We start from the raw sequence: 144,179 nt of genomic DNA, 5'->3' as shown, positions 1-144,179 counted from the left end.
AAAGCCTCAACAAACCTAGACAGCGTATTAAAAAGCAGAGACACCACTTTGCCGAAAAAGGTCCATAAAGTCAAAGCTATGGTATTTCCACTAGTCATGTGAGAGTTGGACCATAAAGAAGGCTGAGTGCCAGAGAATTGATGCTTTTGAATTGTGGTGCTGGAGAAGACTCTTGAGAGTCCCTTGGATAGCAAGGAGATCCAACCAGTCAATCCTAAAGGAAATCAGTCCTGAATATTCATTGAAAAAACTGATGCTGAAGCTGAAGCTCCAATCCTTTGGCCACTTGATGCACAGAGCTGACCCACTGGAAAAGACCCTGATGCTGGGAAAGATTATGGGCAAGAGGAGAAGGGGTGACAGAGGATGACATGGTTGGATGGCATCATCAACTCAACATACATGAGTTTGAGCAAACTCTGGGAGGTAGTGAAGGACAGGGAAGCCTGACATGCTGCAGTTCACAGGGTTGCAAAGAGTCAGACATGACTCAGGGACAGAACAATAAATGTGCGTGTACTTGGTTCTGATTTACACATGATAATCCTATGCCAGTGTGCAATGATTTGGGTATATTTAACATGTGTGCTCTTGTTATACTTGTGAACAGTCTCTTTAGGCTTAGCAATGATAGGCTGTGCCACTATTTTCACAAATGCAAAAATAGTTCTTCAACGCCAAATGATACCCAACATTTATGTAGCACTTATGTGTCAGGCACCATTATAACCACTTCATAAATATTAGCTCATCTATTCTTGACAATGGCCTTATGAAACAGATACTAATATTATTATCCCCATTTTATAGATGGAGAAACTGAAACATTAGGTAACTTCATGATCACAGGGCTAGAAAGCAGCACAGCCAGAAGTAAAACCCAGAGTCCACAGTCAGCTGCCAACTACTACTCTACACTGCCTCTCACATACAGGTCTTCCTCTTTCAATCCTCAGCCTTCCACTTTCAGAACCAGCTGCAGTCCATCTTAGGGAATCCTGAGACGCAATGGTGATAAGATTGTTTCAAGTCACAGAATAAGAGTTGGGCATGGGCTAGAATTCTGAGTCACTCCCGATTCTGCAGCAAAGCTCTACATCACTTCTGTCTCATTTATTTCCCCTGCATATAGATCCAGGAACTGAAATCGAGAGTGGACTTCATGCCCCACTTTCCACTCAGATGATCCTGTAGAACCATGACTAAATTCCATACTGCTACATATGGGGCAGGGCGAGAGCTGACAAAACCAAACGTGACTGCGGCAGAAAAGAGAAAGATCGCGTGGCTGAATATGCGCCTCTCTGCCGGTCATTCAACTGCCAAATGATCAATATTGCCTCTTTTCTTTGTGTTGCAAGATTGAGGCAGCTTGCGTTATAGGAAAGAGCAAAACTTTTGAATTTAGACAAGCCAGATGTTCAGGCATGGTCCTGCCACCTGCTTGGTGAATGAACCCACAGAATACATGGATCTTCCCAGTGTCTGTTTCTGCGTTTGCACAAAGGGGATAGAAATAATTTCACAATGCTATCTGACAGAATAAGCCAAAGAACTATGAAAACTGTAAAAGCACTGCTCAGAGATCAGATGTTATCATCATGGTTCAGCAACCAGAGTTCATTACCCTCAGTTGCTATGCACATTATCCAATTGGCTACCCCATTTTGTGTGTGAACTCCTGGCTTGGAACGCTTTTCTCTATCAGATGGTTCACGTTTCATTAATATTTATATGCATAGAAAATACCTTGTAAATATACATGTATACATATTCTTATTAAATGTTTGCTTTCCAGAATAGTGTTTTTCAACAATTTGCTGGCTTTATTATATTTTATAATTCTCCTCAATATCTTAAACCTACTGATACTTACCCAATGTTACCTTTTTCTGGGAGATGTAAGAAATGTGGAGATATTATAAAAGAGGAGATATATATAGCACAGAAGGGAATATTTTTGGTGGAAAATTCTCACAAATAGCTTGCTTACAACAAAAGTGTTTAAATCACTGTTTTCCTTAGATATTTGTTATTGAAGATCATATGTGTATATGTTCTGGGGAAACCTACACATTTAAAAATTCTTGAATTACTTTCTAAAATTATATTAATTACTAAATATTTCATAAGCAAATAACAATGAGAAAAGAACTCATGTACAATCGTTTGTCAGAAGAGAAGATCATTCAAATGTATAAAACAATAGATTTTTACCGGTTGTATACTAGAAATTAAGTTTAAATTCAGTAAGAAATTGCTCTTTGTTTTAAGGAATAAGAAAATTGTTGCAATAGTAACTTTCAAGTTTCTCTTTCCTTGGAAGAAAATAGTTTTTAGTGGCAAAGGCCCAGCATACTGAAAAAGATATCTTACTGTTTAAGAGGAAAGTAATTTCTAGGTAAAATCTAAATAAAGGTAATTAATTTAGTGAAAAATGGCCATAATATGATCTATTTTTAGGATTTGTGGAACTCAAGATATGATATCTGAATAGGGAAAAGAAAGGTCTGGAAGGAAACATAGCAAAGGTCAAGATAATAGCTGCCTTAAGAAGGGGGCAGAAAAGGGAATAAAGTCAGAGATGATGTTTGCACTTTATCTGCAACAGAGAAATTTCATTTATATTAATGCAAGGGCATTTTAAGTATGACTATAAGCTTTTTGGCTTCATTAATTTTGTAACTTAAATTTTAACTCTGTTTTTCCCCTAGTAGTTTTGGAAACTGCTCAGATATAAAAGCCCAGATATAAAAGATAATGATTATGGATAGCCACACTTTTAATATCAGCACTAAAATGTATCATTTCTACTACTCTTTCATTCAACTGAAATAACAGATTTTGTATTTCTGCCATAGTTAAAAGTGTGACCTATTTCTCAAGTACCTTCTAAGTGGGGAGATACAAATGAAAATATTTCAAATATAGAAAGACTTCTGAAGTAAAACATAAATAAATATGAGATGGTACGCTTTCACAAACCTAGTCATGTCCCTTGATAGAGAGATGCTCATTTTTCTTTAAAGTTTTGGATAGACTTCCTGGTGTCACAAAATGACATACCACTGCATTTAAAACTGTGGTAATATCCCAAAGACAAATTCAGAGATGTAGCATTTTCTTTCACCACAAATGCAGCCCCCAAAATAACAACACCTCATGGTGAACACATTGGGCACCTGGTGTAGTCACGTGAGTACCAGAATGAGAACAACAACCTAGGCTTCAGTGATCAAATACTAATGTGACATCTGCAGGTAACTCCTTGGGTCCTGGAGTCTACCAGTGACTGCACTGACCTGCAGTGAAAATGTTCTCCATTAATATTAATACCAAAAAAATATTAATACAAATCTTCAGCTTTGCTGATCTTATTAATGAGTGTGAACTTAGACCCAATACTGGCAGTTTTCTATATTTGGAGATGAGACATTGAGAATATCTTTGTAATTGAGAATTCATGTCCACTAAAAAAAAAAATGTGACTGAACAGCAAATTCTTTGGAATTATTTTTTATATATTAGACAAATTTGTTGAACTAGGTACACTAAAACTTTTTTCCAGCTATTGCCTTTTATATTTACTTGCTTGTTTATTAAAATAACCAATCTAGGGATAGTTACCAACTCCTTTATATGCCATCAAAAATAATCCATATGTTATATTTTTGTTAAAATCTGATCCGTAGATCTAGGAAAAAGCTATCAGGAAATACAAGCATAAAAACTTGGGATACAAGGATTTGTCTTCTAGAAGGTGAAAGCTAAGTCTACTCAAGATTTTGTTAACCTCAGAAGGTTAACAAATTGTGATGTAATTACTATTTTCTAAGATGGTAAAGGGTAGCCAGAATATGCCACCCCAATATATGCCACTTTGGCATATTGATTCTTTTGAGCTGAAGGTACTTGAAAATTGGAAATATACGAAGACAAATCCTCTGAACTCCTTATCTGCCTGATGACAGATCCTCCAGAGGGATTCAACGGTCATAAATCCTCTCCCTGGAAGTTTCATCAACCAGGGAAGGCTGACTCTCACCACAGGAGAGAAAATTGGAAGCTAATACTAAACCCCAACAAACTTTGTCATACCTTCCCTCCCATCTGTTCTTCAACTGCCCATTCATCTTTCCTAAAAATCACTTATTCCTCTCTGAGACCTAAATCTCCTTTCCCATTTCCTATTAAAATGATGTTTAAGCCTGAATTCTAAGCTGCCTCTTTGAGTTACTCACTTTTCCTCAGTATCGCTCAGGTATACATGAGTTATACATGTTAATAAATACCTGTTTGTTTTTCCCTTGTTAATCTGTCTCTTATTACAGGATCTCAGCTAAGAAATCAGGAGAGTAGAAGAAAAATTATTTTTCCTCCCTTATGGAAGAACACCAGAAAGGTTATAAATATTAACCTATAATATCACTTACATCAAGCGAAGTATGGGCTACATCTGACACAGCCTCTGACAATTTAATTACAGTTCTGTGTGGAAATAGGAATGAGAAATACATCTTCACGGAATTTTATTTTCAATCAGAATTCTGCACACCTGCTCCAAATGGCAACTTCTAAAGTCAAACTATAGTTATGCTGCTTTTATTGAAGGCCAATAAGGGGTAAGTGCAGGCAATATTTTCTCTTTTCTGGAATCATTCAAGAGAACACCAGGATCATTTTTTAAATTTATTTTACTATAACAGTAAAATAGGCTCATAGTAAAAAGTTCAAAACTATTCAGAGGCTAAAAAGGAAAAGTGAAAATCTCTCTTATTCAAAACAATCCTGCATTGTCACTCCACAGAGGTAAACAATTTATAGTTTCCTGTGCATCTTTCTAAAACTCTTGTAAAATCTGCAGTAATTTTTAAGACTCTACAAAGGTTATAATTATCTAGCCTTGGACTAAAATGAATAGAAATCAATAATGAATATGATGCAACTAATGTATCAATTGGCAACTTTCTTACATAGAATCTTTTGATTTTTCTGTGCTTACATATAGGCTACCTATGCAAACAATCATATAGGAATGATGTAACTATCAAAAATGATCCAAAGTTACTAAAAAGTTTCCAGAAATTTATTATCACATAGAAAATCTTTTATATTGGCAAAATGTTAAAAATCACTTTAAATATTTTAATAAATATCTTTATTCTAAACTCTATGTGTTGCTGTGTTAGTTTGCTCAGTCATGTCTGACTCTTTGGGACCCCATGGTCTGTAGCCTGCCAGGCTCCTCTGTCAATGTAATTCTCCAGACAAGAATACTGGAGCGGGCAGTCATTCCCTTCTCTAGGGGATCATCCCAACCTGAGGACTGAACCCAAGACTCCTGAATTACAGGCAGATTCTTTACCATCTGAGCTACCAGGGACGCCCAAACTCTATAGAGAGAAAATCAACAATGACTATCTGGGCTTAGACAAAATTGTGGCTGTTTTTAACACAATCTGTGTAAATCCCGGGTGTCACAGAAAAATGTTTGCCTACTCAAACCATCTGCATCACCAGTTAGAAAAAACTCAGCAACAAATGGCAGTATTAATTCCAAATCACAGTTTCCAAATAGGCCAGAGATTTCTAGAAAGAAATACAACTGGGCCAGACATTAGGAAATCTCTTCACCAACATGAACAAAAAATGTTCCAAAGAAAGCATTTTTTTATTCTAAGGTAGGAAGAGAGGGGAAAGTACAGTAAGAAAGAATTATGAGAGCCACCCTCGCCCTCTGAGATGGTCCACACTCTCTCTGTGGAGTGTGTTTTTCTCTAAATAAATCCACGTCCTACCTATCACTTTGTCTCTCAGTGAATTCTCTCTGTGATAAGGCATCAAGAATTTCAGCTTCACTGGGTCCTGAAACCAGGCATTCTTCTCATCCTAGGAACTTGGGATCCAGTGGTAAGACTGCCCTGGTCTAATGGAGGAGACATCCTAGCCACATCAGGTGGAGGAGACAGAAAGGAGGCTGCCGAACAGTACACAGAAGACAATACATCCAACTACCGGCTACCAGACTGCTGGATACAATTGTGAGGCTACCAACTTATGACTGGTTTTGAAAGAATGCAAGAGAAAGAATACAAGATACAAGAATACAAGAGGACATCCTTGCTCCTCATCCCCTGTCCCTGACTGTGAGCCCTCATCTCACATCATCCGCCAGATTCTTCACAGAAAAGGGGCACAGCTGAGGCACAAGCGTACTGTGTTCTCTCTTTCTGCCAGCTGAGGATTAAAGCCGCCTATTTCCTCAAAAAAAAAAACAAAAAAAAAACAAACCCCCAAACAGAAAGAACTATGAGAATAGAATAGAACAGAATAGGTAGGATTTCAATTTGCTTAATTATATCCAATTTATCTTTCTTTGCCATGTAAATTAATTTTCATAGTGAAATTAAGGCTTTCTCAAACTTACTAATAACTACTTCCCACAAATGCACAAATAATAAAACAGTAGATAATAGCATTTTATTGACTTTCTATAGACTAAAATTAAATTACCTGAGAATAAAGACAAATGATAAATAATCAACAGTGGCAAAATAGTTCAAAAAAACCTGGTCCTCTGCTAAGTAAGTTAGCAATTTTAGCAGGATAAGGAATCTTTAAAGAATGCATAGCTCGGTTAATGTTTCCCTATCTTTGTAAGTTTTCCACAGCAAATACTTTTATGAGAGCTTTTCCTCTGTTAACTTTATAGAAACATATCTGTATATGAACATAGGGACATATATTTATCCATTGCTTTGTTTGCTTGTTTAGTCGCTAAATCATGCCCAACTCTTGCCACCCGTGGACTGGAGCCTGCTAGGCTCCTCTGTCTGTGGGATTTCCCAGGCAAGAATACTGGAGTGGGTTGCCGTTTCCTTCTCCAGGAGATCTTCCGCACCCAGAGATCGAACCTGCATTTTGGTGGCTCCTGCTTTGGCAAGCTGGTTCTTTATTACTGAGACACCAGGGAAGCCCATATTTATCTCTTCTTTCTCTTTATTCTTTCATCACAGCAAACCATTATGAATCACCTGTAGCTGTTAGCTGGGCTGCATATCTACCTGAGCCTTCAGAATACATCCTGTCCCTAGAAAAACTCATCTGGAGAGAGAAAAAAGTCTTAAAAACAAAACACAGTTATGGAAAAATAAGTTGTTTTACTCTTGTTTTGCCTCTGACTTCAAAGGACTCATATATGAAACAAATATTGTGAAATATGAAAGGAAGAAAAGGATTTGGCCAAGAGAACAGAAGGAAAGGATCAAAGTACAAAGTTGTGAGAATGCCTGAAAAAACACTTCACTGCACTCAGAACCCCTGACTGTGCACTTTGAATAAAACAAAATTCACCCAGACTTGTCAACAAAGAGAAGGAGCAAATGATGCAAATGATGGCATTTTAATTGTTTTAATGGAATGATTTAAGTTACTTAAGCATAAAGAAACTTTTCTTTTCATCCAAAGCCAAAGTTACCTTATATATATTTTTGGATATTGTAAATTTCTATTTGCCATTAATTTTGAATGCGGAGGTTAATTAATAATTCAAGTATGCTTGGGGTAAAAAAAAAAACCAATATTTCATGCTTGTTTGGATTTTTAAAAATAAATCAACACATATAAATAAATACCAGTTGTGTCTGACTCTTTGCAACCCCATGGATTGTAGCCCACCAGGCTCCTCTGTCCATGGAGTTTTCCAGGCAAGAATAATGGACTGGATTGCCATTTCTCCCTCTAGGTCATCTTCCTGACCCAGGGATCCAACTCTCATCTCCTGAATCTCCTGCATTAGCAGGATGGTTCTTTACCACTGAGCCAACTAGGAAGCCCATAAATAAGTATAGTGTTACCTTAATTATATGATAGCTACTCAAAGATGTCATGTAATCACTGTTCCAGTAATGCTCAAAATATTTTGTGAATTCTCTTTATAATGAAATGTTGAGCCCCTGAAGAAAATTACACTCCAACTTCCAATTTTTTAAGAGAAATAAATATTTTGTTTTGAACACAAACTAGTATTTCCCTCATGCAAAATTTTTTTTAAAATTTAAAAACATGTCTATATATAATGGAAATAAAATCACTTATAATTCCTAGTCACATTAACTTTTTAATATACAGTGGGTCCTTGAACAACATGGGTTTAAACTATAAGGGTTTGGTTATACTTGGATGTTTTTCACTAAATATGTACTATACACCAAAAAACTTGTGGTTGGTTGAATCTACAGATGTGGAACCACAGATACGAAGGACTGACTGTAAAGTTACATTTGAGTTTCCACTGCGCAGAGGATCAGCGTCCTAGCTTCTGTGTTATTCAAGGATCACCTATATATCCTTCCAGAATGTTCCTATGAATTTGACACATGGAGATAATATTTTACAAAGTAGTATCATTATTTTACTTAAGATATAATATATGTTATATATAATCATATTGACATATACATATAAATGCATATATATCTAATAGTATATTATACAGTATATAATAGTAATATGATTAGATATATTACTAAGACTCTCTACATTAATAAACATGCCTTGTTAAATCCTTTGTAAATTGGTGACTACTGTTTCATTGAATTGATCTAACACTGTTTCCCAAAATGCTTTCTGAAAGCTTTCCAAGATGTTCCAAATCATGGGAAGAGAAGATGAGTGATTTTTGACCAAACAAAATTAAAACAGCTGTAAAAGATCTTACTTGAAGGACTGCTCAGAGTTTTTAGTATGTTAATTCAAAATGTTAACTTTCTAAAAGTGGAATATATTTTGATGCATTTACAAATCTAAATAAGCCACTGGATTATTTTTTCTTTTTTTGGTAAAGTCCTATTAACGTCCTGCACAACTCAAATTCCGGGGTATGTACCTATTAAATCTCTGATACAATTATCTCCCTACTGTTGGGTTTTAGGTAATTTGATTACTATCAAATTTGATTAACTATCACTGGATTAACTATCATTAATTCCTTGATAAATATTTTCAGATACTTATCTTTAAGCATGAATATCTAAAAATATTATTACTTCTGGCTATTCCTTTAAATAAATTTTGAGACAAAGAACTGCCTGCCCTACTTTTAACAATTTGATGTGTGTCACCAAATTGCTCCTAAAGATTTCATCATTTTACAGCCAGCACTTTCTGAGATTACAGCCCATAAACTAAACAATATCTGTTTTCATCCCTCAAATTAACATTTTTTCTCTACCCTATTGATTAGCCACTTGATTCAAAAGTCTTACCTCTAAATGACTTTCAGTTCAGTTCAGTCGCTCGGCCGTGTCCGACTGTTTGCGACCCCATGAATCGCAGCACACCAGGCCTCCCTGTCCATCACCAACTCCCAGAGTTCACTTAGACTCACGTCCATCGAGTCAGTGATGCCATCCAGCCATCTCATCCTCGGTCGTCCCCTTCTCCTCCTGCCCTCAATCCCTCCCAGCATCAGAGTCTTTTCCAATGAGTCAGCTCTTCACATGAGGTGGCCAAAGTACTGGAGTTTCAGCTTTAGCATCATTCCTTCCAAAGAAATCCCAGGGCTGATCTCCTTCAGAATGGACTGCTTGGATCTGCTTTCAGTCCAAGGGACTCTCAAGAGTCTTCTTCAGCACCACAGTTCAAAAGCATCAATTCTTTGGCACTCAGCTTTCTTCACAGTCCAACTCTCACATCCATACCTGACCACTGGAAAAACCATAGCCTTGACTAGACGGACCTTAGTCGGCAAAGTAATGTCTCTGCTTTTGAATATACTATCTAGGTTGGTCATGACTTTTCTTCCAAGGAGTAAGCGTCTTTTAATTTCATGGCTGCAATCACCATCTGCAGTGATTTTGAGCCCCAAAAGATAAAGTCTGACACTGTTTCCACTGTTTCCCCATCTATTTCCCATGAAGTGATGGGACCAGATGCCATGATCTTAGTTTTCTGAATGTTGAGCTTTAAGCCAACTTTTCCTTTAATAACCCTTTATGTACCAGACAACACTGGCATGGGGATATATATATATAGGGCAACAGAAAAAATTAACCATTGGAATTCCACAAAATTCTGTTCCCTCTCCCGCTATTTCATCCTCCATCACCACCACTGATGCTCTCTGTTTCATAAATTTAATTTCTGTGATACAGCAGGAAAGACACATATGAAGTCACACCTGTCTGACTTATCTAAGTAAATAACACCATGACATTGCAAAAAAAAAAAATTAAAATGCCTGTATTGAAGGGTTTCGGATCCCTTGACTTCTACCTGGTAATTCTATCTACTTTAGAAACAGTGCTGGAACAAATAGTAAATCTCAAAGACGAGAATTCCCCAAGCAAGAATTTCCAATCATTCAGGGAAAGAGAACACCACGAAAGAGAGGCAGCAGATTAAAACCAGGAGAAAATTTGTCCAGTGAATCATACACAAAGAGCAGACAAAACTAAACTCGGAAATAGTTACTGAAACATAAAAAGGAAAACAGGAGAAAGGATGAACAAAAATATAATCGGACGTTTTCAAAAGGGAGGTTTAGAATAGGCAGATCTAATAAGATTAATAAACAGAGAGGGTATAAATAAACCAAAAGTAACATTTGATAATGTAGAGAAAACAATGAAACCTTAGAATCATAAGAGAGTAATATAAACAACCTCATGTCAATAAAGTTAGATGATATGAATAATTAGCTAGGAAAATATAAGCTTAATGAAATTGACTCAGGAAATAGAATAGCTGATTGGAGTTAAACCATTTCAGAAACTGAATCAGTAGGTAAAGATCTACTCATCATAATAAGCACCATGGCCACGGTTTTACTCATTTCACTAAATCTCTATGGCAAAAGTTAATCCTTATCGTATATAATTGTTCCAAATTATAGAAAAAGAAAAGAAGCTAACCAAAACATTTTACAAGGCTTTCCTAATATTGGACTCAAAATCAGACAAGGACTAGGTAACAGAAGAAAATTATGAACATAGATTCAAAAATCCTGAATAAAATATTAGCAAACTGAATTCAACAATACATAATAAATGAACATATTGTGATTATTTATAGTTTATTTAAAGAATAGAAAGATGGTTTAGCATGAGAAAATTTATTAGTCATTGCTAATTAAAAATTTAAAGAAGAAATAATTTTTATCATAGAAGTTATACAGGAAAAATAATTTAAAATGTAAATTCATTGTAATGATATAAACTCATTCATTCAAAACAAGAAAAGCAAATTCATTCTTAACAAGCCAGGAATATCTATTTTTATCAAAAACCTGCTGCAAACATTATAGGTAATACTGAGATGGTAAAATCATCTTGTTTAGTATCACAAGCAACATAAATTTATCACCACTCAGAAATGTTTAAAATAGTAAGAAGAGCTAAGAGTGGAGGGAACCTGGCGTGGTCATACATTCTCTGTGACACAGACACTGGGGAGGGGAACCCTGCAGTGTCTGGTAAAATAAGGAAGTATGTAAAGTGGGAGACTGGGATTGCCATACACTCACTACTATGTGTAAAATAACTTATAGATACTGCTGTATAGCACAGGGAACTGTATTCAATACTCTGCGATGGCTGACATGGGAAAAGAATCTAAACCTTAGTGGATATTTGTGTATGTATAACTGATTCACTCTGCTGTACACTGGAAACTAACACAACATTGTAAACCAACTACACGCCAGCAAAAATTAAAGAAAAAAAAGTGTGCTCACTTTGGCAACTCTCTGTATATTTCTGAACTAATACTTGTGCATAACAACAAAGAGGCCTGCACAAGGATATAAACTGCAACATTGTTTATAATTGTTCAGAATTGGAAATAATTTAAGTATTTAAATAACTTAATTTAAATAATAATAATATTTAAATAATAACTTAATAAATAAATAAATAATTTAAATGTCCATAAATAAAGGAATTGTTAAATAATTCCTGGTACATCTACTATATTACTAACATGGAAAATCTCCAAGACATATGGTTGGGGATAAAAAAAAGTAAATAGCAGAAAATTAGGCAACTATGACATAATTTAAATTTCAAAACAAGAGCAAATAATATCATATATTTTATAGGCCTATAAATATGTGTGTATATACCTATAAATAGGTCTGAAACAATCCGCAGCAAAATGATAATAGCTGTCATTTCTACTATGAAGGGATAATGGAAGTGGTCATGGAAGACTTTTAGCTTCCCCTGCAATGACTGAATGAGTTGATATCAATATACTACGTGTGTTGTTGTTGTTCAGTCACTAAGTCACGTCCAAATCTTTGTGACCCCATGAACTGCAGCATGCCAGCCTTCCCTGTCCTTACTATCCCCCTGAGTTTGTTCAAATTCATATCCATTGAGTCAGTGATGCCATTCAACCATCTCATCCTCTGTCGCCCCCTTCTCCTCTTGCCTTCAATCTTTCCCAGGAACAGGGTTTTTTCCAATGAGTCGGGTCTTTGCATCAGGTGACCAAAGTATTAGAGCTTCATTCAGCGTTAGCGCTAGTCCTTCCAATGCATATTTAAGGTTGAATTTGTTTAGGATTGAATGGTTTGGTCTCCTTACTGTCCAAGGGACTCAAGGGACTCTCAAGAGTCTTCTCCAGCACCACAGTTCAAAAGCATCAATCCTTTGGTGTTCAGGCATCCTTATGGTCCAATGCTCACATACATACATACTCAGGAAAAAGCATAGCTTTGATTATACAGACCTCTGTAGACTAAGTGATGTCTCTGCTTTTTAATACAGTGTCTGGGTTTGTATAATTACATGTGTGTAAGTAAGTAAGTGTTAGTCACTCAGTCATGTCTGGCTCTCTGTGATCCCATGAACTGCAGCCCACCAGGCTCCTCTGTCCATGGAATTCTCCAGGCAATAATACTGGAGTGGGTAGCCACTTACTTCCGCAGGGGATCTTCCCGACTCAGGATAGAACTTGAGTCTCCCACACTGCAGGCAGATTCTTTACCATCTGAGCCACCAGGAAGTCCAATTACATGTGTAATTATACATAAATATATTTATAATTATTGGGGCTAATAATTAATATTTTCACAAGTTAGTAAAATATGGGATTTGCTACCTGAATCTTTGAGAGAATGCTTTCACTATAACAGTTATCCCCAAATTTCTTAGAAAGATGATAAATTTGTAATGAGACCAGAATTAGACTTAAACAAAAAGCTGGATTACTATAAGATCAGAATTAGCCTTAAAACAAAAGAAGTTACAAAGAAAACTTAGGAAACTTTTTTGTCCCAAGTTTTCTCTTAAACAGTATTTTTCAAACCTAATGAATAGAGACTATGAATTCTAGAATCTTCTAAACTGAGCAATCCTCTTCTCATGTGCAGTTACTGTAGGTTCCCCAAATTTTCCTAGGGAAAAGCTGTAAGAATTCTCACTTGAGATAGAACTTTTAGAGCCCTCCCAATGATCACACATCTTCACCTTAGCCCAGAATTAGCAACAGGGTTCTCTAGGACAAAGTGGACTCATAGGCCAATTTGAGCTCTACAAGTCTATGGTGGAGAGAGAATGCAAAACTATCATCCATTACCAGCACTTGGGTGGCAAGCCAGGAGGCCCTGGTTTTAATCCCTACTTTGCTTTGTTGCTTGGTCAACTCCTGAAGTTTATTTTTCTCATCTGGAAAATAAAGTCAATAGATCTATCAGGTCCCTTCTAATTCTCTAGTTTGGTAACTTTATTGTTAACTTTGGTTAGCATGCACCTAGAAGGGGTTTCCCAGGTGGTGCTAATAATTTGCCTGGTGGTGAATAACTCGCCTGCCAATGAAGGAGATGTAAGAGATGCCGGTTCAATCCCTGGGTCACAAAGCTCCCCTGCAGGAGGGAATGGCAACCCACTCCAGTATTCTTGCCTGGAGAATTCCATAGAGAGAGGAGCCTGGTGGTATAGTCCATAGAGTTACAAAGAGTCAGACATGGGACTGAAGTGACTTAACATGTACCTAAGAACATGATTATCCCTTAAAACACCTTAGGCCAACATCTGCAATGGCATTGTCAGTGCCTGCCCTCAAAAACTGTATCCTCTGAGACATTAATCACTACCGTAATTGCTAAATATGGGTGTGTTGTTGGAGAAAACTCTGGTATTGGAAAGTCACCTAGAATTAGAAAGTAACACGAGAGTAAGTGGTAGCGTAGTATGATCTATTAAAAATATTCAACCAGACGTAGCAGGGAGATTGTGCTTACATGAGCCTTAATATTTTTCCCCTTAGAAAAACTTATTTGCATGAAAGCTTCTCAGAAATTATGTAAAAAGTCCTTTACTGGATTTCTCGGGAAAGATTTTTGAACAAGGGTGTGAGTTATTTAACTCTAAGTGTAGCTGACCTTACTCACTGGCAGAGAGAAGACTTGGCTTCCTGGGCAGAGAAAAGACTTGGCTTACTGGAGAGCAAGAACCTACCTGTCCTAAAATAATTCTTCCAAGGGCTTGTCACGGCACCATCTTCCCTCTTCTGCAGCTCCAGACTGTGTTTTCTAGGTTTAGTTCATGGCTGAGAAAATCAGTGGGAACGACTAGAGAGCAGACACAGTAAGATGAGTTAGCCAAGGGAGCAGTCCTGAAACAATTCTTAGGCCGTTAGAGGACTTGGTGCTGAAGAGGCAACGAAGGCCTTGCCCAGGAGCATCAGACACCCACCCCCTGCCCAGGAGCATCAGACACCCACCCCCTGCCCAGGAGCATCAGACACCCACCCTCCTGCCCAGGAGCATCAGACACCCACCCCTTGCCCAGGAGCATCAGACACCCACCCCCTGCCCAGGAGCATCAGACACCCACCCCTTGCCCAGGAGCATCAGACACCCACCCTGGGGAGCCTGGAGCTGTTTGTAGAGTAGGCTGGGGTGTTTGAGAGAAAATACTTGGCAAGCTGGGTTGGCATGAAGGAGGAGATGCAAGGCACCTTGGCCTAGGGCTAAACTCTTGCCAGAGGCTGTAATTAATTTTAATCATTTCAGAAGCCATTTTGCCGAATTATTTTTTGGTTTTTGCTTCGCTACTTCTTATAAGTAGTGCTGACTCATTAAGATTAATTCCATCCCTGGAGTTTTCAGAACTTTTTTCTCCTAAATGAACAAGGAGACATCATGCAAAAGGGCTTAATGTCTAAAAATAATCCCCCAGTTGAAAGAAAGTAGCACAGGCTTGCCTTAGTCCTCACTAACAGGCATAATTGCACTTTATCCCATAGTATTTCAAGCGTGATCACTGCCTCCACCTCACCTTGCCTCTGTGATAGCCACAGGGAAATTATAACAAAATCACTCCCTGTAGTTACAATGGGTATAAAAGCAGGATGGAAACTTCATGACTAATTACACACAAAAAATAATTAGATAATAAGCTAGATGAGAGAAAGAGAGTATGTATATGTATACATTTATCCAAGCTTACTGAAGTACAAGACCAAACTTTGGGGTTAGTTGCTATCAGTAACTGAGAGAATGATTGTGTATGAGTATTTTTGTACTTAAAAAATTTAAAGACAAAACAGAAAAAAAGAAAGAATTTCTATTTAAGACTGAAGGCTAGGCAAGTAAAGGCTAAATTAGTTCATGATGGATTGCTGTTGTTGGCTCAGAGTCTTTCTGTTCCCTGGATAGCCATTTGGAATCCATGCAGAAGGTTAGACTTGAATGATTTACACAATACTGAGTAAATTCTACTGATTCTGAGAGTAAAATCTGATGTACTCAAAGATAAAGTAATTCTTCTGGAATTGTTGTTTAGTCACTCAGTTGTGTCCAACCCTTTGCAACCCCAAGGACTGCAACACACCAGGCTTCCCTCTCCTTCACCACCTCCCAGAGTTTGTTCAAACTCATGTCCATTGAGTCAGTGATGCCATCCAAACATCTCATCTGCTGTTGTTCCCTTCTCCTCCTGCCCTCAATCTTTCCCAGCATCAGGGTGTTTTCCAATGAGTTGGCTCTTCGTATCAGGTGGCCAAAATATTGGAGCTTCAGCTTTAGCATCAGCCCTTCCAATGAACATTTAGGGTTGATTTCCTTTAGGACTGACTGGTTTGATCTCCTCACAGTCCAAGGAACTCTCAAGAGTCTTCTTCAGCACCACAATTTAAAGGCATCAATTCTTTAGCACTCAGCATTTTTAATTGTCCAGCTCTCACATCTGTACATGACTACTGGAAAAACCATAGCATTGACTATATGGACCTTTGTAGGTAAAGTAATGTCTCTGCATTTTAATATGCTGTCTAGCTTTGTCATAGGAGAAGGCAATGGCACCCCACTCCAGTACTCTTGCTTGGGAAATACCATGGAAGGAGGAGCCTGGTAGGCTACAGTCTATGCAGTCACTAAGAGTCAGACACGACTAAGCGACTTCACTTTCACTTTTCACTTTCATGCACTGGAGGAGGAAATGGTAACCCACTCCAGTAGTCTTGCCTGGAGAATCCCAGCCTGGTGGGCTGCCATCTATGGGGTTGCACAAAGTCGGACACACCTGACATGACTTAGCAGCAGCTAGGATTGTCATAGCTTTTCTTACAAGGTGAAAGTGTCTTTTAATTTCATGGCTTCTTTTAATTTCATATGGAACTGCTTTGCCAAAAATAATCTATTAAAGTTATTTTAAATGGTGTGGCCATTGACAATCTGTACTGACCACCTTCAACTTATATACATTAAATTTCATTTAATATTTTTTTCAATAGTTAATTTGGCATCATGCAAATACCATTATCTTCTTTCTTCAAAATTTGGCACCTTAAATTCCATCAGTTCCTAGTATCAACAATGTCCTCAATTGAAAGAAAAAATATCAGAATTCACTTAATAGATAATGCATTTTCTTTAAAAAGATTCATTGTCCTTTCTGTGAGCACTAAGTAGGACCCTTTTAAATCTCCGAATCAATAAGGCTTAACTCTTTTTATCTCAATTTAAGAGTTAGATCAATAAACCCAGGAGCAAATCAAAGGTAAGAACTAAGTAAACATAACTTTCAAAAGAAAGTTAAAATTACATTTATTGTCACAGTTACTCATCCTTGCTATAAAATTTCCTTATAGCCACTGGAACCGAGAAAATTTCTGAATGACTGAGCTCAATATATGAATTGTCAAATGAGTTATTCTATGCTCTAAAATCAAGAAATGACTTAGAAAGAAAAGATTTCCATTCCTGCTGGGCTCTAAGTTCTTTGGTGGCATTAGATTTTCCATGACTTTACAAAACAAACATGTTGCAATCTGTACCCAGAACTATGTTTTTAATTAATGAATTTCTTACATGGTACAAAATGGCACATAAAACCTAAACATTTTCATCTCTGTAGACCTTTTATCAACACATCCTATGTCAAGACTAACTGTCATACCTATAGAGAGAATTAAAAGCCTGAAATAATCTCAAGAGAAGGCAACACTTCCCTGTTAAGTACCCATTTGCATGTATTAAAATTACAAATACACCAACTTACAAAAGAGAGAAATTGGACATCTACCTCACACCATTCAGGAAAACTAACTCAAAATGGATCAGAGGCTTAAATGTAAGAGCTAAAACTATAGACAACATCAAAAGCACAATTGATAAGAGAAAAATTAGGTAAATTAGACAATGAAATTAAAAAAAAATTCTGTATGCAATATTATGAAGAAAGAAAACACACAGAAAGGGAAAAAGTAATCAGAAATTGTGGATTTTGTAAGGATCTAGTACCTGGAAAATATAAAGAACTCTTATAACTCAAAAAAAAAAAAACAGAAAAAAAGACAAACACTGTGATTGAAAATGGGCGAATAATTTCAATAGGTTTTTGTCTCCAGAACATATATGAATGGCTAAGAACATAAAATGTTTCACATCTTTTGTCACTAAGGAAACGCAAATGCAAACCACAATGATATACTATCTCGTAGCCACCAAAATAGCTATGATAGAAAGAGACAAACAACAAATTTTTCATGAGGATGTAGCAAAGCCACACTGTAGAAGAAGCCTCACTAACATGGCTGAGCCCACTACTGGATCCACATGTCTGGATGGATAGGTCATGGCCTTGGCCCCACCGAGAAGTAAGGAGATCTGTGGAGGAAGTCCAAAGGGAAGAGACCATTAGGCACACCAGATAAACCTGATAACCAAGCACAGATCAGGATGGCAGAACAAAGTACTCTGTGGTCTCTGTTACTGTGATATGCCTTCCAGTATTAGCTCCCAAGAATCTATGTCTGACACCCACAACACAGAGTAGACGGTCACTAAAAACTGAAGAAAAGAGATCTTTTTACCAGGAAGAGAAACACGCATACTCTGATCTCATGTTGTTACTTTCCTCGTTCACGTATGTCTACTCTCAAAGATAGAAGAGTGTGTACAGTATACTCTCGTTTGTGTAAAAAGTATATTTACACGCACGCTAAGTTGCTTTAGTCGTATCCGACTCTTTGCAAACCTATGAACTGTAGCCCACAGGCTCCTCTTTCCATGTGATTCTCCAGGCAAGAATATTGGAGTGGGTTGCCATGCCCTCCTCCAGGGGATCTTCCAGACCCAGGGATCCAACCTGTGTCTCCTGCATTGCACGCAGGTTCTTTACCACTAACGCCACCTGGGAAGCCCCAAAGTACATTTATTTATATACTATTTGACTATATATACATAACTCTGAAAGAATTAACAAGAAGTTATAATATACACTAACTCATATGAGGAAATTTTGGGGTCTGGGAATAGGTATAGAGGGAGATTTTTTGTAATTTTTTTGGTATATCTTTTGTACTTCTAGATTTTAAACCATATGGATATATTATCACTTTAAAAATAAGCTTTAAAAAAGTGAAAAATTAAAAGGTGCCATGTATATGCAAACACACACATATACACATATATATACATATATGTGCATGCACATTAGAAAGAAATACAGATCTATATCTCCCTTGGAACAATTCTATTTACCTGAAAATACAAAATAATCAATATCAACTTATATGGATATTAGAATCCATATAAGAACTTACTAATGTGGCTACCTAAAAATTTAATTCACAAGAATCAACAATTTTCCTTTATTAATATATCTATGTTATATGTATATAAAATGCAAAAGAAGAATTTGACTCTGAAAAAGCAACACATCTTTAAAATAATCAAAATAAAATGTTCTAAAACAGGATCTAGGTAAAGAAAACTTGAAAATTCTAATAAAATTCAATAAATAGAAATATATCTTATTCTTTGAATAGAAAAACAATATTTTAAAGATGGCAGATATCCCTGAATCAATTTATAAATGCAATGTGATTACCAACAAAAGTACAAAGAAAATTTTACATTTTGAAACCTGTTAAGAATTCTATGGGAAAAATGGAAAATAAAGATATGTAAATATAAGCATGGTAGGGTGGTTAGAATAAAGATGGAAAAAGGAAGAGAAATAATGGAGAACTAACCCTTTAATGTCATACATTGAAGTATGACAGTGCTTCAGAAACCAGCTGATTATCAGCATATAATTTGCAAACAGAGCCAAATGTATGTGAAAATTCTGTATATGATAAAGGTGGCTTTACAAATCAACTGGGAAAGGTGGGCTAAATCAACAATCAAAATGAGAAAATGAGTGGGAAAAAATCTAGGTCTTTTATAGAAAAATAAATTCCAAATTATGAAATATTTCAAAATAAAATATGTATCCCCAACTATCCTAGGAAAACTATGGCCACTTAAGGAAAAAACTTGGAGTGGGAAAGACCTTTCTAAAGAAGATGTAAACTCCATAACTCTATAAAAGAAATGATTAACACTTTCATAAAGAGTACAAATTCCCACATGGCAAGAAACTTAATTAACAAGTCAAAGGACGACTAAAACCCTGGGAGAGTTTAAGGAAGACTAAAACCCTGGGAGAGTCTATTTACAATGCATGTAAATACGTTTTAATTGCCTTAATATACAGCAGTCCAACAACCCACTAGGAAAACAAGTAGAGAGAAACACTGACTCAAAGCAAAATAAAGACAGACAAATAGATTACGTATAGAATTGAAGTACTTTTTAAATCTCTTAATATGACAAAAGATCATATTAATATGCAAGACCAAAGCAGTCAATCCTAAAGGAATCAATCCTGAATATTCACTGGAGGGAAGATGCTGAGGCTGAACCTCCAATACTCTGGCCATCTGATGGGAAGAGCCAACTCACTGGAAAAGACCCTGATGCTGGGAAAGATTGAAGGCAGGAGAAGTGGATGACAGAGGATGAGATGGTTGGATGGCATCACTGACTCAATGGACATGAGTTTGAGCAAGCTCTGGGAGATGGTGAAGGACAGGGAAGCCTGGCGTGTTGCAGTCCATGGGGTCACAAAGAGTTGGACAAAACTGAGTGACTGAACAACAACAACAGCAAATTTGACAAGGATAAAAAATATTGATAATCATAGTATTGACAAAAGTGTTCAATTAGGGCCTACCAAGTTGGCTTAAAGCTCAACATTCAGAAAACGAAGATCATGGCATCCAGTCACACCACTCCATGGGAAATAGATGGAGAAACAGTGGAAACAGTGTCAGACTTTATCTTTTTGGGCTCCAAAATCACTGCAGATGGTGATTGCAGCCATGAAATTAAAGAACGCTTACTCCTTGGAAGAAAAGTTATGACCAGCCTAGATAGCATATTCAAAAGCAGAGACATTACTTTGCCGACTAAGGTCTGTCTAGTCAAGCCTATGGTTTTTCCTGTGGTCATGTATGGATGTGAGAGTTGGACTGTGAAGAAGGCTGAGCACCGAAGAATTGATGCTTTTGAACTGTGGTGTTGGAGAAGACTCTTGAGAGTCCCTTGGACTGCAAGGAGATCCAACCAGTCCATTCTGAAGGAGATCAGCCCTGGGATTTCTTTGGAAGGAATGATGCTAAAGCTGAAACTCCAGTACTTTGGCCACCTCATGTGAAGAGTTGACTCATTGGAAAAGACTCTGATGCTGGGAGGGATTGAGGGCAGGAGGAGAAGGGGACAACCGAGGATGAGATGGCTGGATAGCATCACTGACTCTATGGACGCGAGTCTAAGTGAACTCTGGGAGTTGGTGATGGACAGGGAGGCCTGGCGTGCTGCGATTCATGGGGTCGCAAAGAGTCGGACACGACTGAGCAACTGAACTGATCTGAACTGAACTGATTATCGCTGGTTTGAGTGAAAATGGTACAGCCTCTTTGGAGGGTAAGTTGGCAATATCTACACTATTTATCAAAATTCTAAATGCAAAATCTCATTCAAAAACTTTTAAGAGAAACATATAAGCAAAAATAGAAGTAGAGGGCATTAATTTCAGTATCTTTTGAAGCAAATATAAAATTTGGATGTCCATTGATATAAAACTGATTAAGTAAATGAATATTATGCAACTGCTAAATGTAGTGAAATGTATCTAAAACTATTATGGAAAAGCTTCTCCAAAATTAGATGTTAGGTTGAAATAGCATTACATATATATTTTTTGTTCTTTTGGTTAGTAGAGACTTGGCCCTGTCTAAAACATCCATAATACTCTTGGTCCATGACAAAAGGTCCTTGAAATTTGATCCTATCCAAAACCTCCATAACCATGACACGTCAAGTGGTTTTGACAGAACCAAATATCAAGGACATTTCTGAATGTGCCGAATGTCTTATGGAAGTTTTGTGAGTGTGTTAAGTCACTTCACTTGTGTCTGACTCTGTGACGCTATGGACTGTGATCCACCAGACTCCTCTGTCCATGGGATTCTCCAGGCAAGAATACTGGAATGGATGGCCATGCCCTTCTCCAGGGGATCTCCCTGACCCAAGGATCAAACCTGAGTCTCTTAAGTCTCCTGCACTGGCAGGCAGATTCTTTACCACTAGCGCCACCTGGGAAGCCCATGGACGTTTTATTGTGCTTAGTTGCTCAGTGCGAGCCCATGTGCCATCCCATGGACTGTAGCCTGCCAGGCTCCTCTGTCCATGGGGATTCTCCAGGCAAGAATACTGGTGTGGATTGCCATGCCCTCTTCCAGGGTATCTTCCCAACCCAGGGATCAAACCCAGGTCTCCCACATTGCAGGCGGATTCTTTATCATCTGAGCCACCAGGAAAGACACAGGACCAAATCTGTCCTTCAAGGCATTTGTATATATACACACACAGTTTCTATAAAAAGATTTTAGTATATTCTTATAACTATATTATTTATATATATTACATATATAGAAAATTCTGGGCAAATGCACAAGACACCATTAACAACAGCTGCTTCCATGACTGGGATGGGGTTGGAAGCTGATGGTTTAAGATGCATGGGAGAATTTCTTTTCATTGTACATATTTGCACAATTTGAAAATTTTTACCAAGCGTGTGTATATTTAATTAAAATACTCAAAGATAAATTCTTTATTATTTGAAAATGCAATGACATACATAATATTTGACAAAAAATAAATAAATAAGCCCTTCCCTACAGAAACTGTAACCTAGAGACAGTTACTGGCAGCCCACAACTTGCCATCTGCTGTAATTTCTGACAAGTGATCTGCTTTTATCTAAGGTGATTTAAAGGCGCTGGTAACCAGGAAACAGATCTGATCTTTTACTGCCAGTTTCTGTCACCTCAAAGGTCAGACTGAAAGATGATGCAACTAAGCTTACCACAGTTAACTGAAAGACACTGACCATCATATTCCACTAAGTTTCTGATTGTTTAAAAAGTTGTTAACCAAGGAGAGTCCACTTAGCAATTGAGCTGATGTGAATAATTTAAGACTTGTACTTACTATCATTATTCATATTTAGCTGCAAATTAAAAGGACATAACATACATAATGCCCTGCAATCGTGTTTTTCAAGGGCCATTTTGTAAGAGTAAAAACATTAGAAGCATCCTTTCTAGAGACACAATGTATTTTATCTTCCCTCCTTAGAATTTCTAGAGTAAGCAAGCAGTTTTCTAAATTGCTGAGGAGAAGCCTTCTGATATTTAACTTCTGTTCAGTATAATACCAAGAATTTCTTGGAGGAAGGTATCCTGATTAAAACAGTATGTTTACCATAAAAAATAAAGAGCATAATTTCTATCTTTGAGAAAGTAAACTAGAATACCTGAGTTTGGATAGCAGGAGAATTAATTTTCATGGTATACCTATGCTTATACCTATTGCTTTCTTTTTTTTATTATTTAATATTTACTGCAGGATAGTTGCCTTGCGATGTTGTGTTAGCTTCTCCTGCATAGCAAAATTAATCAGCCATACATACACATATACCCCCTCCCTTCTGGGTTTCCCTCCCACTGAGGCTACCACAGTTACTTACTTTAAGTACTCTGATATATATATATATATATATATAAATTTTTAGAAATAACAGCAAGAGATGGCTTTTCAAACATTAGGACAATTAAGTACTGTGGAATGTTATGCCAAAAAGCATCAGACTGATTTTTGTGCTTCTATTTCTTTTACATGCCTCTTCATTTCTCGGTGGTTCCATTCCTATATTATTTAGTTGTGAGCTGTGGTGATTTCCAACAGAATCAACTTAGAAATGCTGTATGTAAAATGGATAACCAACAAGGACCTACTGAATAGCACATGGAACTCTGCTCAGTGCTATGTGGCAGCCTGGAGTGGAGGGGTGTTTGGGGGAAAAGGTATCCATGTATATGAACAGCTGAGTCCTTTCCCTGTTCACCTGAAATTACCACAGCATTGTTAATCGACTGTACCCCAGGCAAAATAGAAAGTTTGAGAAAAAAGAAATGCCCATATCTCACCTTGTTTTGCACTTACTCACACAGTACATAGGAGGAACACAGTTATATTCCTTCACACACACTAGGTTTCCAATACACGTCTGTATGTCAGATAAACTAATGATTGAGTCATCCCAATATTGATTCCTGAGGAACCCTTCAGCAAACAGTTATCTGTAAAGGACTATTGTCAAAAAGAATTTACCACCACTACCATTATCATTATTAAGAAAGAATAATACACTTACTATATGCCTACAGTTTTTAAGTGAGCAGAAGTTATTGTTTCTCAAATCAAATATGATATCCCTTTGAGAATCTGCTGAGAGCTTTAAACCTACTCTGTGGGGTAGGGTAAGGTGGAAAGGGGTGAATACGTTTATTTACCCACAATTCTGTGTGTATCAGGGTAATATCTGTGCGTATAGGGTAATATCAAGTCTTCCCATGGACCACTTTGGTCTCAGTAAAGCCCAGATTAAAACCATTTATTGAAATCAATTCTCTGTGATTCACAAAATGTTCATCTCAAGTTAAAAAAAAATCTGATTCTTGTTAAAGATCTTATTAATGGACTTTTAGACATCTAGGTATAATAAATATCAATCACAAATAAGTCTACATAGAAGCAGATTGACCTTGAAAAAAAAAAGTAAGTAAGGGAGATATTTATTTCTTCCCACTAAATGTAATAATGGAAACTTTTTCTGTATAGGAAGATAAGCAAATAGTTTGGGGAAATATATACTCAATAAAAGAAGTGGTGGCTGACATCATCTTGTTTTAACAAGTATTATGGTGTCTTGTAAAACAAACATTTCTGAAGGGCCAGCTAGAAACTAGTATTTTCTGTTGGGATTATTTTGTATAACTTGTCACCCAGTAGGACTGCTAATCCTATCCTGTGTTAACAAATGTGCTGTGACTGAATTTCTTTGCTCTGCAAATGCAAGGTTTAGTGGGTTGAAACACTTGTCCATCCATCACTTGACTTCTTACACTCTAGGCTAGTGCAACGCCAGTCAAAATGCAAAAATGTGAAACACTGCCAGTTCTCTGTGAACTGTGCACTGATTTCAGTTTATTATTATATTAATAGATGAGAAGATTGCCTGGGAACTGCAATCCATCTCCTGAAACAATTGCTGTCAAATGAATAATATGAGGTAAAAAAGTTACTTAAAGTTCAAATTAATAAAGTTTTCGAACCCTGAAAAGAGCATAAATTTGTTTTTTCAACACTGCCTTGCCATAGTCATTAGCCTTTTGATAAAGGGAAAAATACTTAGAGAGTTAAAGGTAAGAATTTTTCTTTGACACAATAAGTGTTTCTTTCTTTGGAGTCAGTCTTCACATAAAAAATAAATTCTATCTGGGAGGCTGGGTTTTTAAAGTCTGGGCCTAATAAGACACTCCAATCAGCCCATCACTGACCAACCCCAAGTCTGGGCCAAGTGTGACCTCACATCAATGCCAGCATCATCACAGGCTCCTGGACATTTATGATGCTTCGTCTTTTCTCTCATGTTGCTTCACCAAATCTCTCCAAAACAAAATCTAAAGGAACAAGAGGATTTCCCTGGTGGCTCAGTAGATAAGAATCCACCTGCCCACCCAGGGGACGTGGGTTCAGTCCCCGGTCCGGGAAGATTCCACATGCCGCAGAGCAACTAAGCCCATGCACAACAACTACCCAGCCCATATGAGGCGACTACTAAAGCCCGTGGGCCTGGAGCCTGTGCTCCACAGTAAGAGAAGCCACCCCCGTGAGATGCCCACACTGCAACGAAGAGAAGCCCCAGCTCACCTCAACTAGAGAAAGCCCACGCAAAGCCCAACAAAGACACAGCAGAGTCAATAATAAAATAAATACATAAATTTTTTTTATTATATATATTTTTTAATTTTTATGTTTATTTTGCTTTACAATACTGTATTGGTTTTGCCATACATAGACATGAATCAGCCACAGGTATACATGAGTTCCCAATCCTGAACGCAAGGAGCCAGATACAACAGAAGAGACAGCTCAGAGAAGTAGCAAATGACGTCTTAATAGTCTGTTTAGTTTTCAGTAGTCCAAAGTGGGGCTTTTCTAATGTCTAGTGTTAGGGATTTGAGGGACCTCTGTGCCCCAGATGCATCACTAGGTTCACAGAGATTAAAGGGAAACTCATTGGCATTAAGGATCTAGTTGTAAAATCCAATCCAAATCTATTTCAGTGAATTTCCTTGACTATCTGCAAGAACGTGACTCAAGACATCTGCATTCTTCCTGTAGTCTTTCCTCATTTTTCTCCTCTGCTTTGGATCCTGCTTCCCAAGCAACATTGATTAAACATTAAGCAAGATCACAGAGGGGGTTTAAACAGCAATGATCATTATTCAGAGACACTCTAAGTCAAAACATGTCCTAGAGAACACACTATAAATTCAGGAAGTACAATACATAAGCCTTGTCAACTCGCATTATAGGAATTAGTCCATGTCTCCAGTTACACTGTGTTTACTGGTTGGTATATAAATCAGGATTCCAACAGGAAACAGATGGTGCACTCAAATTAGGAAAATTTAAGGAGGGTGTATTTAGGAAGAGACTATTTAGAAAGGTGTCCGTGAAGGAGGATCACAAGGGATCATGCAAGAATGCTGAGCAGCTCACAAGGCGTTAACACACCTAGGTTAGCAAGGACAAGAGGAAGGAGTCAACACTAGAAGTGGAAGGATAGGGTCATGCAGAGACACTCACCCTGAAATGATGGGTGGCCTTCCAAGGGGAGCACAGCTGGCCCAAGGGTATCTGACAGAGAGGTCACTCTCTTCCACCCCGTGATCTACAAGCCAACAGGAAGCATGAAGGGAATGAGAGCTTTAATGGGCTCAGTCAAAAATGCCACTCCAAGCCACCTCTCCACAAGCTATCTAGGAAAATGAATACCTCTAGGTCTCCTGTAGGGGTTCCCCAGAGGCCAAACCTAACTGAAAGCTGGAAGGGACATTTGCTAAAGGATCAATGAATCAGCCTCCTGGGGCAAAGAACAGGATGAAAAAATGGCAACCCTATAAGAAGATACACAACACACATGATTAAGCCCTCTGCCTACATATGCTCTTAATACACAAATATGCTCACACATATAACGTGAAAACCTCTCAGAAAGGAATTCTCCCTGGAAATTTGCACATTATTAATGTCTCTCACGTTCAAAATTTAATATTTCAGATAATCCATAAAGGCTGGGTAGCATCAATCATGAACTGGAAAGCCAAAATGGAAACTAACATTTTTGAATATTACTTCCTTTACATATCTTATCTTATTTAATCTTCAAAATGATCCCTTGAATTATAACTTAGTATTTACATTTTAAAGACACAATGAGATTCAAATAGTTTAAATAATTTATCCAAAGCCACACAGAAGATACAAGATGACTCACTGAAGCCAGGCCTGTTTGATTCTGAAGCCCATTCAGTCGCCCTCTTACCACATGGCTTATTGTTAACGGACTGCACTTCAGCACTTTAATCCAAGATCAGTTCAGTTCAGTTGCTCAGTCATGTCCGACTCTTTGCGACCCCATGAATCGCAGCACGCCAGGCCTCCCTGTCCATCACCAACTCCCGGAGTTCACTCAAACTCACGTCCATCGAGTCAGTGATGCCATCCAGCCATCTCATCCTCTGTCGTCCACTTCTTCTCCTGCCCCCAATCCCTCCCAGCATCAGAGTCTTTTCCAATGAGTCAACTCTTTGTATGAGGTGGTCAAAGTCAAAAAGTGTTGAACTAATCCAAGATAGTTCAACACTTTTCTAACAGAAGGTAGGGAAAGTAAAGGTCAAATAAAAATAAAAGGATAATCTTCATTGTGTGGTGTCCAAAGTCTATCTGGTAGAATATGAAAGGAAGAATCCTGGAGGTTAAGGCAGTGGAGTAGTTAAGACGGGGTTGGGGGCTTCCCTGGTGGCTCAGTGCATAGGAATCTACCTGCCAATGCAGGAGACACAGGTTCTATCCCTCATCCGGGAAGATTCCACATGTCCTGGAGCAACTAAGCCCGTGTGCCACAACTACTGAGCTCATACTCTAGAGCTGGTGAGCAGCAGCTAGCAAGCCCACGTGCTTCAACTATTGAGCCTGTGTGCCACGATTAGCGAAGCCCGCTTGCCTAGAGCCTGTGTTCACAACAAAGAGTAGCCTCTGCTTGCTACAACTAGAGAAAGCCCCACACAGCAACAAAGGCCTAGTGAAGTCAAAAATAATTAATTTTAAAAAACCTTTTTTTTTTTTAAAAGAAGGGCCTGGATGTCCAGGGAGAAAGGGAGATAGAGAGATTAAATGCAATCTTTGAGTTCTTCTCACTCCCCTATCTTGTTAACCCAGCCCTGCAGCTTTTCAGTGCCTATGGACTTTGCCCTGAGGTTTACGCCCTTCCGTAGAGGAAGCACTTGATTAGGTCTATGCTGATGCAATGCCTCACTCCTAATAATTTCACCAGCATTCCATCTTCTCTTGCTCCTACCTGTGGTAAGCAGCAGTGTGCAATGGTCAGTTGACTCTAGGCTCCTACAATCACCCTGAGGGCCAATGACTCTGTCAGTTGCAGCTGTCTTTGTACACGTGTGCTGTCACAGTACAACTAAAATCAGGCCAACTCAGGCGGGAGGATGTTGCTCCCAGTGAGTGTACATCAGGTTAGGACTGAGTGAGTCAGTGACTCCAGGCAGACATGATGATTTCATAGGAAATCATAAAGGGAATGTGCTATCAGATTCTGGGAATTAGTTTGCCTAGAGAACAAATAACACGGATCCCAAACATGAGAGAGCCCTCTTTTACTTTCAGTCATCTGCAAGCATGAGTTTAGACCACAGACAAGAAAACCCATGCACCTGTGCTTTTTCCATAGGCAAAAATGGCCAACCAGAAGTGATGAGTAAGAAAGAATATAGAGTTATGTTCTTTTATTCAATTTTTTTTTTTTTTTGGACAAACAACAGAATTTTATTTCTCACAGTTCTGAAGACTGGAAGTCTCAGATCAGACTGCCACAATGGTTGGCTGAAGACTCTCTGTTTCTGGGGTCTGTCTTTGTATCCTCGGTTGGCAGGAGAGGCTAAGGATCTCACTGGAAACTCTTATTTTTTCCTCTTTCTTTTTTATTTTTTAAATTATGAAAGTATGATAACACATTTACAGGAGACTTGGAAAATACAAAACAAAGTTACATATAGTTCCACTATATATTACAATTATTTAAGTAGATAAATTAAGATTTTTAATTGGAGTTTCAATAGCGAACACTCAAAAATTAATAGAATGAATATACAGAAAAGTAGGATATAGTAGACCTGAGTAGCACCACGAACCAATTCACATAATTAATATTCATACAACTTTCACACAACAGTAGGATACAAATTCTGCTCAAGTTTCCATAGACTATCAACTAGGAAAATAAATGAATAAATAAACTAGGAGATACTGGAACATATTTAAGGACATAAAACAAGATGCAAAAATTTCAAAGTTCAAAGGTATTGAAATCATACAGAGTCTGTTCTCTTCAGTTCAGTTCAGTCACTCAGTCATGTCCAACTCTTTGCAACCCCATGAATGGCAGCACGCCAGGCCTCCCTGTCCATCACCAACTCCTGGAGTTCACTCAGACTCACGTCCATCGAGTCAGTGATCCCATCCAGCCATCTCATCCTCGGTCGTCCCCTTCTCCTCCTGCCCCCAATCCCTCCCAGCATCAGAGTCTTTTCCAATGAGTCAACTCTTCGCATGAGGTGGCCAAAGTACTGGAGTTTCAGCTGTAGCATCATTCCTTCCAAAGAAATCCCAGGGCTGATCTTCAGAATGGACTGGTTGGATTTCCTTGCAGTCCAAGGGACTCTCAAGAGTCTTCTCCAACACCACACTTCAAAAGCATCAATTCTTCAGCGTTCACCCATCTTCACAGTCCAACTCTCACATCCATACATGACCACAGGAAAAACCATAGCCTTGATTAGATGGACCTTAGTCGGCAAAGTAAGGTCTCTGCTTTTGAATATGCTATCTAGGCTGGTCATAACTTTTCTTCCAAGGAGTAAACGTCTTTTAATTTCATGGCTGCAGTCACCATCTGCAGTGATTTTGGAGCCCCAAAAAATAAAGTCCGACACTGTTTCCACTGTTTCCCCATCTATTTCTCATGAAGTGATGGGACTGGATGCCATAATCTTCATTTTCTGAATGTTGAGCTTTAAGCCAACTTTCTCACTCTCCACTTTCACTTTCATCAAGAGGCTTTTTAGTTCCTCCTCACTCTCTGCCATAAGGGTGGTGTCATCTGCATATCTGAGGTTTGATATTTCTCCCGGCAATCTTGATTCCAGCTTGTGTTTCTTCCAGTCCAGTGTTTCTCATGATGTACTTTGCATCTAAGTTAAATAAGCAGGGTGACAATATACAGCCTTGACGTACTCCTTTTCCTATTTGAAACCAATCTGTTGTTCCATGTCCAGTCCTAACTGTTGCTTCCTGACCTGCATTCAGATTTCTCAAGAGATAGGTCAGCTGGTCTGGTATTTCCATCTCTTTCAGAATTTTCCACAGTTTCTTGTGATCCACACAGTCAAAGGCTTTGGCATAGTCAACAAAGCAGAAATAGATGTTTTTCTGGAACTCTCTTGCTTTTTCCATGATCCAGCAGATGTGGCCAATTTGATCTCTGGTTCCTCTGGCTTTTCTAAAACCAATTTGAACATCAGGAAGTTCACGGTTCACGTATTGCTGAAGCCTGGCTTGCAGAATTTTGAGCATTCCTTTACTAGCATGTGAGATGAGTGCAATTGTGCTGTAGTTTGAGCATTCTTTGGCATTGCCTTCCTTTGGGATTGGAACAAAAAAGGACCTTTTCCAGTCCTATGGCCACTGCTGAGTTTTCCAAATTTGCTGGCATATTGAGTACAGCACTTTCACAGCATCATCTTTCAGGATTTGAAATAGCTCAACTGGAATTGCATCACCTCCACTAGCTTTGTTTGTAGTGATGCTTTCTAAGGCTCACTTGACTTCACATTCCAAGATGTCTGGCTCTAGATGAGTGATCACACCATCATGATTATCTGGGTCATGAAGATCTTTTTTGTACAGTTCTTCTGTGTATTCTTGCCACCTGTTCTTAATATCTTATGCTTCTGTTAGGTCCATACCATTTTTGTCCTTTATTGAGCCCATCTTTGCATGAAATGTTCCCTTGGTATCTCTAATTTTCCTGAAGAGATCTCTAGTCTTTCCTATTCTGTTCTTTTCCTCTATTTCTTTGCATTGATCGCTGAAGAAGGCTTTCTTATCTCTTCTTGCTATTCTTTGGAACTCTGCATTCAGATGCTTATATCTTTCCTTTTCTCCTTTGTTTTTCACCTCTCTTCTTTTTGCAGCTCTTTGTAAGGCCTCCTCAGACAGCCATTTTGCTTTTTTGCATTTCTTTTCCATGGGGATGGTCTTGATCCCTGTCTCCTGTACAATGTCACGAACTTCATTCCATAGTTCATCAGGCACTCTGTCTATCAGACCTAGGCCCTTAAATCTATTTCTCACTTCCACTGTATAATCATAAGGGATTTGATTTAGGTCATACCTGAATGGTCTAGTGGTTTTCCCTACTTTCTTCAGTTTAAGTCTGAATTTGGTAATAAGGAGTTCATGATCTGAGCCACAGTCAGCTCCTGGTCTTGTTTTTGTTGACTGTATAGAGCTTCTCCATCTTTGGCTGCAAAGAATATAATCAGTCTGACTTTGGTGTTGACCATCTGGTGATGTCCATGTGTAGAGTCTTCTCTTCTGTTGTTGGAAGAGGGTGTTTGCTATGATCAGTGCATTTTCTTGGCAAAACTCTGTTAGTCTTTGCCCTGCTTCATTCCGCATTCCAAGACCAAGTTTGCCTGTTACTCCAGGTGTTTCTTACCTTCCTACTTTTGCATTCCAGTTCTCTTATCACTGTGGAATTATGTTAGAAATCAGTATCAAAAGATATCTGAAACTAACTCATGTATTTTCAAGTATAAAGTGACATCTACAAAGAGAAATCATTAACTTAGCCATTGAAAGCCTCAATAAAGTTAGAACACTGAAAAAACACAGAGGGTGATTGCAGAGAAGAAAGCATTTAAATGAGAACTTAATATCAAAATGAGAAATTAATATCAAAGATACTTTTAAAAATCCCATGTATTTGGAAATTAAATGTCCACTTTTAAATGATGGGTGTATCTAAGTAGCCATAACAAGGAAAATTAGAAAATATTTGTAACCATGTAAAAATGAAGAGAGAATTTACAGGATTTGTTGTATGCAGGTGAAGCTGCTCAATCATCTTTTTTAAAAAGATGGACTCAGTGCCCTGATGTAGGCATTCAACATCTTGTTTGGAATAGAACTAGAAATGTCTAAAAAGAGAACACAAAGAAATAACTTGCAGGGCTGGGTGGCCACTCCCTGAGTCAATAGGGAATCACCAGCAGTACTTTTATTTTTGACTCAAATTCCACAGTTGTTATAAGGCCATTCTCCTAGCGTCTTCAATTTCCACACTGGATTCTACATAACTTATTTGTGAATGTTCTGTTTACCCAGCCAGCCTTCCTGCCTGAGCTGTGAAATCATTTCAGACAGCTAAATGGATAAAGAGCTTAAAATAGGGTGGCCTTTATTCTTTATAGCTTAAAATTGCCAGCCAGTAGCCAATTTGGGCATTGGATAAAATGCAGAAATGCTTCTGAGCTATTTATATTTTCTTTGCCATTCATGGAATAATTTAATTCAGAACTAATTTAAATAAAAGAGACTGTTTAACTCATGGAGTATTTTTTGATCAAATATCTGATTAGCAAGACCTCTTTGAATTTATTCAAATGGTTTAAAAATTAAGAATTGGCAAATTGCTTGAAAATTAAGGGACAACTTGCAAATACTCTCTATTGAATTCATATGCAACCAAAAATTATGCAATATTTTATATTATGACCCATATGTAGACATGTAAGTGTCCATGAATCTTGATGGAAGAAGCTCTACTGCAAGAGTCAAGAATACAGGATTTGAGTCATTTGTCTATCACAAATTATCTGGAAGATTTTGACAATATCACTTAAAACCCTATGCTTCAGAGTACTTCTCTGTAAAATGAAAAGTACTTCTCTGTAAAATGAATAGTTTTCAAATCAAAATCGGAAGAGCATTCAGCAATCTGAAGGGGTGACTCACTGGCCTGTTGGAGGCAGAAACTGGGTCACCATTTAACCATACCACCACCATCAGAGCAACTCCACATTTTCCATTTGGGCATGGATTTTGGTTGAAGACCATTTTCAAAATGTTGAAAAGCTGTCATTACAGTATCTCTGTGGTCAATTGTATGATTTTGAATTTTCATTTCCATTGACATATAGGTGTTCCCTTTTGCAAAGCAAATACCATTTCCCCTGATGTATTTAACAAGTATAAAAAAATTAATATGCTTCACAAGATATATGTAGGATTATGAAAATCTTATGTCTTTGAAAATGGGCAAACACTTTGGTTTGGATAGATTTCCACAATTTTCCTTGCATTAATGCTTTACTACTTGCATTTGAACAGTTTGATGGTATAGAATCCACCTGCAATGCAGGAGACCCCGGTTTGATTCCAGGGTCAGGAAGATCTCCTGGAGAAGGGATAGGCTACCCACTCCAGTACTCATGGGCTTCCCAGGTGGCTTAGATGGTAAATAATCCGCCTGCAATGCAGGAGATGTGGGTTCAATCCCTGGGTTGGAGAGATCCCCTGGAGGAAGGCATGGCAACCCACTCCAGTTTTTGTTGCCTGGAGAATCCCCATAGATAGAGGAGCTTGGGGGGTACGGTCAATGGGGTCACAAAGAGTCGGACATGACTGAGCGACAAAGTACAGCACAAGTAGGTTTTCAGAATTGATAAGGAACTATCTGATGACTGGAAGAATGATATCTCTCTTTGAAATAGTCAACTTTTGTAATTGGGTTCTTCAAAACACTCAAACACACCATAAACACACATACACACACATTTTGTTAGAAATATATCTGCACTTAGACAACCACATTTCATCAAGGATCAAGAAAAATAAAGCAGGGTGGTAAAAATAAAGGAAGCATGATTTTTCTCGTTCATTCTCTGAGTTTGGAACAAAAACAGGAGGGGTCTGGGCCTCACTCATTTAAAGCTGCCTTGGAGGCCAGTACACAGATATGTTTGGGGAATGTGGGGGAATGGAGCACAGAGAAGGAAGAGAAGGCTAAATCCGTGGAGAAGACCCCAAAGGAGGCAAGCTAATGCTATGAGTCCAAAAACTGCCGCAATTAGGAGAGCCCAACACCAAGAGAACCCAGGAGGCCAATCCTCAGACTAGAAACAAAGCCATGAGTAAATTGCAGACAAAGGCTTGAGGGGCAGAGTGGGCTTGGAACCAAAGCACAAAAGAGGTGAAGACTGTTAGAGAATGAATTTCCTAAACAATGGTCATTTCACTTGATATAATTTTCAGGGTGTGCCATATTTTTGATGGACCAGAACCTATCCTTAAAGTGCACCATACACTAGGCGTGTGGGTGCTTAGTAACTTCAGTTGTGTCTGACTCTTTGTGACCCTTTGGACAGTAGCCAACCACGCTCCTCTGTCCAAGGGATTCTCCAGACTAGAATATTGGAGTGGGTTACGATGCCCTCCTCCAGGGAATCACCATACACCATATGAGGTATTTAATCTTGTGTGTATGTGAGATAGACAGGGGCTGGGGGAGACGATTTCCTATAATGTAAAAATCTATGTTAAACTCCAAACACATTTTTTTCCCTCAGAACACTGATTTCAATTACTTTGACATGTTAGTACTTTGGATTTAATGATGACTGTGTATTTTTAATAACTTCATGACATTTCTTTGGATAACAGGAAATGTCTTCATTCAGACAAAACTAGAGAAAAGTGAATTTTTATAGTACCCTATAGGCATTTAGTCTCATTATAATTCTATCTCCCATCATGTACACTATTTTGAATAAGATAAATGTATTTGATATTGTTTGACTTTTTCTTACCTACTTAAATATTCCATAAAAACTCTACCAATATATTGTTGATGAAATAATTACCAGTTTTTACAAAACAAAGTCAGAACTAAAGAGGTCTACTACTACTTCTGTAAGAATATACTTTGAAATAAGAAAATTTTGATTTCAGCCAAAATTTGTAAGTGAGTGGCCCTTAAGTTTAAAGGCCCTCTCAAAATGCATTTGAAGGCTTCCCTGCTGGCTCAGTGGTCGAGAATCCGCCTGCCAATGCAGGAGACACGAGTTTGATCCCTGACCCGGGAAGATCCTGTATGCCTCAGAGCCACTAAGACCATGTACCACAGCTGCTGAGCCTGTACTCTAGAGCCCAGGAATCACAACTACTGAGGCCCTGGGCTGCAACTACTGAAGCCTACACGCTAGAGTGCCCATGCTCCACAACGAGAGAAGCCATCACAGTAAGAAGCCCACCACAGCAGGTAGAGAGCAGCCCTCACTCGCCACTAGAGAAAAACCCATAAAGCAACAAAGATGCAGCACAGTCAAAAATAAATAAACAACTTTTTTTTTTTTTTTTTAAAAAAAGCATTTGAGAGGAATTTTTGGCCTGAGAATTGGTTTTCGTAAGCCTTTCTTTCTGGCCTTTAATAATCTCATACATAAAAGATAGATCATATGCAGCATATTTCTCTATTGTCACATATACAGAGGACCAGTTATGATTTTCACAAATTAAAATAAGTAAGTTTTGACAGTACATACAATTGGCCTAAAGGGAAGTGTCATTAGTCTCACTTTTAGCAACAACAGAGTCTTTGGAGAAAAAGCCATAAATCACTTTGACATGAGTGAAGTAACAGGAAGTTGGCTAGCAACTGAGTGATCTATGTCATGAGTGGAGATAGCTTAATGCTTTGTTGGTACCTGTTTTCTCCGCCTACAAAGCAGAAAGAACCTGGATTTTTATCTACAAAACCACATGCTATTTCTCTCATGACTTCCTTCATTCAAATGTAGGGAGAAATCACAGAATTTTTAAAATTTATTTTCAGTTGGAGGATAATTGCTTTGCAAGGCTGTGTTGGTTTCTGCCACACAACATGAACGAGCTATAGATATACATATGCCCCATCCCTCTTGCGCCTCCCTCCCACCCCGCCCCCACCGCACCCCTCTAGGTTATCACAGAGCACCGGGCTGAGCTCCCTGTGTTGCACAGTGACTTCCCACTGGCCATCTATGCGCCATGTGGTGATGCACATGTTTCAGTGCTACTCTCTCCGTTCGTCCCACCCTCTCCTTCCCCTGCTGGGTCCACAACTCTGTTCTCTACATCTGCATCTCTCTTTCTGCCTTGCAGATAGGTATAGGTTCATCAGTGCAGATTTTCTAAAATAATATAACTCCGCACAAAGATACCAGACATCTGACAATGCCAGAGTGATCGCCACCTAGATCATCGCTATGTTTTCACAGAGGTGCTCCTATTGGTTTTGGAAGATGGGAGCACCGAAATGCAATGCCCTTTGAGTAACATTTCTCCTAGTATCTCAAGGCCTAAACTAGAATTTCTAAATGGACTACAAAAGAAACTAAACAAACCATCAAGAATCTTGGTAACATGTAACTTGTAGCATTTTAAGAGTCACTGATGATCTTACATGAATGCATTGTGCTTTAAGTATACATTTTAAGCCTAAGAATTATGGAAATGATTTTGGATTACCACTTTTATGGTTGTTGATCATGAATGGGACATTATTTCATTAGCACCACTATTGAAAACAAGATTAAAATCAGAAGTGCAAATCTATTAAACTGACAACTCATATTTCAAAATAAAAATAAAGAGCATATATGATTGTCTTGGGTTTCCCTGGTGGTTCAGATGGTAAAGAATCCACCTGCAATACAGGAGACTTGGGTTTGATCTCTGTATCAGGAAGATGCCCTCGAGAAGGGAATGGCTACCCACTCCAATATTCTTGCCTAGAGAATTCCATGGACAGAGGAGCCTGGCAGGGTCACAAAGAGTTGGATACAACTGAGCAACTATCACCTTCACTTTCACTAAGATTGTTTTCAGTAAGGGTCCTCAAGAAAAAGACTAAGAAACAGAAATATGTGTGCAGTAATGTCATTGGGGGATGCTTTGGGGACGAATCCCCTTTTAGGCTGTGAGAGAACCAGGATGGGGCAGAACTGAACTTCACTATAATAGAAGCTTTATGGGCTGCTGATATGGAAATGGAATAGTCTTTCAGCATTGCGCTTGATGAGGCAACAAGGGCCAGTCTCCACCAGTTCATTCCCCTGACAGTCATTTGACATGGTCTACCACTGGTGAGAGTTTGTTAACTGGGGTGAAATGGTTCCCTTCAGCAGAAGGCAGTGTTCTGAGAGGTACTCAGATGTGAGCCTTCAGTCACTGGTAATACAAGTACCATAAAGGAGGCCTATGTACGTATGTAGCACACCACAGCATCCACTACAGTGATGAATTTTTTTAAAAACCTAGGATCTTCAGACTCTCATTCCAAATGAAGTAGCAATTCTATTTAGTTTGGTAAACTAAATTGTTTAAACTTTAACATCTCTAGAATAGCCACCATTAATGTATCTCTCATAGATTGACATGAAATAAAATTCAGAGAAAGAACTGACAGAACACATCAGTAGCTTTAAAAAAAAATAATAATCGTAATCAAACAACTAACAGTCTTTGGAGCTAAGTTCCAAACAGCTAAATCCCTGGACCTCTGAACTGTAAAACCATTCTTAGGGACTTATCTTTTAGTCACCTAATGAGAAGAACAATGAAAAGTAATACTTGCTTCCTAATAGTTGTTCATTTTCAACCTGGTGTCCCAATCTTATTTTGGAATGTGGTTTGGCTCTTCATGTTTAAGAGCCTAAAGTAGACAAGAGGCATGGGAGGTAGAGGGGTCAAGGAGAATACTGTGTACATATTGCAGTTTAGCAGAGAAGACCAAGTATCTCAAGATACTAAAGAATCTTTTTCTGTTTTCTTTTTTTGCCAACTTGAAATGGAATAACGCTTCTATCAACTTACAAGCTTCTATGAGTTCATTCTCTCCCAAAGCTGTGTGCATTTCCAGTTAAAAGATATTCCAGAGATGTCCTTTATCTTCTAGGCTCTAGAACAACTCAACCCAACAAATGAACTTTAAGAAGAGATAAGAATAAATATAGGCTGCTTTCTAAAAACCATAGTAGGAGTCTGTGACTTGCTTTTGAAAAAGAAATGTGCGTATTGCAAGATGGCATTCAAATTTTCTTGGAACATTTTCCTAAGCTGAGAAAAAAATGTTATTTTGCTATAACCCATGGCTAAAGCAACATATCTCAATGGGATACTTCCTATACATCACAGGAAAAAAAATTGTAAAAAATGAAACCTTTCAAAGTCGTGGAAAAGAACAAAAGAAAAAAAAACAATAATTGACTTTCAAGTTACAAATTGAGTCTTGAAATAATTTCCTTGACAAAAAAAGCACTCTCACAAAACACTAGGATTTAGAGGAAAATTAGTGCATTGTATAAGGAACATTGCATCTGTGTCTAGGAAAAGGTTTTACTGGAATGACATCCTGCAGATTCTGTCAAGTACAAACAGGTTCTCCTTAAAATTATTTACCCTGATACATACATCACAGTATAAGATCTACTCCTCACTAGCTTTGCCAGTTCAGATATTTGATTTTATGTCCCAGAGTAGCTTATTCTCAAGAACACAGGTTCATACTAACAAAGTCATAGGGACTGATAAATCAGATTATAATAAAACAGGTGGTGCAGTGTTAGCTAATGAGTCTAGTTACCCGATCGAATTGACCAGCAGATCCTCACATTTTGAAAAACTATGCGGAAAGCCAAACCATCAGGCAGTGGCTGGATGAACAAAGATTATGATTCCATTATTTAGCGAACTCTCATTCTGATCAATAAACACAGATTTCGTTGTACACAATAGCTATTTCTGAGAAGTAACCAGGAAACGTATCTAAGCGGGGTCAGACAGTATCTCCCCTGAATAGAGAATTCTTTGATAGAATGGCAATGATTATGAGATTATTCTTTTTCTATAGTTCCATGGATAGATCCACATTTGGTTTGTATTGTAGTTTATATAATTTGGTGATCCCTGGGGTTTATATATACATAAAACTAGGTATAAAAGCGATTATTTACTTATTAATAGAATGGCAAAAGAAATCTCAAATATATATAAAGAGAGTAAATATCAACAGTATCACAACATTTATAAAAATTATGTGTTTGTATTCCTGTTAACTGTATAAAACTAATTTCATATTTAATACTTTCCTACATATGTGATCCCTTCTTTTGTGACCACAATTTTGTAACATTTTCTATAGAGATAATAGAAAGATATTTCAGCCTTTCCTCCAGCACAGCATGTCAGAATTGCTTTTTTATTACAGAGACTTAGAAAAGTTCGTTTTTGTTTCTCAAGTTTTTACTATCATGTAACATCTGCGTCTTCCTCGTTTCTTGCTTAGGTGGTGGGGAATAAATGGAGGGAAGAAGGCAATGGAGAGGGGCTTCCTTGAGACGCCCAGCCCTTTGATCCTTACGGTGAATTTCTGATGACGTTCCAGATCCACATAAGCTGTTGCCACTGGGGGTCCATCGACTGTGGACAAGCAGCAGAGGCCACGCCCCTGGCCACAGGCCTGCCCCCATCCAGCTCAGAAGGGACCCCTCCCTCCCCAAGATGGACCAGAGCTTACTGCCTTCCTCTGCCTCCAAAGAGAAGACTAGACACCCAGAGCCTGGAGAAAGGCTTGACCAGTGAGGGTCCTGAAGCTTACCCTTCATCATCCCCAGGACATAGCGCCCTACCTCACTCCAGTTAGACAAGTTTTACTCCAGAATCTACCTCTCTCAAAGGGAAGGCTATTAAACGCACAGATTTCAGGCTCCTCCCTGTGAATTCTGTCCAGAATTTGAGGCAGGGCCCAGACTGTATTTTTAATAACTGCCTCAGGTGATCTTTATGCTGTGGTACATTTCAGACACAGAGCTTTAAGCCCATGTAATAGCATTTCTCAACCTTGAACATTTTAAGCACAGGTTAAATATTTTAACTCTCAACATGCAATCTTATTCCCCTCATCTTCCAAATTTCTAAGGCATGACTGTGTGGGCGAGTGTGTATGAGTGGTGGTGACATGAGTGTGTATCTGTGTGGTGGGTGTGAGAATGTGTGGTGTGTGCATTTGTGTGGTGGGAGCTGTATGTGTGTGGTGGGTGTATAAGTGTGTGAATGTGTGGGATGGTGTATGAGTGTGTGGAGGCCTGATGGACAACACCTCACCTACACAGCCCGGTATTGCCTACAGTGGGTGCCTTGAAAATCAAGACTCATCCCTTCTAGAAATGTATGACTCTTTCTGAGAGAGAAGTAAAGATTAGTTTTCAACTAACCATTCTTAAAAGAGTTATCTTTTAAGTTGACATTGCTTTTCCTCTTCCTAGATTTCTACTTATTACCAGGTTTCTATGATTAGTTGTTACTAAGTTGAGCCTTCCCCAATGAATCAAATAATTAAGTTCAAAGAAAAATATTGTTGATTCAAAGAAAATTATGCACTTTAAACAGTAGATTCATGTTAGAATGACACTGTCCATGCACAATCATATTATTTTTTGGAGATACAGTTTGATCTGATGAAGTGCTGAGCTAAATTAAAATTTTAAAATGATAATATAGTGATCTGCCTTTATCTTTCACTTGAAAAGCTCTATTCATATTAAAGGTATAGTTTGTGGCAGTTGCAAAAATAAAAACCACAAATGGTCAATCTTCCTATCCATTAAAGATGAGAAATAATTAGGCAACAATTTATTAACATCCCATTTCAGTCAGTGGCAGAGCCAGAAATCAGACATAGCTGCCTAAGCATCCACTTGGCCTTACACTGTATATTCTCTCACTTTGAGAAGAAAATTTTGAAGACTTTTGAAGATGGGAGACTTGTATTTGACTATTTGCTCAACCGCTTGAAATGTTATCAACTGTAATATAGGTAAAAATATCAAGGCCAATGGCCTACATGGTGCTACTGGTAAAGAACCCGCTTGCCAATGCTGGAGATGCAAGAGATGTGAGTTCAATGCCTGGGTCGGGAAGATCCCCTGGAAGAGGAAATGGCAACCCACTTCAGTATTGCTGCCTGGAGAATTCCATGGACAGAAGAGCCTGGCGGGCTACAGTCCATGGGTTCGCAAAGAGTTGGACATGACTAAGCACACACAAACCTCATAGGTTTGAAGAAGTTTAAATGGGATAATAATTAATTAACATCTGGCTATAATAATAATAATAAATAAACATCTGGCTATAATAAGTGTTAGTAAATTTTCTGTTTTTTTCCACCTCTTTTACTGTTCTAACCCTAACATTGTTCTCCATCTTCTAAACACTATATCACAAAATGTACTCACAAAAAAAATCCTTCAAGATTTTTGTCATCTCCACATAACGTCAATGTAAAATTATACTTTGTTTCACATACTTTCTTTTTACATTATTTACTTCACTTACCTAAAGCAGTAGTAAGTGAGAAATAGGGGTTTAAATTTTAGAGATATTATAATACACATAAACATAAATTACAACTATTAACAAATGTATCAGTATAACACCTGAAGTCAAGTTCTCTGCCATTGGAGTAAAAGAACCATACTTCAGCCAAAACTGGCTAAAAGTGATTGTCTCTTGATTTGTCGATGAGACAGATGACGCTCCTTCTGCTCATGGCCTGTCCTCATAAGCCAGGAATAGAGGTTGCTGATTCTACCAAACAGCTTTCAAGGTCCAGAGTTAAGCTATTAAACAAATTCCAAGAAATCCACAAAGCTTCTAGATAATTGCACTTTCCAATTAAATGCACCTGTCTCTAACATAACATTAAACAATACATAGAAAAGCATCTTGGCTACTTAGCTTATCTGCGTGAAAATACACATCTCCTTATAGCAAATCTATAGTCGTGCACCCCTTCAGTGCCAGAGTACAAAATATTAAGAAAGCTAATTACATGTCAGTAGAAAGAACAATTAAAATTTATGAGACTTCTAAGTTTTACACTTAAACTTGTTTTCTAGGCGAGAGTCACTCAAATATATCAACCTACATGTTGGGTGGCACATTAACATGAAAGATAAATTTAGCAATTTGAGTCCATTACACAAACAATTTACTCTGTATGTTTAAGATGACTGTTATTGTTCAGTCACTGGGTACTGTCTGACTCTTTAAGACCCCATGGACAGTAGCACACCAGGTTCCTTTGTCCTCCACTGTCTCCCAAAGTTTGTTTAAATTCATGTCCATTGAGTCAGTGATGCTCTCTACCATTTCATCCACTGCTGGCCCCTTCATATTTCACCTTCAGTCTTTCCCAGAATCAGAGTTTATTCCAATGAGGCAGCTCTTCACATCAGGTGGCCAAAGTATTGGAGCTTTAGCTTCAGCATCAGTGCTTCCATTAATATCGGGTTGATTTCCTTTAGGACTGACAGGTTTGATCTCCATACAGTCCAAGGGATTCTCAAGAGTCTTTTCCAGATCATATTTTGAAAGAATCATTTCTTCAGTGCTCAGCCTTTCTTATGGTCCAGCTCTCACATCTGTACATGACTACTGGAAAAATCATAGCTTTGACTATATGGACCTTTGTTAGCAAAATGATATCTCTGCTTTTTAATATGCTGCCTAGATTTGTCATAGCTTTTCTTCCAAGGAGCAAGTGTCTTTTAATTTCATGGCTGCAGTCACTGTCTGCAGTGATTTTGGAGCTCAAGAAAATAAAGTCTGTCACTGTTTCCACTTTTTCTCCATCTATTTGCCATAAAGTGATGAGACCAGATGCCATATCTTAGTTTTTTGAATGCTGAGTTGTAAGCCAACTTTTTCATTCTCCTATTTCACCCTCATCAAGAGGCTCTTTATTTCCTCTTCACTTTCTGCCATTAGAGTGGTACCATCTGCATATGTGAGGTTGTTGCCATTTCTCCCAGCAAAATGACTCCATGTTGTGATTCATCCAGCCTTGCATTTCGTATGATGTAGTTTGCATACAAGTTAAATAAGCAGGATGACAATATACAGCCTTGTCATATTCCTTTCCCAGTTTTCAACCAGTCCTTTTTTCTACATCTGGTTCTGTTAACTTCTTGACCTGCATACAGGTTTCTCAGGAGACAGGTAAGGTAGTCTGGTATTCTCATCTCTTTAAGAATTTTCCAGTTTGTTGTGATCTACACAGTCAAAGGCTTTAGCATAGTCAATGAAGCAGAAGCAGATGCTTTTCTGGAATTCCTCTGCTCTCTCCATAATCCAATGAATGCTGGCAATTTGATCTCTGGTTCATCTGCTCTTCATACCCAGATTGTGCATCTGGATGTTCTCAGTTCATATACTGCTGAAGCCTAGCTTGAAGGATTTTGAGCATAACCCTGCTAGCATGTGAAATGAGTACAACTGTATAGTAGCTTGAACTTTCTTTGCCATTGACTGTCTTTTAGGTTAGAATGAAAACTGATCTTTTCCAATCTTGTGGCCACCGCTAAGTTTTGCAAATTTGCTGGCATATAGGGTACAGCACTTTCACAGCATCCTTTTTCTAGGATTTTAAATAGCTTAGCTGGAATTCCATCACCTCCACTAGCTTTGTTCATAGTAATGCCTCCTAAGGCCCACTTGACTTCACACTCCAGGATGTCTGGCTCTAAGTGAGTGACCACATCATTGTGGTTATCCAGGTCATTAAGACTTTTTTCGTATAGTTCTTCTGTGTGTGCTTGCTACCTCTTAATAATTTCTTCTGCTTCTCTTAGGTCCTGTCATTTCTGTCCTTTATTATACCCATCCTTGCATGAAATGTTCCACTGATAGCTCCAATTTTATTGAAGAGATCGCTAGTCTTTCCTGTTCTTTTTTTTTCCATTTCTTTACATTGTTCATTTAAGAAGGCCTTCTTATTTCTCCTTGCTACTCTGTGGAACTCTGCATTCAGTTGGGTATAACTTTTCCTCTCACCCTTGCCTTTCACTTGTGTTCTTTCATTAGCTATTTGAAAACCTCCTCAGACAACCACCTTATCTTCTTGCATTTCTTTTACTTTGGGATGGCTTTAGTCACTGCCTCTTGTACAGTGTTATGAATCTCCCTCCATAGTTCTTCAAGCACTCTATCAGATCTAATCCCTTAATCTATTTATCACCTCCACAGTATAATCATATAGGATTTTATTTAGGTCATACCTGAATGACCTGGTCAAAATAACTATGCATATTTTAAATTGAGTTACAAGATATGGTACATAAATTTAGCACAGACAGAACAATCAGGAGAAAATCTTTTAAATAAGAAGGAAAATAGAAAACATGCATTTATCAATGGGCTTGCTAACCGTTGGTATTCAGCATTCTTGAAAAAGAACCAGAGGCCAGGTTGCAGCTGCTGGTAAGTAGATTAAGCTAGAAGCTGTCATTCAGGTGCTTTCAGATAAGATGTGAGGACTATGATCAGATCTACTAAAGTCTGCAGAACACTGGGACCAACTACAAAATTCCTTTGGAAAATGGGTTAATAGTTCAAAATAAATGTATGATACTTTAATATTAAAAGAATCAAAATTTTTCATAAAAAGGAAACAATTTCATGTTTAGATCTAAAATCAGTCTCATTTTGGAAAAAAACACAACATAAAAACCATAAAAAGTAAACTCAAGGAATTTCTTGGGACATAGCTGTGTTCCTTTTCCAATCAATTTCTGAACTGGGACATTTCAATTGTGGAAGAGAAATTAATTCTATTTGCCACAGTGAAATTCAAGACAATGGTGGAAAGACTTCCAGTATGAACTTTTTCAAGCCAATTCTGATTTGGCCAAAGAAGAGCCAAACATTTAGAAATTCTAATCAAAAACATGAGGAAAAGTAGGAAACACACACTCTCTGTGTCAGGAGCCAACATTATTATCTCTCCTTTCAATAGAATTTCATGTTCATCAAAATAAAACTTAAATGCAGCTGTACAATGTTCATCATAACAGACATGTTTTTGAGAAGATATTGCTAAAATATTTTAATAGAGAATGACATTTTACATACACTAGGGTAGTGGTTTCCATTTTTAGGTTTTAATGACAATTCTATTTTAAAACTATTTCTTAAAAACTAAATTGGATATGGTCACCTTATCTTTGACAAAGGAGGCAAGAACAAACAATGGAGAAAAGATGGTCCCTTCAATAAGTGGTGCTAGGAAAACTAGACAGCTACCTGTAAAAGAATGAAATCAGAATATTTCCTAACACCATACACAAAGATAAACTCAAAAGGGATTAGAGACGTAAATGTAGGAAAAGATACTCTAAAGCTCCTATAGGAAATCATAGGCAGAACATTCAATGACATAAATCACAGCAAGATCCTCCATGACCCATCTCCTAGAGTAATGGAAACAAAAACAGAAATAAATAAGTGGGACCTAACTAAACTCAGAAGCTTTTACTCAGCAAAGGAAATTATAAACAAAGTGAAAAGACAGTCCTCAGAAGGAGAAAAAATAATAGCAAATGAAACAACTGACAAATTATTAATCTCCAAAATATACAAGCGGCTTATACATCTCAATACCAGAAAAACAAACAACCCAATCAAGAAGTGGGCAGACGATCTAAACAGACATTTCTCCAAAGAAGACAGACAGATGGCTAATAAATATATGAAAAGTGTAGAGAAATGCGAATCAAAACTACAATGAGATATCACCTCACATGGGTCAGAATGGCCATTGTCAAAAAATCTACAAACAATAAATGCTAGAGAGGGTGTGGAGAAAAGGGAATTCTCTTGCACTATTGGTAGGAATGTAAATTGATTCAGCCACTATGGAAGACAGTATGGAGATTCCTGAAAAAACTAGGAATAAAACTACCATATGACCCAACAATCCCACTATGGGCATATACCCTTGAGAAAACCATAATTGAAAAAGACTTACCTCATTGTTCACTGCAGTACTATTTACAATAGCTAAGCCGTGGAAGCAACCTAGATGTCCATTAACAGATGAGTAGATAAAGAAGCTGTAAACAATATATACAACTGAATATTACTAAGCCATAAAAACAAATACATTTGAGTCAGTTCTAATGAGGTGGATAAACCTAGAGCTTATTATACAGAGTGAAGTGAGCCAGAAATAGGAAAACAAATACAGTATCTTAACACATATATATATGGAATCTAGAAAGATGGTACTGATGAACCTTTTGCAGGGCAGCAATGGAGACACAGACATAGAGAACAAACCTGTGGACACAGAGGGGGAAGAGAGGTGGAATGAACGGAGAGAGCAGCTTGGAAACATATATATTACCATATGTAAAATAGAGAGCAAGTGGGAATTTGCCCTGTGATGCACAGAGCTCAAACTGGTGCTCTGTGACAACCTAGAGGGGTGGGATAGGGTGGGAGGTGGAGGGAAGAGCCAAGAGGGAGGGGACATATGCATAGCTATGGCTGATTCATGGTGGTGTATGGTAGAAACCAACATGATAGTGCAAAGCAATTATCCTTCAATTAAAAATAATTTTTAATTAATTTCTTTATTTTAATTGGAAGCCAATTACTTTAAATACTGTGGTGGTTTTTGCCAGACATGAATCAGCCATGAGTGTACATGTGTCCCTCCATCCTGAACCCCCCTCCCACTTCCCTCCCCTCCCCATCCCTCTGGGTTGTCCCAGAGCACCTGCTTTGAATGCCCTGCTTCATGCATCAAACCTGCACTGGTCATCTATTTCACATAAGGTGATACACATGATCCAATGCTATTCTCTCAAATCATCCTACCCTCACCTCTCCCACATAGCCCAAAAGTCTGTTCTTTACACCTGTGGCTCTTTCTTTTTTGCTGTCTCACATTATAGGCTCATTGTTACCGACTTTCTAAATTCCATCAGTTCAGTTAAGTTCAGTCGTTCGTCATGTCCAGCTCTTTGTGACCTCATGGACTGCAGCATGCCAGGCCAACATGTCCATCTCCCGGAGTTTACTCAAACTCATGTGCCTTGAGTCGGTGATGCCATCCCACCATCTCATCCTCTGTCGTTCCCTTCTACTTCTGCCTTCAATCTTTCCCAGCATCCGCGTCTTTTCAAATGAGTCAGTTCTTCACATCAAGTGACCAAAGTATTGGAGTTTCAGCTTCAACATCAGTCCTTCCAATGAATATTCAGGACTGATTTCCTTTAGGATGGACTGGTTGAAACTCCTTGCAGTCCAGGGGATTTTCAAGAGTCTTCTCCAGCACCACAGTTCAAAAGCATCAATTCTTTGGCTCTCAGCTTTCTTTATAGTCCAACTCTCACATTCATACATGACTACTGGAAAAACCATTGCTTTGACTAGACAGACCTTTTTTGGCAAAATAATGTCTCTGCTTTTTAATATGCTGTCTAGTTTGGTCACAGCTTTTCTTCCAAGGAGCAAGTGTCTTTTAATTTCATGGCTGCAGTCACCATCTGCAGTGATTTTGAAGCCCCCCAAAATAAAGCCTGTCACTGTTTCCACTTGTTCCCCATCTATTTGCCATAAAGTGATGGGACCAGATGCCGTGAACTTAGTTTTCTGAATGTTAACTTTTAAGCCAACTTCTTCACTCTCTTCTTTGACTTTCATCAAGAGGCTCTTTAGTTCTTCTTCGCTTTCTGCCATATGGGTGGTGTCATCTGCTCATCTGAGGTTATTGATAATTCTCCTGGCAACCTTGATTCCAGCTTGTGCTTCATTCAGCCCAGCGTTTCTCATGATGTACTCTGCATATAACTTAAATAAACAGGGTGACAATATACAGCCTTGATGTACTCCTTTCCTGATTTGGAACAAGTCTGTTGTTCCATGTCCAGTTCTAACTGTTGCTTCTTGGCCTGCATACAGTTTTCTCAGGAGGCAAGTCAGATGGTCTGATATTTCCATCTCTTGAAGAATTTTCCACAGTTTATTGTGATCCACACAGTCAAAGTCTTTGGAATAGTTAATAAAGTAGAAGTAGATGTTTCTCTGGAACTCTCTTGCTTTTTCAATGACCCACCAGATGTTGGCAATTTGATCTCTGGTTCCTCTGTCTTTTCTAAATCCAGCTTGAACATCTGAAAGTTCATGGTTCACGTATTGTTGAAGCTTGGCTTGGAGAATTTTGAACATTACTTTGCTAGCATGTGAGATGAGTGCAATTGTGTGGTAGTTTGAGCATTCTTTGGCATTGCCTTTCTTTGGGATTGGAATGAAAACTGACCTTTTCCAGTCCTGTGGCCACTGGTGAGTTTTCCAAATTTGCTGGCATATTGAGTGCAGCACTTTCACAGCATCATCTTTTAGGATTTGAAATAGCTCTACTGGAGTTCTATCACCTTCACTAGCTTTGTTCATAGTGATGATTCCTAATGCCCACATTTGACTTCGCATTCCAGGATGTTTGGCTCTAGGTGAATGATCACACCATCGTGATCATCTCAGTCATAAAGGTCTTTTTTATATAGTTCTGTGTATTCTTGCCACCTCTTCTTAATATCTTCTGCTTCTGTTAGGTTTACACAATTTCTGTCCTTTATTGAGCCCATCATCACATGAAAATTTCCCTTGGTATCTCTAATTTTCTTGAAGAAATCTCTAGGTTTTCCCATTCTATTGTTTTCCTCTATTTTTTTGCACTGATCACTGAGGAAGGCTTTCTTATCTCTTCTTGCCATTATTTGAAACTCTGCATTCAAATGGCTATATCTTTCTTTTCCTCCTTTGCCTTTTGCTTATCTTCTTTTCTCAGCTATTTGTAAGGCTGCCTCAGACAACCATTTTGCCTTTTGGCATTTTTTTTTTTCTTGGGGATTGTCTTTTTCACTGCCTCCTGTACAATGTCATGGACCTCCATCCATAGTTCATCAGCAGTCTGCCTATCACAACCAATCCCTTGAATCTATTTCTCACTTCCACTGAGTAATTGTAAGGGATTTGATTTAGGTCATACCTGAATGGGCTAGTGGTTTTCCCTACTTTCTTCAATTTAAGTCTGAATTTGGAATAAGGCGTTCATAATCTGAGCCACAGTCAGTTCCCGGTCTTGTTTTTTCTGACTGTATAGAGCTTCTCCATCTTTGGCTGCAAGGAATATAATCAATCTGATTTCAGTATTGACTATCTGGTAATTTCCATGTGTAGAGTCTTCTCTTGTGTTGTTGGGAGAAGGTGTTTGCTATGACCAGTGTGCTCTCTTAGCAAAACTCTGTTAGCCTTTGCCTTGCTTCATTTTGTACTCCAAGGCCAAATTTGCCTGTTACTCCAGGAATTTCTTAACTTCCTACTTTTGCATTCCAGTCTCCTATAATGAAAAGGACATCTTTTGGGGGTGTTATTTCTAGAAAGTCTTGTAGATCTTCATAGAACCATTCAACATCAGCTTCTTCAGCATTACTAGTCGGGGCATAAACTTGGATTACGGTGATATTCGAATGGTTTGCCTTGGAAACAGACAGAGATCATTCTGTTGTTTTGAGATTGCATCCAAGTCCTGCACTGCAGACTCTTTTGTTGACTATGATGGCTGCCCCATTTGTTCTAAAGGATTCTTGCCCACAATAGTAGATATAATGGTCATCTGAGTTAAATTCACCCATTTTAGTTCTGTGATTCCTAAAATGTCGATATTCACTCTTGCCATCTCCTGTTTGGCCATTCCATATATGTATGTTAATATGCTGTATTGGTGTTTCTCTTTCTGACTTACTTCACTCTGTATAATAGACTCCAGTTTCACTGACCTCATTAGAACTGACTCAAATGTGCTCTTTTATATAGCTGAGTAATATTCCATTGTGTATATGTACCACAATTTCTTTATCCATTCCTCTGCCAATGGACATCTAGGTTGCTTCCTAGTTATTGGAAACAGTGCTGCAATGAAATTGGGGTACATGTGTCTCTTTCAATTCTGGTTTCCTCTGTATGCCCAGCAGTGGGATTGCTGGGTTGTATGGCAGTTCTATTTTCAGTTTTTTTAAAGAATCTCCACACTGTTCTCCATACCAGTTATACTAGTTTGCATTCCCACCAACAGTGTAAGAGGCCTCCCTTTTTTCTGCATCATCTCCAGCATTTAAAAAAAAACAAATTTTTAAAACATAAATTGGAATCAAAATCAAATAAAAACGGAATATATTAAATCTAATTTGCAAAGATATAATCCCACAATAAAGAACAATACTTCTCCAGAAGATATTAATATATGGTAACCAACATCTCTGAATCAAAAGGTTTTTTAAAAGTTTGGATGAGACCAAAAATAAATAAATAAATAACACCTTATTTTATACTGCTACATTCGACTGTATCTTTTTACAAATTAATTTCTAAAATATGTGACCCATATCATAAGATCTCTACCTGTTGATTTCTACTTATGCTTCTTTTTGAATTTTATTATTTGGCAAAGGTAATCAATTACTTTTAAAACTACTGAATCATCAAATTTTTCAAAGCAAGCATATTTTAAATATGATTTAATAAACCTCCAGGAAGTATAAATGACTTCTTGAGTAAAAAACACACCTGAAATAAAGACAAAAGTTGAAAAGAAAAAAATAAAGAAGTAAATAAATAAATATAAATAAATAATCTAACAAATGTTATATAAGTAGAACCATGCCATATGCAACCTTCTGAGATAGGTTTTTTTCACTTAGGACAATTTTCTTGAGATTTATATGTTTCGTGTGTATCAATACTTCATTTCTGTTTATTGCTGATTAGCATTCCATGATGTGAATGTTGAACAATTCATCTATTGAAGGACATTTGGGTAATTTCCAGTGTTTGGATATTATAACTGCCATAAACATTCATATACAAATTTCTATGTGAAGATAAGTTTTCATTTCTTTGAGGTATATACACATGAGTACAATGGCCAGACTGTATTGTATTTCTGTTTTTAGTTTAAAGGAATTGCCAAACTATTTTCCAGAATATCTGTGTCACTGATACCCTCCCATCAACAATGTACAATGATCCAGTTACTCTTCAATCTCACCAGCACTTGGAGTTATCATGATATGTTATTCTGGTAGGTGTATGGTGATATCTCATTGTAGTTTTAATATACATTTCTATAATGACTTATGATGAACATCTTTTCACATGCTTGTGAAGTGAAAGTCATTCAGTCATGTCCAACTCTTTGCAACCCCATGGACTATACAGCCCATGGAATTATTCAGGCCAGAACACTAGAGTGGGTAACCATTCCCTTCTAAAGGGAATCTTTCCCACGCAAGGATCAAACGCAGGTCTCCCACATTGCAGGCATATTCTTTACCAGCTCAGCCACAAGGGAAGTCCAAGAATATCAAAGTGGGTGATCTATCCCTTCTCCAGCGGATCTACCCAATCCAGGAATCAAACTGAGGTCTCCTGCATTGCAGGCAGATTCTTTACCAGCTGAGCCACCAGGCAAGCCCTTTTATGTGCTTAACTGTCATCTTTGTATCTTCTTTGGTTGAAACATTTGTTCCTATCTTTTGCCCCTTTTCTAAATGAATTGCTGGGTTTTTTATGTTGAATTTTCATGTATTTTTATATATTTTTATTGCAATTAGTTTTTTAAATTTCATATATTTTTTAAAATAATTTATATATTGTAGACATAAATTATTTGTCAGATACATATTTTCTCCCTATCTGTGATTTATCTTTTGGTTCTCTTAACAGAGGCTTCTGCATAGCAAAAGTTTTAATTTTTGTGAAGTTCAAACTTTGTAATAGGCTTTTGAGAGTACTTTTTTCTGTTTATTATCACTGTTAGTTATGCTTTAAGTGTGGAAAATTTTCCTTCAATAAATATTTTTCATTTTGTATTGCAATGTTTAACTTTTAAATACCTAAGTGTGATGGTTTCATAGAATTATTCCAGAGGATAACCTCATACACTACACACTCCAGGGATAGTTTTTATTTACTTTAATCAACCCAAACTGATTTATGAATATTGTCCCTATATCTTTCATATCTCCATGACCAATAAAAGCTTTGCCATTTAAAGGGGCAGGTGCTGAGAACTGCCACAGACAGCCACCACACCAAAGTATAAAATTCACTGAATTAAGATCAGAAAACAAAAACTAACTTGGCTTGGATTACTCTTTTGCCAAAGTGGTTCTAAGTGGTATTTCAGTTTTGAAACAGAAAAAATGGGGAAAATGACTTTATGTAAGTAAAACCTTTAAAATCACTTCACAAGTGTCAAAAACAGAGACCAACCTTCCAGTATATCTAATACAAGGTTGATTTTTTTTCTTGTAGTTAAGGAGAAACTGCTGGCAAAATACAACCTCTCTGAACAAAGCTAAGAACCCCATCTATGTCACATTTAGGAGAAGCCGGCAGTTTGGGGATTGGCTGATCTTCCAAAGGAAAGGCACTGAACCAATGCTCTCCCATGGATCTTCAGGACTGGAGCACTAAGGCTGAGTTAACATCTGTGTGTGGGACTTCCTGGTGGTGCAGTGGATAAGAATCTGCCTGCCAGTGGAGGGGACACAAGTTTGATCCCTGATCCAGGAAGATCCCACATGCCTTGGCAGCAAACTAAGCCCATGAGCCACAACTACTGAGCCTGTGTGTGGCAGTTACTAAAGCCCATGCGCCTAGAGCTCATGATCTGCAACAAGAAAAGCACCACAGTAAGAAGCCCGTGCACCACAATAAAGAGCCGCACCCACTTGCCACAGCTAGAGAAAGCCCTCTCAAAGCAAGAAGACCCAGCACAGCCAAAAGTAAAATAGACTTTTAAAAATAAAATCTGTGTATGGTTTAGGACTAGAACCAAGGATTCAGCCTTTCCCTTATATGAGATCAAGATAGGCCTGTTTTTTTAAAAAATATGGAATCTGACTGTATCCCATACCTATTGAATCCAAATCACTGGTGGTAACCAGAGACATAGATAAAGATATGCTTATAAATAGAAAATGAATTACTGATGCATACATCAATATACATCTATATAAGTATATATATACATTTATCTACTGATACATATACATGCACAGAGGTATATACAAAGTTATAGTTATGATATAGATATTGATATATTCATCAGTCAAGCATTTCCTGCTTAAAGTAAAGCAATGCGAAGCGGCTCTGAGTTTGTGATATTTTTGAGACCACTGGAAATACCCTGAAGCAAAGCAAACCAAGATGAGGAAACATAAAAAGGAGGCTACAGTCTCTGCAGACTCTTTTTGGACTCAGCAGAGAGTATTAACTAGCATGACTCCCCCTGTGTATCCTCAAACCCAAGGCACCCTCTTCTGTTCTTATTTCCAATTCTTTCTTTTTCCCTCCACAAATGGCCTGAATTATGAAGAAGGAAAATCCTCTCAGAACCTTTGGCCTCTCATTTATCCCTTAGAGGGAAGATGTTAGCACATTATACACTTAGTCACTTACTTTGAGGTCAAAGTTCTTTTCATTACTGCAAAATGAGAGAGTCTTTAGATAAACTAGAGTAATTCAGCTTACCTATTCAGTCTTCTACTAGACCAATCAGCTCGTACTACTGGGCTCTTGGGGATAGTCAGTCCTCTTAGAAGTTCAAATCTTGATGTTCAGACTGAATTTGCCCCATTTCCGGCCATCTCAACTCCCTAATTATCTGCTCATTTGTTATTTGACCCTGGAAACTCTTGAACTTATTTACTCTTTTAAAAGGATTTGACTCAGTAATATATGTAACTGTTAAACCAAAATTAGATGGTTTTATTAAAAAATAACAACAAACCAAATCTCTTGTCTCTGCTGCTGCTGCTGCTAAGTCACTTCAGTCGTGTCCAACTCTGTGTGACCCCATAGACGGCAGCCCACCAGGCTGCCCCGTCCCTGGGATTCTCCAGGCAAGAACACTGGAGTGGGTTGCCATTTCCTTCTCCAATGCACGAAAGTGAAAAGTGAAAGGGAAGTCACTTAGTCGTGTCCGACTTTTCGCGACCCCATGGACTGAAGCCCACCAGGCTCCTCCGTCCACAGGGTTTTCCAGGCATGAGTACTGGAGTGGGGTGCCACTGCCTTCTCTTGTCTCTACCCTCTCACAAATCCTCTGCTCAAAGGCTAAAACTTTTAACAGGTTTTGGTTTTTCTTGGGTGTGCTGCCATATCTATTTTTTAAAATATGATGACTGTATTAGTTTTGTAGGTCTGTTGTAACAAAGCCCACAAACTAGGTGGCTAGATATAACAGAGATTCTTTCCTCCTAGTTTTGAAGGTTAGAAGTATGAAATCAAGGTGTTGTCAGGACACTGAAGGCTCCAAGGAAAAATATCCTTCTTCCAATCACATCACTCCAATGTCTGCAAATACATACAGCTGGAAAATGTATACCACCACCAATATTAAGATCTCTATCACTTAGAAAAATTCCCCTGTGCGCGTCTGCACTCAATCCCTCCCACCCCCAGCCAGAGAACACCACTTCCTTTCACTACAGATTAGGACTTCCCTTTCTAAAATTTAACATAAATGGAATTATACTAACTGTATTCTTTTGTGTCTGGCTTTTTTCCCTCGGTATAATATTTTTAAGATTCAACTGTGTTCTTACTATATCAGGAATTTGCTCCATTATGTGGCTACATCACAATTTGTTTATTCATTTAGCTTATTAAAACTGTTCTAAATAATGCTGCAATGAACACTCATGCAAACCTTTGTATGGTTTTAGGTTTTCATTTATCTTGACTAGAAACTTGAAACTAGATATGTATTATATACCTTTTTTTTTAGTGCAAAGTTAACAAACTCTTTTCCAAAGTTATTGCACCATTTTATAATCTAGTTAGTAAATATGAGAGTTTTAATTATTCCACCACCTTGCAAAAACTTGGTATTATCACCCTTTTAATTTTAGCCATTCTAAGGGGTGTGTAGTGATAAATCATTGTGAATTTCTTTTGCATTTCCCTGATGACTAATGATATTTAAAGTCTTTTCATGTGCTCATTGCTCATTTAAAGATTTATTTTTGTGAAGTACATGTTTAAACACACTTTTGCTTATTTTAAATAGGCTTACTATTGAGTTGCAAAAATGCTTCAAGTCTTTTGGATATAGTTCTTTCTCGTATATATTATGTCCTAACATTGTGGGAATACATTCTAATGATAACTTCCTAAGAAAGAATAAATACTTCAGTTCTTGAATGCCTAATATTTAACATTTTGACTGAGTATGGAATACTAATTTGCATGCCATATTTATCTTCAGAACTTGAACAGTGTCTTCCATCATTAGGGTTAGTGTTGAGAAAAATAAGGCTTCCCTCTGATTCTATTTCCCCTTCTAGATATGTGACTCTTGTTGATTTTCTTTTCCCTCTTTAGAAACTCTTTGGTTTGTCACTTTTCCTTCATGGTATAAAGTTTTACTAATTTTTCACGTGCTTTTTTTCCATAACTGATCTAAGTCCTTGGTAAGTCCTATCAACTTGAAGACATATGTTCCTTACTAATGGTTACCAGCATAGTCTCTGGTACCACACTACCACCATACCACTAGGAATGGTTTATTACTTAACCTGAGGGTTTAGTTAGTTAGTTAAGCAGAATAGCAAGGCACTAAATTATTACTATCAGTAGTGACATTAGTATCTCTTTGATGGGTTTTTCTCTTTTCGGAATACCAGTTATTGACACGCTGCATCCCTTGGGTTAATTCCTTATTTCTGTAAAATTTTTTCTCTTATATGTTCTGTGTTTTAGTTACACTTTCTGGATAATTTCATTGAGTTTTTATTTCAATGCTAACTTCAATATATATGCTTTTAATTTTTAAGAGCTCTTGTTTGTCAGACTGTTCTTTTTCATTATATTCTGTTCTTGTTTTATGGGTGCAATTCTACTTGACTCTCTCTAGGAATGTATATTCTGGAGAAGGAAACTGCAACCCACTCCAGTATTCTTGCCTGGAAAGTCCCATGGACAGAGGAGGCTGGTGGGGTCACAAGAGTCAGACATGACTTAGTAACTGAACCACACCACAGGAATATATATTAGAGTCAGGAGATCTGTTTGTTTTTTTTTTTTTTTAATCCTTCTTTCATTTTATAAATTTTCTTGTATTCCAAAATAAATTTTAAAATTTGTTTACCTTGGACTTTCTTTTATTTTGCAAGCACTTGTCAAATATGTAATAATTTATGATTTTCTTCTTATGCTTAATTATTGCAACACTAGAATTAGTAGTAGTGAGCTCTGGATATACAATGGAACTTATTGACAGGTCTCATGACCTGTACCTTTAATGCGTATTCTAGGTATGACCTATACTTCAAGAGCCCCCTTTTTCACATATTTTCTGATTCCAGAAATCTATGGGGGAAAGTACTGTGTAGATGCATTTCTCATATTCCTTTTTGAGTTTACCCCTCTGTGTGTTTCTTCCTTCTCATTATAATGTAGTCACAAGAGGGAAAAATTATAAACTGTGAATTCATTAGATTATAATATATTCTCTGATACCTGTCCTTTATTGTTTGTTGGCTTGTTTGTAGAAGATGGTGTTATTTTATTTAGATTTGTTAATGTTCAAATTCAGTAAAAGTTTGAAGAATATAACAAACCACTTCCATTCAAGGGTGTGCAAACTGTCATAACTGCCTCATCTCCTTCTATACATGAATATATATTTTTCTTTTGCTAAACCATTTGCAAATTGGTGACATACATCTTGACATACATCTTTCATTCTTTCCAAAATGAAAACATTTTCCCATGTAACCACACCATCACTTCAGAAATAATCAAATTCAAATACATTATCCCTACTTCCAGATCATCATCAAATCTTTCCAGTTTTCACAAAAATATCTTCAACCAACTTTTATGTAATGCGAACGGCTGTTATATCTCTTTAGAACCGCCAGCTCAGAATATTCTACCAGCTGCTTCTGCTCTTTATGACACGTAATCCTTTGAAGGGTCTAGTCTGTATCCTTTCTAATATCTTCCTCTGTATGTCTGCTTCAGTTTCCAGGAAGAAAACACTAGTGGCAACTTACTATTCTCCATCCTAAAATTTCCTATTGCTTTTCTTTCTTTTTTCCTTTTCTTTAAAAGTAAATTTTTCCAACTATTTTCCTCCTAGATGCTCACAGTTTCTCCTTTGCCCTATCAAATTGCACTTTTTTTAGGATCCTCATTTTTTTCTCTAAACTTGCTTCAAACATCGCCAAGTCACTCTTCACACTAGATTACTTGCAAATATCCTGAACCACAGTCTTGTTACCATTCCTCCTCAGACACTAAGACCACCTCTGTGCACGTGCAGGTAAAGTGTTTTCTTTGTATGAAAAAATTAGAGGCATGCTTAGATTTCATACACAAACAGGCAAATGGACACGTGCTTACACTCTATTTATGGATGAGTCATTTACCACATTATGTTTAAAAAAAAATTCTCTTTTGGTATCTAAAGTGTGTTTGATTTATATTTCAAGTTAATATTTCTGAAAATGTCAGTGATCTAATAATTTAAATGGAACCCAGGGTAATTTTTTTGTTCAATATCCTCAACTCAAAGGCAGGTAAGAAAAGAAACAGAATCACATCCAGCATTAACAAACTGAAATCATTTTTTAAATATAGCATAATAACATGCAATAATAATATTTCTAACTTTAAGCATAGGAAAATGGTATTACCTTACCCTGTAGATAAAATATACATCATATAGATGACATTATAATGAATTAACTTGCAACTGATTCTTTAAATAAAATTTATGATAAAACATGTTGTTTTCCTTCTTTCCCTCACCCATAAAATATGAAAGTCAGTGGTGATGTAACTCTCAGTGCATTTTTAGAGACTTAATCTAATATGACTAATAATAAAATCTGATTTCAGAAATCAGATTTTAGTAATCTATTTTCCAATAGAAAATAAAATTTTTAAGGGATAAAAAAATGGTTGTGTTGAAGATACTTCTGAGAGACTGGTGGCTAGATAGAGCTATAAACTGTGATACTCTGGTTCATACGTGCATTTTTAATTAGGTAAGTGAAATAACTTAGGGCCTAACAGGAATAATTTTATGACTATTAAGCCAATTCTCAGGGGAAATTTACAGTGGGATGGTCAGAGAATTTGGCATCCTGCTCCTGTTAACCATGAGTGTTTTGCATCTTTGTATCCTAGTAAAGCTTATCCTTTCATCTTTACTTCGGAACTCAAATATTCAGTGATTATAAGGATTTGGTGGGGTGAATAGCTGGTTAGTATCTGTGAAGTTAATCTGTAATGTTGACTTCTTTCTTTCAGATAAAGTCGATAGTGACACAGTGTGGGATGAAGCGGCAGCCCAGGGATTCAATTCACTGGCACTCAGACTCATCGTCTGTTCTCTTGGTTTAAAATTACTTTCTTAAATAATAAAAAAAGTACATACCAGTGATACCCAAGAATAAGAATACGTCTTTCATTTTCTTTTTACCATGAGTAAATAGTAAACCTAGGTGTCAACAAGCAAAATACACGTAGAGAGATAAGAAAATCACAGCTTTTTACAAAGGTGTAACCTGGAAGAAACAGCTCATCACTACATTGAAGTTCAAGACTTCGCTCTACAGAACCACACCAGAACTAGGCCTTTCTCCAGATTTGTTTAGCCACGGGCTCTGTCTTGTCTAACTTTTGAGCTAATTATGATAAAAATAAGCAAGATATACCAACCTGAGCCCAGGATGTGTCCATAGGGCCTCCTCCCAGTTTGCCCCGTCTACCTGACTAGCCTGGGTTTCCTGCAAGGTCATCTTGGGGCTGAGCCCTGGCTGAACATTCAGACCATTTGTGTGACACCCTGACACATTGCCAGAAAAGCCTCCTGGTTCCTGCCTCCAGGACTTTATGTGATTCGACTCTACAAGCTTCCTGCTCTGAACCAGGAATGCTCACCTCTCTTCAGTGGGCACCACTTCCTAGAAATTCCTGTTACTACAGTGCCCGCCTCCACCATGGATTGCAATGTCTACCTAAATCAAGCTCTTTGAATATGTTTTTGGACCCCTTACCACTGGTGGAGACACAATCTCTACCCACATTGGATTCCAGAATCTAAGAATATTTTATTCTTTTTTTTTTTCTTCCTCCCTTCAGAGGAAACCAGGATCTGGGGTCCATAGACCTCAAATTATCGTGCCTTGGAACACTAGTTTTTATCCAGTGAAGGGTTGAGATGCATTTGAAAAAGATCTACATGGTGTCTTCACACCAGAAAAAAGCATGCATGCACAGACACTCATATTAAAGGGGGTTAACAAATTCCCTAATGTCCTCCCAGGCTTAAGAAATCCTACTAAGGTATGTGTCTGTGTGTGTGTGCTTAGTCACTCAATCATCTCCAGCTCTTTGTGACCCTTTGGACTGTAGCCCCGCATGGGATTTCCCAAGCAAGAATACTGGAGTGGGTTGCTATTTCCTTCTCCAAGGGATCTTTCCGACCCAGGGATTGAACCCATGGCTCTTGTGTTTCCTGCATCCCAGGTGGATTCTTTACCCACTGAGCCATGGAGGAAGCCCATTGCTAAGGTACAGGTGCATTTATATTCTCAGCTGCACATGAACCCCTAATTTCAACTGCTCTACATGTTTCAATGCAAGAAGACCCCAGCCCCTAAGCAATCTTACTTCATTTTTCTCAGGGATAAGTTTAAAAATGAAATAAACTTTTACAAGAGTCAGAGATCTCTTATACTGTTCAATATAACAGCTTAATATACATCTATGATAAAATATCATTCTTGTCCACACTTAGATTTTAAGAAGCAGCTGTACTCAATTCTTCCTGTTTCTTTTGCATCACTCACTTGCCTCTTGCATTCAGCACTAGAGCTTCTTGCTAAATCACCTGCCAGTTTTCAATGGCATCTGTTTTTCATTTCTGCGTAAATTTTCAAAATACAGTACTTTTAATCCATATATGATGAAAACAACAACCCAAACTACAAACCAAAATATTAAGCTCCATTTTCATCCTGAAAATATGTATATGTGGCTTCCACGATAGAATCACTTGCTTTTTAAAGTGATCTTAATTCTTGTTTACAGACATCAATACCTGCATTAGTGAGGTAATATCTTTAATTTTAAAAATGTGTATAATGCATCAGATTCTTGAGTGGAAAAATGAATTGTTTTTTTGCCAAGCATGTTTACTCTATAGTTTGATATACAAATTAAAATCATTTTGTAAAAGCTCTAAGTGTGCTGTGCTTAGTTGCTCAGTCATGTCTGACTCTGCAGGCTCCTCTATCCATGGAGATTCTCCAGGCAAAGAATACTAGAGTGGATTGCCATGTCCTCCTCCAGGGGATCTTACCAACCCAGGGATCAAACCCAGGTCTCCCGCCTTACAGGTGGATTCTTTACCATCTGAGACCCCAGGGAAACCCAAAAAGCTCTATAAGAATATTTTTAAGAGCTTTAAAACTAGGCATTTTTCTTTTTTCTAAGGTATGATGTTTTAAGGGAAAAAACCAATGCCATTAAGATAGATAAGATAGAAACTTATATTGCATTGTAAAATTCAATTAAATTTTCCCCACTTCAAAGGTATAGTTAAGAAGTTTGGAGTTAACATGCACACACTGCTATATTTAAAATGGATAATCAGCAGGACCTACTGTATAGCACAAAGAATTCTGTTCAATGTCATGTGGCAGCCTGGATGGGAGGGGAGTCTGTGAGAGAATGGAATCATGTGTTTGTATGACCTGGTCGCTTTGCTGTGCACCTGATACTCTCACAGCATTGTTAATGGGCTATACTTCAGTGTATAATAAAAAGTTTAAATAAATAAAAGTCGCCACTTCAAACATTCCAACACACTTAGTTTCAAAACGAAACTAAGCCTCTGAAGTATATTTCATGTACTGTCAGTTTCTATCAGTTCTTTTCTAGGGGCTTCTCTGGAAGCTCCATGGTAAAGAATCTGTGTGCCAAAGCAGGAGACACAGGTTCAATCCCTGGTCCCAGAAGATTCCCCAGACTGGGGAACACCTATCCCAGGCACCACAACACTTGAGCCTGGGCTCCAGAGCCTGAGGCTGCAACTCCTGAGCCCACGAGCTATAGCTGCTGAAGCCCACCTACGCTAGAGCCTGTGCTCTGCAACAAGAGAAGCCACTGCAATGAGAAGCCTGCCCACTGCAGCAGAGTGGCCGCCACTTGGTGCAACTATAGAAAAGACCACGGAGCCATGAAGACTCAGCACAGCCAAAAATAAATAAATTAGTTAAATTACTTAAAAAAAAATTCTTCTATAAATCTTCACCTTTGATAGCTACCTTTGGAAAACTACATAAACATGCACTCTAAGAAGACAGGTAGATAGACATAGACAGGTGACAGCTGATAGACATATACAGATACTCCTCCAGTATTTCCCATAATGATATATACTTTTCCCCTTTGTTCCTTTTTCCTCCCTCCCCCATGTCACTTCTTTTCTGTATGCTCTTAGATATTTCTGGGGGTCTTATATCTAAGATACTTTAAAATGATTTATGAGGCAACTTATAATATTAAGATAGTAATTTCTCCTTAATTTTTATTGTCGTAAAAGATTAGAAAAGAAAACAGAATTACTTGTGTTTTGTTCTAGATATTTTTTTTCCTTCACCTATTCCAAGAAGATAATGAGGCCAGCAGATAAGTTCCATGGGTGAAAACAACCTTTCTTCCTTTAAATAAGCCTGAGCTCATTGACTGTATCGTGCTGGGAGAGAGGATAGTAACCCCAAGAAGCACCCTCCCAGTCCCGGGCCTCCCCCTCTGGAGCAACACTCTTGTGCCCAAGAATGGACCACCAGCCGTGAAGGTGGCTGATTTCAAGGGCTCGTGAGGAGCTAGAAGCAAACCATCTTTGCTGAAGACCAGAAGAACTTCACCAAGTATCCCACTTTACGTCAGATCCTTCGGATCTTTGTGGAACCCCAGGGAAGGGACAAGCCCAGTGACTTCATGGCGGTTTTAATGAATAAGAACTTGGCATTAAGTTAAATTTGACTTGAAGGAAACAAAGAAACATTTCATTTTATATACACCCAAGATTGTTGGGATGCTTACCACACCTATTATCTAAATATCCATCCTTTTCTCTCTAGAATATCATTATGAACTCTCTTTTTTATTTTCTATATCCCTTTAAAGAAAAGAAACAAAACTCTATAGTCTTACATTCCTTGATTTTTCATGTACCAGTACCTTCTCTCTCCCTCAAAACCTGCTGAGAACAATTCTTTCATCCTTAGGACTTGTCTTAAAATCATGAGCAAAGCAGTGTATTTGCTGGGTTCCATGTCTAGTTTTTATCATGGTTGTACCACAGAATACACTGTTGAATAAACAGCATCATATTTTCTGCTAATCTTTAAGTTATAATTATTTTTAGCATCGTGAAATGCAAAGTTGGTTACACAGAGACATAAATTCAAAATAATGTAACAAGAAAAATTTATTTTTGATCAGTTATATTTCATGGTATGAGGCAGTAGCTGAAAACTGGGTAGGTAGGACATATGTAAGAAAACAACTCAGCTCATGAAAGTGACATAGTCCATCTGCTCTCTGGACCAGCCTAACATACCTGCACTGTAACTGAGACAAGATATATTTTCTGACTACAGTTGCATTGAGAAGACTTTGTAGATATTCAAAACATACTGACTTGTTTAACTGGATCACTATTCTTTCCATTAATTTGGTTTTTTAAATATTTACACATAAATGTGAAATGTATTAGACTGTGGCTTTATTAAAAGAAGAAGTGCACATTTTAACCATTTTATTAAATCTGTTATAAGACTTTTGGGGACTTTCCTGACGGTCCAGTTGTTGAGAGTCCACCTTGCAGTGCAGGAGACACGTGTCTGATCCCTGTTTGGGTAACTAGGATCCCATGTGCTATGGAACAGCTGGGCCCACATGATGCAACTCCTGAGCCTATGCCCTCTGACACCCACATGCCGCAACTAGAGAGTCTTTGTGCCACAAGGAAAGATACCACATTATGCAACAAAGATCCCATGTGCTGCAGCTAAGACCTGACACAGCCAAAACCATAAATAAATATTTAAAAATAAATAAAATTTAGAAGAAGACTTTTGGTACAATATAAAGTCAGGCTATAGGTCCAGTCCTTTGCACAAATGGAATCTCTTTTGGTTTTAGTTGTTTTTAAATGAACTAGTTGTGGTTGCCAACATTTAAAAACAAGAGATATCAAATAAAAGCTAGATATCTGGCTTCCATGGACAGAAGAAAGATCTAGCCAGACTAGACCGACTTTCCCTCAATTCATGTTACCCACATGCCAACAATCTGCTCCCTGGTTTGTACACAGTCTCTCAAAATCGCAAAACTGATCCACTTCAGTCAGTAAGTTGGGGGCTCCCAAAATATTTTGGTTTGAAAATATGGCTTACATTTTCTTTGAGTAATCACGAATGGACTAAAACACTTTATGAGATTCTTTCATAATTTGTAACAAAGAATATTAATCCATGTAGTTTGCTTTAAGGTGGCATTGTAGGGAGTAAATCAAGTAATTAAATGCATCTATCTAAAATGACACCTAAACTGTCTTTATGCAACAATTGCAGCATGCCCTCTTACTCAAAAATATTTCTCAGCATTGGACAGGGATGGATAGTTACCTAATTTTTCTGCCCAGTATACTTCCCATTCTTTCCCAGGGAGTAAAGTGAAACCAAATATCTAGGAAAGAAATAATATCATAGAAAACAAATCTCTATGTTATGTTAAAATGGTAGTCACTCATGCCAATGAGATTACAGCTCAATACATAGAAAAAAAGAATGATCTGGACCCAGAGGTAAAGCCTTAAAGGAATTTATTTTCCTGTCCCCTCTGAGAATACTTTCTGTCTTAGCCTGAGAGTCACTAAAGTAAATTGACAAAAAGGAAACCTCTCTGCATATGGTGTTTACTCGGAAGGGTGAGGAGCCAAAGAGACCTTCAGTCACAGCAAGTTGGGCCCTTCTCTGGCGCGGTATCATTTCAAGAGCGGCCCCTGATGAAGTCTCAGGCTTCTGCGCCCATTAGACTCAGTGTGAAAGGTCTTCATGCACTTGCCAGCTGGCATGGTAGGCTGTGTTATCTAAAGATGTGAACAGCCTCAGCACTGGCCTGGCTGCAACTGGAAACCAAAGCAACAATTAATTATGGATGGAATGCAGCCAGGCAAGGCTGCAATTGTAATCAAATGAGACCACACTGAGGAAAAATAACATTTTATCCTGTGCTGGGTACCTTACAGATAGATTTATGGCTACACTGCCAGTTGGAGATAAAGTAAAAATCAATCATATTATTCACATGAGCAACATAAGCAAGTACTGATGAAACAAAAAAAAATATGCTTCCTATGATTGTGTGGCAGATACTTCATTTATATACAGCTTTATTCGGCATAATCACAGATCCTCGATTTTTTTTTTTTAATGAAAGCTGAGAAATACACTATCAGCTGGCACTGTAATGAAGCTATCTGGGAACTTTTTAGATTCAAAGCCTCGGTTGCAAAAATATATTACAGTGTTTCCTGCTTTACTGCCTTGCTCATATTTCATTATGATAACTCTATTGCATTTTAAAGTGTGGAGCCTGGAAGCTACAGAATATCCCCAGTTAACAAACAGAACAGCTTGTTAATTATGTCCATGAATAACCAAAAGAGAAAAGATAATGCTAATTATTGCAGTAAAAAAAAGTAAGAATTTAGGTTTCTTTAGAAGCACAATTTAAATCTCAATCTAGTTCTGTAAAGGGGCTTCCCTGGTGGCTCAGACAGTAAAGAAACTGCCTGCAATGCAGGAGACTGGGGTTCAATCCCTGGGTCAGGAAGATCCCCTAGAGAAGGAAATGGCAACCCACTCCAGTATTCTGGCCTTGAGAATTCCATGGACAGAGGAGCCTGGAGGGCTACAGTTCATGGGATCACAAGAGTCAGACATGTCTGAGTGACTAACACACACACCCATACATTCACACACACACACACACACACACACACACTAGTTTTGTAAAGGAAGGAGCACTATGAAATGAACATTCCCTAAAAATCATGGCCTTTGACGGACTAACATACTAAGCTACACAGAGAAATGCTGTAATAAACCACAGGTTAATGGGGAAACGTGTCTCATGGACTAAAATTAGTTACAATCTAGCAAGTTTTGAAATAAAAAATAGCCATCTGTGGCTGAGTGACAGTATGTACTTATGCATTAGCAGCAGAAATGCTACTGCTTTTTTTAATTCCTTAGAACAGGTTTTACATAGAAGTTTAAGTAACTTGGGCAATTCAGATGAAAATGTATAGCTGTTTAACCCCCAAACTTATAGAGCATCTCTGGGCAGTTGAGATCTTCCCATCAATAGCCTAGGAGATTTTACGGAGAAACTGGAGTCTGTCTGCCCGTCTTCAATTCCATCTCACCTTCTACCAGTTTCTGCTGCTGCTGCTGCTGCTGCTGCTGCTGCTGCTGAGTCACTTCAGTCGTGTCCGACTCTGTGTAACCTCATAGACGGCAGCCCACCAGGCTCCCTCGTCCCTGGGATTCTCCAGGCAAGAACACTGGAGTGGGTTGCCATTTCCTTCTCCAGTTTCTAGCCCTTGCCAAACTACCTATGGGTGAGTGGGGTGATGGGAGGAGAGCCTGGGGATTCCAGCAAAAGAGAAGGTAGGTAGAAAGGTGCAGACAGCAGGCACAATTCTCTGCTCACCCACCCACCCCCATTCCCCCACCCAAGCCCCTGCAGCAGAAGCCAAAATATCCAGTGACTGTAGTGACCGTGGAGTCACTTTTAAGAACTGCTTAACCAAAATGTCATCTTAAGAAGAGAAACATTAGGCATTATAATGAGAAAGTGCATGGATGGATGGTAAACAAACCATAACACCCACAGTCCAACAGCAGGGCGATTTCCTTTGTGGGTGACCTTACATCCCTTGCTCTGGACAGGGCTGCAGCTTGAGTGTAGCTTCTAATTAAAATTAAACAATAAATCCTGCTATCCTGACAACAGTTATTTCATAGCAGTCTTTGTTGGTTTAGTATGGCACGACTGGTTTTGCCTTTACTGGTTGCCTTGTCCCTCCAAATTAAGCATTTGAACAATTTGTTCACGTTAAAGATCATTGCTTGTTGTGATCCATTCAAATTCAAGATGAATATATGAATGAGTATATCCTATAGAATTCCAGGAAACAGATGCTTCAAAGGAAGATGGGGAGAAGCACCGTCTACAGAGTATCTTGTAATCACGAAGGTTAGGGTGCCCATTAGCAAGTGTCCTCTAATCCCTTTGCTAGTGTGAGGCCCGCTTAACAGGTAAGTAAAGCTTTAATTTGTTTTCCTGCAAAGTGACTTCCTTCTTTCCCTGTCACAGAATGACAGAACACTGAGTTTTTGTTACTTGGATTTTTTCCTGATGTAAAAAGCAAGACTGAGAAACAGAATTTTCAAACTGTTGAGGAATACATGGATGTGCCTGTGTGTAAAAGTCTGCAGGGTGAGAAAAAATGAGAAGACCATTATGGTTAGAATACAGTCACCCATAATTCAACACTGTATCTTGACTTCGGAGCAAAATGTCTTTCTCTCTCTTCAAACTAGGTTTTGTCCTCAGCCCCAAACTGGCGTATATATTTCCTACCTAGGCCTAGGCAATTCTTTTTACAGTCCCAGAACTTGTCAGCTCTCTAGAAACTTCTCCTCCTTTCCCAGGCAGAATTAAAGAGCTCACTTAGCTGTGTCTCTGTACTGAGACTGTATGTACGTTCACGTCTTTGAATTTTTAGCTAATTCTCTGTATGTTGGTCCCCCTGCCCCCATCTCCCACCCTCCGTCTCCCTACCCCACTACTCCCAATTCTTGACTCCATTGAGACTTATTTGAGGCCAGAAAGTACATTTTATCTGCTTTGGGATCTGAAGTACTGTGCACAGAGCCCAACACCTAGTACGCCCCAGTAATAGTTTCTCAAATTGGATCAAGTTGAAGAATTTAAAATACATCTACAGAACAATTGCCATGTTACATAACCTCCTTTGCTTTATGTTGTCCCATCTTAGAAAATAAAATTCAGAAGACATTTCAATCTACATAATCTTACTGTCCCTTCAGTATAGTTGGAAAAACAGCTATCATACACTGGATTCCTAAATGATTAAAATTCATACATATTTAACTCAAAGCTCTGTTAAGTATTTGGGGAACCAGTATCTTCGAACCAACAGCCTAGGAAATGTCATGTAGAAATTCCAGCCTCTGTTCTTTGCTCAAACCTTCTGGTCTCCCCAGCCTTTTACTCCTTTTAGTACATGACTGCACTCTCTGTACAAGAAGGTGAGGGGAGTGGAGAACAGTTAGGAAATTTCAGGCAAAAGAAGAGGGTGCTGTCTTGTACACATGCATTGTATTAAGTGATTCATGTACATTATTTTATTTATCCCCAAAGTATGTGTTAATATTTCAGCTTTACATATCACAAAACTGAATCTTAAGTATTTTCAGCCACGCGAGCAAGAAAGAGAATCATAATTCAAAAATGTTTGTTCTGATTTTAAAGATTATATGGCTCTTTCAATGGCACTCCACTTCAATACTCTTGCCTGGAAAATCCCATGGACGGAGGAGCCTGGTGGGCTGCAGTCCATAGGGTCGCCAAGAGTCGGACACGACTGAGCGACTTCATTTTCCCTTTTCACTTTCATGCGTTGGAGAAGGAAATGGCAACCCATTCCAGTGTTCTTGCCTGGAAAATCCCAGGGATGGGGGAGCCTGGTGGGCTGCTGTCTATGGGGTTGCACAGAGTTGGACAGGACTGAAGTGACTTAGTAGCAGCAGCAGCATGACTTGACACAGCAATTGAACTGCTGTATGTTTTTAATCGTATTTTTTTTTCCTAGTTGGTGAAAAGTATTTCTTATTTTGCCACCGAGGACTTATTGAGTATCTAAGTGATAAGTATACATCTAGTGTATCCTGTGTTTCAGACAGAAAATTTCAGAATCACAGAAGAGAATCTCTTGTAAATTTACAGTTGGGCCTCCAGCTCTGACTTCTCGATTAAGTAATTTACATAAAGAGTCATTTGGGGGCTTCCCTTGTGGCTCAGTGGAGAAGAATCCCCTGCCAGTGCAGGGGCCAAGGGTTCGATCCCCTGGCCCGGGAAGATCATACATGCCACTGAGCAACTGAGCACCTGCGCCACAGCACTGAGCTGGAGCTCCAGAGCCCAGGAGACGCAACTACCGAGACCCACACACTCTCTCTGTAACCAGAGAAACCACCACAACAAGAAGTACATGCTCCAGAGCTAGAGAGAGTCTCCCCCTCACCACAACTAGAGAAAAGCTCGTGCAGCAGCGAAGACCCAGCAGGGGCAAAAATCAATAAATAAGACTATTTTTAAGAAAAGAATCATTTGGATATGTATATTTCGTGCATTTAAACTATTTTCATTTTGAAAGTTGGCATAGGAATATCTGCAGCTTGATATATTAAAATAATATATGTTTTCTCACTAGTGTATAATCACAGAGAACGTTTTATTGAAAGAAAACTTTCATATATTCTTTCTATATAACAAAGCCTAATAGAAATCAAACACGTGCCTATATTGTAGCTGCAGAGACGAATTCAAAACAACAAAGATCTTTGCTTTGGCTGGACCCGCCTCAACTTTTGCACTTGAAAAGCATGTGGCTCTTTCCACAGATAGTTCTCTTTGAGAGCACTCTTTTCTGCCTCCATGCCATCATTTGGCTACTTCTTCCTGATTTGTTTCTCTCAGAACAAACTTTCTCCCAGAGATTCTTAACCATTTTTCATTATGGTCAGTTTCTTTTGTAATGCTACACACTTTATGTCATATATTCGAAATTTTTTTTGGAAGGGGCTCATGTCACCAAAGATGTTAAGAGAGACCCTCCTTTACAATCCCACATTGTGTGTGAGAGCATTCAGTCATGTCACACTCTGAGACCCCCACAGATTGTAGCCTCTGTGCATGGGATTTCCCAGGCAAGAACACTGGAGTGGGTTGCCATTCCCTTCTCCAGGGCATCTCCCTGACCCAGGGCTTGAATCTGTGCCTCTTGTGTCTCCTGCACTGGCAGGTGAATTCTGTGCCACCAGTGCCACCTGGGGAGCCCACATTCCCACACTGCTGTGGTTTTATCCCTCGATTAAAACACGATGCTGTTTGTTTTTGCCTCCACCAAAGGGCGGACACCTCAAGGCAGGGAAGCAGCTGTGTTCACACTGTATTCCCTCCAACCACACGTTACTTGTACGTGGAAAAGGGAACCAGATATTTGTGGAAAGCATGGATGAACTGTATCAACTCAGACTGACAACCCTGGCTACTTTATGCTTCTCAGTACTTGTATTTGAAAACTGTAGATAAATAAAAATGGGAGCATAAATTCTGATTAAACGCTATTTGATAGGAAAGAATCTCTCAAATACACCGGTTCAAAGAAAAGAACAGAAGGGCTTCCCAGGTGGCACCAGTGGTAAAGAACCCATCTGCCAACGCAGGAGACATAAGAGACGCGGGTTCAATCCACAGGTCAGGAAGGCCCGCTGGGGGAAGGAACACCCCACTCCAGTGCTCTTGCCCGGAGAATCCCCATGGACAGAGGAGCCTGGTGGGCTACAGTCCACAGGTCTGCAAAGAGTCAGCCAGGACTGAAGCCACTTAGCACACGTGCACAACAGACTAAGACCCTGAAGACTGTCCGCCTGTCTCTGTATAGCTGCATTTCTCTCCTACTTCATCCTCATTCTGGCCCTCAAGAGAATGAATACGAGGCTGGCCTGCTAGAATCCAGCTCTTCATGACCCCTGGCCTCCCAATAATTAGATGAGCATCTCTCTATGGCCAGGGACAAAGGCTGATCCCTGAACATGTCCACTGCTCCCCAAACTCTTGGGTTTGTTTTCCTGACCTCAGTTGCCTCATTGTTATTTAAGAACATATATTTTGTAAGAAAAAGAAGGGAATAGAGGGGAAAATGAGGTGAACTATTTAGCACCTGTTATATATGCAAACACTATACTACGGGCTTTTAGGGATAGGCATAACTTTTTTCATATTACTTTTGAATGGTAAGTAATTTGTTTAACATTATTCAGTGATTAAGTTGAACAGACTGAGCTTGACCAAGATCTGTATACTCTAAAACTACTGGTCTCTTCTGCCTAGAATAGGGGTCTAGTTGCTGGGAGAACTGAAGTCATCATAAGCAGATGGCTGTAAAACCATCTTGATGTCAGTAGATGCAGGGATTCCCGTGGAGGGGGTGGGAAGGGCAGGACTGCTGTCTTCAGTAAAAAATTTCTTTCTGATTATGTTACCTCAAGGACCAACAGGTTATTGTGAGATTGAAAAAGTTACTCAAAACAGAAGACCTAGGTGTGAGACACATGGTAGGAATCCAGTTAAAAGCGGCTCCCTCCCTTTAACTTCTCCCCTAAACTATGATTGACCTAAACTTCCACATAACATATCTTCGAAACCATAGAACAATCCACCTGACACTTTCACAACTTAGATGCTAGTTCTTCCCTGAATCCTTTCCTGATTGTTTTCAAACAGACGTTTTTGTTCACTTTTCTCCAGATCTTAATTTCACTAATGCTAATTTGCCATGGACCGTAAGATACATATCTGTGGTATGTACTAAGAAAGAAAAAGTATTGCCAGTTAAAGTATGGCAAATCAATTATAAGGGGGATCCCACTTCAAATACGTAAAGAGGTGAAAAGTGTCCTTCCTAAAATCATTTCAAAATTGTGTCTCTGGTGGTAATCTTCAGTGTTTGTCCTGCCTTGCTGTTGTTCCGTTCCTCAGTCATGACCAGCTCTTTGTGGCCCCATGGACTGCAGCACCCCAGGCATTCCCGTCCTTCACTATTTCCTGGAGTTTGCTCAAACTCACGTCCATTAAATCAGTGATGCCATCCAACCATCTCATCCTCTGCCACCTGCTTCTCCTCCTGCCCACCATCTTTGCCTGCATCAGGGTCTTTTCCAATGAATCAGTTCTTCACATCAGGTGGCCAAAGTATGGAAGCTTCAGCTTCAGCATCAGTCCTTCCAATGAATATAAAGGACTGATTTCCTTTAGGATTGACTGGTTTGATCTCCGTACAGTCCAAGGGACTCTCAAGAGTCTTCTCTGACACCACAGTTCAAAAGCATCAATTCTTTGGCACTCAGCCTTCTTTATGGTCAACTCTCACATCACTACTGGAAAAACCATAGCTTTGACTATATGGACCTTCACTGGCAAAGTAATGTTTCTGCTTTTTAATTCTGTCTACGTTTATTATAGCTCTTCTTCCAAGGAGTAAATGCCTATTAGTTTCATGGCTGCAGTCACTGTCTGCAGTCACTGTCTGTCACTGTTTCCATTGTTTTCCCATCTATTTGCCATGAAGTGATGTCCTGCCTTGGAACTGGGGCTTTTGTACTCATGAAGAGTCAGGAAGTGACTACCTACACTTCCAGCGACCTAGTCTTCTAGCTGCTGGACAAAGCAGCTTAGTAGCCCAAAGACAGTCCTGGGAGAGGACTGCAGGTGACAGCAGTTCCAAGCCCATTCATAAAGGGAAACTTGGAGTTCCCTGGTGGAGCAGTGGCTAGGAATCTGCCTGCCAGTGCAGGGGACACAGGTTAGATCCCTGGTCCAGGAAGATTCCACATGCTGTAAAGCAACTGAGCAGCTGTGCCACAACCACTGAGCCTGCACTCTAGGGCCCGCAAGCCACAACTACTGAGCCTTCGTGCTACAGCTATGGAAGCCGGTGTGCTTGAGGACCCGGACCCACAAGTACTGAGCCCATGTGCTGCAAATACTGAAGCCAGCAGCCTAGAGCCTGTTCTGTGCAACAAGAGAAGTCACCACAATGAGAATCCCGTGCATCGCAACTAAGGAGTAGCCCCCACTCGCAGCAACTAGAGAAAAGCTTGCACAGGAACAAAGACCCAGCACAGCCAAAAATCAATCAATCAATACATTTAAAAAAAAAAATAGCAGAGCCATTACATTTTTAAAAAGCCCTCCTTATTAAAGGGTATGCTGGATATGCCTGTAATACTCTAGCCTCGGGGCAGAGTGTAACAAGAAACAAAACCAGGAGACTATGTGAAGTCACTTCCAAAGACACTGAGTTCAGCTGGATCCAAGAGGCAAAGACAGAATCGAGGGGCAAAGCCAAGGTCAATTACACCGCTGGGCTGGAAGACGCCAACTAATGATTGAATAAGTACCCTAGTTAATGGTCATGGATGAAAGCCAGAGGTAAATGGGGAAGCGGGAACAGGGGGTACAAGGAGAATATCCAACTGGATTCAGGCAAAGAGTATCTTGCTGACCTAGGGTTCCTTTTAAAAATGTGAGGACACGCTTCCTCTGTTGTATAGGGGTGAGAGGGACATTTAGAAGGCACCGTCGGGATGAGGCTACAGCAGCTGGTGTACTTGACTGAAGTATACTACACGAAGCTTGGATTTCTCCTATCTGTAAAAGACAGTGATTCAGAATTCATCAGTGTCATTTCACAGAAACCCACTCCACCTGGTCTGCAAGAGCCACAGCCAACTGCTCTGGGAACCTCTGATGAAAAAGCTGAGACCTATTTCAACTCTGACTTCATGTAGAAAATGAAGCTTTCATTTAAGCTTTAATACCAGTCTTAAACATCATCTATTTAATCGCCCAGGGGAGGATTTTTCTAAAGTGTTAATGAGAATGTAGCTCATTGTCATCTCAGTTTCTCAGTGACTCAATTATATGCCATTTACTTATGCCCTCTGAATGACAACAGTCATGCCAGCTGCTGGCTGAAGGGGAACTTTCCAACAGTATTTAAATACATTATCTTCACTAGCTCTTTGCTAGAATTCACTCTGAATAGACATGGCAGCTGCCACTCACTGAACTCTAGAACAGCCTTATCACTGTTTTATGGTTCTGGTGTCTGCTTAGTTATTTCTTTCTCAGTTATTCCTTTCATGTTTTAAATTTTAATTTATATTATCAACCTGTTTTAATTCATGCCAGGCATTAATCTTTATCTAAATTTAATTGTTTCTACATTTTCTATCTTAAGGTTATACCTACCATGTATTTGCAACCCATTTAACTATACAGTCTTGTTCAAAAAGATAAGAAGAATAAATGGTAGGAAAGTCCCTAACTAGGATTCACAGCAAATTCAGATGCCTTTGTTGATGTGTTACAGAAGTTGTTTATCATCTTTCCTTAGCATGTGATACAGTAAACTCTCAGACAATTCTATGCTTGGACAATACACTGGTGTACTCATTAACAATTTCCCTGGATAATGTTCTCCATTTGCAACTTTTAAAGAATGTATATCACGAATCATTTTTTGATAATTTAAATGATACGTCTTCTATCACTACACAGAGTAAAATGCAGAAGTGACTAATAAGCAAGATTTATAAGTCACGAAGGTTGACCCCGACTTTTTGATACACAGTTGCGTAAATTTCAGACTTCAAAAAGGTAGTTAACAGTCTCCCATCTTTGAAGGATAAACCAGTTGTTAAAGTTGAGTCAGGTTCAACTAAATGAAAAAGATAATTGGAAGAAAAAAGAATATGTTTCCAGAGCTGTTGAGAAGAATATTAATCACCAAGTGCCCCCTGGAAATTCCTGGCCCATAAAACTCAGCATTGCTTCAAAGACCTCTTTCCTCATTTCCACTAACAATTTTCTTTACATTCTTAAGTACAAAGATACATTTGTAAAGGTGGCAATTTTAAATATTGTTCTGAATAACTTATGTGACAAATGAAAGAGGAATTTTGATAAGCTAGTTTTCACAACATATAAATAAATAGATACCTCTGTGCTTCTATTATTTAATGCATGCTTACTGTATTTGAGGAACTGCTAAGCATATACTCTCCAAAATTCTTTTCCATTTCAAGGTCTTTGAATTGGTTGTTCTCAAAGCCAAATGAATGGCCATCCCCTTTATAAGTTTCAGACTTTCCTGACAACATATCACAAAGCAGAACTCTACTCTATCTGCCACATTTACCCATTTACATCTTTCAAGTTCCTCTTTCAAATCTATAATTGATTTATTCATTTATTTGTCAAATTGTTTATGTCTACCTTCCCACTCATACAACAGAATTTCCAGAAAGGTAGAAACTTCATTTCATACACCTCTGAATCCCTGACTCTGGTATATCATTAATGCTCAAAAAATATAGACTAAGCAAATGTGTGAATGCTTTAAAAGTATTATATCATTTAACCCTCTAAAAATATCCCATGGGATCTTTTAAAGGAACTAAGGCTCAAATGGATTAAGAATCTTGACTAAGGTCACTTGAGTAGTCAGGCAGCACAAGGATTCAAGCTATATCCTTAATCTTCATGGATTTTTCATCTCTCATAGTAATTTCACTTAATAGTATTACCATCTTGCCAGCACCTGCGCTTGAAACCTGAAGCCCTTTCCTTGGTGCCTTCACCCAACCAGTTGGTTACCAAGTCCTTCTACCCTCCAGATCTAGCCTTGGTTTTGTTTCTCTGTTTGTTTAATTTCACTATTTTTGGCTGTGCTGGGTCTTCATTGCTGTGCCTGGGTTTTCTCTAATTGCAGCTAGCAGGGGCAGCTTTCTAGTTGAGGTGCTGGGCTTCTTATTGTGAAGGCTTCTCCTGTGGGGCATGGCTCCTAGGGTGCTCAGGCTTCAGCAGCTGTGGGGCACAGCCTTAGTGCCCCGGGGCATGTGGAACCTTCCCAGAACAGGGATTGAACCTGTGTCCCCTGCACTGGCAGGCAGATTCTTAATCACTGGACCACCAGGGAAGTCCGATGGAGCCCTAGTTTTGACTCCACCATTTCTCATCAACAGTGCCCTTTGCCTCCTAACTGGGCTCCCTGCTGTAAATGACTTCTTCCCAAGATGACAGCGTAGATTCAGCACTTCTGCTGAAATTGCTGAGAAGCTTCTCTCCATCTTTCAGACAAAATTCATACTCAGTTTTGCAAAGCCCTTGAGGAGCTGGCTTCTGCAGTCTTCATCTTCATTTCCCTTTCTCACTGCATTGCAGGCTATGCTCATTGCCTAAAACACTGACATTCTTCCACAGCCCTGTGTTTTTAGATTGTTTTCTCTGAATGTGTTTCCCCCACTTGTCTGCCAGTTTCATATCTAATCGTTTTCCAGGGCTTGAAACAAACGTCACCTCTTTTAGAAATTCTTATCTGATCTAATCTTTATACAACCATCACCACTAAACTGAGACATGACCTGCTCTCGACTGCCATAAAACCTAAAATAAACCTCCTTACCATGGCGTTTCACAGCGTGTAGTAACTGTCGCACTTTGTAATTTAGGTTTTTCTTTTGTGTTATTTCATTAAAAAAAAAAAAAAGAGTGCGGCATTCCTTGATGGACTCCCTGAGGGCAGGTCCCTAGCATAGCTCCTGGTGTGCAGTAATTACCCACAAGTTATTCATTGAAAGCATAAATTGAAGAGTGAATATATTTTTGAACATGATTACAATTAAGTTCAATAAAGAAAAGAAAGTGAAGTACGAACTGTGCATGAATATAATAAATAGTATCAATAGATGTGCACAGGGCATTCAGTTTCTGACTGCAGCCCTAAAGAACCCTGTGTGGCAGAGCATGGAGGGTGCTTTTCGCTGCATCAATCCTGTCCCCAAAATAGCTTCAAGCTGCTGTGCTCAGTACAATGGAAGATACATAAATACAGTCAGCTGCTTTGGAACTTTGAGAACCAATGAAAGAGACACCATTTTCTAAAGGAATTCATATGAACCCCATGACTTCCTCAAGACATATGACCTACAAATGCTTTAGAAATCATTTAACTTGGTCTTTATTTAAACAACAACCAACAAACCGTCTTGAAATATCAATTTGCCTCGAATCACTGATTTCATCTGTTTGCTCTTAAATTCTCTTCTTTGAGACCTATTTGATAATTTGAAGAGCAGCTCTATGTTCATAAATTCAGTGGCTGCTTAAATGTATACTTTATTATATTTTTAAATCTCATCGTTAAGAAAAAAACCCTCTGCGTTTGCGCTCTCCTGAGAAGTAACTTTTTAGTCATGCTCACCAAATCCTATTTTGCAGATTTCAGAGAGGCATAATGCTATATATAAATTTCAAACAGGGATTCCTAGAGAGCAGGGACAGGGCCAGCTGCTGAACTGCTCAGGGGACACTGAACTGCAAACAAAAAGCAAAGGGGGAATTTTTTTTTTTTCTTGCGGGTCTTGAAGAATTATTTTGCTTTGCCTTTGTCCGGGGTTTCCATGGAAACTTCTCTCCTGAAAATGTGCAGTTCTTCAGAGCCCTCGCCGTGAACGCAAGCAGAAGACAGACCTGAAGCTAGCTACATCTATTTTAGTGCTGCCATGAGTTGACGAAATCAAGAGAGAACTGTTATATTCATAAAGAAATCAGTCTACATGAAAATGAATATAATGAGTTTAATGAACAAACACTGGGTTTTTAGATGGTACCTTAAATCTTCCTTCTGCCTTCGGGTAAACATAATGCAGGTCTATATATGGTTTTTTTGACTTCCCTGGTGGCTCAGTGGTAAAGAATCTGCCTGTCAATTCAGGAGATGCTGGTTCCATCCCTGAGTCAGGAAGATCCCATGAAGATAGAAATGGCAACTCACTCCAGTATTCTAGTCTGGGAAATCCCATGGCCAGAGGAACCTGGCAGGCTACAGTCCATGGGGCCATCAAAGAGTCAAACACAACTGAGTGACTAAACAAAAGCAACATAAAAGGTTTAGGTTTCTAATACAATACAGGAAATAATCAAAACTACAGTAGTAGTGACTGATCCAAAAGTGCCAATAATCAGCCTAATCGTCCACTCATCCTATGCACTTAAGCAAAATGAAAGAAAAATTTCAAAATAATATGTTGACCCAGAAATCACTTTTTTATCTCTAAGAAACAACTTGGGAAAAATCCTATCCTACGACAGGTAAAAGTAGTAGAGATTATATTTTAGTTCAGAAAGACTTTGATGCTCAAAAGAAGGCCCAGGCTACATATGAGTAATACTTGGGAAGTACTATAAATAAGGAATATTCCAATAATATCACATTTTTTCAGGAGAAGCACAGAAATTCCCCAGATTCACAGAGGAACAGAGCAAGGGAAAGAAAACAGTCAGGCTCTTGGTATGAGAACAAAGGGAAATAGTGCGTGTTCATAATGTGGTACACGCCACGTCCTGCTCGGGTTTCCTCCAGTCAGCCCTGAGTTAAGGATATGCTGGGCGTGAGAGGAGAAATGTGATTCTTCCCCTGAGGACGTGTATCTCTCAGCAGAGGAGACAGACATAAAAGAGCTGATTGGAATGAATTACCAATTGCAAAATACGCTATAAAATGAGCAGCGCAGGGCTCCCTGAGAGAATGTAAGGAAGAAACCTCACCTTGTATGTTACCGCCCTCACGATGATCCCTTAAATTAGATGCTGTAATCCTGTTTCACAGGAGCTAACAGAGGCACAGGGAAAGGAAGAATTTCCCCCAAGGAAACTAGGAACTAAATATTGGAGCCAGCCTGTGAATCAGTGTTGGTCTGTTGGGGTTCATGGTCTTTTTCCTATGCTACGTGGTTTTGTGAGTAGCCGTTTCAACTTATTTTAATTGCTGAATTAAGAATTGGAGAGATATGAAATATATCTGTCAAGAGTTGCTAGAAATTTTGTTTCATGTCTAACTCTCTATGAATCATTTTCTCAGTAAGCACTTTAAAGTAATCATCTGAAACTGGTCATTCTGACATGATGACTCTCATTTAAATACCTACGAATTTGCCCATCTAAGATTTTCCCAGTTAGAATTCTCAAAACCAACCAAGTAGCTGGGCTGCGAAGTCAGCAAACTGACATCACTACACTGCAGCAGCACGAAGTTTGGAATCTATAGGACTCATCTCTCTGCCCTCGTTCAGATCTTCTCCCTGATCTGCCATTGCCTCCTCTCTCGCACTTTGTTATCCTGGTACATGCCTGTCACTCTGACTCAACAATAAGCAATTCTGAATGTATTAGAAACACATCTTACTTACCTTTGTGCATACATGCTAAGTCACTTCAGTCATGATCAACTCTTTGAGACCTATGGACTGTAGCCTGCCACCTTCTCTGTCCATGGGATTCTCCAGGCAAGAATACTGGAGAGGGTTGCCATGCCCTTCTCAAAGGATCTTCCCAACCCAGGGATCGAACCTACATCTCCTGCACGGGCGGGCAAGTCCTTTGCACTAGCACCATCTGGGAAGCCCCACTTATCTTTGTATCAGAGTGACAAGCATGTCACTCTAGATACTTAATTGTTAAATAAATTAAACAAGTTAAAATGCTCCTCTTCAAATACGTAATAGTAATACTTTCATTAAATATTATTGCTTCAAATCCTGAGGAAAAAGAACAAAGCTGGAGGCATAATCCTCCCAGACTTCAGACAATCCTACAAAGCTACAGTGATTAAAACAGCATGGTATTGATACAAAAACAGACATAAAGATGAATGAAACAGAATACAGAGCCCAGAAATAAACTCAAACACCTGTGGTCAATTAATCTTTGACAAAAAGAGGCATATATATATATATATATATATATATATATATATATAAAATGGCAAAAAGTCTCCTCAGCAAATGGTGTTGAGAAAACTTGGACTCTCATTTAAATCAGTAAAATTAGAACACTCCTTCATACCAATTACAAAAATAAACTCAAACTCAGGTTTAAAGCCCTGAATATAAGACATGACACCATAAAACTCTCAGAAGAAAACATAGCAAAACATTCCCTGACATAAATCATGGCAATATTTTCTTACATCAATCTTTCAAGGCAAAAGAAATAAAAACAAAAATGAACAAATGGGACCTAATCACATTTAAAAGGTTTTGCAAAGCAAAGGAAACCATAAACAAAATGAAAAATCAACCTACTCTCTAGAAGAAAATATTTGCAAAGAACGCAACCAACAAAGGCTTAATTTCTAAAAAACCCAATCAAAAAAATGGGCAGGAGATTTAAACAGACATTTCTTCAAAGAAGACATATAGATGGCCAACAGGCATAGGAAAAGATGCTTACCATCACTAAGTACTACCACCATTATGGCAGAGAGTGACAAAGAACTAAAAAGCCTCTTGATGAAAGTGAAAGAGGAGAGTGAAAAAGTTGGCTTAAAGCTCAACATTCAGAATACTAAGATCATGGTATCCGGTCCCATCACTTCATGGAAAATAGATGGGGAAACAGTGGAAACAATGGCTGACTTTATTTTTCTGGGCTCCAAAATGACTGCAGATGGTGACTGCAGCCATGAAATTAAAAGACACTTACTCCTTGGAAGGAAAGTTACGACCAACCTAGACAGCATATTAAAAAGCAGAGACATTACTTTGCCAACAAAGGTCTATTTAGTCAAGGCTATGGTTTTTCCAGTGCTCATGTATGGATGTGAGAGTTGGACTATAAAGAAAGCTGAGCACTGAAGAATTGATGCTTTTGAACTGTGGTGTTGGAGAAGACTCTTGAGAGTCCCTTGGACTGCAAGGAGATCCAACCAGTCCATCCTAAAGGAGATCAGTCCTGGGTGTTCATTGGAAGGACTGATGTTGAAGCTGAAACTCCAATACTTTGGCCACCTGATGCAAAGAACTGACTCATCTGAAAAGGCCGTGATGCTGGGAAAGATTGAGGGCAGGAGGAGAAGAGGATGACAGAGGATGAGATGGTTGGATGGCATCACCAACTTGATAGACATGGGTTTGGGTGGACTCTGGGAGTTGGTGATGGACAGGAAGGCCTGGCGTGCTGCAATTCATGGGGTCGCAGAGAGTCAGACACGACTGAGTAACTGAACTGAACGGAACGGAACTGAAGGAATAGAGAAATGCAAACCAAAATTAAAATAATGTACCATTTCATACCAGTCAGAATGACCATCATCAAAAAGTCCACAAATAATAAATGCTGGAAATGGTTTGAATAAAAGGGAACCCTCTTACACTATTGGTGGAAATGTAAATTGATGCAGCCACTATGGAAAACAGTATGGAGACTTCTTATCATCATTATTTTTTAGTTTTTTTAATTTTTGGCCCCACCCTGCAGCATGTGAGGTCTTAGTTCCCCAACCAGGGATTAAACTAGCATTCTTTGCATAGAAAGGTGGAGTCTTAACCTCTAGACTGCCAAGGAAGTCCTAGGAGGATTCTTTAAAAAATAAAAATAGAGATACCATATGATCCGGCTATCTCACTCCTGGACATATAACCAGAAAAGATGAAAAGTTTTTCCAAAAAGATACATGTCACAACATTGTTAATCAACTATACTCCAATATAAAATGAACATTTTTCAAAAAGATACATGCACCCCAATATTCATAGCAGCACCATTCACAATAGCCAAGACATGGAAGCAGCCTAGGTGTCCGTCAGCAGATGAATGAATAAAGAAGATACTATATAAACATACATATATATATATATATATATATAAATATTACTCAGCCATAAAAAATAATGAAATAATGCCATTTGTAGCATGCATGAACCTAGAGATAGATTACCATACTAAGTGAAGTAAGTCAAAGAAAGATAAGTATCACATGACATCACTTATATGTGTAATCTAAAAACATAATACAAATGAATTTATTTACAAAACAAAAACAGACTCACAGACAGAAAAAGAAACCTATGGCTACCAAAGGGGAAAGGTGCAGAGGAGGGATAAGTTAGGAGTATGGGGTTAACAGGAACACACTACTATATGTAAAATAGATTAAAGTATTTACTATATAGCACAGGAAACTATATTCAATACCTATAATGATAAATAATCTGAAAAAAACCTGTATACAGGTCAAGAAACAACAGTTAGAACCAGACATGGAACAACTGACTGGTTCAAAATTGGGAAAGGAGTACATTAAGGCTGTATATTATCACCCTGCTTATTTAACTTACATGCAGAGTACATATCATGCGAAATGCCAGTCTGGATGAGTCACAGGCTGGAGTCAAGATTTGCAGAAGAAATATCAACAACCTCAGATATGCAGATGACACCACTCTAATGGCAGTAAGTGTAGAGTCTCTTGATAAGGGCGAAAGAGGAGAGTAAAACACTTGGCTTAAAACTCAATATTTAAAAAACTAAAATCATGGCATCCAGTCCCATTACTTCATAGCAAATAAAAGGGGAAAAGGCAGAAACAGTGACCAATTTTCTTTTCTTGGGTTCTAAAACCACTGTGGATGGTGACTGCAGGCATGAAATTAGAAGACACTTCCTTCTTGGAAGGAGAGCTATGACAAGCTTAGTATATTAAAAAGCAAAGACATCATTTTGCCAATAAAGGTCAATATAGTCAAAGATATGGTTTTTCCAGTGGTCACGAATACAGTAAGAGTCACACCATAAAGAAGGCTGAGCACCAAAGAATTGATGATTTCAAACCATGGTGCTGGAGAAGACTCTTGAGAGTCCCTTGGACTGCAAGGAGATCAAACCAGTCTATCTTAAAGGAAATCAACCCAATATTCATTGGAAGGCCTGATGCTAAAGTTGAAGCTCCAATACTTTGGCCACCTGATGGGAAGAGCTGACTCATTGGAAAAGACCCTGATGCTGGGAAAGATTGAAGGCAAAAAGAGAGGAGGGTGACAGAGGATAAGATAATTGTATAACATCACCGACTCAATGGACATGAGTTTCAGCAAACTCCGGGAGATAGTGGAGGACAAGGAAGCCTGGTGTGTTGTATTACATGGGGTCACAAAGAGTCAGACAGGACTTAGCAACTGAATAACAAGAACATATATATATATATAAAACTAAACCACCTTATTGTACACTTGAAACTAACACAACATTATAAATCAACTATACTTCAATTTAAAATATATATTTATATATATATAGTTATTTCATCCAAATTCAAAATTGACACTAAAAATTCACATTATCAAATAATTTTGAATTCTCTTCCCCAGAGTCTCATTGCTATAAGAAGCTTATTATCTACTGTGTGATAACATTATTCTGAAATCTGTTTTGGAATGAGTCAAATGTCCTTCTGCATAAAAAGCTGGATAAAGGGGTAGACTATCAATTCATCTGATATTATCCCTAAAACTCCTAATTCCCTGCAAATAAAGGCCTTCATAATTTCTTGTTTACCTGTTTTGTCACCTGTCTTCTCCTTTCCGGGAACTGTAAGGTTTGTAACCTTAGAGGTGGCCTCCCCTAATATCTTACTAAAAACAATAAAGAACAGCCTACAGGCTTTTGTTTTTAGAATACTTTTCAGTATCCACTGTTGTGAGCAATGGTGCAAAACACCTTGAAACAACATGCAACAATCAGCAAAACATCATCCTAAAGAAAGCAAAGGCTCCTTAGGTTACACGTCGAAGGAAGAGGATAGGGCTATGACCACTGCTCCCCACACTCAACTCTTTTACCCCAAAGGAATTCAAGTAGAAAAATATTGCATAAAGATTTAATAGTGTCTTGACAATGCAGTGACTGACTGATGCATAATCTTGCTCACCCCATATATATTTTCTGAAAAAGTTCCATGGTTTCCAAATTTTTCCAGCCCACCATCTACCTCTGGATCAGAAGTTAAAAAGGAGTCCTGACTCTTAGAAATCCCTGGAGATGAACATCAGGCATACAGTGACACTTACCTACTTCTTTCAATGTCTGCTATTGAAATCTTTGAAACTCCTATAAGAGGATATCCTAAGAAAGGATATCTTTTCCCCCAATATCACCAAATCCATTGATCTCTTTGTCCATCTATTGATTTTTACTTGCGGATTTCAACACCTCCAAATACCTGTTTGTCATAACACTAGTCCAGAGGATACCTAGGAAAAGAAAGGTGGTTGTTGGACAGAGGGTTCTGTGGTCAAGTAAACTTAATAATGTCTACAGAACATTTATCTTTCAGAAATCCTTACAAAGTCTTGTAATACAGAAATGAATTAATTTAACTCTGCAGTTGCCTAACTTACTTGGTCAAAACACTCTTTGATCTTAAGACATATCCTAGGAAATCAGATTTGCATGGAATACACTTAGAAAACACTATTGTAAATTGGTAACTTTGGAGTTATTTGGCTGTGAATGGAAGACTTCCACTCTCTAGATCTAAGATCTTACAATTCATTCATTTCTTTAGCAAATATTTATTGAGCATCTACTATTTGCTAAGCACTTAATTTCCACTTGTTCAAGTCTAATCCAAACTTCAGGGATCAATCAGGACCCTAGACATGGGGAATGTAAATAGCCTCCACAGAGCTCGGGAGTGAGCATCAAATCCGTTTTGTCATCAGCTCTGTTGTGATGACATTCTCTTTCTAGTGACTTGTATTCAGCCACATTCTTTTCACCTAGCCCCAGCATCAACCCTGCATCCAGTTACTGAGTTTCCCGATAATAACTGTCCCACACATAACTGAGTGTCTCCTTTGGCTCCCTGTCCAGTTCCTCCTGGACTGAGTCCTACTTAGGCCCAGCGCAGCTAGGGAATTGGAGCCAGGTGTCTGAGGAGTAGGGTTCAGACACTACTCCCTGATACCTACAGCCAGGCACCCATAGCCAGGCCCAGATTTATTCTTTTAGACCTTCCGAAATTCACATTGTGACTTCACATGTCTGGCTCCTGGATGCCAGCCATTTCCAGTATCTTCTGTCTTCCATCACCCAAACCTTAAGTGTGAAAATTCTCTTCTCCTTTAGAACTGTGCAGCCCTATTTTGTTTTTCTTTGTCTCTGAATATCACTTTGTCACTTGTTTAATGGGTTTTATTTTTAAGTAGAGTGTCTTCAACAGATTGTATGTTCAGACACAGTCCCAGGTCCTGTGTTTTCTTTCTCTACACTCACTAGCAGCCCATTTAGTCTCAACACTTCAACTACAATAGAAAATATGATCAAATGTTAAAATCTGATTTGTCTTTCATCATTTCTGAAAAAATTGGTGAAGACCAACTGTGCATATTCTGAATGAAGCATTTATAAGAGCATGGTAGATACTTCAAAATATCAATATCAAAATACAATGTATATTTTGTATATCAATACATAATCAGAGAATAGAAGACAATAATTATAAATACCATTTAAGTTGGTATAAAAATTTTAATCCGCCTGTGCTTTCTACAATTATTTTGGAATACATACATTCCAAAACACCTACTACATCTTTCCTCCAGAAGATGTAAAAAGTCTTCATTTCCATTCTGTCTAATATCAGTAAAAACATCACAAAAGACATTAAAATAAATACTCCTCCCCATATCATTATTAAACAAATGTCTCAGGTAAACTAAGAGCTGAAATTGTATTCATATATGAAAATGGTAATTCATTGACTCACTAATAGAACAACTAATCTCTTTGCCAGTAGTAATGATAAATGGTTAAAATAATGATACCTAATTTTGCAATATGTTATACCCTCAAATACTTCATGGCTGTCTGTTCCCAGCTGATTCCACTGAGAAATGAGGAGTGTCAATTAGAATCTCAATTTTATCATTTTAATTCAGTTCAGTTGCTCAGTCATGTCTGACTCTTTGAGACCCCATGGACTGCAGCATGCCAGGCTTCCCTGTCCATCACCAACTCCTAGAGCTTACTCAATGTCATGTCCATCGAGTCGGTGATGTCATCCAACCGTCTCATCCACTGTCACCCCCTTCTCCTCCTGCCTTCAATCTTTCCCAGCATCAGGGTCTTTTCAAATGAGTCAGCTCTTCACATCAGGTAGCCAAAGTATTAGAGTTTCAGCTTCAGCATCAGTCCTTCCAATGAATACTTAGGACTGATTTCCTTTAGGACTGACTAGTTGAATCTCCTTGCAGTTCAAGGGACCCTCAAGTGTCTTCTCCAACACCACAGTTCAAAAGCATCAATTCTTCAGCACTCAGCTTTATGGTCCACTCTCACATCCATACATGACTATTGGAAAAATCATAGCTTTGATTAGATGGAATTTGGTGGCAAAGTAATGTTTCTGCTTTTTAATATGCTGTCTAGGTTGGTCATAACTTTTCTTCCAAGGAGTAAGTATCTTTTAATTTCATGGCTTCAGTCACCATCTGCAGTGATTTTGGAGCCCCCCAAAATTCTAAAAATCTTCATATAGTTTTTTATAATCACTCATATGTTGAATAATCAATAAAGCTAAAAAAAACAGTAGTGTACACCAGAACATAAATTTTAAAATGCTGTCCCATTTCACAGGTAAAGAAAGATGAGACCCAGAAGTATTATAACAACCAAGTTCAAAGAGATATAAAAACCACTGCACAACCAAGGTTACAGAAACATAAAAGCCATTACAGAAGAAATTTAAACACTGAAATTTCATTTGTATGTATAATACATAGATAATGTGATTCCCTGGTTCCTAATAGGGAAAGGAGTATATCAGGGCTGCATATTGTCACCCTGCTTATGTAGCTTATATGCAGAGTAGATCATGAGAAACACTGGGCTGGATGAAGCACAAGCTGGAATCAAGATTGCCGGGAGAAATATCAATAACCTCAGATGTGCAGATAACACCACCCTTATGGCATAAAAGAGAAGAAGAACTAAAGAGCCTCTTGATGAAAGTGAAAGAGGAGAGTGAAAAAGTTGGCTTAAAGCTCAACATTCAGAAAACTAAGATTATGACATCTGGTCCCAACACTTCATGGCAAATAGATGGGGAAACAGTAGAAACAGTGACAGACTTTATTTTCTTGGGCTCCAAAATCACAGCAGATGGTGACTGCAGCCATGAAATTAAAAGACGCTTGCTCCTTGGAAGAAAAGTTATGACCAACCTAGATAACATATTCAAAAGCAGAGATATTACTTTGCCAACAAAAGTCCGTCTAGTCAAGACTATGGTTTTTCCAGTAGTCATGTATGGATGTGAGAGTTGGACTATAAAGAAAGCTGAGCACCAAAGAATTGATGCTTTTGAACTGTGTTGTTGGAGAAGACTCTTGAGAGTCCCTTGGACTACAAGGACATCCAACCAATCCATCCCTAGGGAGATCAGTCCTGAATATTCATTGGAACTCCAATACTTTGGCCACTTGATGCAAAGAACTGACTCATTTGAAAAGACCCCGATGCTGGGAAAGATTGAAGACAGGAGGAGAAGGGGACGACAGAGGATGAAATGGTTGGATGGCATCACCGACTTTATGGACATGAGTTTGAGTAAACTCCAGGAGTTGGCAATGGACAGGGAGGCCTGGCATGCTGCAGTCCATGGGGTTGCAAAGAGTCGGACATGACTGAGCAACTGAATGGAATTGAATTGAATGTGATTGTCTTCATCAGCTTCTTACCACATTTTCTGGTTCATTTTTCATCTCTAATGCTGAAGTTAAATTTGTCCTCTAACATGCTTCAGAGCTAATTTCCTGAGAATAAAATGGTGTGAGGTGAACTGTTTAATGAGGTCAGTCACTTAATTTCTTGTACTATTTTGAGGTAACTGGGATAATAATGACTTTTTAAAGTCTGTCCTTTATAAACCTTTTTTTCTTTTTTTAAAATTATTGTTGTTAGTACACCAGTAACATTTGAAGTGAATATCTGAAGCTTTAAGTGGATATATCTTGCCAAATCAAAGTAGTCTGATATCATCTTTAGAAAACATACTATGTTTTTTAGATGTGATAATGCTTGAAAACAGACACACATTGCTTTATATATAAATACATATATTTATCTTTTAACTATTACATTTAATTGATGTAACTGATGTGAAATATATCTATAAAACATGTTCTTTCCACTGGTTTCCAGATCTTTCTTTGACTTTAATCTCAACTCTTCTTCAGTGTATATACACACTTATTACTTTGACTTACTTAAACCTGACTTCTGGATTTATTAACAGATAACTGATATATAACACATACATCATGTGAGAATTTCCAGAGACTTGCAATGGTAATAAATGATTTTTTAAACTATATAATATACTCATCTCATAAATAGCAACAATGAAAAATATGGAAATAATATCATTGATAACTTAATTTTCAACTTGTATTTTGATATTCTATAAATATATATCTGACTTTGACATAGATTTATTCTGCAGCTTTTCATTTTTTATTTGTATTTATTTATTTAATCAGACAGTGTGCATCGTGGGCTCTTAACTCCCCAGCCAGGGATCGAAACTGTGCCTCCTGCAGTGGAAGGGCAGAACCTCAACCCCTAGACTGCCAGGGAACTCCCTATTCTGAATCTGTTTTGGTGAATTTTGATTTTTTGGCTTCCCAGTGCAGCATTTGCCTTCTTAGTTCCCAGACCAGGAATCCAGGGATTGAACTCTTTCCCCTGCTTTGGAAGTCAGAGTCTTTACCACTGGACCACCAGGGAAGTCCCTCTGTAGCTTTTTAAATGTTAGAAAATTAAACATATATGTGGCTTTGAAGTGATATAAAGGATGGAGCCAGATCTAAATTCCAACCAGACTCTGTTAGCATGGCTAAGCCCCTTACATCCTAGCCTCTTCTCGTTAGTAACCATCAAGTCCACCAATGATAAAATATGATAACAAATTGAAGATTTCCTAAAACAAAACGTGAAAAATACTAGATATCTTCCATTTTCCTTCTTTACTACACAATTGCTTCTGTATTCCTCCAAGTAGAACCATATTTCTTCAATTTATATACCATAAATTTTAAATACATGTAATGAAATTTCTACTTTGTTCCAGTGTAAATGTTATACAAACAAGGGTCACAAACTCATTGCTTGAGTTTCAGGGATAAAGGGTATATTTTTGGTTTGCTGTTGTTGTTGTCCTGAAAAAAAAAAACAACAACAAACAACTGTTGATTTGTCATCTTCTTGAAATCTATCTCACGCTGTTTGTGATCTTTTTCATATCTTTGTCCAAAAATGGAGTCAAATTATAGCCATACTATATTATTTAAACAGTTACTGTGTATATTTCAAAACACAACAGGCTATACCAAATGGCATATACCAATGACACCATTGTCACTGGCTATACCAATGACACCAAATATTTCTTCCAGTAACTCCGCATACGTGAAAGTTACAACACAAAACTGATCACAGGCATCCACTCTCCAGAAAAACTGAAGTGTTTATAGCTAACCTCATTCTAAAACTCTACAAGTAAATGGAAATGATGGTTCTCATTGACAGTTACTATTTTATCCCCAGTAATTAACTCTCCTTCTTTGAAAAATCTTGCCTGGAGCTCATACTGTTAGAACAAGTAATCACAAATGACACCCCACTGGAACCAGACATTCAAGGATTTAGAGATTTGTGATGAACCACACCCTGTCTCGGGAGCCCACAGATCAGCAAACCTCTCCTCTCCTTTTCTGGTTTCCTGGAAATGAAAATAATCCAATCACATTGTGGAACACAAGCCCATTCTACTTATGCTGGAGAACTTGCTCACCAGTAATTGGCTGATTTCCACAATCAATCTAATTCTACAGTTTTCAAATTGCATGTTGTAATCTAATAGAGGGTCTTGAATCAAATTAGTATTTTATAAACAGCATTTTTTAAAATGAAGGAGAATAGAATAACATGGGATGGACTGAAAGAAAACACATTGAAATAGAGATTGTCAGAGAGTACCACAGACAATGGGTAAATGTTAAAATATCACTTTACAAAACTTTCGTTTGCTTCGTGTGTGATGCATGTGTACACATACGTGGATAATAACGTCAGAGAATTTTCTTACTGTGGACCATAGTAAAAAATCTTTGAAAGTCTCTGAACTGGTATAATGGATGAAAAGCTCAGCCACCCAGATATCACTTCAAGAAAGGGTTTATTGCCCAGCTGCTGCGAGCACTGTCATTAGACACCTTCAGTGCTCAGCCCCTTCAGACACTGTCTCAGCTGCAAAGAGTTGCCTCCCACCTCAAGATTAGATCTTGCCCTTCCCAGGAGGCAAGATACAACAGTTGACATAAGGGGGAAAAGGCCAGACTGTTTTGTTCCAAACCAAGATAACACTGAAAGACATTTTAATTTCATATCTCCCCTTGGAGTCAAGCGAGACTACTGTTCAGGTCTGCCGAGCAGTTGAGTCTCTCCTACCCAGTCCCGCTTCTCTCTCCGACAGATGTAGATTCCACAGCACTCCCTACTACCCACTGATCTCCACTCCAGCATCTGTTACCCAGAGAATACAACCTGTGATATCTAGCTGATGGGGGAACAAGCTCTGTGGACCAAGTCAGCCGAGAGGGCCAAACCTATTAGAAGCAAATGATCTTTATATAAAATACAATGCTTAATGTTCCAGTGGAACTGTCAGTTGAAAGGCTAACATTATTAGAACCACACTGTTTACTCTAATGGCTACTGATACCTTTGATAAAAATGAGTATGTCCGTTTATTAACAATGGTTAGTTTTTTCTTCCCTCACACAGCTGTCCTATCTCACAGGAAAGCTGCTCAAGTGGCTATGAACAGTGCTTCATTTCTTCTGCAAGTTCTACCTGCATTCATGCTCTTTGGTTACGTATGCCATCCTTCATCTCACAGGTATGCCTACATCCATACAGCTAAGAAACAGTGACCAAACCAATGACGTCATCTAGAATGAGGGGTGGGGGCTTCCCAGGTAGTGGTAGTGGTAAAGAACCAGCTAGAGGTAAAGAACCTGCTTGCCAATGCAGGAGACATATATATCTTTCCTGGGTTGGGAAGATCCCCTGGAGGAGGGTTTGGCAACCCGCTTCAGTATTCTTGCCTGGAGAATCCCCGTGGACAGAGGAGCCTGGCAGGCTACAGTCCACTGGGTCCCAAAAAGTTGGACATGGCTGAAGTGACTTAGCATATATGCTCATTCCAAGGCAGAGCTCATCATTTGTTCCCCCATTAATGCAATTTGGCATGAAACCATGAGCTGCCCTCCCTTGATGCCAACCAGAATAGAAAACAAAATGGGGCTGATTACTTCAACTAGATGAATTTACAAAATGACAAGTAACAATATAAATTTAAAAATCCATATAATGAGGAGTGGGGAGCAAAGACGCAGAAAGGGTGTTAATAGTGAACCATGCCAAGTTACTTAAGTATTATTCAGGGGAAAATGTTCAGAACGTTGTTTAAGACAAGGGCTGTGTTTTCTACGCCACTCAAATAAAATTCTTATACAAGATGAAATATTCTTATAGCAGGTTGGTTTGTTTTTTAAGTTATAAATATTAGCAACAGAGCTTGGCACAATTATTTTAACTGAATAATTCATCAAATCAGTTAAGAAAAAAGACATTAGCTGTTTTTTTTAAATTTATTTTTAAATTAAGATATCTGTATTTGCTCAGTTATCCTGCTGTGACATAAGATATTTCTAATATCTTGCTCCAAATCACAGATCTCTTGCTTGTTTTCTTTCTCAAATATATTTCGATGTGTGTCCTCTAGACAGGAACCTATGATGGTAGGTGTGTTGAATGTAGGAAGAATTTTTTTTTAACAAAAATGGAGAAAGTCAAAGAATTTTTAAGTAGAAAAATCTTCAAGTAAGGACATTAGGGCAGTGTATGTAAACTCGATAAAAACATGTATTTAACTCTTAATATTTTGGTCCAATATAATTACAGAATCAGTTCAGTCACTCAGTCATGTCAGACTCTTTGCGACCCCATGAATTGCAGCACGCCAGGCTTCCCTGTCCATCACCAACTCCCAGAGCTTACTCAAACTCATGTCCATCGAGCTGGTGATGCCATCCAACCATTTCATCCTCTGTTGTCCCCTTCTCCTCCTGCCTTCAATCTTTCCCAGGATCGGGGTCTTTTCAAATGAGTCAGTTCTTCGCATCAGGTGGCCAAATTATAGTATCAGTCAGTTCAGTCTAATTCCAGCAAAAACAGGTATTCTCACATTTATTTCCATTTTCTCTCTAAGGGGAAATGATGGTCATTTACTGCAGTCGTTTCTTTTTTCTTTAAGTGAGATAAATAGACTGGAAGGTAGCAGTGAATCTGTTGTGCTTTCACTAAAATGAGGTTTATTTTCTTCCCTTCTGGCAATCTGCTCACAGAGAAGACAGGTAGATTTGAATAAGGGGAATGGAGGAATAACCTTTATCCTAAGCCCCCAGCCACAACATGAATGAATTAGAGGAAACAGCTGCTCCCTAAGGTCTCTCAATAAAGTAATGCAGGGATTTCATGTGACCTGGCATTCAGCATCTCGGTGGTCAGCCAGATTTGTTTCTCATGCGCTGTCGGTACTGGGAATGTTGCCCTAGCTTTTCAGTCTTTTCCCAGACCTGTCACTGCACTTTGGAAGTACAGCAACTGTGGCTGCCTGAGTTGATGACAACAAAACCGCCCCCTCCCACCGTCCTCCACCCCCCACCCGTCTGCTTTTGCTTTCACACTATAAAGCTGTTATCTATTATAAAATGACTGAAGAGGCACAGAGACAGATTGGGGGTTGAAGGAAGGCCCTTCAAAGATTCACTTGCAGATGGAGCTGTAAACTAACTCGCAGGAGCTGGACAACTTCTAGGAGGTGACTTCTTCTCATTGGAAACCCAGGACCTGTGTTGTCTATACTCAGTGAAAAGGAGAGAGAAGGAATGATGTATTCATACCTGTCACTTGTTCCTGACACAGCCAGAGGAGTCACACTGTTGCAGATAATGAACTATGAGTAATACCCATTCTGTTGAAGGTCTGACCTCTAGGTCAACTCTCACAATGTCAGGCTTTTCTCCTAGAGACTTTTCTTTTATCATAAGACCTCTATGTTTACTTGAGGACTTGAACTCAACAAAGCAACCAAGAAGACAAAATAGCATCTATTTCTGCAGCTAGATACCTACACTGAGGATAGCACCAGTGTTTTCTCAGCGTCATTCAGTTACTCTGATGACAATTATGTGAGTTTCAGGGGTGGTAAGCTATCACTGCTATCTCTTTCCAAGTATGAACTCTAAGTTGCTCTATGTATCAAGAGGCAATGGCACCCCACTCCAGTACTCTTGCCTGGAAAATCCCATGGACAGAGGAGCCTGGTGGGCTGCAGTCCATGGGGTCACTAAGAGTCAGACACGACTGAGCATCTTCACTTTCACTTTTCACTTCATGCATTGGAGAAGGAAATGGCAACCCACTCCAGTGTTCTTGCCTGGAGAATCCCAGGGACGGGGGACCCTGGTGGGCTGCCATCTATGGGGTCACACAGAGTCGGACACAACTGAAGTGACTTAGCAGCAGCAGCACGTGTCAAGAGAGACATGTCTAAGGCCCTCTTGGGTGGTAAAACTGTGGATACTCAAAAATGGTACTGAAGAATTTATTTACAGGGCAGCAGTGGAGAAACAGACATAGAGAATAGACTTATGGACATGGGGAGAGGGGAGGAGAGGGTGAGATGTATGGAAAGAGTAACATGGAAAGTTACATTACCATATGTAAAGTAGATAGTGAACAGGAATTTGCTGTATGGCTCAGGAAACTCCAACAGGGGCTCTGTATCAAGCTAGAGGGGTAGGATGGGGAGGGAGATGGGAGGGAGTTTCAAAAGGGAGGGGGTACATGTATACCTATGACTAATTCATGTTGAAGTTTGACAGAGAACAGCAAAATTCTGTAAAGCAATTATCCTTCAATAAAAAATAAATTAATTAAAAAAATACAAAAACAGCGAGACGATCTAGGCAATTGCTTTTTGCTTAAATAATTCAGTCTTATTAACTCTACTTACACTATCTGAAATAAATTATGATGCCCTGTCAATGAAGAATAAAAAATTCACACACTGGCAGCCATGAAAAACAACATTATAAACTCAGGCAAACATAAATAACAAATACTGTCTGCCATAAGCTTTAGACAATCTGGCATCAGCTCTGGTATAGACTTAGCATTCTGGTTTTGGGTCACATTTACTCTTTTTTTAGTTTATCTAGATTCCGTCCCTTAGAGTCTTTCAGTGGTTTTCTTTAAGTGGTTTCCAAATAGTTTAAATTAACCATCTTCTCCGAGGAGAGAGAGTTCAATCCTTCTCTAATTATATGACCCGACTGTGAACTGTGAAAGTAAACGATGTTAATGAGTAGGACAGACTGGGAATAAAAGGGGCAGAAAAAATGCTTCTTTTTCCCTTTTACCCTTTAACCCCCATTAGTCAGTTTCCTGTGAATACTTTAGTATGTCTCTCAAAAGAATTTTCAAAGCATGTGATTTCTCAATCTTTCACCTCTCTAAATAGAAAGCATGACCCAGACTGGACTGTTTTCATTCTATTGTTTAAAAAACAAAAGAAAAAAGTAAAGCGTCTCAACAATATTAGGACAGTTTTTTTTCTTTATATAACAATATTATATACCTCAGGAAAACTAACATAAAAGAGTGTATTTGCTTTCTATTGTGTTAGTCGCTGTTGCGTCCAACCCTTTGCAACCTCATGGACTGTAGCCTGCCAGGCTCCTCTGTCCATGGAATTTTCCAGGCAAGAATACTGGAGTGGGTTGCCATTTCCTCCTCTAGGGGATCTTCTCGACCCAGGGATCCAACCTGGGTCTCCTGCATTGCAGGCAGATTCTTTACCATCTGACCCACCAGGGAAACCTTGCTTTCTATCAGTATATAACAAATGACCCCAAGTCTTAACAATTGAAAGCAATAAGCATTTATTACCTCAAACATTTTCTGGGGGTCATGAGAGAAGTTTCACATCTGAATGGTTCTGGCTGACGGTATCTTGCTGCTAAGTCATTTCAGTTGTGTCCGACTCTGTGCGACCCCGTAGACAGCAGCCCACCAGGCTCCCTCATCCCTGGGATTCTCCAGGCAAGAACACTGGAGTGGGTTGCCATTTCCTTCTCCAATGCATGAAAGTGAAAAGTGAAAGTGAAGTAGCTCAGTCGTGTCCAACTCTTCACAACCCCATGGACAGCAGCCTACCAGGCTCCTCTGTCCATGGGATTTTCCGGGCAAGAGTACTGGAGTGGGGTGCCATTGCCTTCTCCGAGGGTCTCTTCAGTTCACTTCAGTCGCTCAGTCATGTCCGACTCTTTGCGACCCCATGTATCGCAGCACGCCAGGCCTCCCTGTCCATCACCCACTCCAGGAGTTCACTCAGACTCACGTCCATCAAGTCAGTGAGGCCATCCAGCCATCTCATCCTCGGGCGTCCCCTTCTCCTCCTGCCCCCAATCCCTCCCAGCCTCAGAGTCTTTTCCAATGAGTCAACTCTGTGCATGAGGTGTCCAAAGTACTGGAGTTTCAGCTTTAGCATCATTCCTTCCAAAGAAATCCCAGGGCTGATCTCCTTCAGAATGGACTGGTTGGATCTCCTTGCAGTCCAAGGGACTCTCAAGAGTCTCCTCCAACAACACAGTTTAAAAGCATAAATTCTTTGGTGCTCAGCCTTTTGCACAGTCCAACTCTCACCACCATACATGACTACTGGAAAAACCCTAGGCTTGACTAGACGGACCTTAGTCGGCAAAGTAATGTCTCTGCTTTTGAATATGCTATCATATTGGTCATAACTTTCCTTCCAAGGAGTAAGTGTCTTTTAATTTCATGGCTGCAATCACCATCTGCAGTGATTTTGGAGACCAAAAAAATAAAGTCTGACACTGTTTCCACTGTTTCCCCATCTATTTCCCATGAAGTGATGGGACTGGATGCCATGATCTTTATTTTCTGAATGTTGAGCTTTAAGCCAACTTTTTCACTCTCCTCTTTCACTTTCATCAAGAGCCTTTTTAGTTCCTCTTCACTTTCTGCCATAAGGGTAGTGTCATCTGCATATCTGAGGTTATTGATATTTCTCCCGGCAATCTTGATTCCAGCTTGTGTTTCCTCCAGTCCAGCATTTCTCATGATGTACTCTGCATAAAAGTTAAATAAGCAGGGTGACAATATACAGCCTTGATGTACTCCTTTTCCTATTTGGAACCAGTCTGTTGTTCCATATCCAATTCTAACCGTTGTTTCCTGGCCTGCATACAGATTTCTCAAGAGGCAGGTCAGATAGTCTGGTATTCCCATCTCTTGAAGAATTTTCCACAGTTTCTTGTGATCCACACAGTCAAAGGCTTTGGCATAGTCAATAAAGCAGAAATACATGTTTTTCTAGAACTCTCTTGCTTTTTCCATGATCCAGCAGATGTTGGCAATTTGATCTCTGGTTCCTCTGCCTTTTCTAAAACCAGCTTGAACATCAGGAATTTCACGGTTCATGTATTGCTGAAGCCTGGCTTGGAGAATTTTGAGCATTCCTTTACTAGCATGTGAGATGAGTGCAATTGTGAGGTAGTTTGAGCATTCTTTTGCATTGCCTTTCTTTGGGATTGGAATGAAAATGGACCTTTTCCAGTTCTGTGGCCACTTCTGAGTTTTCCAAACTTGCTGGCGTATTAAGTGTAGCACTTAGGAGCTTGCAATTCCAACCTCCACCATGGGTTTCAGTCATTCAAAGCCTCTGGTGGGACTGAAAGATCCATTTCTAAAGTGGCTCCTCCACATGGCAGGAGGCCTCAGCTCCTTACCACCTGGACTTCTTCATGGGACTGTGTGATCATTCTTGTCACGTGGAAGAAAATTTCCCCTAGAGCAAGCACACAGAAGAGGACAACGCCTTTCTTGACTAGTCCCTAAAAGTCACGTACGGTCATTTGTTCAATATTCTCTTCATTAGAAGCAAGCCAGTTAGCCCAACAAACACTTAGGGGAGGACTCTTAGGATCAACTCTTTGAGGGTTGTGGACATAAATTCAAACCATCACAGAGGGAATCCTATGGGAAGATCAACCTTCTCATCAATCTAATATACAATATCTGGAATCTCCATCTCAAAATAACCAGTCCTCAAAAAGGCAGACACGTTCAGTTCAGTTCAGTTCAGTCACTCAGTCACGTCTGACTCTTTGCAACCCCATGGACTGCAGCATACCAGGCTTCCCTGTCTATCACCAGCTCCTGGAGTTTACCCAGACTCATGTCCATTGAGTCAGTTATGCCATCCAATCATCTCATCCTCTGTCATCCCATTCTCCTCCTGCTTTCAATCTTTCCCAACATCAAGGTCTTTTCAAATGAGTCAGCTCTTCACATCAGGTGGACAAAATATTGGAGTTTCAGCTTCAGCATCAGTCCTTCCAATGAATATTCAGGACTGATTTCATTTAGGGTGGACTGGTTGAAACTTCTTACAGTCCAAGGGACTCTCAAGAGTCTTCTCCAACACCACAGTTCAAAAGCATCAATTCTTTGGTGCTCAGCTTTCTTTATAGTCCAAATTTCATATCCATACATGACTACTGGGAAAACAATAGTTTTGACTAGATGGACCTTTGTTTGCAAAGTAACGTCCCTGCTTTTAACACGGCAGACATATTTCCAACCATAAACTGAAGGAAATCCTACCATATGCAACAATATGTATGAAACTTGAGAGTGTTATGTTAAGTGAAATAAGCCAGTCACAGAAGGGCAGTTATTGCATGATTTCACTTAAATTTAGTAGTATAAGTAGAACTAGGCTTCCCAGGTGGCACAGTGGTAAAGAATCCTCCTGCCAATGCAGGAGATACAGGAGATGCAGGTTTGATCCCTGAATGGGGAAGATCCCTTGGAGAAGAAAATGACAACCCACTCCAATATTCTTGCCTGGGCAGTTCCATGGACAGAGGAGCCTAACAGGCTATATATAGTGTACAGAGTCGCAAAGAGGCAGACACAAATGAGCATGCCCCCTCATACACATATTTAGAATAATCTAAGTTCTAGAAGCAGAAAGTAGAATGGTGGTGGCCAGGGGCTGGGAATAAAGGGAAATGAGGAATTGCTATTCAAAAGGCATAAAGTTTCAGTTATGCATGATGAATATTCTAGAGATCTGCTGTACAATATTGTATGTTGTACACTTTAAATGTGTTGGCACATGAAAAGATGCTCAACTTCACTAATTATCAGAGAAATGAAATCAAAACTACAATGAGGTATCAGCTCATACCAGTCAGAATGGCCATCATCAAAAAGTCTAAAAGCAAATGCTAGAGAGGCTGTGGAAAAAAGGGAAACCTTCTACACTGTTAGTGGGAATGTAAGTTGATACAACCATTATGGAGAACAGTATGGAGGTTCCTTAAAAAACTAAAATTTAACTAACTTATGACCCAGCAATCCCACTCCCGGCCATATATCCAGAAAACTCTAATTCAAAAATATACATGCACCTCCAAAGTTCATAGCAGCACTGTTTACGATAGCCAAGTCAAGGAAGCAACATAGATGTTCATCAACAGATGAACGGATAAAGAAGATATGGTACATAAATATGATGGGATATTCAGTTCAGTTCAGTTCAGTCGCTCATTCGTGTCCCACTCTTTGCGACCCCATGAATCACAGCACGCCAGGCCTCCCTGTCCATCACCAACTCCTGAAGTTTACTCAAACTCATGTCCATCAAGTCAGTGATACCATCCAGCCACCTCATCCTCTGTCGTCCCCTTCTCCTCCTGCCCCAAATTCCTCCCAGCTTCAGAGTCTTTTCCAATGAGTCAACTCTTCGCATCAGGTGGCCAAATTATTGGAGTTTCAGCTTTAGCATCAGACCCAGGACTGATCTCCTTTAGAATGGACTGGTTGGATCTACTTGCAGTCCAAGGGACTCTCAAGAGTCTTCTCCAACACCACAGTTCAAAAGCATCAATTCTTCAGCGCTCAGCTTTCTTCACAGTCCAACTCTCACATCCATACATGACTACTGGAAAAACCATAGCCTTGACTAGATGGACCTTTGTTGGCAAAGTAATGTCTCTGCTTTTTAATATGCTATCTAGGTTGGCCAAAACTTACATGACTATAAAAAAGGATGAAACAATGCCGTTTTCAGCAACATGGATGAACCTAGAGATTATCATACTAAGTTCAGTAAGTCAGACAGAGAAAGACAAATAACGCATGGTATTGCTTTCATGTGTGGATGTGAGAGTTGGACTGTGCAGAAGGCTGAGCGCTGAAGAATTGATGCTTTTGAACTGTGGTGTTGGAGAAGACTCTTGAGAGTCCCTTGGACTGCAAGCAGATCCAACCAGTCCATTCTGAAGGAGATCCGCCCTGGGATTTCTTTGGAAGGAATGATGCTAAAGCTGAAACTCCAGTACTTTGGCCACCTCATGCGAAGAGTTGACTCATTGGAAAAGACTCTGAGGCTGGGAGGGATTGGGGGCAGGAGGAGAAGGGGACAACAGAGGATGAGATGGCTGGATGGCATCACTGACTTGATGGACGTGAGTCTGAGTGAATTCCGGGAGTTGGTGATGGACAGGGAGGCCTGGCATGCTGCAGTTCATGGGGTCGCAAAGAGTTGGACAAGACTGAGCGACTGAACTGAACTGATTGCTTTCATGTTGAATCTAAAAAAAAAATGATACAAATGAACTTACTTATAAAACGGAAATAGTCACAGATGTTGAAAACAAATTTATGGTTACCAGGAGAGAAAGGAGAGGAGAAGGATAGCGTGGGAGACTGCGACTGACATACACACTGTTGTATATAAAATGGCTTCCCACATGGTGTAGTGGTGAAGAATCTGTCTGCCAAGAGATGGAGTTCGATCCCTGGGTCAGGAAAGTCCCCTGGATTAGCAAATGGCAACCCTTTCCAGTATTCTTGCCTGGAAAATTCCATGGACAGAGGAGCCTGGTAGGCTACAGTCCACGGGGTCGCAACCAGTCAGGCACAACGGAGCAACTCAAAACACACATCACACACATATGTAAAATAGGCAACAAATAAAGACCTACCATATAGCACAGGGAACTGTTCTCAAAATTCTGAAATGATCTATATGGGAAAAGAATCTTTAAAAAGAATGGATATATGTATATGAGTAACAGATTCACTTTGCTATAGAGCAAAGACTAACACAACATTGCAAATCAACTACACATCAATAAAACTTTTTAAAAATGTGTTAGTGTGTTAGATCTTATACTATATGTTCTTACTGCAATAAAAATATAATTCATTTTAAAAGTTAATAACTCACAATAAAAAGTTACTCTAGTTGGTTTCCCTCTGGTTAAACACAGCTGCAGATAACTTGTTACATATGCTAGCACTTTCAGATTAGATTTTTGAAATTTTTAAACTAAAGTTGTTAACTTCACCTACCAATTATGAACTTAGTAGAGAGATTTTCTAATGAAAATTCTATCATACAGTTGTTTTTACAATACAAATGTATTAGTTTCCTATTGCTGTTATAATGAATTTATTGTTTGTTCAATCACTCGGTCATGTCTGATTCTTTGCAACCCCATGAACTGAAGCATGCCAGGCTTCCTTTTCCTTCCCTATCTCCTGGAGTTTGCTCAGATGTATGTCCCTTGAGTCGGTGATGCCATCCAACCATCTCATCCTCTGCATGGTATTGCTTTCATGCAATACCTGCCCTCAATCTTTCCCAGCATCAGGGTATTTTCAAATGAGTCAGCTCTCCACATCAGGTGGCCAAAGTACTGGAGTTTCAGCTTCAACATCAGACCTTCCAATGAATATTCAGGGTTGATTTCCTTTAGGATTGACTGGTTTGATCTCCTGACTATAATGAATTACCACAAATTTTATGGTGTAAATAATCATCTGTTAATTTATAGTCCTAGAAGTCAGCAGTATAAAATAAGTCTACAGGGTTATGCTCCCCACTGGAAGCCCTAGGAGGTCATCTGTCTTCTTGCCTTTTCTGTCTTCTAGAGGCTACCTACATTCCTTGGATTGCAACCCTTTCTCTTCTCTCTTCAAGCATCTTCTCTCCTCTTGACCTCCTGCCTCCCTTTTATAAGGATCCTATGATTACATCAGGTCCACCCAGATAATCCAGGATACTCCAGCTCAAAATCCTTAATTTAATCACATCCATATCTGGAAAGTTCCTTCTGCCCCACAAGATAACATATTCACAGATTCTAAGAATTAGGAGATGGACAATTTGGGGGGCCATTAGTCTGTGTACCACAGCTGATTTTAGGAGGATGTCAGAGTTCAATTAAATAAATAAATTAAATGTGGAAAATACCCTAAGAGACTTAGTTAATAGCATGAGAAAAAGATTTAAAATTTGACCCTTCTGTTAACACATGACTAATGACCAAAATGATCAACTTTACAACAGAGATTACATTTGGCCTTCTTTCCAAAATCAAGCTTGGGAGGCTGGCAAATTGCCTTTGCTTCCAACACTTGTTTATAGTTGACATCTTGGATAAACTAGAATTGACGTCTGAAATACGTTCAGGTAATGCTCTCAAAACACTGGTTTCTTTTACCAGTGGCTCCCACCTCACACTCTTATCTCAACACCCCACAAAGAAGAGATACAAACTAAACACTGAGAAATGTTCACTTAGAAACATGAACTTTGCCAAAGAAACCCTCCACAGTTTGAGACTGGAGAACAGTTTTTCATACACACAGAATTACAGCAATTACAGACTATAATGGGACCAAGGAAATTTTTAAAAATACACTCCTTCCCCACACTTGATGCCCACTCCCACCCCTCATTTTATATATGAAGATGCTAAGGATCAAAGAGATTATACCTTTAGGGACTTCCCTGGCAGTCCAGTGGTTATGATTCTATGCTTCACTGTCAGGGCAGGGCGGGGGGGCAGGTTTGACCCCTAGTCAGAGAACTAAGATTTCAGATGCTGCGTGACATAGTCACAGTGACAGAGCTTGTCCTAGGGGCCAGGTCTTCAGACCCCTGACCCAGTGAATTTTTACATTATACATCCATCACATGCCCAGATTTATTCCTTGTTTAAAAGCATACAATGTAAAGTATGTGAAGGCTGTGCCTAGCATGTGGCAATGGTAAGAATGGTTGTCACGTGATGAGAACTCAATATTCACTGGTTTCTATAACAGACAACTTTCAATATGTTCTCTATCTCTAATCTTAACAGGTAGGAAGCATTATCCCTGCTTCTACAATGAAAAGGGAGATAAAAAGATTTTTAGAAAGGTTTAAAAAAAATAAAACCTGACCAAAGCAAGCGTCCTGGGATGTGGCCTGGGCCTCTCCTTTCAACAACAAGCCTCACAAAAAAAATTCTCATTACATATCTGAAGAAAGAATAAAGAACTATTCAAGTGAAATGCACAATTTCAAACTGCCTATGATATAACATTATGAGAAGAAATTACTACCAATTTCCTGCATGCATTAAAAATTACAAAGCCACACAGCATTAATAGATTCATTTGTTCATTAAACAAGCACTCATTGAGTGTCAATTATATACCAGGTGCTATCTGTATAAGGTGTGAGAAAGATAAATTAAGTGTCCCTCTTATTTAATAAATAAATCATAAAGGTTTTGGTAGTGATATATCACATTTTTGAAGAATCATAATTTCAGCAAGGTAGGAAGAGAACAGAAATGCATAGAGGAAAGATGTCTCAATAAGGTGACATTTGAGAAGCAATCTGAAGATGTAAAGGAAACAGACATGAGAAAGTTTTAGAAAAGCTTGTGGCAGATAGTGGGAAAAGTGCTGCAAAGATCCAGATACAGGCAAACCTTGACCTGCTTAAGACTTCTAGAAATCCAAGGTGAGTTAAAGCCAAGTGATTTAGGGTAGGAAATTAGGCAAGGTTTTGTTCCCATAGGTCATTGAAAATACTTTGGCTTTTATCCTGGATATCATGGGAAGTCTCTGGAAAGCATTGATAAGGAGACTAAAATAAATGACTCGATTTACATTGCAAGTAGATTAAAATTGCATATGAAGAACACACTGTAGGTGGGCAAATATGGAAGTAGGCTGACCAGTCAGGTAGGCTCTGCAGTAGTCCAGTTAAGAAATAGCAGTGCCTTGGGTGAGTTGAAAATGATAGAAGATGTGACAAGTGGTTCAATCAGAGTATAGGTTAAAGGTTGAGCCAAAACATTAGCTGGTGGGTTGGACTGGAAAGAAAAAATTAAAAATTAGTCTAGCTTTTTAGCTTAAGTACATGGAGGAAGGGGGTGTCCATTCAAGTCCCAAAGAAGGGCAATGCCAAAGAATGTTCAAACTACTACAGAATTGCACATGCTAGCAAGGTAATGCTCAAAATCCTTCAAGCTAGGCTACAACAGTATGTGACTGAGAACTTCCAGATGTTCAAGCTGGATTTAGAAAAGGCAGAGGAAACAGAGATCAAATTGCCAACATCCACTGGGTTGTAGAAAAAGCAAGGGAATTCCAGATAAACATCTACTTCTGTTTCACTGACAACACAAAAGCCTTTGACTGTGTGCATCACAAGAAACTGTGGAAAATTCTTAAAGAGATGGGAGTACCAGACCCCCTTATCTGCCTCCTGAGAAACCTGTATGCAAGTCAAGAAGGAACAGTTATAACCAGATATAGAACAATGGATTGTTTCAAAACTGGAAAAAGAGTACCTCAAGGCTAAAAATTGATGCAGCAGAATGAAGAGTGCAGAGATAAACCTAAAGATACAGTCACCTAATATATGACAAGGAAGCCAAGAATATTGACTGGAGAAAAGGCGTTCTCTTAAATAAATGGTGATGGGCTAACTGGATACTCACATGTAAAAGAATGAAACAGAACCTATATCTTAAACCATTCACAGAAATCAGCTGAAATGGGTTAAAGTCTTAAACATAGACCTGAAACCATAAACTCCTAGAAGAAAACAGTGATAAAGCTTCTTAACATGGGTCTTGGTAATGAATTTTTGGATATGGCATCTAAAGCACACGCAACAAAATAAAAAATAAACAACTGATACTACACCAAACTAAAAACACAGCAAAAGAAATAATTTTTTAAAATGAAAATACAACCAAAAGAACGGGAAAAAATATTTAAAAACCATATATCTCATAAGCGGTTAATATCCAAAATATGTAAAGAACTCATACAACTCTATACAAGAAAGAAAGAAAAAAACAACACAGAAACCTAATTAGAAAATTGGCAAAGGTCCTGAACAAACATTTTGCCAAAGGAGATATTTGAAAAACCAACAGATACATAAAAAGATGCTTACGGTTACTAGTCACTAGTGTTAATCTCCCGGTCGTGTCCAACTCTTTGCAGCTGCATGGGCAGTAGCCACCAGGTTCCTCTGTCCTTGGGATTCTCTAGGCAAGAATATGAGAGTGGGTCACCATTCCCTTCTATGGGGGATCTTCCAGACCCAGGGATCAAACCCTGGTCTCCCACATTGCAGGCAGATTAGTTACTGTCTGAACCACCAGGGAAGCCCCCTACTAGTCATTAGGGAAATGCAGATTAAAGCTAAAATGAGATGTCACCTCATGCCTGTTAGAATGGCCTTCATGAAAAAGACAAGAGATAATAAATGCTGGTGAGGAAGTAGAGAAAAGGGAACCCCTGTGCTCTGTTGATGAGGTTGTAAATTAGTACAGCCACTACAAAAAACAGTATGGAGCATCAAAAAATTAAAAATAGAACTACCAAGGGATTAAGCAATTTCACTTCCAGGAAAACACCTAAAGGAAATGAAAACATTAACTTGAAAAAATATCTCTGCTCCCATGTTCATAGCTGCATTTTTTACAGTAGCCAAGACAAGGAAAAGACCTGTGTCCAACAGTAGGTGAATGGTGAATGGATAAAGAAGAGGTACACACACACACACACACACACACACACACACACACACACACAATGCAATACCACTTAGTCAAAAAAATTGAGGAATTCCTACCGTCATGTGACAACATAGATGGACCCTGAAAGTACTATGCTCGGGGGAATGTCAGACAAAGACAAATACTATGTGGTCACACTTACATGTGGAATCTAGAAAAGCTGAACTCACTGAACAGTGGTTGCTAGGGTTTGGTGGTGAGGGGTTTCAAAAGGTACAAACTTCCAGTTATAAGATAATGAAGTACTGCTGCTGCTGGTGCTAAGTCGCTTAAGTTGTGTCCGACTCTGTGTGACCCCACAGACAGCAGCCCATCAGGCTCCCCCATCCCTGGGATTCTCCAGGCGAGAACACTGGAGTGGGTTGCCATTTCCTTCTCCAATGCATGAAAGTGAAAAGTGAAAGGGAAGTCACTCAGTCATGTCCGACTCTACGGGACCCCATGGACTGCAGCCTACCAGGCTCCTCCATCCATGAGATTTTCCAGGCAGGAGTACTGGAGTGGGGTGCCATTGCCTTCTCCAAATGAAGTACTAGGGGTGTAAATTACAACATGAATGGCTATAGCTAACACTCCTGTATGATATAGAAAAGTTAAGAGAATTTAACCTAAGCATTATCACAAAGAGAATTTTTTTCCTTTTTTTTTTTCTTTCATTTATATCCATATGAAAAGACAGATGTTAGCTGAACCTACTGTGGTAATCATTTCACAATACATGTAAATCAGACCAACATGCAATATGCCTTAAACAGTGATATATATAATCATTTCTCAAAAAAACTGGAAAAAATCAAAATAACTTCAGTAATGCATAGTACACATCACTGCATTAAGTACAGTTTTTTCCATATAAGTTAAAACTGTGTTGTAAATACAATTATAATCTAAAACATTATGGTAATTCTATCAACATGTGAAAAATACAATTACCTTCATTTTTTAGATTAGATTTTTAAATTTTATAACATACTTATATAATAGGGTAATTAATAAGTAAATGGTCAATATAAACTGTCTAAAAGACAAACTGGTTTTAAGACATTGTTTTTTAATCTCATTTTCAGAATGGAACTCATACACTTATTGTCAAACAGACTTTTATTCACTTAAATGTTTCCTATATTCTGAAAAATCTGAAATAATTCATATGATAAACCACCTATTTTTCTCATGCAATAATTTTTTTTTCTTTACATAAAGGATTATTTCAACATCCCTCAGAAATGGATTATATTTCTGACTATATTTTTTATTCTGAAAAATTAGGGTTCAGAATGTTTGGATAGCTTGATTATAATCAAAAACAAAGATATAAAACGTGTTCAGCTTTCTTTATTGGATAATATAAAAATCAAACACCATGTCCTCTACCTGTTCATTGTTCTGAAAGGACCAGGCATAATCCTCTGGGGGCTGCAGACAGCTCTTAGGACTCACAAATTCCTTTGAAGTGAACAGAAGCCCAAGGATGTGTAGATGATAACGACTTTAAAGGGGTTTGGATTCTTAATGAATCTTTAAAGGTATACGTACTTTATTTTGTGCCTGATAAATATAAACTCCATCAGTTCTCATGAGAGAGCTGCAGTACTTTTTTAGATTAGAAATATGGGTACTTATGTTTTTTTCATTTACCCATGCCACTCAACACCTGATGTACTTCCAGCTACTACTTGATTTACTAAAAATAATTAACAGTGTTTCTTTTTCCCAGTTATTCCAAGTGCAGCCTCGTGGTCTAAATCCTACTGAATTAGATGACCCCAACATTTATACTGTATCTATTGGAAAAGCAGCTGACTGTGTTCTTCTTTCTTAAATCTACCTATTCAGATAATGAGCAATAAAGTTTGGAACAGAATTTACAGACCTAGTTCGTGCAGATACAAAGAGAATCCTTTGTTTGCTTGTTTCCATGGTCATTACAGTGTAAACCACATCTTATTTTGGTTGTTGACTGAAGCACATGTGTGTGTAAACAAGTATACAGAATACAAGGGGGAAAAAAACCCTGTTTCCTCAAGACTGGCTTGCAGACAATTCTCCCTCCAAATTTGCTCAGGAACCAGGAGACGAAAGGATTGTTTCTCATAGACAAGAAGAAGGGAAATTAAGGTATATGTTATAGAAACAAACCAAAGTATTCCTTGACTACAAGGGTTACGCAGATATCTGTCATTTCCGGGCATCTACGCAGTTTTGCGTAACAGAAACGGAACTACAGTGGCTGCTGCTGCAAAAAAGGAAATTCTAAACTGGGAAGTTTGGGGCTGGTGTATCAACCCCAGGATCTCATGAAGAAGGCAGGCTCTTTTTCTCTCTTGGTTTGCCATTTTCAGGGCTTCCCTGGTGGTTCTGAGGAGACCTGGGTTAGATCCCTGGGTTGGGAAGATCCCCTGGAGAATGCAACAGCTACCCACTCCAGTATTCTTGCCTGGAGAATTCTATGGACAGAGGAGCCTGGCGGACTGCAGTCCATGGAGTCTCAAAGAGTCGGATGAGACTAAGTGACTTTCACTTTCACTTACCATTTTTAATACCTGTTTCTCATTCTCATACTCCCAAGATGGCCTCACCTCCTCCAGGCACTGTATTTTTGTTTAGACATAATAAGTAAGAAAGTACAAAGATCAAACAGCAAAATTGAGGATATCAATTATTTGACTTCTAATTGTATTTCACTGGCCAAAAGTGTTTTCACCAACCAGCCTAGCTGGTTGGTAATATAAGTTCTTATATTACTTACTTAATATAAGTAAGCCCCATATAAAATGTGGGATATTCTTATACTAAAAATTATTCATTGCTTTCCTGAAATTCAAATTTAATTAGGCAAGCTATGTTTGCCAAATCTGACAACTCTACGAATAGAAAACTGTTGGACAGGCAGCCAAAATTATCTGCCATAGAACCTGTGTAAAATTCCTCCATTTCTCAGTATAATGCTGATCCATTCTCTCTTCAGAAAATCTAATTGCAGAGGTTAAATAGATGGCTTTATAATTGCCAACTGCAATGGTTAATTTTATGTATCAATTTGGCTAGGCCAAAGTACCTAGATATTTAGTAAAATACAAATCTGAAGGTTGTTGTGAAGGTATGCTTTTGATAAGATTAATATTTAAGTTAGTAGACTTGTAGGGACCTCCCAGGTGCCACTAGTGGTATAGAATCTGCCTGCCAGTGCAGGGGACATAAGAAATGGGGATTCGATCCCTGGGTTGGGAAGATCCCCTAGAAAAGGAGTGGCAACTCGCTCCAGTTGGAAAATTTCATGGACAGAGGAGTCTGGTGGGCTACAGGCTATGGTGCCACAAAGAGTCAGACACAGCTGAGTGACTATCAAACACAAGCCTGGGAGTAAAGCAGATTAGTCTCCATCACATGGCCAGGCCTCATCCAGTTAGTAGAAGGCCTGAAGAGAACACACTGAGATTCCCTAAAGAGGGAATTCCGCCTCAATACTGTCTTCAGACTCAAGCTGAAACTTCATCTCTTCCCTGAATCTCCAGCCTGCCGACTTACTCTGCAGATATTGAACTTGGCAACCTGCATAATCCTGTAAGCCAGTTCCTTGAGATAAATAAATCCTGCCATAAACAGATAGACCGACCGACAGACACCCTTTTTGTTCTATTTCTCTGGAGAACTCTGATGACACCAAATTAAAATATTAAAAGAAAATATTTGACTGAAGAAGTTGAACAGTGTGAGCAGGCCTATAAACAACTGAAATGTGTACAAGTTAGATTCATGTACTCTTTTGATGTTAAAATAAAGTGAAAGTGAAAGTGAAGTCGCTCAGTCATGTCCGACTCTTTGCGACCCCATGGACTGTAGCCTACCAGGCTCCTCCTTCCATGGGATTCTCCAGGCAAGAGTACTGGAGTGGGTTACCATTTCCTTCTCCAGGGGATCTTCCCGACCCAGGGATCAAACGGGGTCTCCCACATTCCAGGCAGACACTTTAACCTCTGAGCCACCAGGAAAGCCCCTAATTAAAACCTTCCTTTCAGAGCCTCCAGGCAATGTCAGTTGCTGGTAAATTTAGAGGCACATTTCTTTTTAATCTGTACTTGTTTAATAATCTAGTAATAGTAGATGCTTCAGAAGACTTGACTTTGAGTAACTGTACATACTTTAATGACATTTTTTACTCCACCAAAATATGGTCTATAAACTTCTCCACCCAATTAATCTACTGGTGGGAGTCACAATGTCTCAGAGGAGTTTGGCAAAGTCCAGTAAAAAGTGTTACAGCTTTTAAAAGTTTCTATCAATGCTATTATGTGTACTCACTTTCGAACATTTCGCTAGACCTTGTACTCAAAGAAAAGATCTTTTTTTTCTATAAAAAGCAAAATTCTAACACTAGTAATGTGTTGATTTCCCTTCACCTAAGAATGTGTCTGTAGTGACAGCTTTATCAATATTTTTAAGAGACATCCTAGGTGTGGCTGGAGAACCTGTCATCCTTTGATAAGGAAAAAAAAAAAAAAAAACATTCTAAGTGAAGACCAAATGCAAACCTCTTACTTTTCACTCACTCTCTTAGGTTTATTTATTTATTTTTTTTTTAAAAGAAGGAACCAAAAAGTCTCTGAATCCAATTAGTATTAGTAGTTTCTCTTAAAATTCAAAAGAGAAAATCCACAATCACAAATATTTTAGATCAAATTTGTGGCCAGAATGAAACATTTTAAACTCTAAAGGAATAGAAAAAGAAAAAAGCGTACAGCCTAAGAATTTGAGATTTTTCAATATATTTCCTTTAAAAACAATTATGCAGAAGAAAACTAGAGTATTCTTTTTTTGTTCCTTTTAACCAGCCAAGTCCAACTTCTAAGTTCAAAGCTTAGTGAAAGTTGTGTTCAAAATTTTGTTAAATTTTTTCTCAGGTCACCCAGACACCTGTTTACTCACAGAAAACATGTGCTGTGCTTAGTTGATCAGTCCTGTCCAACTCTTTGCAACCCCATGGACTGTAGCTGGCCAGGCTCCTCTGTCCATGGGGATTCCCCAGGCAAGAATATTGGAGTGGGTTGCCATGCCCTCCTCAAGATCTTCCCAACCCAGGGATTGAACCCAGGTCTCCCGCATTGCAGGCAGATTCTTTACCATCTGAGCCACCAGGAAAGCCCCACAGAAAACACAGTCTGCCTTTATCCCATGCTCAATGTTTTCCTCCTGATGTAGCAGCGCTGCCTTCCCCCTTGCCTGACTCATGTTCACATGATAGAAACAACATAAAATGCATGTTTTTGCAAAGTTACCAGGACATCTTTATATTGAAACTCAGTATACCCATGTAAACACGGTTGTTGGTGCCCGAGACCTTCAATCTTTCTTGCAGATCCTCACCCTTATTCTTCACAATCAAGCCAGCAGGTCCTAATTTTCTGTAAAAGTTTGGGATGGATACTTTAATGGTAAGAAGAAGAGAGAGGAGGAGGGTGACAAAATAGTAAATCTCAAAAATGAGCATTTCCCCAGTAGGGAAAGGCAGTAGTGCATGCTAAGTCGCTTCAGTCATGTCCAACTCTTTGTGATTCCCCAGACTGCAGCCTGCCAGGCTCCTCTGTCCATGAGATTCTCCAGGCAAGAATATTGGAGTGGGTTGCCAAGCCCTCCTCCAGGGGTCTTTCCAACCCAGGGATCAAAACCCACCTCTCTCATGTCTCCTGCATTGGCAGGTGGGTTCCTTACCCCTAGCGCCACGTGGGACATCCCCAAGGGCAGTAGGAAAGGCATGAACAAAAACAGGATGATCCTAAAAGATAGGATCTGGATCCACCTTGCTGCGCCCATCTGGGGACTTTATACTGTTCGCCTGCCCTTCCTAACCTTGCGGGGAGGGATGTGAGTCTTCCCTCCAGACCCTCACCAAATATCCCAAGGCAATACCTAAACTCTGTCTATTCCGGCCCTGTCTAATGACATCTCCCTATCTTTCAGTGTTTGCAAAAGGCAGGTTAAAAAAAAAACAAAGCAGTAAACAGGTGACCTTGGGTGGGAAGAAGGCTGTACTTGGAGACACTACATGTGGGATGGATGTCCTAGGTCTGTCAATTAGAAGCTGTGCAACTTTAAAGCATATAATTTTTGTGGAGTTGTGGCTTAGAGTGAAAATGAAAAAAAGCATGTTTGAGAAGAATGCGTAGTTCTTCATTGAGACTCAGTTTACTCATTTGTAAAATGGGATGAAAATGTCTAACTCTCGGGTGGGGGAGCAGTGCTGTTATGAAATCACATTATGCATTTAAAGCACCAGCACAGCCTCCCGTGCTGTATTTCAACAAGTAGGTTATTTCCTCCCCCCTCCCTCTCTGAGAGGATTTTGTATCATGGCTGGGAATTCAGACTTCTCCAGTGATCTGTGGCTACTAGGATTAGTAATCTAAGACCCCCACCTTTGTGGATTACATAATCTGGGAAATCTGGGGGTTGTTTGGAGGAATAACAGAAATGATACATGGTAAATAGTTATATATGTGTTTGTTTTTAAAATTAAAATACCCTCTCAAAAATACAACTTTAGATTTGTATATTTATTATATATTAGTCCTGGCTCAGACAAATCCACCTACAATGCAGGTAGACCCAGGTTCAGTCCCTGGGTCAGGAAGGTCCTTTGAAGAAGGGAATGGCTACCCACTTCCGTATTCTTGTCTGGAGAATTCCATGGACAGAGGAGCCTGGTGGGCTACAGTCTGTGGGGTCACAAAGAGTCAGACATAACTGAGCAACTAACACATGCACACAGTCCTTTCCTGCAAAGATTAAAAACTGCTGACAGGCTATAAGAATTCAGAAATCCAAATACAAAAAGGGCAAAATTTTTATACAAAAAACTGCTAATCCTTGAACTTTTTATTATTTTATTTGACCAATTTTGTGTTTAGACTCTAATCCCAAATGTACTGGCAAGTCTTTTGGAAATAAACAAATAAAAAAAAGAATCTAAAGGAAGACATCTATTTTTAGCTTCCCACTAAGTCATTTCTTGCTCGGCTGTAGTTATTCCAAAATTGGTCATAGTTTTATTTAAACTGTTCTCAGAGGGGAAATAAATAAACTGGTAAAATGGATTTATAGAAAACGCACTAGCAAATGTAACTGATCTTCAATGCACAAGACAGCAGAACAGGCCCAGTCGGATATTTATCACCACCATTTGCAAAACAATCAATTCACCCCATTCCCAGACTCAGCCTGCTGTTGACCCAACATCCCAAAGAGGGCAAGACAGGCTTCCTCCCACCCCTCTGCCCCTCGCTGGGGCCGCCCATTGTCTGCCTAATGGAGTCCTGGAACCTAGCCAGAGCTGTAGCCTGTGTGTGTGGTTTTGTTTTGTTTTGTTTTTTAAGGATAGCACACAGTTTGGCCTAGACTGCAGACAAAAGGCGGGAGGAGAATCTCATTTTATTTAGAGAAAAATAAATAAGAGAAAACCCAGAAAAGTTAGCTCTCCATGACGTTGTCTTACAAAAAATGAGTTTAGGTAAATGACTGAAATAGAAAACATGACAAAGAAAGAAAAAAGAAAGGAAAAAGCCTGTCAAAGCTTAATGGAAAAATTCCCAGCTTTATCACCAATAAGTAGCCTAGTTTATGCAGAGAAATATTTTTATGCATTAAACATAAAAAATATATATCAGTCTGCTTTCCTCCCAGAAGCTACAGAGGAAACAAAACTGTTTCCTTCCAGTAAGTGTGCAGTTTAATTTTTTGTTGTTGTTTAAGCATAAAATCTGAAAATAAAAGGGTATAGACAATGTTTCAGAGAATTCTATTTCCAGGCTTTTTAAAGTAGTAACGAAGTTACTCTTGAAATTATAGAGGTGTGCACGCGTGTATTAACTTTAATCACATCAAAGCATTCACCCAGATGAAAACTCTAACAAACTGCTTTCCAGAGATGATGTCAGCAAGTAAAGAGGAGGTTCACAGAACTGCTTGTTGTTAAGTAAATGACCATAGAAGAGTTCAGAAAGGCATAAGGCTGGCTGTCAGGAAATGAGCTTAAGCAAAGGAAATAAGGGATGTCTGGTTCGGGGGATTTGAGGAAGGCTTTTACCAACGGGGTGCTTTTGTTTTCCTTTTCATGTGAAGACAGGATACATGCTTTGTCTTTCATATGTACAAGAAAGAAATACCAAGGTGAGAAGATAACATCTGGGACGGTACAAGGCCTCAAGTTTTCTCTCGTATAGAAAGCTGTTCACTTGCAATATCTTTGATTGGGACTGAAACACAGGCAGGAGGAGGAGGGAATTATTAGCAACAGGTTGAGGACTGATGCTTTTTACCCAATGAAAGCAGAGGCCGGGGTAACTACACTCCCTGGCATAGGAACTTGGAATCAGGACACTGAAAGTCACATGGCACCATCTGCCGGGATACTCACAGACGGGCCAGGGGACGGGGATGCATAAGAGTGAACCTCTGCGTGTTTTGACCACCCTCCCCACATCATCCCATCCAAAATTAATCTAGTATCTCATTTATCTTTGTAATAATGTTATTTATTTATTTTTGGCTGTTGGTCTTTGTTGCTGCACTGCTGCACGAGCTTCTCTCTAGTTGCAGTGAGCAGGGGCTACTCTCTAGTCGCGGTGTGTGCGCGGACCTCGTGTTCTGGTGGCTTCTCTCATGGCAGGGCACAAGTTCTAGAGTGCACACGCTCAATAGTTGTGGTGCATGGACTTAGTTGTTCCAGAGCATGTGGGACCTTCCCAGAACAGGGATCTTTCTGGACCAGGGATCGAACCTGTGTCTCCTGAATTGGCAGACAAATTCTTTACCACTGAGCCACCAGAGAAACCTTATGCTATCTAATTTAAAATAGCCTGCTTGCAGCCTCTGTCCAGACACCTGACACTCCTTCAACAACCACCACAGATGGTTGCCCCTAACCCTTCCTACATAGAAATTCTGGAAGTATTTACAGACAACAGTCTCCAGAGACCACAGATTATAGCAGACACCCTTAGAGAAGCGGGACAAGAGCCCGTGTGGCTCTAGAAAGGGAGAAACAGAGAGAGACAAATGTCTAATTTGCCGGAGACCAGCTCTGTGTCTTGTATTTTTCTTTGATGAGAGTCACCACGGGGTCACAAAAGAATCGGACACAGCTTAGTGCCTAAACAACAATAACAAACCAAGATGCTTACAAGACAATTCTTAAGCCTGCTTATGTGGGTAGTGTGCAACGTAGTAATTTCTCATCAAGGCATATAAACGAATTAGAAAGAACAAAACCAAGCATGCACAGATGGAAGGCCCTTGGCTGGAAAATCTAGTGGGCAAAAATGGGGAAGCAGTGTCACATTTCCAGGGTTCATGGATCGCCCTTACCCAAAATGGAAAACGTCTCCAAGTCGGAGGCACTTCTCCGGTGGCTCAAATGGTAAAGAATCTGCCTGCAATATGGCAGACCTGGGCTCTATCCCTAGGTCGGGAAGATCCCCTGGAGAAGAAAACAACAAACTACTCCAGTATTCAAGCCTGGAGAATCCCACGGACAGATGAGCCTGATGGGCTACAGTCCATGGGCTTGCAGAGTCAGACACAGAAAGCGACTAACACTGTGACTTTTCACTACAAGACTGAGACCTGCCCTGTGCCTTACCCCTCATGCTACCTGCTCTGGGAGGTGCAGCCTGTGCCAGCTTCCGGCAGTCCCAATACAATAGCATTTGTTTCAGAGCTGCTCTTCCTAGAAAGGACTCTACCCTGAAACTGAACTTGATGAATATCTTAATACTCACCTCCACCCATCTTTCCTTTCCTACTCATCCCATTATAAAACGTACATGCATTCAGGAAAGCTGATCTCAGCCTATGGATAGAAGGAAAGCTACTGAATGAAAACATACACTTTAAACCAAATAGTGCCAAGAAGTGTTAACCTCCCAGGGAAATTATATAGTTTTAAGTCACTTGTAAAGTCCAAAGAACAGACTTTTATTGGTGAGACTTCTGTGGACAACTGAGTAGTGGAGAAAGGTGACCGAGGAGGAGCCTACGAAGGCTGTCTGGTGAGGGGGAGGTGCAGAGAGCTGCAACAGATATGAAAATGGTGGAAGGATCATTTATGAAAGCAACCGCTTGGAGACAGAGGTAGCTTGCTCTGCATATGATAAGCATTGAGGCACCCTGAAAAGTGAACAGACTCTACAGAATCAGGAAGGTCTGGGTTTGAACACCAGATCCTACAACTTAGGGTATAGGGGAATCGGGGCACATTAATTAACCACACTGAGACGCAGTTTCTTCATTTAAAAAGATACAGAATTAGAAAATTAGAGAGAATATAGCCCATGGCATGTATTAGACAGTCAATACAGCAAGTAAATCATTATTAGCTATGAATATTCTGGGAGAAGAGCTAATACCTGAGGCTCAGAGGGACTGTGTGAAATATACCATGTGAGAGCCATAGGCTTCAAGGTTTACGACAATGTAGAAATGGAGACCTAGGGCTCAAATTTTCTTTTCTCATAGTATTTTCTATCTAGCAGCAGGTTAGCAGTCCCATCAGAATTACATTCCTCACCACACCTTACTTCTGACCTTATCTACAAAAGCACTTTTTTTTTTTTGAAACTTAAGTGCAGATAGAAATGGGCTATTTATAGCTATTACCTTGGGTTATAAATCTTGGAGGCACTGTGGGTGCTGGCATGGGAGTTCAGAGTCCTAACTGGAGCTTTAAGAGAACATAACTAATTAAATGGGTGGGTTTTAACGAGTTACTCTCTCACTTATTTCAGTGTGTGGAACAAATAAGGGGATTTAAAAGAGGTGGAGTAAGTAGAAAGAATGATGAAAGGTACAGTATGGACAAATCAATTGGCCTGCTATAAATCTGGAGGAAGAAAAAGCTAAAAATTCTCTTTGCTATTAGAAAACAGCAATAAATAAACATAAAACAAGTTAAATGTTCCTGATACATTCATTACAACAGACTTCAGATTTTGCATTAGTTTACAAAACTGATCAACTCTATAAACTAGAAAAAGTTAAACCATAAGTAAAACACATTTTATAAAACATTTAGTTCTGTCCAAATAAAACACAGTATCTTTTTTGGAGGGTAAAAATAGGCCTAAAATCAGTTTTGTATTAAATAGAATAGCAACATGCTGCTGCTGCTGCTAAATCACGTCAGTCGTGTCCGACTCTGTGCGACCCCATAGACGGCAGCCCACCAGGCTCCCCCGTCCCTGGGATTCTCCAAGCAAGAACACTGGAGTAACATACTGTACATGATTAAGAAATCCTTTTATAATCAAGAACCCTCAATTTTATTGAAAGAGTAATTTTATTTGTTGAACAGAAAAAAAAAAACATAATTCATGGGAATTTACTTTCTAAGGAAACTTTGAAGACATAGACCTTTCTCTGAGAGAAATCTTAAGATTCTTAGAACATTCTTCAGTCATTCTTACTTAATATTGGTTTGCCAAAAAGTTTGTCTGGGCTTTTCCATAACATCTCACAGACTACTAACACAAATCTAATAACCAAAGTGAGACTCTAGAAAAAAATTGAATTAAATTTAACAGAGAAGGATAATCAAAGGAGAAACATAATGTTATCAATAATTTGGTTATAATATTCATTTATTTAGTGAATATTATTGCATATCTTCAACACAGTATGCACTGAGATACAGTCATGAAAAAGACAGACACACTCCCGGCCATCAAAGCAGAACACAGGAATAATGCGGAAAAAAGAAACTGCACTTGGGATGAACGCCAGAAAAAGGAAAACTGAGTTCAAGCAACAGAATCCACCCCAAGGAAATTATTTTAAAACTTTTTTCCCAAAATCTGATAGAAGAATAAAAAATAGAAGAGTGTGATTCTTTTAACAATAGAAGGGTGAGGAACCTGGGAGGTAGCAAGTGGCAGAACTATAAGCCAGACAAGAAAGAACTGTGTAAGTGTGCAAGCCTGGATACAAAGGAAAGGCTGGTGCATTTATGTAATGGAAGAAATCCAAAACTGCTGGGAGAAAAAAAAAAAAGGAAGGGTATACACTGCTATATTTAAAATAAACAACCAATAAGGACCTACTGTATTAAACAAAACAAATGAGAGAGGACAAGATACTGATATAGATGAGATGAGACTGGCCATGTGTTAATAATTCCTGAAGCTAACTGGTCGATGGATTCACGGGGGTTTATTACACTACTCCTTCCACTTTTGTGTATGTTTCAAATTTTCCACAATGAAAAAGTTTATTTAAGAAAATAAAAGGAAGGATTGTGAAAGATGGCACTGGGACTTTAGACTATGACTAGACACATCATAGTCATACTGCCTTTATAAAGGTCAATATTCTAAAGATGTCACAAAGCCACTTCAGAGTTTTTAATAGAAATGTGATTTGGTTTGCCTTAAACACTAATGTTGGGTGGCTGATGCATTGAAGAGGGTAGCAGCGGATCCTCACACAACTGAGCCTTACTGGGAGCTTCCTATGTGCCCAACTGTACAAAGAGCTTTACACAAGTTTACCTAACCCTCCTGCAAACCCTTTGAGGGAAGTACTATTTTATCCTCATCTCATAGAAGAGGAAACTGAGGCTAAGCAAAGTGTTGACAAGCAGAGATTTTTGAATCCTGAAGGCAGCCTTTATTACTATCCACTGTGAATACAGATTAGTTAAAAGCCTGTTATAGAAATTCAGATGAAAGATAACTGAAGCTTAGACCAGGGAGTATAGCAATGGGGTTAGAAAGAAGTGTAAAGATTCAAGAGATAGTACACAAATTCTGGAGCTGGAGCTGAGCAAGTGAAGTGGGAGGAGAAGGCTGTCTTGAGGTTTGAGTGTTTGAGTAGATGTTCCTTCCTGTAAGATAAGATACAGTAGAGGAATATGAAAAATTCTCTTCTGAACACGCTGCCTGAAAACTTCCAAAGGGAACTGCCAAAGAAGCTGATGGCTAAATAGATGAGAAGGCCAAGAACACGGTGGTCTAGGATGGGGACATAGATTTCAAAATCCTTAGCAAATGTGTGGTCATTAAAACCACAGTGAAATATCTAAGGCCAAAATTTTCAACTGCAATTTGTCCAAGACTCACTTGAAGAACTTCTCTGAGTCTACATAACAAACCTTAAGAAACAACTCTATTTATCATACGTTTCCTAGTCACCTTCCCACAGTTTATCGCCCTTTGTTAAAATGATATATACGCCCCCAAGTTGCTTCTTTGGGTTTGCTCTTTTTTTCCATGGGGGCCCCAGACATGTAAAACTAAAAATAAAATGTTTTGCCTTTTCTCCTGGGAATCTGCCTCTGTCAATTTAACTTGCGCGCCTCTGAGACTAAGTCTAAGAGGGCAGGGGAAAAGTTTTCCCTTCCTTTCATCTATGAGGACCTCCATCAAAATATAGGAGAAGAGCAGCCAGAAAGATAAAAGGAACATGGATGAGGACTGTGTCAGGAAATCCAAGATAAGAGAGTCTATTTTAAGAGAAAGCTGGCAACAGTGCCAGATGCTGATATCTTGTCAGCGTTTCTGAGGGCCAGTTCTGCTCCTGGCCCTGAGAACCCCAAGAAGAATACAATGTAATCATGGCTATGGGGCAGCTCCAACTTTATCTACCATATGGTATCAGGTACTATTTTTATACTTTATATACTTTGTTTTAAACTTATATAGACTCGACAAGAATTAGTATAACCAGTTTCAGGTGAAAACATATGTATATATTGAAGTTAAAATATATTTCTGGGTTTTGTTTTGGTTTTTGACTTTTTATTTTGTATTGAAGTACAGCTGATTAACAATATTGTGGTAGTTTCAGGTGAACGGCAACGGGCCTCAGCCATGTACATACATGTATCCACTCTCCCCCAAACTCCCCTCCCATCCAGGCTCCCACGTAACATTGGTCAGAGTTTCCTGTGCTATACAGTAGGCCCTTGTTCATTACCCATTTTCAGCATAGCAGTGTGTACTTCCTAAGCATAGGGAGTCTCAAACTCCCTAACTATATTTCTGTGTTTATTTTTAATAAAACAGTAAACCCATAATCCAAGCCCAGATCTGTATGACTCCAGAGGCAATACTCTTTCAGGTATAAGTATCGCAGTGTCTTTTAGTGTTACGTCTGAGTTATGGACTAGACTTTTAGGGAGCATGAAGGAGGGGCACGTAATTCAGATAGGTGGAGGCAGAAATGTCAGGAAAGGTTACTGATGAGCCAGCCCTTATATGAGAGGGAATTGGCCAGTCACACAAGGAAGGGGTGTTTTCAGTAGAACAGCACGTGTAGACACTGATGGAAAAACGGAGCATCAACTTCAGGGAACTCAAGAAGCGCTGAATTCATGTAAGGGAGAGACGGGTTCGAAGTAGAAAGAGTGAGCTAGGAACTTTATCGTGAAGAGGAACAATTTAAATATTTTAAGTAGAGGGGCTCCTGGGGCAGATTTGTGTAGGAAATCTATGTCAACAGTGTAAAGGATGAATTGAGGGAGGAGAATAAAAGCAGGTCAACCAAGCGAGCAGACAGTGGCCTGATTGACAACAAAGGAAAAGAGGGTGTGTCAGAGAGAGCAAAAAGGCATGAAATACACAGACATGGAAATCACACTTCCGGTTACCAAAGCAGAAGGGTGGGAGAATATATTAGGAGTTTGGGATTAGCAGAGACAAAGTATTACATATATAAAATAGATAGACAGCAAGGTCTTACTGTATAGCACAGAGAATGATAGTCAATATCTTGTAATAACCTGTCATAAAAAAGAATATGAAAAAAAAGAACGAGATGACTTTGACCCAGGAGGCAGGAGTTAGGACTGGTGACAAAGGCAGGGGTATAGAGGGTACAGAACACCAGTTCTCTGACTTGGGCAAACGGGCAGCTGGCAGGAGAGGAATGGAGGAAAGCACATGTGGACAGGGAAAAACCATGGCTTCGACTCTGGAGGTTGAATTGCCTGCACAACTTCCAGGAGAATGTGTTACAAAGGTGGCCGGCTGAACGGGACCAGCACTGGGCCATGGCTGTAGTCACGGACGGAGTAATGTATAGAAATGGTGATCCTCAAACTCATCTGACCACAGAACTCTTTATCCAAAGCAAGTGTTCAGAGAAGAATTTATTACTCTCTCCTTCCAGGGGAAATTCTGAAGCTTTATCAGCAACTCTTCCGCATATTTTTCAACAAGGGAGTAGCCATTAAAGAAGGCAAGGAAGATGGTAGAGCAGGGACCCAAATCTGGATCTTCCACAGTATCCATTACTCTAGCAAGATTTTTTATCCATTTGGTGGAAAATGGGTGGCAATATGACCCTGATGGTGGGAAAGATTGAAGGCAGGAGAAGGGGACGACAGAGGATGAGATGGTTGGATGGCATCTCCGGCTCAATGGGCTTGAGTTTGGGTAAACTCCAGGAGTTGGTGATGGACACAGAGGCCTGGCGTGCTGTGGTCCATGGGGTTGCAAAGAGAGCAACTGAATTGAACTGACTGAACTGAATGATTCATAAATAGATAAATGGATTTTATCTACCATGAAATGTATTTCATGCCTTATTCTTTTTTTCTTTTTTTATTCTCTAGCTTTCATTTGTTTATGAATTATCTCCATTATCTAAGGACTGTTTTTTTTTCAGTTTTGGTATATAATTTGGGTCAGATAAAGGAGGAATGGTGAGGGAATTACAGTTGTTCCATCTTTCATATTGTGACATTTTGCATAATCAAAACAATTTAGCTCTCATGTGAAGAATTCTGTTGTCAAATAGACAAAAATCGATTCATGAAAATGACAAGGATGATATTTATTTAGTGAAGCAATAGACTACTAAAACTTTCATTTCTTTCTAATGGTAACAATGTTTCAGAGAAACAATTTCACACCATTTATTCTTTTTGTGACATATATATTAAGAAGTTTAGAGAGAAATGTTGCACAATTTTCTTAAGTAATTCTTTTCAAAGGGAATTTCCATAACAATTATGTAATTATGAAATGGAAGTAGCTGTATTGCTAGACAGGAAGGCCCATCCCAGCAAAAAAAAAAAAAAAAAACAGTAAATTTCCATTTAAAAATTACTATTAGGGGACTGATGAGGTCAGGAATAACATGAATAATTCTAGTTCCTGAAGACAGAGTCTCCTTCCCCTCTTTTATGGCATGAGTGCCACTTTCTTTTAGAAGAACAGATTAATCACAGTGTACAATCTGGCTTTTCCTTCTGTGATACATTGATTTCATATGGATCAAGATCCTGGCCAGCCAAAGGAAAGGTAAATACCATCCATCAGACTTTAACTGAATTGTCAAAATTAAGAGTATTTGCTGTATTTTTCCCTCACACTAAATTTCTTCCTTTTTAGGAAATTCCTATAGTTGTGTATTTTTTTTCCCAATTACTCAGGATCATATTATAAAGATTATAATTAAATCAATATGACACACTCTAGTTGAATTCAAGGGTGCTTAATCACTATTACTCCTACTTCTAAAGAGCTGGTTGTCTAAACTAGGCATGCACATTCAGGGAAGAAATAAAACAAAACTTGCTGGGCTGAGGTGAGTGAAAGCTTATATCAAGGAAGGCTGGGAAATCATACAGTGCACGTATGCTGTTAATCAATAAGGAGAAAAAAGAAATGATGATGCAGGAAATAAAAAGTCGACTATAATCATTTCTGAGAAAAGCATGATCCTTTCTGATTCTTTACATGAATGTTCAAGTCAAAGGGATAATGAATATAAAACTTATTGAAAATTTGGTTAAGAGTATATAGTATACATTACTAGGATGCCCAACCCACACAAAACCAACCCCCTTCCCTAAAAACTGTCTTACTCATGACCCGGGCTGGAGCCTAATTATAGACCAAGACCTCAGTCCTAAACAGGCTGTCAGGATGCACTTACTCTATTTCCCAGAGCTGGGATTCAGAAGTCTCAGTCAGTCTCTATCTTCTGGCTGTCAACAGAAGCAATAAGAAGTAAGATACAGTGAGGGGTGGGGAGAAGGAAAGGGGACTGGGGGGCTAGTCTGTTAGAGAAAGAAAAAGATGGGAGAGATGTGGAGAGGTGCAGGGGGAAAAAAAAGACCATGAAATAGTAAGAACAATAGGGTAAATGGTGGTTTGATTAACTAGGATGGACAAGACTGGGAGAGAAATAGTTTTGAGAGAAAATTTAAAGTTCTTCTTTGCCCATGTGACAAACAGTGTTACCATCCACATGAAAGGAGATACGAACTAGACACTAGAACTAGAGGGTATGTCAGGACTGAAGATGAAAATTTTAGACTCATCAGTGTAGAGACGGTTTTTTAAATCTGGGGGGCTGGATGAAGTTAGAAAGGGATAGAGAAGAGAAACCAAGGTCAAATATAAGTAATCCAGCATTTAGCAGTTTAATAGAGAAGGAAAAACTAGCAAAGAAGAGAAGCTGCAAAGGAGGCAGAAAGACACTCAGATAACTTAGCTGCTACAGAAGACACAAGAATAGTGTTTCCAGAAGGAGTGATCACATCAGCTCACTCTTACCAAAAAATAAAATTTAAAAGGCCCTTCTTAGAATTATTTGTAATCAGTTTGAGGGCTAACCAAATAAATGATATTTGTACTGTTTTGGGACTGATGTGAAAATCATATCAAAATTAAAAAGTAGAAACACAAGCATATGGAAATCAATTTTTTTTAAAAATACTTCAAACAGACCCAGTTGGATTTTATTTTAAAAAACGCAGGATAGGTTGTTGAACAATATTTCATGTAAAGATTGAAACTTGATAGGACTGGTTTAATTGTGAGGTGTTAGAAAAATGTCAATAATGAACTTTATGAGACTTTAGAAAAATGTCAATAATAAAATGTTTATGAGATTCACTTTGCAGAAGGGTTAGGACATAGCTTGCTAGATGATAGCGAATATCCATTTCAAAAAGAGGGGTCTGATAGTAAAATGGGAGAATTTAATAATAAGATCTGCTTGGCTGGAACAAAAATGATATCCCCAATTGAATATGGGGATATTTATGGGGCTTCCCAGGTGGCTCAGTTGGTAAAGAATCTGCTTGCCAAGCAGGAGATGCCGGTTTCATCCCTGGGTTGGGAAGATTTCCTGGAGTAGGAAGTGGCAATCTACTCCAGTATTATTGCTTGGAAAACCCCATGGACAGAGAAGCCTGGCGGGCAACAGTCCATGGGGTTGCAAACAGTCGGACATGACTTAGCGACTGAACAACAACATGAAGGTATGAAGTTTGTGAAGCTATAAGAGAGGCAATGGTGATTCTGCAAGGGTAGGGGAAGAGGGCTAGCTAGGCCAGGGGGAGAGGTGGTAGCTGTCTACTAGCACTTGATATTTATCAACATACCTCATAAACATCAAATCCAAATAAAAATTGTGTGCCCTCTAAGCCAACTGTCCACAGCAAGTCCTCTGGCCCCTATGTGACCAGACCAGACTGCCAGCCCACCCCAAGCCCTCCTTCATGCAAAGGCTGGTGTAATTAATGGGCTGAATTTCTCAGTGGTTAAGATCTTGAGCTCTGGACTCCACCAGGCTTTGTTGGAACCCTAGTTTTTCCCAATATTCACTGAGTGACCATGTGTAGAGACTTAAGACATCTAAGCTGCTTTTTCCTTATTCATGAAAAGTGGATTACAGAAGTAACTTCATAAAGTTATGCTGAGAATTAAATGAGAAAATAAAGCATTTAGTACAGTGCCTGTAATCTCCATTAAGCCAGAAGAAATTTTGTATTGGGTTCAAAATTTAATACTACACGAGAGACATTTGAGCCTGGAAGACACCAGTGAAGAACAGGAATGAGACTAACATCTCTTGAAGATGATTGTTGCTCTGCTGGGAAGGAAGAAATGGATACCTCCAGCTGTAGCTAGTCTATAAACTCAACCCTCTTTCCACTGCCCTGCTCGGCTCTACAGATGCCTGTATAGACTAACGGATCATTTACTATCCAATCATGTACAAATGGGTATTTGCTATAAAAGATTTGTTGTTGTTTGGTCATTCAGTCATTTTCAACTCTTGCAACCCCATGGACTGTAGTATGCCAGGCTCCTCTGTCTAGAGGATTTCCCAGGCAAGAATACCGGAGTGGGTTGCCATTTCCTTCCCCAGGGGATCTTCCCCACCCACGGACTGAACCTGTGTCTCTTGTGTCTCCTGCATTGGCAGGCAGATTTTTTTTTTTTACCACTGAGCCACCAAGGAAGCCCTATAAATGCTACTGTGTTGTTAAAAAAAAGTATGGATTTTTCTCAGATGACATTATTCCATTTCTCTCTCACTGTCACTGTACTTTTTCAGTTTGGGGTGTGTAATAAACGGATTTCTGAGCCTGTTTTAAGTGACATAATCAATCATTGTTCAAAGCCTCCATTGGCCAACAATTCTAAGTCTGCATTGTGACCTGGAGATCCTCACTGGCCTAAACTTTACATCACAATAGGCAAGGCCCGGCTAGGCAGCTTTGAAATCCCAGGGCTGTGGTCAAAGTAGGACCTCCCCTCCGGAAGCACAAAGTGTTCTGTTTGTGTAGCAAAGGGTGTGGCTTTAGAAGCTAGTAAAATAATCTGAACACAAAGGCCTCCAGCTCCTGCAGAGCACTCTGCAGTGAACTGACTCAGCGGAAAGTGGTGGGAAAGGAAGCTTGTTCTTAGATTTCAGAACCCTCTAGAGCTACACCCTCCGCTCCTCAGTTCTGTCCCAGTTCAACAGGAAGGGGGTTTCATCAGCTAATATGCACCACTGCGCGCTCACACACAGGGCAGAAGAGAGGATACACCCACAGGGAAGTCTGCTGGAGTCCACTGCCTGCTCATTACAACTTCCCCACAGCCTTCAGCTTTCTCCTTGTTCCCTTCAAGCAAAACTTCATTGCTCTCACAGACTGATAACAGGAGGCCCTCTAACCATGCTGAAGCACCTTTAGCAGCTGCTCTGAAAGACACTGCAAAATCAAACATCCCAGTTAACACTGGGGGGATTTCTGAATATTGTGCTAGATGCTTCGATTATCAATGTCCAAGAGAAGTCTCGTTTCAAGAGCAAAATATTGATATGTTACACATATGTTGCACACAAATTAACTGGAAACTAAAAATTCACCATAAGTTTCCATCATATACTTTTTAAGGTTCACACACACACACACACACACACACACCCCACTACAGTCATTAATGTCATCCTTCAGTATAGTTCAATCGCTCAGTCATGTCCGACTCTGCGACCACATGGAATGACTGTACGCCAGGCTTCCCTGTCCATCACCAACTCCTGGAGTTTACTCAAACTCATGTCCATTGAGTCAGTGATGCCATCCAACCATCTCATCCTCTGTCGTCCCCTTCACCTCCCACCTTCAGTCTTTCCCAGCATCAGGGTCTTTTCAAATCAGTCAGTTCTTCATATCAGGTGGCCCAAGTATTGGAGTTTCAACTTTAGCATCAGTCCTTCCAATGAATATTCAGGGCTGATTTCCTTTAGGATGGACTGGTTTAATCTCCTTGCAATCCAAGGGACTCTCAAGAGTCTCCTCCAAACCACAGTTCAAAGGCATCAATTTCTTCAGCACTCAGCTTTCTCTATAGTCTAAGTCTCACATACATATATGACTACTAGAAAAACCACACCTTTGACTAGACGGACCTTTGTTGGCAAAGTAATGTCTCTGCATTTTAATATGCTGTCTATGTTGGTCACAGCTTTTCTTCCAAGGAGCAAGCATCTTTTAATTTTATGGCTGCAGTCACCATCTGCAGTCATTTTGGAGCCCCCCAAAATAAAGTCTGGGATTCCGTGGTGGCTCAGACAGTAAGGAGTCTACCTGCAATGTGGGGGACCTGGGTTCGATCCCTGGGTCAGGAAGAACCCCTGGAGAAAGAAATGGCAACCCACTCCAGTACTGTTGCCTGGAAAATCCCATGGACAGAGGAGCCTGGTAGGCTATAGTCCATGGGGTCTCACAGAGTCAGACATTACTGAGCGACTTCACTTTAACTTTAAAGTCTGTCACTGTTTCCACTCTTTCCCCATCTATTTGCCATGAAGTGATGGGACCAGATGCCATGATCTTAGTTTTCTGAATGTTGAGCTTTAAGCCAACTTTGTCACTCTCCTCTTTCACATTCATCAAGAGGCTCTTAGTTCCTCTTCACTTTCTGCCATAAGGGTGGTGTCATCTGCACACCCGAGGTTATTGATATTTCTCCTGGCAATCTTGATTCCAGCTTGTGCTTCATCCAGCCTGGCATTTCTCATGATGTACTCTGCATATAAGTTAAATAAGCTGGGTGACAATATACAGCCTTGATGTACTCCTTTCCCAGTTTGGAACCAGTCTATTGTTCCATGTCCAGTTCTAACTGTTGCTTCCTGAGCTGCATATAGGTTTCTCAAGAGGCAGGTCAGGTGGTCTGGTATTCCCGTCTCTTTTAAGAATTTTCCAGTTTGTTGTGATCCACAGAAAGGCTTTGGCACAGTCAATAAAGCAGAAGTAGACTTCATATAAATAGGGTGCATTTTAGAAATTGTTACGTAATTTAAAATCCTCTGACCCATACATCTGGAATTAAGAAAAAGGAAGCCTGAATTATGCAAAATCAGTCCTTATTGATTAGATTCTCCTCTTAATTACTCAACTCTTAAGTTTACTCAGATTATTTTGCCTAAAGACCACTTAGCCAACTTCAGCCAAAGAAGATGTAGAAACTTTTTTGGGAAAAAGACTACATATAGTTTTATATTCTATCAATAAGATTAATATTCTGTGGAACTTACATGCCAAGGCTATAAATATTCAATAAAAATCATTTACTAGGATGAAGAAGAAACAATTAATTTACGCTTCCTTCAACTATAAGAAAACCAACTACTTTAAAAACAAAGTAATTTTTTTAAGTTCATGAATTACATATAATACTACATTTACAAAAATTTCAAAACTATGCATAAATAGTTAAGCCTTTCTTGTGAGATTTTTTGCCAAAATTAGTTAAAGTTATCGCCAGGACAACTCAGTATGTTGACAGTGTCTTATAAGTTAAAATGTAATACATTCCTGAATGTTTTGATTAAAGTTTTTTAAACAGTTAAAATATATATAACTGGTAAAAGATATGACTTCCTTTCACTTTATCAAGGTTACTAACCATAATCTGCTTTTTTAATGTTTTTGTCAAAGCTTTTCGTTCTGTAATGGATTATAGGGCTCCTTTCATGCTCTGGAAGCTGTGAAGTGGGAACAGTAAAGAATAAACAGCATTGTCTATAATTGTGTGACATTAGAACTCCATGAAAGGTGAGGTTCCTTACAAAAAGAGGAAGTAAGAAATATTTTGGTTTAAAATAGTTCAGTTAACATTAGTCTTTGGAAGATATATATTCATTCCCTGAAGAAAGGGTATTGAGTATCTACTATATATTAGACAGTGTTCTAGTCTCTGGAACTACACAAAAAGTAAGGTAGATAGATGGGGTTCCTGCTCCCACTGATCCTATGTTCCCATAGAGGAAAGTGAAAGTGTTAGTCACTCAGTCATGTCCAACCCTTTTTGACCCCATGGACTGTAGCCTGCCAGGCTCCTCTGTCCCTGGAATTCTCCAGGCAAGAATACTGGAGTGGTTAGCCATTCCCCTTCTCCAGGGCATCTTCCCCACCCAGGAATCGAACTCGTGTCTCCCACATTGTGGGCAGATTCTTTTCTGTCTGAGCCACCAGAGAAGCCCCTGTAGAGGCAGACAGGCATTAAACATGCAAATAAACAAATGAACAAGAGAGTCTGACCTACTGCTAAGTGCAAGGAGAAAATGACCACGAAGTGTTGTGTCATAAAACGATCACAAGTTGGGTTGCCAGGCTTAGCAAATAAAACTCAGGAAACCGAGTTCAATTTTAATTTTGGATGGGCAATGAATAATTTTTTAGTGCAAAGAGGTCCCATGCAATATTTGGGACATGTGTTTACAAAAAAATTATTTGCTGCTTATCTGAAATTTAAATTGAACTCAGCCTCCTGTATTTTGTCTGGAAACCCTACCTGGGTGACTGCTTAAACAGGAAGGTTGGGAAAGGCCTCTGTGAGAAGGTGATATTGATGGCACGCCAGAAATAAGCACAAGTCCTAAAGCAGAAACAAGTGTGTTTGTGTAAATCACACTGTGGAAAGATTGTGACAGTCAGAAATGACCGAGAGAATTCTTTCCTACCTAGTGCTGGAGATCCGGTAAGCAAGAAACATACTTAGAGGAGAGCAGGGACGTGGCCTGTGCAGAAGTAAGACTTGTTAACAGGCAGGGTTTGGAGTGTCCTGTGTCACACGTAAGAGGCGCTCACAGGAAAAGTTAGATGGAAGACGTCACACTTGCAGAGAAATGTGTCAACCTGAGGTCTGGAAAACTGAGCCAGGGAGAGTTCAGAATGGAAGGGCCCTTGGGAAGGTGTTAAGATTGTAACTGAGTTCCTTCTAGCATCAGGAAAACCCCACAGGCGTTTTTTGACTCCCTTCACAATATAACTCCTTTTTCAAACTTATTTCTTTTAAAAAGTAGGGAAAAGGAACCAAGAGAGTATGCAGAGCCAGACACAGAAATTTTGGGAAAAGATTATTACTGTTAGGAGGAAACCTGGCCTACCCAACCCACACTTCACTAAGGGGTGGGGATACCCTGAACAGATCAGGGAGCCTTTGGGATCAGCAGACAAGATGTGTGCTGCCTGAAACAGAGAAAATGGATCTATTTATGGATCCATGGATCCATGTATGGATCTATGTATTAACAAACACACACACAAACACACACATATAGATACACACTGTGTGTGTGTGTGTTGGAATATACATGCAGTGTTGCTTTCCATATACTTGTACAACGTGTTTTGAATGGTATTATATCACAGTGAACCCTCTGCAAATTTCCAAGTTTCTCTCAATGACATATATTGGAGACCTTTCTACATCAGTATACACAGATCTACTTCAATCTTTTCAGCTCCTACATAGTACTCTAGCATATAGATACACTGTCATTTAAACATCCTCTGATTCATGAGTATTTAAGTCATTACCGGTGTTTTGCCCTTAATGCCGCTAGGCCCATGGTTCGCAAATTGTGTGGGTGCTGTAAACACACAGAAGTGTCACAAATATTTTTCAATTTTGAGGTAAGCACAGCAAAACCTGTCACACACTATATATGTGACTACTACTATAATATGACTATTAAATTTGGGTCTAAGTACTTAACAGAACCATTAGACTTTTTTTTTTTTTTTTTGTCCTAGGGTTCACCATAAAAAAAATCGCCAACAGTAAAAATGCCAGGAACCAGAGCATCTGAGGATCACTGTGCTGGGAGCATCCTTACACATGCCTATGTGTGTACATCATCTCAGAGGTCCTAAGAAGTGGCTTGTTTCTTGTGTTATTTTAATTCAATAGAAACTTTTATTAAAAAGAAATACTTTCAACCTATCCTCACATTTTTTTTCCTTGAAAATCTATTTTACAAACTTATTTTCAACAAATCCTCAGCTAGCAGACTTTCATAATTCACTTTGGCAGTCATATTACTGTCATTGTGAGCTTGTATATTTCAAATAACTTTTATTTCCCCCAAACTTTATATTTTTAAAAACCTATAACAGTGATATGACTGCAGATAGTATAATTTAAAAATACACTTACTTTAGATATGTGTGAACAGAAAGAAATGCATAAGACATTCTTTCTTGATTTGTGCATTGTATAAGTTCAATTAACAAAAGATTAACAAGTCATAATTTTGTTGTGTAGTATTTATACCAACAGAGTTTAGTAATGATGAACATAATTTCAGCAGATTTATGACAGTGCTGGATTTCAAAATAAAATTCTACTGTTGGTGCTTCATCTCACATGCCAAGAGACAGACAATCCAGACTTTCCACAGAAGCTGATGACATGCTGGGAAGTTACTGTGAGAGTTAAAAAAAAAAAACAACCCTTCAACTCTAAACCAGACTTTATATTTTTAAAAATACATCCTCAAATATTTAAAAAGCAATAGAATTCAATGATTTACCAAGTCACTACCAAATACCATTAGCTAGTATATCTGAGCACAAAGGTCTCCCTAAGCCATGTCACAGAATGTTCCTACAGTGGTTTCCACGGCTTGTTAATTATACCCATTGCTCAAGAGTCACGGGCATTAAAGAGGCAAGTCTATCCTGCAATGTTTTATCATCACTGTCATTACTGCTGCTGTTTCCTCAAGCACTTTTAGTAAATGCTTGTCAAGGACTAGTTTAGCTGGAATTTAATCATTATTTTAAAATCACTGGTTATTGTCAGCCTTAATGTTTCTATCACTGAACACAAAGTAATAATACTTATTACCTGTTTCCTGAGACTGTATAATAAAGTTTGTATTATGTTTTGCTGAATATTATGCATGATAAAATACTTGTGAAAACATTTTATTAGAGCATTCTTCTGACAAAGCAGTCCAGAAGGAAAATCTCAAAAGAACTATCTTCCTTTGATGGCTGTGAAAACAGATTTTCAGAAATTTTTATCTACTTATATGATGTTTATCTTTTTTACTAGAGTTATGAGTGAAACCAAAGGGAATGCAAAGAAAGCTCTAAAAGAATGAACATGGTGATTCTGCTGGATTTAGTGACTTTCTGGTTTTAAAATCATCCAAATCCCAAGTAAGTAATGAGAGTTACTTGTACCTATGCTAAATTCCAAAGTGATGACTATGGCAATTTCTCGATATATAGAAGTGAGTCATAAACTGAGGCTTAGGTGTCCCCAAGATGTAAATAGTCTTTGACATGGCTACTCAAGACATTTTGAGTTTACATGAATTGCCTATGAACTCTGTGAACTCGTAATAAAGAAAGTGTCACTGGACTGTGTTCAAGATACAACCATATGGGCCTCTCATGCAGACTCCACCCTGAGTTTCAACCGGTTTCAACAGGCTTGAATCCTTATCAAGATGTGCTCCAGTACAAATACTCCATGTCAAATAAGGAGAGACCATTGCAGTTGTAAGTAAAACTAGGACTTAGTTTAAGGAATATCTTTATACTATAAAATATATAATGGGGGGAGGGTCAGGAAGATCCCCTTGGAGAAGCAAATGGCTATCCACTCTAGTATTCTTGCCTGGAGAATGCCATGGACAGAGGCTACATTCTGTGGGGTTGAAAGAGTCAGACACACCTGAACAACTAACACTCTTTTTATGCGGGGGAGGGCTTCCCTGGTGGCTCAGACAGTAAAGAATCTTCCTGCTAAGTGGGAGACTTTTATTCAATCCCTGGGCCAGGAAGATGCCTGGAGAAGGGAACGGCTACCCACTCCAGTACTCTTGGCTGGAGAATTCCATGGACAGAGGTGCCTGGTGGACTACAGTCCACTGGGGTCACAAAGAGTCGGACACAACTAAGTGACTTTCACTTCTAAGCTTAATATAGTATAATATTCAAAGGGTTGTCAATGTAATGCAGGGAAAAAACAACTTTAATGAGTTTTTGATTACATTACTATTGCCTGTTTTATAAAGTCAGAGAATATTTTCTCATTGCAAGTTGATTCTATTTGAAAACTGAGCATCTCAGGTTTTTAAAGACAAGTGTTGAGAAGGTACAATGGCTTTCTAAGTCAGAATCTTATCAAATCAAATCCCTTATGATTATACAGTAGAAATAACAAGTAGATTTAAGGGACCAGATTTGATAGACAGAGTACCTGAAGAACTATGGACAAAGATTACTGGCCTTCTATAGGAGGCAGTGATCAAAATCATCCCAAGAAAAAGAAATGCAAAAAGGTAAAATGGTTATCTGTCAAGGCCTTATAAATAGCTGAGAAAAGAGAAGTCAAAGGCAAAGGAGAAAAGCAAAGATAATCCATCTGAATGCAGAGGTGCAAAGAATAGCAAGGAGAGATAAGAAAGCCTTCCTCAGTGATCAATGCAAAGAAATAGAAGAAAACAATAGAATGGGAAAGACTAGAGATCTCTTCAAGAAAATTAGAGATACCAAGGGAACATTTCATGCAATGATGAGCATAATAAAGGACAAATGGTATGGACTTAACGAATAGAAGATAATAAGAGGTGGCAAGAATACCCAGAAGAACTATACAAAAAAAGATCTTCATGACCCAGATAACCACGATGGTGTGACCACTCCCCTAGAGCTAGACATCCCTGAGTGTGAAGTCAAGTGGGCCTTAGGAAGGATCACTATGAACAAAGCTAGCAGAGGTGATGGAACTCCAGGTGAGCTATTTCAAATCCTAAAAGATGATGCTGTGAAAGTGCTGCATTCAATATGCCAGCAAATTGGGAAAACTCAGCAGTGGACCCAGGAACTCGAAAATTCCACTTTTCATTCCAATCCCAAAGAAGGGCAATGCCAAAGATTGTTCAAACTAGCACAAAATGGCACTCATTTCACATGCTAGCAAGATAATGCTCAAAATCCTCCAAACTAGGTTTCAACAGTACATGAATAGACAATTTCCAGATGTTGAAGCTGGATTTAGAAAAGGCAGAGGAACCAGAGATCAAATTGCCAACATCCGCTGGATCATAGAAAAAGCAAGAGAGTTCCAGAAAAACCTCTATTTCTGCTTCATTGACTATGCCAAAGCCTTTGACTGTGTGGATCACAACAAACTGTGGAAAATTCTTAACGAGATGGGAATACTGGAACAGCTTACCTGCCTCTTGAGAAACCTGTATGCGGGTCAAGAAGCAACAGTTATAACCAGACATGGAACAATGGACTGGTTCCAAATTGGGAAAGGAGTACGTCAAGGTTGTATATTTTCACCCTGCTTATTTAACTTATATGCAGAGTACATCATGTGAAATGCTGGGCTAGATGAAGCACAAGCTGGAATCAAGGTAGCCAGGAGAAATATTAATAACCTCAGATATGCAGATGACACCACACTTATGGCAGAAAGCAAAGAGGAACTAAAGGGCCTCTTGATGAATGTGAAAGAGGAGAGTGGAAAAAGCTGGCTTAAAACTCACTGTTAAAAAAAGTAAGATCATGGTATTCAGTCACATCACTTCCTGGCAAATAGATGGGGAAACAATGGAAACAGTGACAGACTTTATTTTCTTGGGCTCCAAAATCATTGCAGATGGTGACTGCAGCCATGTAATTAAAAAATGCTTGCTCCTTGGAAGAAAAGCTATGACCAACCTAGACAGCATATTAAAAAGCAGAGACATTACTTTGCTGACAATGGCCTGTCTAGTCAAGGCTATGGTTTTTCCAGTGGTCATGTAAGGATGTGAGAACTGGATCATAAAGAAGCCTGAGCACCAAAGAATTGATGCTTTTGAATTGTGGTGTTGGAGAAGACTCTTGAGAGCCCTTCGGACAAAAAGGAGATCAAACAGTCAATCCTAAAGGAAATTAGTCCTGAATATTATTCATTGGAAGGACTGATGCTGAAGCTCCAATACTTCAGCCCCCTGATGCAAAGAGTCAACTCATTGGAAAAGACCCTGATGCTGGGAAAGATTGAAGGCAGGAGGAGAAGGGGATGAAAGAGGATGAAAGGTTGGATGGCATCACCAATGCAATGAACATGATTTGAGCAAGCTCTGGGATATGATAAAGGACAGGGAAGCCTGGCGTGCTGTAGTCCATAGGGTCACAAAAATTGGGCACAACTGAGTGGAGGCTGGACTCAGTTATTGGAACATAGGTTGTATTTCTCTCTAAGATGACTGGGCCAGAAAGCATGCTGATTCATTCATCTGGGCAGTCTACTTGCACCACATAAAACTGGACCAGTTTCTCCAGCGGCCTCAGCTTCCTTCTGTGGAAGCCATGGAGCAATAACTTTCAATTGGAAAATGATCAAACCAACCCACAGTTCTAGTTTGTTGAGAGGGTTAATTAATAATATATGTTTTAAAGACACTTTTTTTAAAAAAATTTATTCATTTTTATTTTCTGTGCTGGGTCTTCATTGCTGCACAGCCTTTTTCCTAGCTGTGGGGAGCAGGGGCTGCTCTCTAGTTGTGATGTGCTGGTTTCTCACTGTGGTGGCTTCTCTGGAGTGTGGGATCTAGGACTGTGGACTTCAGTAGTTGCAATTCATAGGCTCAGTAGTTGGCAGCCCTCGGGCTCTAGGGCACAAGCTCAACCGTTGTAGCGCAAAGGCTTAGTTGCTCCAAGGCGTGAGGGATCTTCCAAGATCAGGGATTGAACCCAACTTTCCTGCACTGGCAGGCAGATTCTTTACCACTGAGCCACAAGAGTAGCCCTTAAAAAAAAATTTAAATTAACTTATTTGTTTTAATTGGAGGCTAATTACTTTACTGTGGTGGTTTTTGCCATCCATGGCCCGGGTGTACATGTGGCCCCCAATCCGGAATCCCCCACCACCACCTCCCTAGATATGTTTTGTAATGAAGGATCTTTTCACTGAAATAATAAAGATTGAAATGATTTTTCTGTAAATCCATTTAGTATATATAATGATATAATTGATAGGCACAAAAATTCTAGATTATGGGCCTTGATAACACAAGAAATTTAGTCATAATGACTTTAAAACCACTGAAGAATATATAATGTTCGGAAGAATTATGATACTAAGCAGTGTTGAAGGAATGAAGGAATTAGAAAATTCCCATTTCTCAACCAATTTAGTAATAACTAATTAGGCAAGAAATAGGAATGGATGCTAGAACTAGCTGATGAGTTTGGCCTGAGGAATAGGATTTTACAGTCTCAAAAATTTCTCTTTGCGAAATAATTACTAATTCCAAAATGTCAAAAAATTCATACTTTTACAGTAGAGAAGTCTCAGAGATATCATCTTATTCAAGTGATCAAAGTTAACATCACCAGTTAAGAGAACAGATGCTGTAATGAAATTTTTGCATCTTGTTTTATGTCCCTGCATATGTCTTGAATAGTATTTGTATCCTACTGTTGTGAAAATTGTATAAATCTTAGTTATGTTGAATTGGTTCATGGCTTTTGGGCTCTACTATCTCCTTCTACATTTCTGTATATAAACTCTATTAATTTTTGAGAGTCTGGTATTGAATCGCCAACTAAAATTCTTAATTTAGCTAATTTAAAAATAATTCTAATATTTAGCGGTACTCTATGTAACTTTGTTCTGTATTTTCCAAGTCTCTTTTAAATGTGTTATCATGCTTTCATAATTCAAAAAATAAAAAAGAGGAAACAAGTTAACATCATCAGTAATGAAAAAAATCAATACCATGTACCACACGATTAGATGCAAGGAAAATAGCACACCAACATTTCTGTGAAATTTTATCCAAAAAAAATGCATGACCTGGAGATAATTATGAGGAAACAGTAGATAAACACAAGTTGAGGATAATGTCTTCATAACAACTGATCTTAAAATCTTCAAAAATGACACATTTGAGAAAGTTAAGGAAAAAAGGAGGAAATCCTCTAGAATAACTCAGACAACAAGGTACCACAATTGATCCTAGATTACGTCCCCTGACATGAACAGCATTGAGACAACCGGCTAATCTTGGACAAAGTCTCTGGGGAAAGGGTACACAGAAGTTTTTGTACTATTCTTGCAAATTTTCTCTCAGCTTGAAATTGTTCCAACATTAAAAGTGAAAAATTAAAATGTTGTCAAAGTCCTATTCTTTGACTAGGACTCCAGTGATTGACTATCCCAACAGTCAAGTTCAGATATGAAATAATCTGACACATTTCCATAACCAAGTTTAAACACTGAACACAAGGTAAGGGGTGACTCCCCATACACCTCATCTGTGAATCACCAGTGTGTATTGTTATTGTTAGTACTTAACATTCATCCAGCACCCACATTGTTGTACATAATATAGCATAAGTAATGGTTTCCTCAAGGAGTTGTCCTAAAAAATAAAAATTTATATATACATAGGCACATATCCAAATACATTGTTATGAAGGAATGGGAAGTCATGGTTCAGACATCACAAAGACAAAACTAGATTCAGGCTATTCCTCTCCTTTTTATTTCAGGTTAAAGGAGGTACAAGCCCAGGTGTCCACACATTACCAAATCACTGCTCTGTAGTTTGAAAGGAATGATGATGGCATCCTGTTTGTGGTCATGGCCAGCTGAGTGTGACACTACACCTGTGCAACCCCAGGCCACTAACATCTCAGCAAGGCTGTGTAATTAAAGTGGTAACCCATACCAACCAGAAATATTGGTGACTTTCAGGATGCAGCAGAAGCCCTCTGTCCACCTAACTTTCAGTTACAAATGGGGTCAGAGGAACCCAATAAAAGCAGAACCTGGAGAAACTTGGGGAGCTGCCACTTTTCCCTTTAAATCAGAGCTCCCAGAACATTCTGCTCAGTAGCCAGGAGGTACAATTTTAGTGCTGAATCTTGAAAAATCTCTTTAACTCTCTATGACAAAATCTACCCTTCCCTCTTCCAAAATTGTGTTTAAAAGAAACATTTATTATTATATAGAATACAGATTGCCATGTATAGAATTGGTGCAGATATAAATTGAAAAGAACCATAGCTCATTTAAACCATTGAATCTCTGAAAATTATATCAATTGACAGAAAGTCAGGGATTGCAGAGATCTTCTATGCAAATCCTATTATAAGTGGGACACTTTGGAGAAAATTTTATTGGTAAACTAGTAGTAATAATAACTGAATGCTTACTAAGGGCAGGGCAAGATTCTAAATACCAACGCAGAACGATTCTTATAACCCTCATAACACTACAAAAGGGCATATTATTGTTATTCCACTTTATAGTTGAAAATATTGTGACCTAGAAATGGTAAGTAACATCCTAAGTTGCACAGCTGATAAGTGGGTCAACAAGAATTTGAAGGCAGGCTGTTTGGGTCCAGAACCTAAGTTCTTAATGATAATATACCACTCTAACTGTTAGAGAGCTTTACAAGTTATCACCACCACTGGTCTAGTCCAACTTTTTCCAGTCTATCTATCAGGTCAGAAATTACAACATTTTAAACCCAGGGAAATCAGAATAGTCACTCTAGGATATAAGCCAACCCAGCTATTGTTCAAAAAGTGTTAGCTAAATTAAAATGACAAGAATCAAAATATATTTGAGATGAAACTGAAATTTTAATTTAATAACTGTAAATGTCAGGTAATTAGGACATGGATTAATGAGTAGAACATCAACATCAACTTTATTACTTTTTAAGTGACAAAATCTTTTTCCCACACTCTCCAATCCATACCCAGGCTTGCAGGCATACATACATGTATGAAGTAAGTGATTTAAACATTCAGTGTATCTAAAAACATCCCAAATTAAAGATAGAATCCGTAACCCAGGAAACAAATTTTTCTGATTCTTTTTTTAAAATGTTGATTAGATAATAAGGAATTATAAAGCACGAAACTTTCTTTTATATGTTCTCTTTAAACTTCTCATACCTGTGTGCATGGGTTGTATGTGTATGTGAAATAATGTTAAATCTGTTCATGTGTAAGTAAGCAGGATTCATATTCTAAAACATTCTAAACACTTGTATAGGCCAGTGGTAAACATCTTTGAAAAAAAAATCTTTGACCATCTCTGAAAAACAAGTTCAGCTCAAGCAACTTTGACATCAATGAGCATGAATAATAATAAAAGTTTTAACTTTTTATCATTTATAATTGAATTAAGTTTTATATGTAGCAGTAACAGGATATAAACACTGGTGTGCATATATAGCAAATATAGTCTGGTTAGAATACATCTCTATAACATAAAATGATGGATCTACTTTCTGAAATTCAAGAGGGCTAGATTCAACATGTAGCTCCACCAAACCATGTGACCTTGAGCAAGTTCCTTACCCATTTCATGCTGACTTGCTCCTCTATAAACTGTGACAATGAAACTCTTTACTTAAAGGATTGCATAGCTAATTTTAAGTCCCAAATCTAGGCCTAAAAGAAATAAGATCTTGGGAAAAAGAGCCTAACATTAATATGTTAGAGGGCCTTCAGGGACTAAGCATCTACCTGCCAATGCAGGAGATGCAAGAGACGTGGGTTTGATTCTTGGGTTGGGAAGATCCCCTGGAGCAGGAATGGCAACCCACTCCAGGATGCTTCTCTGGAGAAGTCCAAGGACAGTGGAGCCTGGTGGCTATAGTCAACGGGGTCACAAAGAGCCAGACACAACTGAGCATGCACGTGGAGGCACACAGGGCCTAAGAAAGGGAGATTAAAGCAATACTTGAAGCCAGTAACTAGACAGAATTCAGATCAGAATGGTAACAGTGGAAATGGAGATAAAAGCCGCCTTAGAAGACATTTTATGAGAAGAGATGACAAAAGAAATAACTTAAGATCATCTTAAAATAGGAATCAGATTTATGTCAATTTTTAAAACTGTAGTATTTTTCTATTGCTTCTATAATAAAATTAGTATTTTTTACTCCTCTTCAGACCAAACTTCCAGCTAAGAGAAACTAGAAAAGCTAGACAATTTTTGTTTTTAAATCTGTTTGAAAGGATCAGAGAGTTACAAAGACACTGAGGATTTGGAGGAGGGACCCAAAAGGAACAGGAAACCCAGAGAGATAATCTAAATTCTGTTAACTGCCAGTAACAGAAGTAAATTTTCTTGGAGCTGCAAAAATACTGAAACTGTATTTATAATGTATGGTAGTCAGTCAGAATAAAACCAGAAATATAAAAGATATTAAATTAAATACAAAATGTGATTAAAAAAACAGAAGACAAACAGCCTCCCAGATAACCAAATGTTGGTGTTATTAATACCTGACAGGCACTTCCAGCCATATAGTCAATAAGCTCAACAAATCCCAAGCAAAAGAGATATAAGAAAACCCTCTCTAGGCACACTGTCAAACTGCAAAAATTAAACAAACAAAAAAAATCTTGCACGCAGAGAATAAGACATACAACTTTCAATAAAAAGCAAAAATTATACTAAGAGCTAACCTCCAAACAAGAACAATGGAAGCAAGAAGACAATAGAAAGACTTGATTTAAAGTAACAAAAAAACCCCAAACTCAAACCCAAAACTGCTAACCTAAAATTCTATCACACAATCAAAATGTCCTTTAACAAAAGCAAAATAAGCATCATCAGAAACCAAAAATGGATGCATTTGCTAACAGCAGATCATACCGGAGAAAATATTAAAGGAAGTTCTTCAGGCAGAAGGAAAATGATCCCAAATTATATCTCAAGAGATGCAATAAAAAATGGAGAGCAAAAAAGATAAAATATGCAACAAATAGGTACTTGGAGGTTCTCAAAGGTGTAGAACTAAAATATACAACAGTAATAACATATATCACAAGGGGGTAAACATAGTTAAGAGTGTTCTATCTTTTAAACGAGAAGGAACTACTATATGGCACGTGGAACTCTGGTCAGTGGTACCCGGCAGCCTGGAGGGGAGGGGAGTTTGGGGGAGAATGGATACATGTGCATGTATGGCTGAGTCCCCTTCACTGTTTACCTGAAACTAACAAAACATTGTTAATCGGCTATATTCCAATTTATAATAAGTTAAGAAAAATTTCTTTTTAATTTAAGAAATGTTTTATTTTTCGTATTGTCCAAAAAGTGGAATTGGCAGAAGTACTAATTTCTTTTAGGCTTCAGTAAATCAAGGATGCATGTGGTTAATTATGGTAATCACAAAAAAATAGTAGAAGAATTTGTAACAAAGTTCATAGAGGAGAAAAGTAATAAAAATGCTTGAAAAGAAGCGGGGAAAGGATATTAAAAGGAAACAGAAATAGTCAAACAAATGCAAAAATATAGTAGATTTAAAGGCAGCAGTAACTTGCAATTAAGTACATAAAGAGTGAATAAAGGCAAACTAAGTACTTCATTCAAGACATCACTTGGGCTTCCCTGGCGGCTCAAACAGTTAAAGAATTCGCATGTGACGTAGGAGACCTGGGTTTGACCCCTGGGTCAGGAAGATCCCCTGGAGAAGAGAACGGCAGTCCACTCCAGTATTTCTGCCTGGAGAATTCCATGGACAGAGCCTGGCAAGTTATAGTCCATAGGGTCGCAAAGAGTCAGACACAACTGAGCAACTAAGCATTGTGGATAAATGTCTTCTCCTGGTCTTTCAGCTTCACATCCGGCCACTCTTTTCTCACTAGTTCTCACCATACTAGTTTACACTCAGTTCTCAAATACACTAAATGATTTTTCACGTCACGTCCTTCGCATATACTGTTCCCTCTGCCTGAAATGCTTTTCCCTCTAGTCTTCCCATAGCTCTTCAGATAGATCTGAAAAATCTTCAAGTACTTTATAAAAAGGAAGTCAGTCACAAGGTTTTCTACTCCTCAGCTTTTTGTTTCCTTCATAGCACTTTTCACATTTTATATTTATATTGTTAACTAATTTCTGACTAAGCTTCATCCATTTGTAAATTATGTACATATGTGAGTGTTTAGTACGTGCATGTGCCATGGAGTGTTTCAAGGGCTAAGGATATAACAAGGGATAAGTTCCCTGTCCTAGTGGACCTACTTTCTAGTACAGGATATTATCACCATGTTAAGGTGAGAAGGCTGTGCAGCTCACAGAATGAAGTAACTTGCATTCAGACACACAGCAGATTTATAATGTCAAGACCATGATTTAAACTCACCCTGTAAAATTTAAAACAAGCACCCATCTTTTAGCATGAAAAGTTGTTGACAGATTGACCAAGAAGGACCATCTTTGTCTACCAAACGGAAAGAAGGAAAGTGCTTTATTTGAATAATCACATGTGTAAAGGATTTAGTATAATCCATTTGGCATTGCCCATTTTCTTCAGGTGTTGCTCCTATTATATGCCTTTGATATTTCCTTATCATACCTGTTAGTCCCAAAATAACTGGCTATGATCATGGTAACTCAAGATTCCTAAAAGGATTACAGAAAAGCAACAGTATAGCCACTACTTAGTACTTCTCTAAATCTCTAAGCGGTCTCTATCTTTTGTGAAATGAGCAGAACTCCCTAAGAACTTCTAAAACATTTTATGCCACTTAGCATAATGTATATGCAAGTTCACAAGAAAGAAAAGTACTCATTCCTTTTCCCTGAGCTCTCTAATTTTCCCTAAGCCATCTGATGTAAAACATTCCTGTGTCAGACAATTTCTCAGTTTAGTTAGTTAGACATCAATGTCAAACAATAAAAAAATTTTACCATATAGAAGAAAAGGGATCAAAGGTAACCAGGTAAATCTCTACTAGGCCAGTTCTATTTATGATTCTTTTATTCCCACCACTGTAAGAAGTATCCCTCTGTCATGTCCAATAAAGCAATGGTTTCCAAATCTGGCTGATCTAAGTGTGTTAAAAACCTAGGAAGAGTTGGAATATAAATTAATGGCTTCATCCCCAAGAGATCTGATTCACAATGTCTGAGCTGGACTCTAGGGATATTAAAATGGTCCTTAAGCCAATCTGAAGTCCAGTGTGGAAAAATGTTATTCTAGGGAATTCCATGTTGTCTTTGATCCATTTCAGGGCATCTATAGATAAGATGACAGATTTACAGATAGTGATGGAGAAGGGAATGGCAAACCACTTCAGTATTCTTGCCTTGAAAACCCCATGAACAGTATGAAAAGGCAAAAAGATAGGACACTGAAAGATGAACGCCCCAGGTCGGTAGGTGCCCATATGCTACTGGAGATCAATGGAGAAATAACTCCAGAAAGAATGAAGAGACGGAGCCAAAGCAAACACAACACCCAGCTGTGGATATGACTGGTGATAGAAGCAAGGTCCAATGCTGTGAAGAGCAATATTGCATAGGAACCTGGAATGTTAGGTCCATGAACCAAGGCAAATTGGAAGTGGCCAAATAGGAGATGGCAAGAGTGAACGTCAACATTTTAGGAATCAGAGAACTAAAATGGACTGGAATGGGTGAATTTAACTCAGACGACCATTATATCTACTACTGTGGGCAAGAATCCCTTATAAGAAATGGAGTGGCCATCATAGTCGACAAAAGAGTACAAAATGCAGGACTTGGATGCAATCTCAAAAACGACAGAAGGATCTCTCTTTGTTTCAAGGGCAAACCATTCAATATCACCCTAATCCAAGTCTATGTCCTAACCAGTAATGTTGAAGAAGCTGAGGCTGAATGCTTCTATGAAGACCTACAAGACCTTCTAGAACTAACACCCAAAAAAGGTGTCCTTTTCATTATAGGGGACTGGAATGCTAAAGTAGGAAGTCAAGAAATACCTGGAGTAACAGGCAAATTTGGCCTTGGAGTACAGAATGAAGCAGGGAAAAGACTAATAGAATTTGCCAAGAAAATGCACTGGTCATAGCAAACACCCACTTCCACAACACAAGAGAAGACTCTACACAGGGACATCACCAGATGGTCAACACCAAAATCAGATTGATTATATTCTCTGCAGTCAAAGATGAAGGAGCCCTATACAGTCAGCAAAAACAAGACTGGGAGCTGACTGTGATTCACATCATGAACTCCTTATTGCTAGATTCAGACTTAAATGGAAGAAAGTAGGGAAAACCACTAGACCTTTCAGGTATGACCTAAATCAAATCCCTTACAAGTATACAATGGAAGTGAGAAATAGATTTAAGGGCCTAGATCTGATAGATAGAGTGCCTGATGAACTAGGGATGGAGGTTCGTGACATTGTACAGGAGGCAGGGATCAAGACCATCCCAGAGGAAAAGAAATGCAAAAAAGCAAAATGGTTGTCTGAGGAGGCCTTACAAAGAGCTGTGAAAAGAAGAGAAGTGAAAGGCAAAGGAGAAAAGGAAAGATACATCCATCTGAATGCAGAGTTCCAAAGAATAGCAAGGAGAGATAAGAAAGCCTTCCTCAGCTATCACTGCAAAGAAATAGAGGAAAACAACAGAATGGGAAAGACTGGAGATCTCTTCAAGAAAATCAGAGATATCAAGGGAACATTTCATGAAAAGATCAGCTCAATAAAGGACAGAAATAGTATGGATGTAACAGAAGCAGAAGATATTAAGAAAAATGGCAAGAATACACAAAAAAGATCTTCGCGACCGAGATAATCACGATGGTGTGATCACTCACCTAAAGCCAGACATCCTGGAAGATGAAGTCAAGTGGGCCTTAGGAAGCATCACTACAAACAAAGCTAGTGGAGGTGATGGAATTCCAGTAGAGCTATTTCAAATCCTGAAAGATGATGCTGTGAAAGTGCTGCACTCACTATGCCAGCAAATTCGGAAAACTCAGGCCACAGGACTAGAAAAGGTCAGTTTTCATTCCAATCCCAAAGAGAGGCAATGCCAAAGAATGCCCAAACTACCACACAATTGCACTCATCTCACATGCTAGTAAAGGAATGCTCAAAATTCTCCAAGCCAGGCTTCAATAGTATGTGAACCGGGAACTACCGGATGTTCAAACTGGATTTAGAAAAGACATAGGAACCAGAGATCAAATTGCCAACATCCGTTGGATCAAAAAAGCATGAGTTCCAGAAAAACATCTATTTCTGCTTTATTGACGATGCCAAAGCCTTTGACTGTGTGGATCACAACAAACTGTGAAAAATTCTAAGAGAGATGGAAATACCAGATCACCTGACCTGCCTCTTGAGAAATCTGTATACAGGTCAGGAAGCAACAGTTAGAACTGGACATGGAACAACAACTTGTTCCAAACAGGAAAGGGATTACGTCAAGGCTGTATATTGTCACCCTGCTTATTATTTATATGCAGAGTACATCATGAGAAATGCTAGGCTGGAGGAAGCACAAGCTGGAATCAAGATTGCCGGGAGAAATATCAATAACCTCAGATATGCAGATGACACCACTCTTACGGCAGAAAGTGAAGAGGAACTAAAGAGCCTCTTGATGAAAGTGAAAGAAAAGAAGAGAGTGAAAAAGTTAGCTTAAAGCTAAAGATTCAAAAAACTAAGATCATGGCATCCGGTCCCATCACTTCATGGCAAATAGATGGGGAAACAGTGGAAACAGTGGCTGACTTTATTTTTCTGAGCTCCAAAATCACTGTAGATGGTGATTGTAGCCATGAAATTAAAAGACGCTTACTCCTTGGAAGGAAAGTTATGACCAACCTAGACAGCATATTAAAATGCAGAGACATTACTTTGCCAACAAAGGTCCATCTAGTCAAGGCTATGGTTTTCCCAGTAGTCATGTATGGATGTGAGATTTGGACTATAAAGAAAGCTGAGCACCAAAGAATTGATGCTTTAGAACTGTGGTGCTGGAGAAGACTCTTGAGAGTCCCTTGGACTGCAAAGAGATTCAACCAGTCCATCCTAAAGGAAATCAGTCCTGAATACTCACTAAAAGGACTAATGATGAAGCTGAAATTCCAATACTTGGCCATCTGTTGTGAAGAGCTGACTCATTTGAAAAAACCCTGATGCTGGGAAAGACTTGAGGGCGGGAGAAGGGGACGACAGAAAATGAGATGCTTGAATGGCATCATCAACTCAATGGACATGAGCTTGAGTAAACTCCGGGAGTTGGCGATGGACACAGAGGCCTGTCATGCAGTCAGTCCATGGGGTTGCAAAGAGTTGGAGACAACTCAGCGACTGAACTGAACTGAACTGAACTAATAGGTTAAGGGAAACAAGCAGTTCTCATTTTAATATTTAAATATACACCAGCCCACTGGAAGCCTACAGTTTCTAAACACTTGCTACTCAGTTATTCAGTTTCTACATTAAAAAGAAAAAAAAATAATGACTATTCATATTCTTGCTGACATTACATAGAGCTGCAATTGGAAGGTAAGAGTTCTTTTACAACCAGAGACCATTTTATATCAGATGTTTCCCAATGCAAACTACAAGATCTTCAATTTTCACCATACAATTCTGCAAAGTATAGGTCTCGATCTAAAACTGAAAAATAAAAATTGCCTAGAAAAGCATTTTTCTTGAATGAGGAAAATATTCATGTTGTTTAATTTATAAAAGAGAGGCTTCTAAATTATGGTATGTAAATTATTTTTAATCCCAAGTGTCTTTTTTTTTTTGGCTGTGCCAGGTGGCTTGTGAGATCTTAATTCCCTAATCAGGGATTGAACCCTTGTTCTTGGCAATTAAAATGTGGAGTTCTAACCACTGGATTGCCAAGGAATTCCCAGTTATATCAGATATATTGGAATAATTGTATATATGAAGTAAGCCAGAGTCAACATTTCTAAAAG

Source organism: Capricornis sumatraensis, chromosome 5 (genome assembly GCF_032405125.1).
Source record: "Capricornis sumatraensis isolate serow.1 chromosome 5, serow.2, whole genome shotgun sequence".
NCBI classification, from domain to species: domain Eukaryota; kingdom Metazoa; phylum Chordata; class Mammalia; order Artiodactyla; family Bovidae; genus Capricornis; species Capricornis sumatraensis.
This window is presented reverse-complemented; position numbering follows the sequence as displayed.